General features: G+C 44.8%; 1 protein-coding gene across 3 annotated transcripts; it reads left to right on the forward strand.

The window, feature by feature from the left end:
• The first annotated feature begins 2,559 nt into the window (after positions 1–2,559).
• On the forward strand, positions 2,560–94,564 carry TMEM86A (transmembrane protein 86A). 3 transcript variants are annotated; one of them, XM_069738579.1, is made up of 4 exons: positions 2,560–2,654; positions 2,870–3,027; positions 83,495–83,759; positions 85,365–94,564. In XM_069738579.1, the coding sequence occupies exons 2-4, from the start codon at positions 2,962–2,964 to the stop codon at positions 85,790–85,792; spliced, it is 759 nt and encodes a 252-aa protein (XP_069594680.1). In that variant the 5' UTR covers positions 2,560–2,654; positions 2,870–2,961; the 3' UTR covers positions 85,793–94,564. The 3 variants fall into 3 exon arrangements, with proteins under 3 accessions (XP_069594680.1, XP_069594681.1, XP_069594682.1); XM_069738580.1 differs by having other exon boundaries at positions 2,629–3,027; XM_069738581.1 differs by lacking the exons at positions 2,560–2,654; positions 2,870–3,027 and adding an exon at positions 36,596–36,842.
• Positions 94,565–108,864: the final 14,300 nt, after the last annotated feature.

Consider the following 108,864-nt stretch of genomic DNA (forward strand, 5'->3'; position numbering starts at 1 on the left):
ACCCCATGATCCTGTTTGCCTTGGCAGCTGCTGCCTGGCACTGGCTGCTCCAGGTAAGTTTATCATTAACTAGGATCCCCAAGTCCTTCTCCCTGTCAGATTTACCCAGTGGTTTCCCATTCAGTGTGTAATGGTGACATTGATTCCTTCTTCCCATGTGTATAACCTTACATTTATCATTGTTAAACCTCATCTGCCACCTTTCAGCCCAAGTTTCCAACTTATCCAGATCCATCTGTAGCAGAATACTATCTTCTCTTGTATTAACTGCTTTACATAGTTTTGTATCATCTGCAAATATCGATATTTTACTGTGTAAACCTTCTACCAGATCATTAATGAATATGTTGAAGAGAACAGGTCCCAATACTGACCCCTGCGGTACCCCACTGGTCACAGCGACCCAGTTAGAGACTATACCATTTATAACCACCCTCTGCTTTCTATCACTAAGCCAGTTACTAACCCATTTACACACATGTTCCCCCAGACCAAGCATTCTCATTTTGTGTACCAACCTCTTGTGCGGCACTGTATCAAACGCTTTGGAAAAATCGAGATATACCACGTCCAATGACTCACCGTGGTCCAGCCTATAGCTTACCTCTTCATAAAAACTGATTAGATTGGTTTGACAGGAGCGATTTCTCATAAACCCATGCTGATATGGAGTTAAACAGTTATTCTCATTGAGATAATCCAGAATAACATCCCTCAGAAACCCTTCAAATATTTTACCAACAATAGAGGTTAGACTTACTGGCCTATAATTTCCAGGTTCACTTTTAGAGCCCTTTTTGAATATTGGCACCACATTTGCTATGCGCCAATCCTGCGGAACAGACCCTGTCGCTATAGAGTCCCTAAAAATAAGAAATAATGGTTTATCTATTACATTACTTAGTTCTCTTAGTACTCGTGGGTGTATGCCATCCGGACCCGGAGATTTATCTATTTTAATCTTATTTAGCCGGTTTCGCACCTCTTCTTGGGTTAGATTGGTGACCCTTAATATAGGGTTTTCATTGTTTCTTGGGATTTCACCTAGCATTTCATTTTCCACCGTGAATACCGTGGAGAAGAAGGTGTTTAATATGTTAGCTTTTTCCTCGTCATCTACAACCATTCTTTCCTCACTATTTTTTAAGGGGCCTACATTTTCAGTTTTTATTCTTTTACTATTGATATAGTTGAAGAACAGTTTGGGATTAGTTTTACTCTCCTTAGCAATGTGCTTCTCTGTTTCCTTTTTGGCAGCTTTAATTAGTTTTTTAGATAAAGTATTTTTCTCCCTATAGTTTTTTAGAGCTTCAATGGTGCCATCCTGCTTTAGTAGTGCAAATGCTTTCTTTTTACTGTTAATTGCCTGTCTTACTTCTTTGTTTAGCCACATTGGGTTTTTCCTATTTCTAGTCCTTTTATTCCCACAAGGTATAAACCGCTTACACTGCCTATTTAGGATGTTCTTAAACATTTCCCATTTATTATCTGTATTCTCATTTCTGAGGATATTGTCCCAGTCTACCAGATTAAGGGCATCTCTAAGCTGTTCAAACTTTGCCTTCCTAAAGTTCAATGTTTTTGTGACTCCCTGACAAGTCCCCCTAGTGAAAGACAGGTGAAACTGCACAATATTGTGGTCGCTATTTCCTAAATGCCCGACCACCTGCAGATTTGTTATTCTGTCAGGTCTATTAGATAGTATTAGGTCTAAAAGTGCTGCTCCTCTGGTTGGATTCTGCACCAACAAGTAAAGCAAAGGTGTGTATTGTGGTGCGGTCATATGAACGCCCTCTAATGTCTGACACGCAGCAGGGGATTTGCTGGTATCTGCTGACCTTCCTCTGCTCCAGACCATCTGCTCCTTCATTGTGGACATTGCTGCCCTTTGATTTAATCACCGGCTTGTTCTTCTACTGTGTCGCTCGCTAATCATGATCACAGCGTTATATCCCAACCCACCGATAGATTCTGCATTGCTCTGTCATAACTGGAAACCCCTGCAACTAATTAGGTCCATCTTAGCGGAATGGGGAGCACAAGTTTATGACATATTCCTTAAAGGGGTCATCCAGACTTAGAAATGCTTGGCCACTTCCCTCCCTCCCCAAAAAAACCCCAGCATCGCTCCTAGTCACTAGAATTGCAGCTTAGTCTTGTTCACTTCAATGGAGCTTATATGCAATACCCGACACAACCTGTAGAAAGGCGTGGCGCTGTTTTTGAAAGAAAGACACCAGGTATAATACCCCTTAAATTATGAGTAGTGCAAGAACATCTAGACCCCAGAATTCACAACTCAGCACCTTGGTACCAGGATCCAGACCTGGAAGCTTAATATCTCAGTTCATTGTTGGAAAGACGTCATGCTTCTGATCTCTGGAGATTCACTAATTCGCATAGCAGCCTTTGTTCATTCTTACATTTACAGCTGAGGTTTTGCTACAATTGTATGTCCACAGAGCTTAGTAGTAATAGGAAATGGAATGTATTTCTTTAATATCTTTATAAAAATAAAAAAATAAAAAAACTTAAAACTTTCTTTATCTTCTGCCTCCTAGCAATCCGCGAAAAAAAACGGATGAAATTTGGGGCTGAAATTCTGGATGGGATCTGCCCTGGAATCGTCCACGTCTCAGAACCCGCCGTTCTTTGTAAGACATTGTTTCACCGTGAAGTTCCCGGCCTTTCAAAATTACAAAGTTTGCAATTGAATGAAGGCGATATATAACAATGGCCCGCGAGCCCACAGGGGCACAGTCATTTAATTGAGAAGTGGATGTCTTGGTCTTGGACTTTTTCACCCATCGCCTTTTCCCCATGATACATAGTTGCTGGCGTAAAAATCTCTCATATCACTTTATTGTAGGTTGTCGACTATCTTCGCTAAATATAGTGCAGCCACAAGGGTCTGCGAGAGGCGACGGGGAGACGGTCCACAAAATGTGATGTGATCTGAACATGGCGGCTCCAGACCGATGCACTGATCCATCCGGCATTGGGCTACGTTCCCACAATGAGTATATGGTGAGTTTTTGATCATGCAGATTTTGTGCAGCATTTCTGCACCTATTAGGTAAATTCCGTTACTTTGGGCTATTTTTCATTGCTTTTTTAAGTGAGTTTTTGACGAAACATCAGTCACTCGCTTATTATCTGTATAATCACCAAAACGCTAATTAAAACACACAAGATGATGGCATGAGTCTTGTACATGTAGCGGGTGCAGCGGTTCAACAATTAGCACTGCTGTAGCTGGTAACCCTGATTTTTCCACCAATTTAGCTTTCCTCCTATAAATTCAGTCGAGTCGCTTGCTAATTATCTGTCAACCGCTGTAAAATGCTCTGAAAGTGATTGCAGAAAAGTACCTGTTTCAGGGGGGTAATTGGTCCAGACATTTGCACTGCTGCCTTACAGGAGTCTCTTCCAGACATGTCAGTGTCCGCCCGGCTTGGTCACTTGCTACTTATCTTTGGATCATGACATCACAATATCTTGCCTTGCATTGTTGCCAGAAGTTTCTTAGGGAGACCCATACTGGTTGTAATGGAGGATAACCTCTTGTCTAAGGGAGTCTTACAGAAGATTCTCCCTAGGGAATATAAACTATGTAACATAGTTACAAGAAAACTCTCCGTGGTGCCAACTATAGGTAGCTACCCTGGAAGTCAATGTCCCACACCCATCTATAGGCAACAGTTTTGGGGTTTGCCTTGTTCTCTTCTATGGGCCCACCATTAATATACAGGGTATAGTCCCTGATTTAGGCAGCAGGGTCAATGTTCATAGTATGGTCTCCTCTACTTGGACCGGTCTGGGTGATACATTCTGTATTGCAGATTATGTCGGACCTTTCGGGTTTAATTGTAATAATCGCTGACTGTGCAGAAAAATTGTCTCCTTTCCATGCGCTCCAAGGGAAATCGACAGTTTTCTGGGTCAGCGGCCGGTCAGGTCAGTACAGGGGGCAGAAACCGTAAGTGCTGACAAGGAGCTCGGAGCGAAGGTTTTCTTGTCTTAAAGGTGATACTACAACAAGACCGGTAACAGAACCTATGTCCCCAAACTCATGAACACGGGGCATGAATAACTCATGGAGATCAATGACTTTTAGTTCTGTTCTAAAAGGATCTGTCGTCCTGAAGAGATCCTGCCAATAAGATGCCCCGTTTATGCCTTCCAATGGGTAGCAGGCCTATGTGCTAATGCTAGAAAAAAAAACCTACAGGTCTAAAATTCTTTGGTCATTTATTATTTAATATGTCTTTATAGCAACTAGTTATCCATTTTTGTTAAACAAAGCTCCAAATCCTCATCATAGACATATTTCCGGGATATAACTTGGACTGCCTACAGTCACCACCAGGTGGAGCTCAGGAGCTGGCTGCTTACAGGTTTAATATGGAGTTTAAAGGGAACCGGTCACCAGGTTTGGCCTATATGTGATACGGCCACCACCTTTAAGGCCTTATATACATTATTCTATAATGCTGTATATCTGCCCCCAACCCGACCTGCAAGACAAGAAAAAGAGCTTTTATTATACTCGCCTACGGCGCAGTCCGAGGGGTGTTGCTGGTCTTGGTCCGTCGCCGCCCTTCTTCTTGCGATGTCGTCCTCCTTGTAGCTTTGCGTGGGTGACGCGTCCCTACGTCATCCACACAGTGTCCCTGGCATCGCGCTCCAGCACAGACGTACTTCTCTGCACTTAAAGCACAGCCGTGCACATGCATCGGGGGCACTTTCACCTTTCCCGGTTTGTATCCCAACCCCTTTAAGTAATGTATAACGTCTAATGGGAAGTACAACTGACCCCCACTCTTTAATTACTGTAGGTCACCTATGCTGGTTGGCAATGAGAATCCACATCAGGCCATTACGTGCTGCATAGCCGCAGCGGACTACCCCCTCCCCATGAATAAATAATATTAGAGCTCCTAATTCCCTTAACCAGGACTGCCTGCGGCGGAGCTTTTAAGCCCAACAGCACTTTATCTCACCATCGATTATTTTAATATATTCGTCCTTGTTAGCTATATTTAGTGATGTCTTTCCTGTGCCAGAAAATACAGAAGTATTTTTAAGTTGAGAGATTGGCGACCTGGAAAATCGTGAATAATGAATACGATTCATTGATTTAATCCATGAGCCGAGGTCCCTGGAGGGAAGAATCCGGCGATGGCCTGGTAGCTTCTAGATGCGCTGATCGACTCTCACATCTCGTGAAATTCACCCTTCGTGGGCTCCGGCGCTCGGTGTCACGCCGTGGAGCGGCTTCAGTGACACAATGCTGTATCTACAGATGATGATGACACCTCGGGGGAGTGTGCACTACAAATACCGGATTACCGGGTCATCTCGCACAGTGATCGAAACTCCTAAAGATCAGACCTAAAATGTGAAAACCCCTCCTATAGACAATCCCTTTAAAAATGTGGCACCCAACACTCCTAGCCAACAAGTAGTGTTGCTGAAAAAACAAAATTGGCTCTGAATTCTGCCTCTGGCCACCGCTCGTCTGTGCCACTCTGGGTCTTGTACATGTGTTCAATCTCCGCTTCTTAAAGGGCCCATATGTGCAACGTGCTCCTAACTTCAGTCAGTACAGGGTGTCCTAAGCTTTATTAAGGTCTTCCTATTTGGGGAAAAATGGTGTATTTGGTTCTCACGTGCTACCGGTTGGTTCTTGCAGTTTATGGTCAGGACTCGACTTGTTATCCTGACTGTGTGGTTTTGTCTTCCGCCCATCCTGATCTCCACTCCACCAACTCGACTTGTGCTCGGTCGGACGGTGACTTGCCTGGAGATTTTGAATGCCAATTTTGGATTTGCTGCCTGTCTGTGTTTGAGCCTTTGCTAGAAGAAGACTACTTCAGGGTTAACAACCTGGGGAGTGTCCATAATTATTGGTAGGGTGGGAAGAACGTACAGTGCTGTAGCCTCCACTCCTTAAAGCCCTAAATTCATAGAGGCCTAGTGGGTCCATGTCTTCATTTGGTCTTTGTTACAAACCCTCAACTCTTTGGAGGGTCTACCTTATATCAGAAAACTGTAAAATGCTCTTTGGGGCAACTAAAAAAAAAACAATCTTTGTACATCCTTGTCACACACACAGTGTAGGAAAAACTGAGTGCAACACAAGGGATGAAAGGAATAGAGCCCAACACTAGGGAAGGGGGCAGTGGAGACCCCTAGGCAGATCTAAGCTCACATTGTCTGCCCTAAGCATCCCTACATAGGTTCTGCACCTATCGCCGAGCAAGAACCTAATACCTGCCTGACCCTGGCGATAAGCCCTACTACTTAGGGAATGACGGGGTAAGCACTAATCAATCCCCACTATCACTAAAGACCGCTGGGATAGACTAACAAGGGGAACACTTATCTTTAGTAGACTCAGAGATGTAACACAGACGTCCTCCAGCAACACCAAATAGGAAGATAGCCGACTGCTATAGCTCCAAGCCTCAACTGGGGGAAATGAAAATATCGTAGGCAACTGCCAGCAGCAAGCTGGGAGTCTATAAACACCCAGGTCCAAGTTTATCAATTAGAGCTGGAGAAAGGTTTCCACTGGGTCAAAGAGTCAGAAGGGTTAAGAAGGTGTCTGCCAGGCCAAACGCAGAGACCTTTTGCAGCTAGATGCAGTGTGACTGTCTGCAGCCCCTGACAATCCTTATGTGTAACTAGAATTCACAGCAGTGTTCAGAGTGGTTTCTCCAATAACTGGTGGTGCAAAGCACAAAGCCACCTCATCAGAGTATCAACACAATGCTATCAAATATCACTACCCATATAATAATACCATATCTGTCTAGGTATGCTTACTGTATCTCGGGGCTTCTTAGTCAGTGGAAGCTTTAGTGCCCAGTCTCTGATGGTTGCATCTGCCCATTACTGTTTGTCTAGTGACCATACCAGGATATTTTTTTTTTAATCTATGCCTTAAAGCCAAGAATTACCGTACATTGAGAATGGGGTTTTGTCTATGGATTTTCTCAGTGGTGTTAATGGTTGGGCTGCAGTTCTCCTTTTATCCTGCGGAGGTGCTGTAGGTAAAACGAACATTTTAGATTCCAGAAAGAAGAACCACAACCTAAACTGGACGGTCCCTTTTTATGCCTCATGCAAGGCTCACATAAAACAAAACTGTAGGGAATACTCCTCTCCAGGAACTGACCCATTTTCTGGCCTAAAATAAAGCATCATTTCATCTCTGATGAGTATAATTGGACTGACTGAAGAGGCAGATTTTATTTTCTCTTCTCAGAATCACAAAAGACTTAGTACGCGAATCCCAGATAGGATACTGAACCCTGACTGTGCATCCTGTGAACTATACATGGTACAATCAGGGGGGTAAAAGGGACCTTTAAAATTCCCTCTCCCGGTGCGACTCCCTATTGTGTATGTTGCATCTTGTGGAACGTAAAGCAATGTCGCACTACACGTAACAAAGTATCAACAGCACAAAACATTACTGGAGACATAAAGAGGAACATCACTTATCGCTTAAAGTGTTAGGCCACCTTATAGCTACAACAGCAGAAAAACATTTATGCATCCCATTAATTTTTTTAAAGTTTTTGTTGGCATTCTTCATCTTACTGTAGCCACATGTCCTTTGTCCCATCCATAGCATGGCTGCAGATGGAGGGGTGACAGATATGGCGCCTAGCCTTCTGCTTTGTAACATACTATGTGAACAATCTGCGCTTGCGCCATCAGAAATCTCGCGTGGGCGTAGTATGTATCCACGGAGAAGACTGGGTGACATTACACTGCGAGCGACATCTGCGGGAATCTAGCCCAGGTCAAATGAGTCTCCATCTGCCGTCATGTTATGGACAGAAGTACCGTGGATGGCATGGAGGGCTTGACGGAAAAGGGGGATTATCCTCAGCAGTATGGAAAATGGCGCAAACATTACAGTAACAATACAATACCAGCCGCTCATCATGAGACGAGGCTTTTAAAGGAGGGTTTTAATGTATAAGTCAGGCCAGCTAGCAGGTATAATTGGGGAATATTGTACATTTCTGCTACTGGTAATAGTGTTATGAGCTCAGTATTAAAGATCTCCTTGGAGTCTGGCATCCATCTGAAAAGGACACGTTGCCTATCCATCGGTCAGCTGCTCTCAGCCAATCCGCATCATAGGGAGGATTCTCCGCAGTGATGATAGGCTGACAGGCAAGGCTCTGCTCACAGCGTTGATCTTCAATGTCCACTTCAGTTGGATACCAGGCACATTACAAGAATGAAGAGATCAGGGGCTTATCAGACTGATATTAAAAGACAGCACAGCTCAGGAACTTTCTACATATTGCAGCTAATACTCATCGTAGCTTCCAGAAGTATAAGATCAGCTATCTGACTTGTAAAGTAGCAGTACTGAGCGTGATTGCAGGTGTCTTTTTTTTCTTCCCATGGAAATGGCCGATTTGGAGAACCAATAAAAGGTGTGACGGTCATTTTGATCAGGTCCCCGAGGTGATTAAGGAGTATCACAATGCCTGGACTTTGGGCACATGCCCCAGAGACCTTGGCTCTGCCTCTTTATTAGATTTCTTCATGCATTGGGGATACAGATATAATATTTATATAAACATTGCATCTATTTAGCCTTTGAGAAAGTCTCACACTTGGAGTCGAAACGTCGCAATTTTGGGCTATTAAATAGCACTTTTTTCACCTTTAAACTAGTGTGCTGCCTCCATTTTTTTTTTTGTTATATACGTTTCGGCTCCAAGTATGAGACTTTCTCAGAGGCTAAATATATACAGTGTCTATACAAATATATTATAATATATATATATATATATATAGGCACCAATTTCTTGTACACACAACTGCTTGGCACCCCCTTTTCTGAGCATTTAATCTACCTCCCAATGGCTGGGTCCCTGAGCAGTCGGACACGGGTCCTGCTCTGCCCCATCTACATTGAGCTTTTAATACTAGAGGATAGGACCATCTCTATTGGGGTACACCTTGACGCGGTGGGATGACTTACTTTTTTTTTTTTTCAACAGCAGCATTTACTAAGTGCCCTGTGTTATTTCTATGTATATTATTATTTACTTACAGAAGGATATATTCTCATTTTATTACCATCTTAGGTGTTGATTAGTAGGCACATGGTTTACAATCGCACCAATGACCTGGAGCCTATGGGGGGCTGAAAGATCCCTTTCTGCAACATGCATGATGGTTCAGGGCACGTTTGGAGATTTTGAATTGGGACCCCCAAGCTTGAATTGACCCCGCTGGTTCTTTGCAGGGTGGCAGGGTCCCTGCGGTCCACCATCACACTTTGCTGTGTCAGTATCTGCTGCTCCTGCGCAGCGGATGGAGGAGGCAGCAGAGGATTGTATTACAGCTGATGGGACGCGCTAACACATAATGGGCTCGTTTTCTGCAGTCATCGCACATTGATGAGAATTCGCACAAGGATGCAGCTATAGCTATATACCCAGGGGTGACCTCACAAACCGTGTCTATTGGGGTTTTTTTTTAAAGGAACGCGCAGATGAGTAGAGATAGGAGATGGAGTCACAGGGGATTTATTGTATGGACTCTTAAATAACACTATATGTGAAGAACATCTGTGATATGAATACATGTAACCGTAGATATAGCAAATACTGTATACAGTATATAAAATGTACAAATTATACAGAAGAAACCCTTTTAGTTGAAATACTGCATCAGTCCACACACGAGGCCATGCAGATCCTGAGAATCTGAACCTTCCCGACCGCCTCTCTACAATAATAATGCCAATAAGGTAGAATCATTACATTTCTTTACATGTAAAATAATAAGTCCAGTGGTCAAAAAATGGTCACCACATGAAAGATATATAGCATCGGATATTTCGAGGTAAAAAAAATAACCAAGGTCACGGAAAAGATAATTTAGTGGCCATGGTTGTGTCACTGCGCGTGCCACATGTATTGCTGCTGGTCAGGGCTTCCTCAGGGGTCCTTTCAACATTTTTTTTCATGACCTTTTCTATCAATGTAAAACCATATAAATACGCAATATTGGACATACAACCATATAAATACATTCACCTATGAGCAAAATCGTGAATGGCCCAACACGTGCACAATAACATAGAGAATGGCAAAAACATCCTGAGCCGAGGATGCTCAATACCTGAGAAGGTGCAGACGCAGAAAGTGAAGGTGCCCGGTCCGGACATGGAGAGTTGCACCTCCTCCTCCATAAACTCATGGCATGTTTTATAAGATTCAGATTATTGATTTATGATATTATCCTTAGCTGTAAAGCACTTTTGGTTGAGGAATTATTACTAGTAAGCATTATTGTCCTAGATCGGGGGTGCACAAGCGGAAACCCGTGAAGCCATTCTGTTTCGCCTTCAACCATCTGGTCATAGACAAGCTAGATTGGTGGTTGCTCACATGACTTTCCATGTCAGGTAGACGATAAGTAGCAGATTGCACTGGGTCAGGGATAGGTAAGTGTTAGTGGTGCCAGGTGGAGGAACTGTAGTGGGTGTAGAAGTTGCTGTTGGACCCATGCCTTGTAGCTTAGGGGGACCATATAAGACCAGTACTAACAAAGACCCATGATTGTTAGGGGTCATATTGAAGATTTTGCATTGGATCCCAAGAGCTTGACGTTCCCCTCTGTGTTCCCTATATACAGCTGCATGTAAAAGTTTGGGCACCTCTGGTCAAAATTACTGTTATTGTGAACAGTGAAGCAAGTTGAAGATGAAATGATCTATAAAAGGCCTAAATTTAATAATCACATATTTCCTTTGCATTTTAGGCAAAAAAAAAAAAAAAAAAAAAAAAAAAAAAAATATATATATATATATATATATATATATATATATATATATATATATATATATATATATACAGGGTGGAGCGCGGTAATTTGCTGATTTGGGAATGAAATAAAAAAATTATGATCATTAGAAAAATTTATTTTATATTTTAATTATACTGAACAGTAATGGAATTTTTAAATTACATGGTTTTAAATAGTGTATCTGGCAAATGTCGACCTTCGCTATCCACACACTGCTGCATACGTTTTCTGAAGTTTTCATGAACTCTAACAAGCATGTCCACTGGTATTCTGCCAATTTCAGCTTCAATATTGTTCCTTAGGTCTTCCAAGGTGTTGGGACGGTTGATATACACCTTAGACTTCAGGTAACCCCAAAGGAAAAAATCGCATGGGGCTAAATCTGGTGAGCGTGCTGGCCAGTTCACATCTCCCCTCAAAGAGATAAGCCGTCCAGGAAACATTTGCCTCAAACAATTCATGGTAACCCTCGCTGTGTGTGCAGTGGCACCATCCTGTTGGAACCATGTATCCTCTAGTTCCATTGCCTCAAGAGCCGGCTGAAAATAATCCTGTATCATAGACAAGTACCGTTCGGAGTTCACAGTTATGGCACGACCATTATCCTGATAAAAGTAGGGACCAATGATGCCTACTCGTGATATGGCGCACCACACAGTGACGCGGTCCGAATGCAGAGGTCTCTCGTGAACTTCTCTGGGGTTTGTTTCACTCCAGTAATGCATATTTTGTTTGTTTACACACCCACTGAGGTGAAAATGTGAAAATTCACCCAATTTACAATTGATTGCCGTCCAGGAACACGTCCGCGTGGAGGAACAGCGAATTGTAAACGAAAAGCACGCTGCACTGCAATGATTGAGTGGGCATTTGAAAAATACGCTTCAACACAAAATGACCTCTCCTCACGTGTCCACTGCATGATGGCAACTGAAAGGCAGAGGAATACAAATCTCCCATCAGCCACTGTAAGCCACACCCACTCTCCCCTCTCTTCGACCGACAGTGCCGCCACAGCATGCAGTGCAAAAAAGCAAATTACCGCGCTCCACCCTGTATATATATATATATATATATATATATATATATATATATATATATATATATATATATATATATATATATATATATATATATATATACAGGGTGACTATGTACTTTTTTTAAATGAAAAAAAAAAGACTATATACAGTACAGACCAAAAGTTTGGACACACCTTCTCATTTAAAGATTTTTCTGTATTTTCATGACTATGAAAATTGTAAATTCACACTGAAGGCATCAAAACTATGAATTTAAACATGTGGAATTATATACTTAATTTCAGTTGATTCACACTTTTTGTTATGTCTTATATTCTAGGTTCTTCAAAGTAGCCACCTTTTGCTTTGATGACTGCTTTACACACTCTTGGCATTCTCTTGATGAGCTTCAAGAGGTAGTCACCGGGAATGGTTTTCACTTCACAGGTGTGCCCTGTCAGGTTTAATAAATGGGATTTCTTGCCTTATAAATGGGGTTGGGACCATCAGTTGTGTTGTGCAGAAGTCTGGTGGATACACAGCTGATAGTCCTACTGAATAGACTGTTAGAATTTGTATTATGGCAAGAAAAAAGCAGCTAAGTAAAGAAAAACAAGTGGCCATCATTACTTTAAGAAATGAAGGTCAGTCAGTCTGAAAAATTGAGAAAACTTTGAAAGTGTCCCCAAGTGCAGTGGCAAAAACTATCAAGCGCTACAAAGAAACTGGCTCACATGAGGACCGCCCCAGGAAAGGAAGACCAAGAGTCACCTCTGCTTCTGAGGATAAGTTTGTCCGAGTCACCAGCCTCAGAAATCGCAGGTTAACAGCAGCTCAGATTAGAGACCAGGTCAATGCCACAGAGTTCTAGCAGCAGACACATCTCTACAACAACTGTTAAGAGGAGACTTTGTGCAGCAGGCCTTCATGGTAAAATAGCTGCTAGGAAACCACTGCTAAGGACAGGCAACAAGCAGAAGAGACTTGTTTGGGCTAAAGAACACAAGGAATGGACATTAGACCAGTGGAAATCTGTGCTTTGGTCTGATGAGTCCAAATTTGAGATTTTTGGTTCCAACCACCGTGTCTTTGTGCGAAGCAGAAAAGGTGAACGGATGGACTCTACATGCCTGGTTCCCACCGTGAAGCATGGAGGAGGAGGTGTGATGGTGGGGGGGTGCTTTGCTGGTGACACTGTTAGGGATTTATTCAAAATTGAAGGCATACTGAACCAGCATGGCTACCACAGCATCTGGCAGCGGCATGCTATTCCATCCGGTTTGCGTTTAGTTGGACCATCATTTATTTTTCAACAGGACAATGACCCCAAACACACCTCCAGGCTGTGTAAGGGCTATCTGACCAAGAACGAGAGTGATGGGGTGCTACGCCAGATGACCTGGCCTCTATAGATGGTTTGGGGTGAGCTGGACCGCAGAGTGAAGGCAAAAGGGCCAACAAGTGCTAAGCATCTCTGGGAACTCCTTCAAGATTGTTGGAAGACCATTCCCGGTGACTACCTCTTGAAGCTCATCAAGAGAATGCCAAGAGTGTGCAAAGCAGTCATCAAAGCAAAAGGTGGCTACTTTGAAGAACCTAGAATATAAGACATAATTTCAGTTGTTTCACACTTTTTTTGCTAAGTATATACCGTAATTCCACATGTGTTAATTCATAGTTTTGATGCCTTCAGTGTGAATGTACAATTTTCATAGTCATGAAAATACAGAAAAATCTTTAATTGAGAAGGTGTGTCCAAACTTTTGGTCTGTACTGTATATAGTCTTTTTTTTTTTTCATTTTAAAAAAGTACATAGTCACCCTGCATGGTTGGTACCTAGTAGCGCCCCCTTTTGAAAGTATCACAGCTTGTAAACGCTTTTTGGAGCCAGACAAGAATCTTTCAATTCTTGTTTGAGGGATTTTCCTTCATTCTTCCTCGGACAATTCTTCCCGTTCTGTGAGATCCCGGGGTCGTCTTGCATCCTCTGCTATTTTGAGGACTAATGGTAAAAAGCGATGGACAGGCACATCCAATAATAATAAAATAAATCGTCAATCTTTATTCCAAATACATATCTTTAAAAATCCATACAAGGATGATGTGGTACAGGAGCCAGGGGATCCTAAACTTTTACATGCCTCTGTATTCTGGTGTTTTGACTCCTGTTTAGCACAGAAAGGAGTCAATGAAATAATGAAGAGGCTGGGCTATGAATGCTGCTATATTCATTGTAGTTTATGGGAGTAAGGAAACACTTGGAAAGAGCGGCATGCATGGTCTCGGGGGAGAAAGGAATCCAAAAAACTATCCACCATTTATGGCATATTTATTTTAATATACCATTTATGTCTCAGGGTGATGCCCCCTAGTACCCAAGGTGTTTTGTCTGGTTTAATCTGATCAAAGACGTTTCTGCCTCCCTGATCTAGGGGAATGGTTAGGAGGGAACGGCTTATAAGTCTCTGTTTTCCCTCCTGTTTCTACCTATGTCCTGTTTGCACTTCTTTTTTTATTTTGTACTGTTTATTTATTTTTTATATTTGAACTCTTTATTTATTTTTCTTTGCACATTCTGTTTTTAACATTCTTGCCTGATATTTTCCATGTAAATAAATTATACTATGTATTAATATTTAAGCGCTCGGTTGCATTTTTCGCACACCACCTTTCTCTCGTCTCGTATTCGATGTTCTTATGGATTAGTGGTAATTAGGGCACCAGTGGGCATGCTGAGTGGTGCCAGCTTTATTATTTACTGATTTTAAAGGAACATCTATGAGCAGAACTTCGCAGAGATACAATGCTGGACGTGACATTGCAAACAGATTATAACCCGTAGTCGCTTCTGTATTGATAGAGCAAATTCGCCAAAGCTGAGGCCGGATTTATGTTCAAGGTTAAAGACTTTCGTCCTTAGTCAGACAGGCCTACAATTCCCCAATATCTGCAGTGCTAGGAATGGGGTACAAGTCCTGTAAGTGCATAATCTGCAGGAAAGTAACAGCCGCAGCTCTGTGCAGTGAATATATTCATAGTGATCGTCACTCCTCCATCCCCAGATGTCTCCAGTCTTCTTTGCAGTTCCCCCACCTACTTCAGCTGATTATGGAGACTCTCACCAATTCTTCCCATTATTACCAGTACTGTCGAGGCCAGACACCTGTATATAGAGTTTATACACTCCTACCTAAACTGCCCCGACAGCTAAGACGGGTGCTTCTTTCTATTATACATATGTGGGCAGAATAAAGGGGGTTTTTGACCTTGCAGAACTGTGTCCTGATTGGATTAGGTGCGTATACTCAACCTCCGCTTCATTCATAGTCAATGGGACTGCCATAAAAAGCCAAATACCATGCTTCACTATTTCCAGCAGTCCCATAGACAATGAATAAAGCCGAGATTGAGCATGCACACCCATAGTCAATGAATAGAGCGGAGATCGAGCATGCACACCCATAGTCAATGAATAGCGTGGAGATCAAGCATGCACACCCATAGTCAATGAATAGAGTGGAGATCGAGCATGCACACCCATAGTCAATGAATAGAGCGGAGATCGAGCATGCACACCCATAGTTAATGAATAGAGCAGAGATCGAGCATGCACACCCATAGTCGATGATTAGAGCGGAGATTGAGCATGCTCACCCATAGTCGATGAATAGAGCGGAGATCGACTATGGGTGAGCATGTTCGATCTCCGCTCTATTCATCGACTATGGGTGAGCATGCTCAATCTCTGCTCTATTCATTAACTATGGGTGAGCATGCTCGATCTCCGCTCTATTCATCGACTATGGGTGAGCATGCTCAATCTCCGCTCTAATCATCGACTATGGGTGAGCATGCTCGATGAATAGAGCGGAGATCGAGCATGCACACCCATAGTCAATGAATAGAGCGGAGATCGAGCATGCACACCCATAGTCAATGAATAGAGCGGAGATCGAGCATGCTCACCCATAGTCAATGAATAGAGCGGAGATCGAGCATGCTCACCCATAGTCAATGAATAGAGCGGAGATCGAGCATGCACACCCATAGTCAATGAATAGAGCGGAGATCGAGCATGCTCACCCATAGTCAATGAATAGAGCGGAGATCGAGCATGCTCACCCATAGTCAATGAATAGAGCGGAGATCGAGCATGCACACCCATAGTCAATGAATAGAGCGGAGATCGAGCATGCACACCCATAGTCAATGAATAGAGCGGAGATCGAGCATGCACACCCATAGTCAATGAATAGAGCGGAGATCGAGCATGCTCACCCATAGTCAATGAATAGAGCGGAGATCGAGCGTGCTCACCCATAGTCAATGAATAGAGCGGAGATCGAGCATGCTCACCTCTGATCCATTCAAGACCAGCTGCCTCCTGGGTTTCTCAGCTCTTTTCCATAGGTCGCTGGGGGTCCATGCTGTCAAACCCACTGCAGCAATCAGGAAGTTATGGCCCATCTGATGGATTGGGGATGACTTTCTTTTTTTAGGAATAAAGGGGTTGTTCGAGACTTGAACAATGATGGCCTATCCTTTAGGATAGGTCCTCAATGTCTGATCAGTTTGGGGGGCGACACCCAGCACCCTCGCCGTTCAGCTGTTCCCTGTGCCGGCAGCTGCCAAAACTGCCTATTTGCAGAGCTGCCCAGCACCATCTCCGAAATAGTGGTCATAATGGCTGCGGCCGTGTACTGCACCCCCCATATTGGTTTCACTAGGGGGATGTGCGTTACTCGGCTGTGCTGTGCAGCTCTGCAACTGAGCAATTCCGGCTGTCGCCGCCGCCAGAAATAACTGATCGGTGAGGGTACCAGGTGTCGCACCCCCACCAATCAGATATTGATGACCTATCCTAAGGATAGGCCATCAATGAAGTCCATGACAACCCCTTTAACCAAGTTAATTTGTATGAACATAATCTTGCATGCCTGGGTTACTATGTGTCTTTAGATACATTTTCCATCTCATCCGATAAAGGGGGTGATGCTGGGGGGAAAGCAGCGAGGTCCGAGATTAGATTAGCCTCCTTCCAAATACTGATGTAAAATACTGACCGTGTGAACGTGGCCTAAATCTTAGTTAGCTGCACCCCATCTTCTTGGAAGCTTTGCATTATGTGTTCTTAGCCCTTTTAAGCCTAATCGCCAACTCCCTTCTTTTTTTTTTTACCGACAATCCGTTAAGCGTAGCCTGACACATTGCGTTCTGTACAAGGACAAACATGCAATAATGTCCAAGTATTTTTGGCCAAGAACACAGACAAAGAATGAAGGCCGTATATTTATAGAGTGGACAGACCATCCCCCGCTCCCTAATTATCTATTCACGGCCAGTTCGCTTTGTGCCGCTCAATAAATGCCGGTATTTACTGTATATTGGCAGATGCTGAGGCTGCAGACGGAAGGAGGGTGTGAGGCTTTTATGTCTTTTAGTATTCACTTTTACTCGCTCGTATTAACCACTGTATCTGATTTTGGGCCTACATTGGGCAGGGGTGGCAGTGGCAGCCATTGAAGAGAGTCCTTTAGTGAAGATTAAAGGGAACCTGTCAGCACGTTTTTTCCATATGGATGTAGTGAAATGACTGTATGGTGACTTGATTATACTTTTTTTTTTTAGGAATCTGATGCGTGAGTCATGAGAAATCTTCCATAGAATCCATATGTAGATTAGGCTGGAAGTGCACTGGGGGCGTGGCAAAGCACAGTTTCTCCGAAACGCATTGACACTTGGTTATCCAGATCCTCTCACTTCTATTGGAGGTGAAAACCGGTAGTAATGTGATGCTGATGTTGATGTGCACAAGTTTGGGCAAACTACTCATGGCCACCATAGGTGTAGGTCCTCTTACCTCTTGATACATCTGAAGCTCTTTAAAGGTTTTTCCTCCCAGGATACAGGACATCCCTTCCTCTCTTGACCAACCAGGCATAGGGCCTCTTTCTCTTTGGGTTCCATAGCAGAATGGGTCAAAAATAGCTACCTGCACAATAAAATAAAGGGAACACTTATACAACACAATGTGACTCCAAGTCAATCACACTTCTGTGAGATCATCCTGTCCAGTTATGAAGCAACACTGATTGTGAATCAATTTTTCCTGCTGCAAATGGAACAGACAACAGGTAGAAATGATAGGCAATTAGCAAGAGAACCCCTATAAAGAAGCAGTTCCGCAGGGGGTGACCACAGACCATTTCTCTGTTCTCAACTTTTTTGGCTGTTGTTTTGCTCACTTTTGCATTTTGTCATTGTTCTCACCCCTTGAGGTACAGTACAGTAGCATGAGGCGGTGTCTACAACCCACATAACTTGCTCAGGTAGTGCAGCTCTTCTAGGATGGCACATCAATGCGAGCTGTGGCAAGAAGGGTAGCTGTGTCTGACAGCACAGTGGCCAGAGCGTGGAACAGATACCAGGAGACAGGCCAGTACACCAGGAGATGTGGAGGGGGCTGTAGGAGGGCAACAACCAAGCAGCAGGACCTCCAGGAGGAGCAGTGCCAAAGCCCTGCAAAATAACCTCCAGCACGCCACTAACACCAATATATCTGCTCACACTGTCAGAAACAGACTCCATGAGGGCGGTATGATGGCCCAAAGTCCACAAGTGGGTGTTGTGCTTACAGCCCAAAACCATGCAGGGCGACTGGCATTTGCCAGAGAACACCAAGATTGGCAGACTTGACATTGGTGCCCTGTGCTCTTCACGGATGAGAGCAGGTTAACACTGAGCACATGTGACAGACGTGACAGAGTCTGTAGACGCCATGGAGAGCGATCTGCTGCCTGCAACATCCTCCAGCATGACTGTTTTGGCAGTGGGTCAGTAATGGTGTGGGGTGGCATTTCTTTGGAGGGCCGCACAGCCCTCCATGTGCTCGCCAGAGGTAGCCTGACTGCCATTAGGTACCGGGATGAGATCTTCAGACCCAATATGAGACCATATGCTGGTGCACTGGACTCTCTGGGTTCCTCCTAATGCGGAACAATGCTATGCCTCATCTGCCTGAAGTGTATCAGCAGATCCTGCATGTTGAAGACATTGATGCTATGGACTGGCCCGCCCAGGAGAACATCCGCCGCCTCATCAGGAGCATGCCCAGGCGTTGTAGGGAGGTCATACAGGCATGTGGAGGTCACACACACTACTGAGCATCATTTCCTTGTCTTGTGACATTGCCACTGAAGTTGGATCAGCCTGTACCGTAATTTGATTTTCCACTTTGATTTTGAGCATCATTCCAAATCCAGACCTCCATGGGATATTCATTTTGATTTACGTTGATAATTTTTATGCTTTATTGTTCAACACATTCCACTATGTAATGAATAAAGATTTACAACTGGAATATGTCATTCAGTGATACCTAGGATGTGGGATTTTAGTGTTCCCTTTATTGTTTTTAGCAGTGTACTTTATTAGTGTGTGGACATCGTAGAACCCCCTTAATTAGAAAGATGTCCATCTGTGTTTTACACGACTAGCTATTAATTTCAATTGGTGCTGCTTACCATGCAATCCCATGGAGCAGCTGCAGCATAGTGCCATCCACAGCTTCCTCCAATGTAGTCAGCGGATCGCCAGGATCATTTCATGCTTAGAGTGTTGTCTTTTTCCGAAAATCACTTACAGCCTGTATTATAATCAGGGCCGGCGTCAGCACCCGGCGCACCCGGGCAAATGCCGGGGCCCTGGCGAGACTGGGGGGCCCATAACAGTAAGACACTTATTATGCCGGCATTGCCGACACTGATGCGCAGCGCATCATGCGCTCCTGGGGGGCCCCCGAAGCTGGACTACATTCCCGAGTTCAACTCTCCCTCCCTGTGTTAGTGTGCTGTGGGCTGTGTCTGATTGCAGCCAGGACTTGGAGGCGGAGCTGGAGCGGATATATGATTCCCAGCAACAGGAGGTGGGACTCACTGACTGGGACTCACTGCAGCAGGAATACTCACCAATCACCGTCCATGGGGATAGAAGAGTAACTTCCGGGCCGGTGGTCGTCACTTCCGGGTGAGAGTGAGGAGCTCATCACTAAGAAGAGCAGCGCTGTTGCTGACACACAGATCACGTCGCGACATGGTCTGGGACCCGGTCCAGTTCCAGCGCAGCGAGCAGCAGAAGACGAGCAGCATTCATCAGTGCATGTGCTCAGATCCTGTATCCACAACGGTCGGGGACGATGGCGTGGTGGTGGGTGAGCTGGGCTGCCTGTGCTATATACTACGTGGGCTGCCTGTGCTATATACTACGTGGGCTGCCTGTGCTATATGCTACGTGGGCTGCCTGTGCTATATGCTACGTGGGCTGCCTGTGCTATATGCTACGTGGGCTGCCTGTGCTATATGCTACGTGGCCAGTGCTATATGCTACGTGGGCTGTATTATATGCTACGTGGGCTGTGTTATATGCTACGTGGGCTGTGTTATATGCTACGTGGGCTGTGGTATATTTCTCTGCTGTATCTGAGCATCATGAAGCATGGTATGTGTTTAAGAGGGGGGCCCACTGAGACTCTTTCGCCCGGGGCCCTCAAAAACCTGGAGCCGGCCCTGATTATAATCCAGACTGGTGTTCACATTTCTGCAGGTTTTAGAGCTCTAATCTCCCACAGCATTCCCTGCTTCCACAATGTCTTCAAAGGTTCTCTGGTCATTCACATTCAGATAATTGTTAACTTTACAAAAGCCACTATACAGTCATCTGATGTCCCCATGATGCCAAGCGGTGACCGTGATTGCTATTCTCCAGGTTGTAGACTACTTCTAATTATGACTAGCAGAATAGTGAGTGCAGCTCTGGAGTATACATTACTGATCCTAAGTTACATCCTGTATTAATGTATGCACACAGTGACTGCAACAGCAGAATAGTGAGTGCAGCTCTGGAGTATAATACAGGATGTAACTCAGGATCAGTAATGTAATGTATGTACACAGTGACTGCACCAGCAGAATAGTGAGTGCAGCTCTGGAGTATAATACAGGATGTAACTCAGGATCAGTAATGTATGTACACAGTGACTGCACTATAAGAATAGTGAGTGCAGCTCTGGAGTATAATACAGGATGTAACTCAGGATCAGTAATGTAATGTATGTACACAGTGACTGCACCAGCAGAATAGTGAGTGCAGCTCTTGGGTATAATACAGGATGTAACTCAGGATCAGTAATGTAATGTATGTACACAGTGACTGCACCAGCAGAATAGTGAGTGCAGCTCTGGAGTATAATACAGGATGTAACTCAGGATCAGTAATGTAATGTATGTACACAGTGACTGCACCAGCTGAATAGTGAGTGCAGCTCTGGGGTACAATACAGGATGTAACTCAGGATCAGTAATGTAATGTATGTACACAGTGACTGCACCATAAGAATAGTGAGTGCAGCTCTGGAGTATAATACAGGATGTAACTCAGAATCAGTACAGGATCAGTAATGTAATGTATGTACACAGTGACTGCACCAGCAGAATAGTGAGTGCAGCTCTGGAGTATAATACAGGATGTAACTTAGGGTCAGTAATGTATGTACACAGTGACTGCACCAGCAGAATAGTGAGTGCAGCTCTGGGGTATAATACAGGATGTAACTCAGGATCAGTAATGTAATGTATGTGCACAGTGACTGCACCAGCAGAATAGTGAGTGCAGCTCTGGGGTATAATACGGGATGTAACTCAGGATCAGTAATGTAATGTATGTACACAGTGACTGCACCAGCAGAATAGTGAGTGCAGCTCTGGAGTATAATACAGGATGTAACTTAGGGTCAGTAATGTAATGTATGTACTGTCATGATTCCAATGGCAGGGAATCACAAAAGGACAAGCACCAACGAGCTCTAGGGTGATGGAACCTGAGCTGACCGCGACCCTAAACCTGAACACACAAATAACAATAGCCGGGGAACGTGCCTACGTTGATCCTAGACGTCTCGCACCAGCCGAAGATCTAACTTCCCCTATTAGAAGAAACACAGACCTCTCTTGCCTCCAGAGAAATACCCCACAGAAATAGCAGCCCCCCACATATAATGACGGTGAAATGAGAGGAAGGCACATACACATTATGAAAACAGATTCAGCAAAATGAGGCCCGCTAAACCTAGATAGCAGAGGATACAAAAGAAAACTGCGTGGTCAGCAAAAAACCCTTCAAAAAAACCATCCTGCAATTACTTGAACTCATGTTCCAACTCATGGAACATGAGGACCAATTACAGCCCACTAGAGCAACCAGCAGCAAAGAAACAATTATATGCAAGCTGGACAAGACAAAAATAAAGCAAAACGTGGAACAAGAAAATCAAAAACTTAGCTTGTCCTGAAGATTACTGAAGCCAGAAGCTGAGGTAACAAAACACTCTGATAACCTTGATAGCCGGCGGGGAAATGACAAGAAAGCCCGGTTAAATAGGAAACTCCCAAATCCTAATAGAACAGGTGGACACCAGAGACAGCAGAACACAAATCACCCAGTACCATCAGTAACCACCAGAGGGAGCCCAAAAACAGAACTCACAACAATGTACACAGTGACTGCACCAGCAGAATAGTGAGTGCAGCTCTGGGGTATAATACAGGATGTAACTCAGGATCAGTAATGTAATGTATGTACACAGTGACTGCACCATAAGAATAGTGAGTGCAGCTCTGGAGTATAATACAGGATGTAACTCAGGATCAGTACAGGATCAGTAATGTAATGTATGTACACAGTGACTGCACCAGCAGAATAGTGAGTGCAGCTCTGGGGTATAATACAGGATGTAACTCCGGATCAGTAATGTAATGTATGTACACAGTGACTGCACCAGCAGAATAGTGAGTGCAGCTCTGGAGTATAATACAGGATGTAACTCTGGATCAGTAATGTAATGTATGTACACAGTGACTGCACCAGCAGAATAGTGAGTGCAGCTCTGGAGTATAATACAGGATGTAACTCAGGATCAGTAATGTAATGTATGTACACAGTGACTGCACCAGCAGAATAGTGAGTGCAGCTCTGGAGTATAATACAGGATGTAACTCAGGATCAGTAATGTAATGTATGTACACAGTGACTGCACCAGCAGAATAGTGAGTGCAGCTCTGGAGTATAATACAGGATGTAACTCAGGATCAGTAAAGTAATGTATGTACACAGTGACTGCACCAGCAGAATAGTGAGTGCAGCTCTGGAGTATAATACAGGATGTAAATCAGGATCAGTAATGTAATATATGTACACAGTGACTGCACCAGCAGAATAGTGAGTGCAGCTCTGGAGTATAATATAGAAGCACGATTTTGTACATTTTTTAGATCTGTTCACTTGGTGTTGGTTCTGTGCGGTGGTCATTATTGCTGTGCCTGTGGGATGCTGTACCCTGAATCCCGGGGGCTCTACCTGGCAGCATGTGTGCTGTGGGGCACCTGCATCGCTCTCCCTGCAGACAGTGTTGCGTCTGCAGTGATGGCCGCACAGGATTACTGCTGACAGGTTAGGATCCCACGTAGAGGTTCGCTGTGACGTGGCGATGGGCCTTTAGAGTCTGATCAGAATGTTAATGAAGAACCTCGTGTTCCGTTTTGTAAATTCTGGGTATCTGCCGTAGATCAGCGTGTAATGTCTCTTTCTACAATGATGACACTACAGGAGCATTTACCTACAAGCTCTTAGTGAGCGCTTTACTCCTGACGCATCAGTAATAAATAGCCGAGTGCTGTATCCGCTTCTTGCCATACACTGTGACCCCTCCACTCCATCCTGGGCATTCGGAGCCCTGACCTTGGGATCAGTGGCGTAGGAAGGGGGGTGCGGGGGGGGGGGGGCGGTCCGCCCCGGGCGGCACAATGCGGGGGGCGGCCGGCGCTGCAGGAGAAGAAGAAGAAAAAAAAAAAAAAGACGCCCCTTTAAATCTTCGGGCGGCGCCGTCCGCCGCCACGACCAGGGCCAGCTCCCCCCACCCCCGGGCCCCGCCCCCGCTCTAATACTCACCTCTACTGGTTCCTGCGGCTTCAGCGTCCTCTGACTCTGCGACGTCTCAGGGCAGAGGGCGCGATGACGTCATCACTGTGCACGCCGCTCTGCCTCTCTGTCCTGAGCGTCGCAGAGCCGGAGAGACGCTGACTGGCTGCACTGGACCTGCGCTAGGAACGGGAGAGGTGAGGATTTTACTTTTTTTTTTTTTTTCTTTATGTCTGACTGTCTGGGGGCAATGCTGGACACACTGGGGCAATACTGGAGACCATGGGGCAGATTGCTGGACACACTGGGGCAATACAGGAGACCATGGGGCAGAATGCTGGACACACTGGGGCAATACAGGAGACCATGGGGCAGAATGCTGGACACACTGGGGCAATACAGGAGACCATGGGGCAGATTGCTGGACACACTGGGGCAATACAGGAGACTATGGGGCAGAATGCTGGACACACTGGGGCAATACAGGAGACCATGTGGCAGAATGCTGGACACACTGGGGCAATACAGGAGACCATGGGGCAGATTGCTGGACACACTGGGGCAATACAGGAGAATATGGGGCAGATTGCTGGACACACTGGGGCAATACTGGAGACCCTGGGGCAGATTTCTGGACACATTGAGGCAATGCTGGAGACCCTGGGGCAGACTTCTGGACACACTGGGGCAATGCTGGACACTGGGGCAGATTGCTGGACACACTGAGGGTAATATGCTGGACACACTGGGGCAATGCTGGACACTGGGGGTAATATGCTGGACACACTGGGGCAGACTGCTGGACACACTGGGGAAAGGCTGGACACTGGGGCAGATTGCTGGACACACTGGGGGCAGTGCTGGACATACTGGGGCAGATTGCTGGACACACTGGGGGTAATATGCTGGACACACTGGGGCAGATTGCTGGACAACATGGGGGTAATATGCTGGACACACTGGGGCAGATTGCTGGACAACATGGGGGTAATATGCTGGACACACTGGGGGCAGGACTTGAGGCATGGGCAGAATGTAGACACGGGGCATGATTGGAGACACGGGGCAGGATTGGATCATGGGGCAGGACGGATACGATGGAGGCTGGTGGGGCAGGATGGGGAGATCATATGGGGTAGAATGGATACTCATGAGGGCAGGATGCGAGAACATATGGCTGGAGCCAGGAATGAGATAAACGGGGCCAGGGTGGGGAATAGTGTTACCATAGGGGATAATTAAGGGATATTATTACTGCAGTGATGTATTTATTTTATTTTTTGAGTATACTGTTTTAAATGGGGGGGCGGTCCTGTTACTGTGCAGAGTGACACTATATCGCCTTTTTATCTTCATGTGGTGTAATGTAGAAGTTGTGAAAAATTAAGTAATGTGTTCTGCAAGCGGAGCTCGAGATAACTGTGTTATTTCCTGCAGAAACGAGTCCTGGCTGGAAGGAATGATGGCGGTCTGTGCTGGATGAAAGATGAAGGACTTCACCTAGAGACGTCACTGGTGAGTCAGTGTTACCTATACACTGACACTATACACTGTATACTATATACAGAGGTCCTGTGTACAATGTCACCAGTGATCTCTGTATTACCTCTACACAGACACTGCATACTAAGTACAGATCTCCTGTGAATACTGGCACTTATGGTGATAGTATTGTGGTTTTTTTTTTTTATTACTGATCAGTATTGTAGTATTCAGTCACTATGTGGTGGTAATATGTGGTCTGGAAATGGTGTTGTGGTATTTGTCCCTTGTATGTAGTATTATTCGGTCACTATGTGGCCTGGTCATGGTGTGGTGGTATTAAGTCACAGGTGTGGCATGTGGGGGTGACACCAGTAGGCCCAGTTTAAGTTCTACAAAACAGGAAAACCATTTTTGGTAACCTTTGTGTGTATTGAGCGGGGGGGGCGCCAAACTCGGGAACAGCCCCGGGCGGCAAAAGCTCTAGCTACGCCTCTGCTTGGGATAGCTGGGGGTCCTAACAATCAGACTCCCAGCGATTAGTTACTCATGTTTCCTCTCCTATTAATAGGGGATCATATTTTATATTGGGAATAATCCTTTAACTCCTTCTGGACATTTCTTAAGTCCGGTACATTCGTCCGGTAGGATCGCCTCATTGATCACTCAGCATATAAAGGTCAACAACTATAAAAATAATAAAGTGAATAATTAAGACATCAATGAAAAGGTCAAAACAGCACAATAAAGGCTGAGAAATAGTCACTTTATGGGGTTTGTCACATTGCTGTTTTCCCAATTGTGCAGAAGCGCCTATGTGGTCACCAGGTCCAGCAAGGGGTCCATAGGGATGTTACCGGGGTCAGGCTGGGTTTGGTGCAGGGGCCCTAGGGATGTTACCAGGGGGCCTATGTGGTCACCAGATCCAGCAGGGGGGCCCTAGGGATGTTACCAGGGGGCCTATGTGGTCACCAGGTCCAGCAGGGGGTCCATAGGGATGTTACCAGGGTCAGGTTGGGTTTGGTGCAGGGGCCCTAGGGATGTTACCAGGGGGGCCTATGTGGTCACCAGATCCAGCAGGGGGGTCCATAGAGATGTTACCAGGGGGCCTATGTGGTCACCAGGTCCAGCAGGGGGGTCCATAGGGATGTTACCAGGGGGCCTATGTGGTCACCAGGTCCAGCAGGGGGGTCCATAGAGATGTTACCAGGGGGCCTATGTGGTCACCAGGTCCAGCAGGGGGTCCATAGGGATGTTACCAGGGGTGCCTATGTGGTCACCAGGTCCAGCAGGGGGTCCATAGGGATGTTACCAGGGGTGCCTATGTGGTCACCAGGTCCAGCAGGGGGGTCTGTTGTGAATTCTGTGGCTGAATTCACTTCTGTGGTCACAAGTGGTATTGCAGTCTCTGGGCTTCCTCCCTCAGGTGTTTTGGTGAGCTCGTTGGCTGCCTTGCTATTTAGCTCCACCTGAGTCTGTCTTCCTTGCTCCTTGTCAATGTTCCAGTGTTGGATCTGAGCTACTGCATCTTTCCTTGGGCCTGCTGCTTTGCTAGATAAGTGCTTCTAGTTTGTTTTCTGTTTTTTCTGTCCAGCTTGCTATTAACTTTTGCTGGAAGCTCTGAGAAGCAAAGGAGTGCACCGCCGTGCTGTTAGTTCGGCACGGTGGGTCTTTTTGCCCCTTTGCGTGGTTTTCGTTTTAGGGTTTTTTGTAGACTGCATAGTTCTCTTTGCTATCCTCGCTCTGTCTAGAATATCGGGCCTCACTTTGCTGAATCTATTTCATTCCTACGTTTGTCTTTTCATCTTGCTAACAGTCATTATATGTGGGGGGCTGCCTATTCCTTTGGGGTATTTCTCTGAGGTAAGTCAGGCTTGTATTTCTATCTTCAGGCTAGTCAGCTCCTCAGGCAGTGTCGAGTTGCATAGGTAGTGATAGGCGCAATCCACTGCTGCTTATAGTTGTGTGAGGATAGATCAGGTACTGCAGTCTACAGAGATTCCACGTCTCAGAGCTCGTCCTATTGTTTTTGGTTATTGCTAGATCTCTGTATGTGCGCTGATTACTGCACGCTGTGTTGCCTGATTGCCAGCCATAACAGTACAAGGAGCCACACCAATGATTCCCAATAGAGGGAAAAAAGAAATCCTGACAGCATTTTTTTTTCTTAGCTCTGTCTTCAGTCTTTTTTTTCCCCTAGACATTAGAGTGCTTCAGGACACAGCTGTGGACATGGATATTCAGGCTCTGTGCTCCTCAATGGATAATCTCGTTGTAAATGTACAAAAGATTCAAGATACTATTGATCAGAAATCGATGCTAGAACCAAGAATTCCGATTCCTGATTTGTTTTTTGGTGACAGAACTAAGTTCCTGAGCTTCAGAAATAATTGTAAGCTATTTTTGGCCTTGAAACCTCATTCTTCTGGTAATCCTATTCAACAGGTTTTGATTATTATTTCTTTTTTGCGCGGCGACCCACAGGACTGGGCGTTTTCTCTTGCACCAGGAGATTCTGCATTGAGTAATGTTGATGCATTTTTCCAGGCGCTGGGATTGCTTTACGATGAGCCTAATTCAGTGGATCAGGCTGAGAAAAATCTGCTGGCTTTATGCCAGGGTCAGGATGATGTAGAAGTATATTGTCAGAAATTTAGGAAGTGGTCAGTACTCACTCTGTGGAATGAATCTGCACTAGCGGCCTTGTTCAGAAAGGGTCTCTCTGAAGCTCTTAAGGATGTAATGGTGGGATTTCCTATGCCTGCTGGTTTGAATGAGTCTATGTCCTTGGCCATTCAGATCGGTCGTCGCTTGCGCGAGCGTAAATCTGTGCACCATCTGGCGGTATTGTCTGAGAGTAAACCTGAGCCTATGCAGTGCGACAGGACTATGACTAAAGTAGAACGGCAAGAACACAGACGTCTGAACAGACTGTGTTTCTATTGTGGTGATTCTACTCATGCTATTTCTAATTGTCCTAAACGCACTAGGCGGTTCGATAGCTCTGCCGTTATTGGTACTGTACAGTCCAAATTCCTTTTGTCCATTACCTTAATGTGCTCTTTGTCATCGTATTCTGTCATGGCGTTTGTGAATTCAGGCGCTGCCCTGAATCTGATGGATTTGGATTATGCTAAACGTTGTGGATTTTTCTTGGAGCCTTTGCGGTGTCCTATTCCGTTGAGAGGAATTGATGCTACACCTTTGGCCAAGAATAAGCCTCAGTACTGGGCCCAGCTGACCATGTGCATGGCTCCTGCACATCAGGAAGTTATTCGCTTTCTGGTACTGCATAATTTGCATGATGTGGTCGTGTTGGGGTTGCCATGGCTACAAACCCATAATCCAGTATTGGATTGGAACTCTATGTCGGTAACCAGCTGGGGTTGTCAGGGAGTACATGGTGATGTTCCATTTTTGTCTATTTCGTCATCCATTCCTTCTGACATCCCAGAGTTCTTGTCGGACTTTCAGGATGTATTTGAAGAGTCCAAGTCTGATGCCCTACCTCCGCATAGGGATTGTGATTGTGCTATCGATTTGATTCCTGGTAGTAAATTCCCTAAGGGTCGTTTATTTAATTTGTCCGTACCTGAACACACCGCTATGCGCAGTTATGTGAAGGAGTCCCTGGAGAAGGGACATATTCGCCCATCGTCGTCACCATTGGGAGCAGGGTTCTTTTTTGTAGCCAAGAAGGATGGTTCGCTAAGACCGTGTATTGATTACCGCCTTCTTAATAAGATCACTGTTAAGTTTCAGTATCCCTTGCCATTGATTTCTGACTTGTTTGCTCGGATTAAGGGGGCTAGTTGGTTTACTAAGATTGATCTTCGTGGTGCGTATAATCTGGTGAGAATCAGGCAGGGAGATGAATGGAAAACGGCATTTAATACGCCCGAGGGTCATTTTGAGTATCTGGTGATGCCGTTCGGACTTGCCAATGCTCCATCTGTTTTTCAGTCTTTTATGCATGACATTTTCCGTGAGTATCTGGATAAATTCTTGATTGTTTACTTGGATGACATTTTGATCTTCTCAGATGATTGGGAGTCTCATGTGAAGCAAGTCAGAATGGTTTTCCAGGTACTGCGTGCTAATTCCTTGTTCGTGAAGGGATCAAAGTGTCTCTTCGGTGTGCAGAAAGTTTCATTTTTGGGGTTCATCTTTTCCCCTTCTACTATCGAGATGGATCCGGTTAAGGTTCAGGCCATCCAGGATTGGACTCAGCCGACATCTCTAAAAAGTCTGCAGAAATTCCTGGGCTTTGCTAATTTTTATCGTCGCTTCATCTGTAATTTTTCTAGCATTGCCAGACCATTGACCGATTTGACCAAGAAGGGTGCTGATTTGGTTAATTGGTCTTCTGCTGCCGTGGAAGCTTTTCAGGAGTTGAAGCGTCGTTTTTGCTGTGCCCCTGTGTTGTGTCAACCTGATGTTTCTCTTCCGTTCCAGGTCGAGGTTGATGCTTCTGAGATTGGTGCAGGGGCGGTTTTGTCACAGAGAGGTTCTGGTTGCTCAGTGTTCAAACCATGTGCTTTCTTTTCCAGGAAATTTTCTGCTGCTGAGCGTAATTATGATGTGGGCAACCGAGAGTTGCTGGCCATGAAGTGGGCATTCGAGGAGTGGCGTCATTGGCTTGAGGGTGCTAAGCATCGCGTGGTGGTTTTGACTGATCATAAGAACCTTACTTATCTTGAGTCTGCCAAGCGCTTGAATCCTAGACAGGCCCGTTGGTCGTTATTTTTTGCTCGTTTTGATTTTGTGATTTCATACCTTCCGGGCTCTAAAAATGTGAAGGCGGATGCTCTGTCTAGGAGTTTTGTGCCCGACTCTCCGGGGTTATCTGAGCCGGCGAGTATCCTCAAGGAAGGAGTCATTGTGTCTGCCATCTCCCCTGATTTGCGGAGAGTGTTGCAGAAATTTCAGGCTAATAAACCTGATCGTTGTCCGGCCGAGAAACTGTTCGTCCCTGATAGGTGGACTAGTAAAGTTATCTCTGAACTTCATTGTTCGGTGCTGGCCGGTCATCCAGGAATCTTTGGTACCAGGGAGTTGGTTGCTAGATCCTTCTGGTGGCCATCTCTGTCGCGGGATGTGCGTGCTTTTGTGCAGTCCTGTGGAATTTGTGCTAGGGCTAAGCCCTGCTGTTCACGTGCCAGTGGGTTGCTTTTGCCCTTGCCGGTCCCGAAGAGGCCTTGGACACATATTTCGATGGATTTCATTTCTGACCTTCCCGTTTCTCAAAAAATGTCGGTCATTTGGGTGGTCTGTGATCGCTTTTCTAAAATGGTCCATCTGGTGCCCTTGGTTAAATTGCCTTCCTCCTCTGATTTGGTGCCTTTGTTCTTCCAGCATGTGGTTCGTTTACATGGCATTCCTGAGAATATTGTTTCTGACAGAGGTTCCCAGTTTGTCTCGAGGTTCTGGCGAGCCTTTTGTGGTAGGATGGGCATTGACCTATCTTTCTCCTCGGCCTTCCATCCTCAGACTAATGGCCAGACCGAACGAACCAATCAGACCTTGGAAACATATGAGATGTTTTGTTTCCGCTGACCAGGATGATTGGGTGTCCTTTTTGCCGTTGGCTGAGTTCGCCCTTAATAATCGGGCCAGCTCGGCTACCTTGGTCTCTCCATTTTTCTGCAATTCTGGGTTCCATCCTCGTTTCTCTTCAGGACAGGTTGAGTCTTCGGACTGTCCTGGTGTGGATTCTGTGGTGGACAGGTTGCAGCAGATCTGGACTCAGGTAGTGGACAATTTGACCTTGTCCCAGGAGAAGGCTCACCTTTTCGCTAATCGCAGACGCCGTGTGGGACCCCGACTTCGTGTTGGGGATCTGGTTTGGTTATCTTCTCGTCATATTCCTATGAAGGTTTCCTCTCCTAAATTTAAACCTCGTTTTATTGGTCCGTATAGGATTTCTGAGATTCTCAATCCGGTGTCTTTTCGTCTGATCCTCCCAGACTCCTTTTCCATACATAATGTATTCCATAGGTCGTTGTTGAGGAGATACGTGGCACCTATGGTTCCATTTGTGGAGCCTCCTGCCCCTGTTTTGGTGGAGGGGGAATTGGAGTATATTGTGGAGAAGATTTTGGATTCTCGTGTCTCTAGACGGAAACTCCAGTGTCTGGTCAAATGGAAGGGTTATGCTCAGGAAGATAATTCCTGGGTTTTTGCCTCTGATGTCCATGCCCCAGATCTTGTTCGTGCCTTTCATGTGGCTCATCCTGGTCGGCCTGGGGGTTCTGGTGAGGGTTCGGTGACCCCTCCTCAAGGGGGGGGTACTGTTGTGAATTCTGTGGCTGAATTCACTTCTGTGGTCACAAGTGGTATTGCAGTCTCTGGGCTTCCTCCCTCAGGTGTTTTGGTGAGCTCGTTGGCTGCCTTGCTATTTAGCTCCACCTGAGTCTGTCTTCCTTGCTCCTTGTCAATGTTCCAGTGTTGGATCTGAGCTACTGCATCTTTCCTTGGGCCTGCTGCTCTGCTAGATAAGTGCTTCTAGTTTGTTTTCTGTTTTTTCTGTCCAGCTTGCTATTAACTTTTGCTGGAAGCTCTGAGAAGCAAAGGAGTGCACCGCCGTGCTGTTAGTTCGGCACGGTGGGTCTTTTTGCCCCTTTGCGTGGTTTTCGTTTTAGGGTTTTTTGTAGACTGCATAGTTCTCTTTGCTATCCTCGCTCTGTCTAGAATATCGGGCCTCACTTTGCTGAATCTATTTCATTCCTACGTTTGTCTTTTCATCTTGCTAACAGTCATTATATGTGGGGGGCTGCCTATTCCTTTGGGGTATTTCTCTGAGGTAAGTCAGGCTTGTATTTCTATCTTCAGGCTAGTCAGCTCCTCAGGCAGTGTCGAGTTGCATAGGTAGTGATAGGCGCAATCCACTGCTGCTTATAGTTGTGTGAGGATAGATCAGGTACTGCAGTCTACAGAGATTCCACGTCTCAGAGCTCGTCCTATTGTTTTTGGTTATTGCTAGATCTCTGTATGTGCGCTGATTACTGCACGCTGTGTTGCCTGATTGCCAGCCATAACAGGGGTCCATAGAGATGTTACCAGGGGGCCTATGTGGTCACCAGGTCCAGCAGGGGGTCCATAGGGATGTTACCAGGGGTGCCTATGTGGTCACCAGGTCCAGCAGGGGGGTCCATAGGGATGTTACCAGGGGGCCTATGTGGTCACCAGGTCCAGCAGGGGGGTCCATAGGGATGTTACCAGGGGGCCTATGTGGTCACCAGGTCCAGCAGGGGGGTCCATAGGGATGTTACCAGGGGGCCTATGTGGTCACCAGGTCCAGCAGGGGGGTCCATAGAGATGTTACCAGGGGGCCTATGTGGTCACCAGGTCCAGCAGGGGGTCCATAGGGATGTTACCAGGGGGGCCTATGTGGTCACCAGGTCCAGCAGGGGGGTCCATAGAGATGTTACCAGGGGGCCTATGTGGTCACCAGATCCAGCAGGGGGTCCATAGGGATGTTACCAGGGGGCCTATGTGGTCACCAGGTCCAGCAGGGGGGTCCATAGGGATGTTACCAGGGGTGCCTATGTGGTCACCAGGTCCAGCAGGGGGGTCCATAGGGATGTTACCAAGGGGCCTATGTGGTCACCAGGTCCAGCAGGGGGGTCCATAGGGATGTTACCAGGGGGGCCTATGTGGTCACCAGGTCCAGCAGGGGGGTCCATAGAGATGTTACCAGGGGTGCCTATGTGGTCACCAAGTCCAGCAGGGGGGTCCATAGAGATGTTACCAGGGGGCCTATGTGGTCACCAGGTCCAGCAGGGGGGTCCATAGGGATGTTACCAGGGGGGCCTATGTGGTCACCAGGTCCAGCAGGGGGGTCCATAGAGATGTTACCAGGGGGCCTATGTGGTCACCAGGTCCAGCAGGGGGGTCCATAGGGATGTTACCAGGGGGCCTATGTGGTCACCAGGTCCAGCAGGGGGGTCCATAGGGATGTTACCAGGGGGCCTATGTGGTCACCAGGTCCAGCAGGGGGGTCCATAGGGATGTTACCAGGGGGCCTATGTGGTCACCAGGTCCAGCAGGGGGGTCCATAGAGATGTTACCAGGGGGCCTATGTGGTCACCAGGTCCAGCAGGGGGTCCATAGGGATGTTACCAGGGGGGCCTATGTGGTCACCAGGTCCAGCAGGGGGGTCCATAGAGATGTTACCAGGGGGCCTATGTGGTCACCAGGTCCAGCAGGGGGTCCATAGGGATGTTACCAGGGGGCCTATGTGGTCACCAGATCCAGCAGGGGGTCCATAGGGATGTTACCAGGGGGCCTATGTGGTCACCAGGTCCAGCAGGGGGGTCCATAGGGATGTTACCAGGGGTGCCTATGTGGTCACCAGGTCCAGCAGGGGGGTCCATAGGGATGTTACCAAGGGGCCTATGTGGTCACCAGGTCCAGCAGGGGGGTCCATAGGGATGTTACCAGGGGGGCCTATGTGGTCACCAGGTCCAGCAGGGGGGTCCATAGAGATGTTACCAGGGGTGCCTATGTGGTCACCAAGTCCAGCAGGGGGGTCCATAGAGATGTTACCAGGGGGCCTATGTGGTCACCAGGTCCAGCAGGGGGGTCCATAGGGATGTTACCAGGGGGGCCTATGTGGTCACCAGGTCCAGCAGGGGGGTCCATAGAGATGTTACCAGGGGGCCTATGTGGTCACCAGATCCAGCAGGGGGGTCCATAGGGATGTTACCAGGGGGCCTATGTGGTCACCAGGTCCAGCAGGGGGGTCCATAGGGATGTTACCAGGGGGGCCTATGTGGTCACCAGGTCCAGCAGGGGGGTCCATAGGGATGTTACCAGGGGGCCTATGTGGTCACCAGATCCAGCAGGGGGGTCCATAGAGATGTTACCAGGGGGCCTATGTGGTCACCAGGTCCAGCAGGGGGGTCCATAGAGATGTTACCAGGGGGCCTATGTGGTCACCAGGTCCAGCAGGGGGGTCCATAGGGATGTTACCAGGGGTGCCTATGTGGTCACCAGGTCCAGCAGGGGGGTCCATAGAGATGTTACCAGGGGGCCTATGTGGTCACCAGGTCCAGCAGGGGGTCCATAGGGATGTTACCAGGGGTGCCTATGTGGTCACCAGGTCCAGCAGGGGGGTCCATAGGGATGTTACCAGGGGGCCTATGTGGTCACCAGGTCCAGCAGGGGGGTCCATAGGGATGTTACCAGGGGGCCTATGTGGTCACCAGGTCCAGCAGGGGGGTCCATAGGGATGTTACCAGGGGGCCTATGTGGTCACCAGGTCCAGCAGGGGGGTCCATAGGGATGTTACCAGGGGGCCTATGTGGTCACCAGGTCCAGCAGGGGGGTCCATAGGGATGTTACCAGGGGGGCCTATGTGGTCACCAGGTCCAGCAGGGGGGTCCATAGGGATGTTACCAGGGGTGCCTATGTGGTCACCAGGTCCAGCAGGGGGGTCCATAGGGATGTTACCAGGGGGCCTATGTGGTCACCAGGTCCAGCAGGGGGGTCCATAGGGATGTTACCAGGGGGCCTATGTGGTCACCAGGTCCAGCAGGGGGGTCCATAGGGATGTTACCAGGGGGCCTATGTGGTCACCAGGTCCAGCAGGGGGGTCCATAGGGATGTTACCAGGGGGCCTATGAGGTCACCAGGTCCAGCAGGGGGGTCCATAGGGATGTTACCAGGGGGCCTATGTGGTCACCAGGTCCAGCAGGGGGTCCATAGGGATGTTACCAGGGTCAGGCTGGGTTTGGTGCAGGGGCCCTAGGGATGTTACCAGGGGGCCTATGTGGTCACCAGGTCCAGCAGGGGGTCCATAGGGATGTTACCAGGGTCAGGCTGGGTTTGGTGCAGGGGCCCTAGGGATGTTACCAGGGGGCCTATGTGGTCACCAGGTCCAGCAGGGGGTCCATAGGGATGTTACCAGGGGGCCTATGTGGTCACCAGGTCCAGCAGGGGGTCCATAGGGATGTTACCAGGGTCAGGCTGGGTTTGGTGCAGGGGCCCTAGAGATGTTACCAGGGGGCCTATGTGGTCACCAGGTCCAGCAGGGGGTCCATAGGGATGTTACCAGGGTCAGGCTGGGTTTGGTGCAGGGGCCCTAGGGATGTTACCAGGGGTGCCTATGTGGTCACCAGGTCCAGCAGGGGGTCCATAGGGATGTTACCAGGGGGCCTATGTGGTCACCAGGTCCAGCAGGGGGTCCATAGGGATGTTACCAGGGGGCCTATGTGGTCACCAGGTCCAGCAGGGGGGTCCATAGGGATGTTACCAGGGGGCCTATGTGGTCACCAGGTCCAGCAGGGGGGTCCATAGGGATGTTACCAGGGGTGCCTATGTGGTCACCAGGTCCAGCAGGGGGGTCCATAGGGATGTTACCAGGGGGCCTATGTGGTCACCAGGTCCAGCAGGGGGGTCCATAGGGATGTTACCAGGGGGGCCTATGTGGTCACCAGGTCCAGCAGGGGGGTCCATAGGGATGTTACCAGGGGTGCCTATGTGGTCACCAGGTCCAGCAGGGGGGTCCATAGGGATGTTACCAGGGGGCCTATGTGGTCACCAGGTCCAGCAGGGGGGTCCATAGGGATGTTACCAGGGGGCCTATGTGGTCACCAGGTCCAGCAGGGGGGTCCATAGGGATGTTACCAGGGGGCCTATGTGGTCACCAGGTCCAGCAGGGGGGTCCATAGGGATGTTACCAGGGGGCCTATGTGGTCACCAGGTCCAGCAGGGGGGTCCATAGGGATGTTACCAGGGGGCCTATGTGGTCACCAGGTCCAGCAGGGGGTCCATAGGGATGTTACCAGGGTCAGGCTGGGTTTGGTGCAGGGGCCCTAGGGATGTTACCAGGGGGCCTATGTGGTCACCAGGTCCAGCAGGGGGTCCATAGGGATGTTACCAGGGGGCCTATGTGGTCACCAGGTCCAGCAGGGGGTCCATAGGGATGTTACCAGGGTCAGGCTGGGTTTGGTGCAGGGGCCCTAGAGATGTTACCAGGGGGCCTATGTGGTCACCAGGTCCAGCAGGGGGTCCATAGGGATGTTACCAGGGTCAGGCTGGGTTTGGTGCAGGGGCCCTAGGGATGTTACCAGGGGGGCCTATGTGGTCACCAGGTCCAGCAGGGGGTCCATAGGGATGTTACCAGGGGGCCTATGTGGTCACCAGGTCCAGCAGGGGGTCCATAGAGATGTTACCAGGGTCAGGCTGGGTTTGGTGCAGGGGTCCTGCATCCATCTCCTGTGCAGCTCTCACCACTGCTCACTCAGCTGGGAGCAGCAGCTGCAGACAGCCCTGCGGTACCTGAGGGGTTAAGCCTGGGCTCTGCAGCTGGAGACCTGCAGCAAGCTCCTCCCCCCACAGTGAGGGCTAGCTCCGCCCCGCCGTGACGTCACAGCATTCTGAAAGGAGATACAATAACAATCGGCGGTGGTCGCAGTGATCCATTGTAGCGCTGATCTGGAGGGATCCTGGCAGAGGGATCGACGAGCAGGGGATCCAGCGCTGCAGCCATGGTGTCCCCGGTGACGGTGGTGAGTGTGCAGCTGCGGAGCGTCCGTGCCTTCTGCCATCTGTGCAGCTGATCAGTGCGGTGCAGTCACAGCTGTGTGCGGTGCCGGAGGGCGGGTGATCGCAGCGATCGCCGGCACCGGTCACATCTGCTGTGTTTACAGTGGGTGCAGGTTGTGGAGAAATCCTCCCACTGATGTGTATTGTGTCACAAGATGAAAACACAGGACACGTGACTCAGGATCATGTATAGTGCTCCATCTGTAGAGGGGTCTGAGACCCCCAGATCAGCCACCACTGTATACTGTAATGATGATGTATGCTGCTCCATCTGTAGAGGGGTCTGAGACCCCCAGATCACAGCCCCCACTGTATACTGTAATGATGATGTACGCTGCTCCATCTGTAGAGGGGTCTGAGACCCCCAGATCAGCCCCCACTGTATACTGTAATGATGATGTATGCTGCTCCATCTGTAGAGGGGTCTGAGACCCCCAGATCAGCCACCACTGTATACTGTAATGATGATGTATGCTGCTCCATCTGTAGAGGGGTCTGAGACCCCCAGATCAGTCACCACTGTATACTGTAATGATGATGTATGCTGCTCCATCTGTAGAGGGGTCTGAGACCCCCAGATCACAGCCTCCACTGTATACTGTAATGATGATGTATGCTGCTCCATCTGTAGAGGGGTCTGAGACCCCCAGATCAGTCACCACTGTATACTGTAATGATGATGTATGCTGCTCCATCTGTAGAGGGGTCTGAGACCCCCCAGATCACAGCCTCCACTGTATACTGTAATGATAATGAATGCTGCTCCATCTGTAGAGGGGTCTGAGACCCCCAGATCACAGCCACCACTGTATACTGTAATGATGATGTATACTGCTCCATCTGTAGAGGGGTCTGAGACCCCCAGATCACAGCCTCCACTGTATACTGTAATGATAATGAATGCTGCTCCATCTGTAGAGGGGTCTGAGACCCCCAGATCACAGCCTCCACTGTATACTGTAATGATGATGTATGCTGCTCCATCTGTAGAGGGGTCTGAGACCCCCAGATCAGTCACCACTGTATACTGTAATGATGATGTATGCTGCTCCATCTGTAGAGGGGTCTGAGACCCCCCAGATCACAGCCTCCACTGTATACTGTAATGATGATGTATACTGCTCGATCTGTAGAGGGGTCTGAGACCCCCAGATCACAGCCACCACTGTATACTGTAATAATAATGTATGCTGCTCCATCTGTAGTGGGGTCTGAGACCCCCAGATCACAGCCACCACTGTATACTGTAATAATAATGTATACTGCTCCATCTGTAGAGGGGTCTGAGACCCCCAGATCACAGCCTCCACTGTATACTGTAATGATAATGTATGCTGCTCCATCTGTAGAGGGGTCTGAGACCCCCAGATCACAGCCACCACTGTATACTGTAATGATAATGTATGCTGCTCCATCTGTAGAGGGGTCTGAGACCCCCAGATCACAGCCTCCACTGTATACTGTAATAATAATGTATACTGCTCCATCTGTAGAGGGGTCTGAGACCCCCAGATCACAGCCTCCACTGTATACTGTAATAATAATGTATGCTGCTCCATCTGTAGAGGGGTCTGAGACCCCCAGATCAGAGCCACCACTGTATACTGTATTGATAATGTATGCTGCTCCATCTGTAGAGGGGTCTGAGACCCCCAGATCACAGCCACCACTGTATACTGTAATAATAATGTATGCTGCTCCTTCTGTAGAGGGGTCTGAGACCCCCAGATCACAGCCACCACTGTATACTGTAATGATAATGTATGCTGCTCCATCTGTAGTGGGGTCTGAGACCCCCAGATCACAGCCTCCACTGTATACTGTAATGATAATGTATGCTGCTCCATCTGTAGAGGGGTCTGAGACCCCCAGATCACAGCCACCACTGTATACTGTAATGATAATGTATGCTGCTCCATCTGTAGAGGGGTCTGAGACCCCCAGATCACAGCCCCCACTGTATACTGTAATGATAATGTATGCTGCTCCATCTGTAGAGGGGTCTGAGACCCCCAGATCACAGCCCCCACTGTATACTGTAATGATAATGTATGCTGCTCCATCTGTAGTGGGGTCTGAGACCCCCAGATCACAGCCTCCACTGTATACTGTAATGATAATGTATGCTGCTCCATCTGTAGAGGGGTCTGAGACCCCCAGATCACAGCCACCACTGTATACTGTAATGATAATGTACGCTGCTCCATCTGTAGTGGGATCTGAGACCCCCAGATCACAGCCCCCACTGTATACTGTAATGATAATGTATACTGCTCCATCTGTAGAGGGGTCTAAGACGCCCCAGATCACATCCCCCACTGTATACTGTAATGATGATGTATGCTGCTCCATCTGTAGTGGGGTCTAAGACCCCCAGATCACAACCACCACTGTATACTGTAATGATGATGTATGCTGCTCCATCTGTAGAGGGGTCTAAGACCCCCAGATCACAGCCACCACTGTATACTGTAATGATGATGTATGTGGCTCCATCTGTAGAGGGGTCTGAGACCCCCAGATCACAGCCCCCACTGTATACTGTAATGATGATGTATGTGGCTCCATCTGTAGAGGGGTCTAAGACCCCCAGATCAGTCACCACTGTATACTGTAATGATGATGTATGCTGCTCCATCTGTAGTGGGATCTGAGACCCCCAGATCACAGCCCCCACTGTATACTGTAATGATAATGTATACTGCTCCATCTGTAGAGGGGTCTAAGACGCCCCAGATCACATCCCCCACTGTATACTGTAATGATGATGTATGCTGCTCCATCTGTAGTGGGGTCTAAGACCCCCAGATCACAACCACCACTGTATACTGTAATGATGATGTATGCTGCTCCATCTGTAGAGGGGTCTAAGACCCCCAGATCACAGCCACCACTGTATACTGTAATGATGATGTATGTGGCTCCATCTGTAGAGGGGTCTGAGACCCCCAGATCACAGCCCCCACTGTATACTGTAATGATGATGTATGTGGCTCCATCTGTAGAGGGGTCTAAGACCCCCAGATCACAGCCCCCGCTGTATACTGTAATGATGATGTATGCTGCTCCATCTGTAGAGGGGTCTGAGACCCCCAGATCACAACCACCACTGTATACTGTAATGATAATGTATGCTGCTCCATCTGTAGAGGGGTCTAAGACCCCCAGATCACAGCCCCCACTGTATACTGTAATGATAATGTATACTGCTCCATCTGTAGAGGGGTCTAAGACGCCCCAGATCACATCCCCCACTGTATACTGTAATGATGATGTATGCTGCTCCATCTGTAGTGGGGTCTAAGACCCCCAGATCACAACCACCACTGTATACTGTAATGATGATGTATGCTGCTCCATCTGTAGAGGGGTCTAAGACCCCCAGATCACAGCCACCACTGTATACTGTAATGATGATGTATGTGGCTCCATCTGTAGAGGGGTCTGAGACCCCCAGATCACAGCCCCCACTGTATACTGTAATGATGATGTATGTGGCTCCATCTGTAGAGGGGTCTAAGACCCCCAGATCACAGCCCCCGCTGTATACTGTAATGATGATGTATGCTGCTCCATCTGTAGAGGGGTCTGAGACCCCCAGATCACAACCACCACTGTATACTGTAATGATAATGTATGCTGCTCCATCTGTAGAGGGGTCTAAGACCCCCAGATCACAGCCACCACTGTATACTGTAATGATAATGTATGCTGCTCCATCTGTAGAGGGGTCTAAGACCCCCAGATCACAGCCCCCGCTGTATACTGTAATGATGATGTATGCTGCTCCATCTGTAGAGGGGTCTGAGACCCCCAGATCACAACCACCACTGTATACTGTAATGATAATGTATGCTGCTCCATCTGTAGAGGGGTCTAAGACCCCCAGATCACAACCACCACTGTATACTGTAATGATAATGTATGCTGCTCCATCTGTAACATAGTAACATAGTTAGTAAGGCCGAAAAAAGACATTTGTCCATCCAGTTCAGCCTATATTCCATCATAATAAATACCCAGATCTACGTCCTTCTACAGAACCTAATAATTGTATGATACAATATTGTTCTGCTCCAGGAAGACATCCAGGCCTCTCTTGAACCCCTCGACTGAGTTCGCCATCACCACCTCCTCAGGCAAGCAATTCCAGATTCTCACTGCCCTAACAGTAAAGAATCCTCTTCTATGTTGGTGGAAAAACCTTCTCTCCTCCAGACGCAAAGAATGTCCCCTTGTGCCCGTCACCTTCCTTGGTATAAACAGATCCTCAGCGAGATATTTGTATTGTCCCCTTATATACTTATACATGGTTATTAGATCGCCCCTCAGTCGTCTTTTTTCTAGACTAAATAATCCTAATTTCGCTAATCTATCTGGGTATTGTAGTTCTCCCATCCCCTTTATTAATTTTGTTGCCCTCCTTTGTACTCTCTCTAGTTCCATTATAGCCTTCCTGAGCACCGGTGCCCAAAACTGGACACAGTACTCCATGTGCGGTCTAACTAGGGATTTGTACAGAGGCAGTATAATGCTCTCATCATGTGTATCCAGACCTCTTTTTAATGCACCCCATGATCCTGTTTGCCTTGGCAGCTGCTGCCTGGCACTGGCTGCTCCAGGTAAGTTTATCATTAACTAGGATCCCCAAGTCCTTCTCCCTGTCAGATTTACCCAGTGGTTTCCCGTTCAGTGTGTAATGGTGATATTGATTCCTTCTTCCCATGTGTATAACCTTACATTTATCATTGTTAAACCTCATCTGCCACCTTTCAGCCCAAGTTTCCAACTTATCCAGATCCATCTGTAGCAGAATACTATCTTCTCTTGTATTAACTGCTTTACATAGTTTTGTATCATCTGCAAATATGGATATTTTACTGTGTAAACCTTCTACCAGATCATTAATGAATATGTTGAAGAGAACAGGTCCCAATACTGACCCCTGCGGTACCCCACTGGTCACAGCGACCCAGTTAGAGACTATACCATTTATAACCACCCTCTGCTTTCTATCACTAAGCCAGTTACTAACCCATTTACACACATTTTCCCCCAGACCAAGCATTCTCATTTTGTGTACCAACCTCTTGTGCGGCACGGTATCAAACGCTTTGGAAAAATCGAGATATACCACGTCCAATGACTCACCGTGGTCCAGTCTATAGCTTACCTCTTCATAAAAACTGATTAGATTGGTTTGACAGGAGCGATTTCTCATAAACCCATGCTGATATGGAGTTAAACAGTTATTCTCATTGAGATAATCCAGAATAACATCCCTCAGAAACCCTTCAAATATTTTACCAACAATAGAGGTTAGACTTACTGGCCTATAATTTCCAGGTTCACTTTTAGAGCCCTTTTTGAATATTGGCACCACATTTGCTATGCGCCAGTCCTGCGGAACAGACCCTGTCGCTATAGAGTCCCTAAAAATAAGAAATAATGGTTTATCTATTACATTACTTAGTTCTCTTAGTACTCGTGGGTGTATGCCATCCGGACCCGGAGATTTATCTATTTTAATCTTATTTAGCCGGTTTCGCACCTCTTCTTGGGTTAGATTGGTGACCCTTAATATAGGGTTTTCATTGTTTCTTGGGATTTCACCTAGCATTTCATTTTCCACCGTGAATACCGTGGAGAAGAAGTATTCTTAGACCCACCTGTAGAGGGGTCTAAGACCCCCAGATCACAACCACCACTGTATACTGTAATGATGATGTATGCTGCTCCATCTGTAGAGGGGTCTAAGACCCCCAGATCACATCCCCCACTGTATACTGTAATGATGATGTACGCTGCTCCATCTGTAGTGGGGTCTAAGACCCCCAGATCACAGCCACCACTGTATACTGTAATGATAATGAATGCTGCTCCATCTGTAGTGGGGTCTAAGACCCCCAGATCACAGCCACCACTGTATACTGTAATGATGATGTACGCTGCTCCATCTGTAGTGGGATCTGAGACCCCCAGATCACAGCCACCACTGTATACTGTAATGATGATGTACGCTGCTCCATCTGTAGAGGGGTCTGAGACCCCCAGATCACAGCCACCACTGTATACTGTAATGATAATGTATGCTGCTCCATCTGTAGAGGGGTCTAAGACCCCCAGATCACAGCCACAACTGTATACTTTAATGATAATGTACGCTGCTCCATCTGTAGAGGGGTCTAAGACCCCCAGATCACAGCCACCATTGTATACTGTAATGATAATGTATGCTGCTCCATCTGTAGAGGGGTCTGAGACCCCCAGATCACAGCCCCCACTGTATACTGTAATGATAATGTACGCTGCTCCATCTGTAGAGGGGTCTAAGACCCCCAGATCAGTCACCACTGTATACTGTAATGATAATGTATGCTGCTCCATCTGTAGTGGGGGTCTAAGACCCCCAGATCACAGCCACCACTGTATACTGTAATGATAATGTATACTGCTCCATCTGTAGAGGGGTCTAAGACGCCCCAGATCACATCCCCCACTGTATACTGTAATGATGATGTACGCTGCTCCATCTGTAGTGGGGTCTAAGACCCCCAGATCACAGCCACCACTGTATACTGTAATGATAATGAATGCTGCTCCATCTGTAGAGGGGTCTAAGACCCCCAGATCAGTCACCACTGTATACTGTAATGATGATGTATGCTGCTCCATCTGTAGTGGGGTCTAAGACCCCCAGATCACAGCCACCACTGTATACTGTAATGATGATGTACGCTGCTCCATCTGTAGAGGGGTCTAAGACCCCCAGATCACAGCCACAACTGTATACTTTAATGATAATGTACGCTGCTCCATCTGTAGAGGGGTCTAAGACCCCCAGATCACGGCCACCATTGTATACTGTAATGATAATGTATGCTGCTCCATCTGTAGTGGGGGTCTAAGACCCCCAGATCACAGCCACCACTGTATACTGTAATGATAATGTATGCTGCTCCATCTGTAGAGGGGTCTAAGACCCCCAGATCACAGCCCCCACTGTATACTGTAATGATAATGTATGCTGCTCCATCTGTAGAGGGGTCTGAGACCCCCAGATCACAGCCACCACTGTATACTGTAATGATGATGTATGCTGCTCCATCTGTAGAGGGGTCTAAGACCCCCAGATCACAACCACCACTGTATACTGTAATGATGATGTATGCTGCTCCATCTGTAGAGGGGTCTAAGACCCCCAGATCACAGCCACCACTGTATACTGTAATGATGATGTATGTGGCTCCATCTGTAGAGGGGTCTGAGACCCCCAGATCACAGCCCCCACTGTATACTGTAATGATGATGTATGTGGCTCCATCTGTAGAGGGGTCTAAGACCCCCAGATCACAGCCCCCGCTGTATACTGTAATGATGATGTATGCTGCTCCATCTGTAGAGGGGTCTGAGACCCCCAGATCACAACCACCACTGTATACTGTAATGATAATGTATGCTGCTCCATCTGTAGAGGGGTCTGAGACCCCCAGATCACAGCCCCCACTGTATACTGTAATGATAATGTATGCTGCTCCATCTGTAACATAGTAACATAGTAACATAGTTAGTAAGGCCGAAAAAAGACATTTGTCCATCCAGTTCAGCCTATATTCCATCATAATAAATACCCAGATCTACGTCCTTCTACAGAACCTAATAATTGTATGATACAATATTGTTCTGCTCCAGGAAGACATCCAGGCCTCTCTTGAACCCCTCGACTGAGTTCGCCATCACCACCTCCTCAGGCAAGCAATTCCAGATTCTCACTGCCCTAACAGTAAAGAATCCTCTTCTATGTTGGTGGAAAAACCTTCTCTCCTCCAGACGCAAAGAATGTCCCCTTGTGCCCGTCACCTTCCTTGGTATAAACAGATCCTCAGCGAGATATTTGTATTGTCCCCTTATATACTTATACATGGTTATTAGATCGCCCCTCAGTCGTCTTTTTTCTAGACTAAATAATCCTAATTTCGCTAATCTATCTGGGTATTGTAGTTCTCCCATCCCCTTTATTAATTTTGTTGCCCTCCTTTGTACTCTCTCTAGTTCCATTATAGCCTTCCTGAGCACCGGTGCCCAAAACTGGACACAGTACTCCATGTGCGGTCTAACTAGGGATTTGTACAGAGGCAGTATAATGCTCTCATCATGTGTATCCAGACCTCTTTTTAATGCACCCCATGATCCTGTTTGCCTTGGCAGCTGCTGCCTGGCACTGGCTGCTCCAGGTAAGTTTATCATTAACTAGGATCCCCAAGTCCTTCTCCCTGTCAGATTTACCCAGTGGTTTCCCGTTCAGTGTGTAATGGTGATATTGATTCCTTCTTCCCATGTGTATAACCTTACATTTATCATTGTTAAACCTCATCTGCCACCTTTCAGCCCAAGTTTCCAACTTATCCAGATCCATCTGTAGCAGAATACTATCTTCTCTTGTATTAACTGCTTTACATAGTTTTGTATCATCTGCAAATATGGATATTTTACTGTGTAAACCTTCTACCAGATCATTAATGAATATGTTGAAGAGAACAGGTCCCAATACTGACCCCTGCGGTACCCCACTGGTCACAGCGACCCAGTTAGAGACTATACCATTTATAACCACCCTCTGCTTTCTATCACTAAGCCAGTTACTAACCCATTTACACACATTTTCCCCCAGACCAAGCATTCTCATTTTGTGTACCAACCTCTTGTGCGGCACGGTATCAAACGCTTTGGAAAAATCGAGATATACCACGTCCAATGACTCACCGTGGTCCAGCCTATAGCTTACCTCTTCATAAAAACTGATTAGATTGGTTTGACAGGAGCGATTTCTCATAAACCCATGCTGATATGGAGTTAAACAGTTATTCTCATTGAGATAATCCAGAATAACATCCCTCAGAAACCCTTCAAATATTTTACCAACAATAGAGGTTAGACTTACTGGCCTATAATTTCCAGGTTCACTTTTAGAGCCCTTTTTGAATATTGGCACCACATTTGCTATGCGCCAGTCCTGCGGAACAGACCCTGTCGCTATAGAGTCCCTAAAAATAAGAAATAATGGTTTATCTATTACATTACTTAGTTCTCTTAGTACTCGTGGGTGTATGCCATCCGGACCCGGAGATTTATCTATTTTAATCTTATTTAGCCGGTTTCGCACCTCTTCTTGGGTTAGATTGGTGACCCTTAATATAGGGTTTTCATTGTTTCTTGGGATTTCACCTAGCATTTCATTTTCCACAGTGAATACCGTGGAGAAGAAGTATTCTTAGACCCACCTGTAGAGGTGTCTAAGACCCCCAGATCACATCCCCCACTGTATACTGTAATGATGATGTACGCTGCTCCATCTGTAGTGGGGTCTAAGACCCCCAGATCACAGCCACCACTGTATACTGTAATGATAATGAATGCTGCTCCATCTGTAGTGGGGTCTAAGACCCCCAGATCACAGCCACCACTGTATACTGTAATGATAATGTATGCTGCTCCATCTGTAGAGGGGTCTGAGACCCCCAGATCACAGCCACCACTGTATACTGTAATGATGATGTATGCTGCTCCATCTGTAGAGGGGTCTAAGACCCCCAGATCACAACCACCACTGTATACTGTAATGATAATGTATGCTGCTCCATCTGTAGAGGGGTCTGAGACCCCCAGATCACAGCCACCACTGTATACTGTAATGATAATTGATGCTGCTCCATCTGTAGAGGGGTCTGAGACCCCCAGATCACAGCCACCACTGTATACTGTAATGATAATGTATGCTGCTCCATCTGTAGAGGGGTCTGAGACCCCCAGATCACAGCCTCCACTGTATACTGTAATGATGATGTATGCTGCTCCATCTGTAGAGGGGTCTGAGACCCCCAGATCACAGCCTCCACTGTATACTGTAATGATGATGTATGCTGCTCCATCTGTAGAGGGGTCTGAGACCCCCAGATCACATCCACCACTGTATACTGTAATGATAATGAATGCTGCTCCATCTGTAGAGGGGTCTGAGACCCCCAGATCACAGCCTCCACTGTATACTGTAATGATAATTGATGCTGCTCCATCTGTAGTTGGGTCTGAGACCCCCAGATCACAGCCACCACTGTATACTGTAATGATGATGTACGCTGCTCCATCTGTAGTGGGGTCTAAGACCCCCAGATCACAGCCACCACTGTATACTGTAATGATGATGTATGCTGCTCCATCTGTAGTGGGGTCTGAGACCCCCAGATCACAGCCACCACTGTATACTGTAATGATGATGTATGCTGCTCCATCTGTAGAGGGGTCTAAGACCCCCAGATCACAGCCACCACTGTATACTGTAATGATAATTGATGCTGCTCCATCTGTAGTGGGGTCTGAGACCCCCAGATCACATCCACCACTGTATACTGTAATGATAATGTATGCTGCTCCATCTGTAGTGGGGGTCTTACCCTCTATAACATTTACTGTATTAATCGGGTTGTTGCGATACTGACCATGTGGCGCTATTTCCTGTATCAGAGCTGTGTGGCTCTGAATAGCTGGTGACCCCCTCAACCCCTGTGATCCCCCTTGGAAGGGGTATAGTTTGGTACATGACAGTCACTACCGCCATTACACACTACTACAGTACTATGATGCTTCTCCACTATGGGGGTCTCTGATGAGCTCGATCATCGCTATATTGCATACTGCAATGGGTGCTTCTTCCTATTGGGGTGACCAGGGTGCCCCTAAATACCACCCCTCTCCCCCTTGCATATTGTAATGAAATACGGTGTTCACCCCCAATACCTGCCTCCTGCACATTGCCTACCTACCCTTTATTTTCATCTATTGATCTTTAACCCCATAACTGCCAGGCAGTTTCACTAGCCTCAGTGGTGACAGACCTCATATAGCAGTCGTTTCACTGCTAAGACCAGTGATTGTCTGCAGTGGTCACATGAATGATGGTCATGATGTCATTGCAGCAGGACCGGAGAGGACCACTGGAGCCGTGGGGGAATGAATAGGTAAGTTATGTTTAAAGGGGCATTGTGATTGGAGGTGATGCATAATGCACCCATGCTGTATGTTAAAAGAATATTATTTCTAAAAGTACACATCTCAGCTGCTGCAGAACCTCTCTATGAAGATTGGAGGGAGATTTCTGTCCATGATTGATATAAAATGCTATCTGATCTGCAGGCAACATGTTATAGATAAATATTGAGTTTCGAGAGAAAACATTTTGTATACTTTAAAGATAATCCCGATCATACGAGTCCAGCGGGTGGAGTTACTTGTTGACTGACAATGATAGGACCGCCCACTGGACTCCTACAGTGAGTAAATATCAGTATATTTCACCATTTCTAACAAATGTTTTTGCACAAACCTATATATTAATCTGTTGATCTCATCCTGCTCTACACCATGTTCCAAATTATTATGCAAATGACATTTTTCTCGGATTTTCCTAAATGGTCGGTGCAAATGACAGTCAATCTAATAAAAGTCATCGCCCGTTAGATTATACATCGAATTTTATTGAAGAAACCTCCCAATGATAACAGCATAATCTCCAAAATGAATAAAAACTCACAATGCACTGTTCCAAATTATTAGGCACAGTAGAATTTCTAAACATTTGATCTGTTTTAAAGTACTGAAAATGCTCATTTGTGGAATTTGCAGCATTAGGAGGTCACATTCACTAAACAAAAAAGCTATTTAACTCCATAACATCCCAACAGGCCAAGTTACATGTTACATAGGAGCCTTCTTTGATATCACCTTCACAATTCTTGCATTCTTGAGTTTTTGGAGAGTTTCTGCTTGTATTTGTTTGCATGAAGTCAGAATAGCCTCCCAGAGCCGCTGTTTTGATGTGAACGGCCTTCCACCCTCATAGATCTTGTGCTGGATGATACTCCAAAGGTTCTCTATAGGGTTGAGGTCAGGTGAAGATGGTGGCCGCACCATGAGTTTATCTCCTTTTATGCCCATAGCAGCCAATGTCTCAGAGGGTATTCTTTGCAGCATGAGATGGTGCATTGTCAGCATGAAGATGATTTTGCTCCTGAAGGCACGTTTCTGATTTTTATACCATGGAAGAAAGTTGTCAGTCAGAGACTCTATATACTTTGCAGATGTCATTTTCACACCTTCAGGAACCTTAAAGGGCCCTACAAGCGGTTTCCCCATGATACCGGCCCAAAACATGACTCCTCCACCTCCTTGCTGACGTCGCAGCCTTGTTGGGACATGGTGGCCATCCACCAACCATCCACTACTTCATCCATCTGGACCATCCAGGGTTGCTCGACACTCATCAGTAAGCAAGACCATTTGAAAATTAGTCTTCATGTATGTCTGGGCCCACTGCAACCGTTTCTGCTTGTGAACACTGTTTAGGGCTGGCCAAATAGTAGGTTTATGCACTACAGTAAGGCTTTGAAGGATCCTACACCTTGAGGTTCAAGGGACTTCAGAGGCACCAGCAGCTTCAAATAACTGTTTGCTGCGTTGTAATGGTATTTTGGCAGCTGCTCTATTAATCCAATGAATTTGTCTGGCAGAAACCTTCCTCATTATGCCTTTATCTGCATGAACTCTGTGCTCAGAATCAGTCACAAATCTCTTCACAGTACGATGATCACTCTTAAGTTTTCGGGAAATATCTAATGTGGAACATCATTTTTATGTAGTTTTCCTTTAATTAGAATCACCTGGAAAACTAATGATCACATGTGTTTAAGATTGATTTTAGTGATCCATTGGGCCCTGAGACACAATACCATCCATAAGTTTATTTGAAAAACAAAACAATTAAATCTTTAATTAATCTTCCAATTTGAATAATAATTTAGAACACGGTGTATAACATGGTGCCCATAAATATGAGATATAATTCGAATTGACTGAGAAAGAAACCTCCGTGTGCCATTGTATCAGTTCACAGATGTATAGTAAGGGCCCATAAAATTCTGTGTACAGAAGGTGTTACTTGAAACTTATGGGCCCCAATCGAAAATGTCCAACAGAGCCCCCAAATGTCACGCGTCTTTTATAGTTTTGGTTGACCCCTATGGGTCAAATGGACCTTTTGCTCTCCTTATCCTCCTGAACCAGGTGCCCCTGTAACCCCTCCACTATAGTATTGCCTCTGCTGAGGGCCCCTCATTATACAGATATCCATAATATGGCTGTGTGCATGAGGCGCCACTCTCACTTTCTGATGTCGCTCATTGTCATGCCAGAATAGTAAGTGTCATATACACGCGGCGGTACTGAGGCGCTGTACATGGACCCTCTGGGGCCATATTAGATTTCATTGTGCTACAACTTTTTTTTTTTTTCAGTTTTATGAGGATTCCAACACAAAAAGGATTTTCTGGGATTATCACAAATTTTTGCATATTTGGTTCCATTCTGAATTGGAAATGTGGGCTAACTGGGGACGTTCCATCTCAAGTCTCGGTTGTTTTCCAGTGGGACTTGGAGACAGAACTTTAAGTCCCAATACTACCAGCATTAATGTTATTAAGTATGCATCATATGGCGGCACAGGTAGTACCTACAATATGAAGCCTAAGACGCTCAAATCATAAAAAACTGTCCGTGACCATTATTCAACCTCCATGAATAGATACTTAGACATGAGCAATTTGGTTCGACGTCCCGTCTGATTCTCCATGGAAGCCATTCTTCACTTTTGGGCCTAGCAGCTGGACGCTTCTGGTGCTTACTAGTTATTGCGATGTCATGATGTTCCATGAGATCTAGTCATTGGTCATAGTACGTGCAAGAAGCGCCAAGGATGCTGATTGCAGAAGCGACGACTGGATGGCGAGCCAGACCAGTACGAAACGAATTGCTTATCCCTGATTCGCACTCAATTAAAAGATGATGTATTCCACCGAAATTAGTCTATGGCGGTGCTAGATGTTACTATAGGACTTGTATTAAAATGGAGTCATTACTGGGGGTTATGTGTGACCTTGTGTTTTCCTAGGAAGGTCGCAGCGGTGAACACAAAATTAAGACCATGTTGGGATCTTTTTGACTTTTGAATCTTTTTTTTTTTATGTATAACATCGAGGTCTTAAGTAAGATTTTACCGGTGCCTACTTTAAATAAAAACCTCGCTCTTCAATCCAGACGTGTCCCATTTTCCATTTTTTAATAGATTGTCGCAATGGGCTGCATTAACTTAATGACAGTAAAGTGCCGGGAGCCGGCTCCTGACACAGGTCCTGCGGCCGGCGCTGCGCTCGCCGCTCATTTTCCTCTTCCTCTACCTTTTATCCCTAAAGCTTCTCCCTGATGAACTGGCGACTTTTTTTAGACCGAGACGGTGACAAAGAACGAGGAGAAAACACGGACAAATAACTTATCTTGTGGTGTGTGCTCAGTCTGGGACAATGTGCCAAACCGAGCATGCGGCAAGACTGCAGTGAGTAATAATAGCCGGATCGGCGAGATGGGCTAGTGACACAATGCTAAGAGGTTTTCATCGGATGTACAGGGTCACTGGCGCTTCCCAGCCTGGGGTGGGTGATGGGGGGTGGGCAGCAGCTTATCCGACCCCCTCCGCTGCTGATCTCCTATGCTGCTGGCACCAGTACAGTCTGGGTAATCTGAGGAGCTGTCTGGATCATTGTGCCAATATTCATTTACCCGGATCAATCCTGCTCTACATTACAGTGAATTAATATCTGTGTCTGATGCGAGGCCGGGCCGGCTCATTAAATCCCTGCTTGTCATTAGAGAACATTTGCTGTTACAGCCGGATCCGTGTCTCATATCATTGTGGTTTGTCCCCGAACAGAGAGAATAGAAGAAGCTTTCATCCTATTAATTTTTCTCTTTATTTATATAGCGCCAACCTATTCTGTAGCGCTGTACATAGACATGCATTACACGAGTCCCCATACCGCTAGCTCCCGTCCAGGGACCTAAAGTTATTAAAAAACTGCTTTCAAAATAAAAAGATTAATACCCGTTATTAATATATAATCTCTCTATATCTATCTATCTATACAGGACAGACCAAAAGTTTGGACACACTTTCTCATTTACAGATTTTTCTGTATTTTCATGACTATGAAAATTGTACATTCACACTGAAGGCATCAAAACTATGAATTAACACATGTGGAATTATATACTTAACAAAAAAGTGTGAAACAACTGAAATTATGTCTTATATTCTAGGTTCTTCAAAGTAGCCACCTTTTGCTTTGATGACTGCTTTGCACACTCTTGGCATTCTCTTGATGAGCTTCAAGAGGTAGTCACCGGGAATGGTCTTCCAACAATCTTGAAGGAGTTCCCAGAGATGCTTAGCACTTGTTGGCCCTTTTGCCTTCACTCTGCGGTCCAGCTCACCCCAAACCATCTCCATTGGGTTCAGGTCTGGTGACTGTGGAGTCCAGGTCATCTGGCGTAGCACCCCATCACTCTCCTTCTTGGTCAAATAGCCCTTACACAGCCTGGAGGTGTTTAGGGTCTTGTCCTGTTAAAAAATAAATGATGGTCCAACTAAACGCAAACCGGATGGAATAGCATGCCGCTGCAAGATGCTGTGGTAGCCATGCTGGTTCAGTATGCCTTCAATTTTGAATAAATCCCCAACAGTGTCACCAGCAAAGCCCCCCACACCATCACACCTCCTCCATGCTTCACGGTGGGAACCAGGCATGTAGAGTCCATCCGTTCACCTTTTCTGCGTCGCACAAAGACACGGTGGTTGGAACCAAAGATCTCAAATTTGGACTCATCAGACCAAAGCACAGATTTCCACTGGTCTAATGTCCATTCCTTGTGTTCTTTAGCCCAAACAAGTCTCTTCTGCTTGTTGCCTGTCCTTAGCAGTGGTTTCCTACCAGCTATTTTACCATGAAGACCTGCTGCACAAAGTCTCCTCTTAACAGTTGTTGTAGAGATGTCTGCTGCTAGCACTCTGTGTGGCATTGACCTGGTCTCTAATCTGAGCTTCTGTTAACCTGCGATTTCTGAGGCTGGTGACTCGGATAAACTTTTCCTCAGAAGCAGAGGTGACTCTTGGTCTTCCTTTCCTGGGGCGGTCCTCATGTGAGCCAGTTTCTTTGTAGGCTAGCGCTTGATGGTTTTTGCAATTGCACTTGGAGACAATTTCAAAGTTTTCCCAATTTTTCGGACTGACTGACCTTCATTTCTTAAAGTAATAATGGCCTCTCGTTTTTCTTTACTTAGCTGCTTTTTTCTTGCCATAATATAAATTCTAACAGTCTATTTAGTACGACTATCAGCTGTGTATCCACCAGACTTCTGCTCAACACAACTGATGGTCCCAACCCCATTTATAAGGCAAGAAATCCCACTTATTAAACCTGACAGGGCACACCTGTGAAGTGAAAACCATTCCCGGTGACTACCTCTTGAAGCTCATCAAGAGAAAGCCAAGAGTGTGCAAAGCAGTCATCAAAGCAAAAGGTGGCTACTTTGAAGAACCTAGAATATAAGACATAATTTCATTTGTTTCACACTTTTTTGTTAAGTATATAATTCCACATGTGTTAATTCAGAGTTTTGATGCCTTCAGTGTGAATGTACAATTTTCATAGTCATGAAAATACAGAAAAATCTTTAAATGAGGTGTGTCCAAACTTTTGGTCTGTACTGAATGTGTGTGTGTGTGTATATGTATATGTGTGTGTGTATATATATATATATATATATATATATATATATATATATATATATATATATATATATATATATATATATATATATATATATATATATATATATATATATATATATATATATACAGTGGGGCAAAAAAGTATTTAGTCAGTCAGCAATAGTGCAAGTTCCACCACTTAAAAAGATGAGAGGCGTCTGTAATTTACATCATAGGTAGACCTCAACTATGGGAGACAAACTGAGAAAAAAAAATCCAGAAAATCACATTGTCTGTTTTTTTAACATTTTATTTGCATATTATGGTGGAAAATAAGTATTTGGTCAGAAACAAACAATCGAGATTTCTGGCTCTCACAGACCTGTAACTTCTTCTTTAAGAGTCTCCTCTTTCCTCCACTCATTACCTGTAGTAATGACCCCTGTTTAAACTTGTTATCAGTATAAAAAGACACCTGTGCACACCCTCAAACAGTCTGACTCCAAACTCCACTATGGTGAAGACCAAAGAGCTGTCAAAGGACACCAGAAACAAAATTGTAGCCCTGCACCAGGCTGGGAAGACTGAATCTGCAATAGCCAACCAGCTTGGAGTGAAGAAATCAACAGTGGGAGCAATAATTAGAAAATGGAAGACATACAAGACCACTGATAATCTCTCTCGATCTGGGGCTCCACGCAAAATCCCACCCCGTGGGGTCAGAATGATCACAAGAACGGTGAGCAAAAATCCCAGAACCACGCGGGGGGACCTAGTGAATGAACTGCAGAGAGCTGGGACCAATGTAACAAGGCCTACCATAAGTAACACACTACGCCACCATGGACTCAGATCCTGCAGTGCCAGACGTGTCCCACTGCTTAAGCCAGTGCATGTCCGGGCCCGTCTGAAGTTTGCTAGAGAGCATCTGGATGATCCAGAGGAGTTTTGGGAGAATGTCCTATGGTCTGATGAAACCAAACTGGAACTGTTTGGTAGAAACACAACTTGTCGTGTTTGGAGGAAAAAGAATACTGAGTTGCATCCTTCAAACACCATACCTACTGTAAAGCATGGTGGTGGAAACATCATGCTTTGGGGCTGTTTCTCTGCAAAGGGGCCAGGACGACTGATCCGGGTACATGAAAGAATGAATGGGGCCATGTATCGTGAGATTTTGAGTGCAAACCTCCTTCCATCAGCAAGGGCATTGAAGATGAAAAGTGGCTGGGTCTTTCAACATGACAATGATCCAAAGCACACCGCCAGGGCAACGAAGGAGTGGCTTCGTAAGAAGCATTTCAAGGTCCTGGAGTGGCCTAGCCAGTCTCCAGATCTCAACCCTATAGAAAACCTTTAGAGGGAGTTGAAAGTCCGTGTTGCCAAGCGAAAAGCCAAAAACATCACTGCTGTAGAAGAGATCTGCATGGAGGAATGGGCCAACATACCAACAACAGTGTGTGGCAACCTTGTGAAGACTTACAGAAAATGTTTGCCCTCTGTCATTGCCAACAAAGGATATATTACAAAGTATTGAGATGAAATTTTGTTTCTGACCAAATACTTATTTTCCACAATAATATGCAAATAAAATGTTAAAAAAACAGACAATGTGATTTTCTGGATTTTTTTTTCTCAGTTTGTCTCCCATAGTTGAGGTCTACCTATGATGTAAATTACCCATATATACCCATTTAACAAATCACGTGCCGCCCTTACACCGACTCTACCAGGTCCACCACTGGTCCATGATCGATGGAGCAGGATACGGGCGGTCGACCCCGGAAGAGTTGACGCATGTGTGGCAGGAAACTGGTAAGATGGGTATTATTCCTTTTAGTTCTTTTACATAAGTATTTTATGTGGCTGGACAACTCTTGAAAAGGGGATTTATCTGCAGCCGTCACTTGAATGGAAGTGGTCTGTGGACCCCTGCACAATGGGTGACTGGGGTCTTCTTTGCATCGATAGACTGTGTAGGTGCCACAGCTCTAAATCTGCACTGGTAGCCCCTTCAGTCTCAAGATCACTGGGTGTCCCAAAGGTTTGACCCCATTGATCATAAGGTTATGGCTTATATTAGTGATATGCTATTATTTTATGAGATGGAAATAACCCTTTGAAGGCGTTTTCCATTACCGGAGAGCCCCTTCTTCATAGCTTCATTCTATGGATGAATATAAAATAACTGCACACTTGCGATCCTCTGATGGCTGCAGACCGTCAGAATCTGTTGATTGTCTGCAGCCTTCTTTATTCTCTGAGTGAAAATTCGATGGTGGACATATTGCTGAGTGCAGAGGGATGGGATAGAGAAGGCTGCAGCTTTTGATTGACTGCAGCGGTCTTCTGACCACCCGGAGGCCCAGAGTGGACAAACCAGTTATAAATGAAGCCATTTAACCTACCAGTGTTTTTTTTGGAGTGTTGTAAGAGGCCAAAGAACATGAAAGAAGCCCAAGAGAACATACTGACTCCATACAGATGTTGTCTTGGCTGCACAGCTGGGCGTAAACAGAAATCGTAAGGTCCAATAGCAAAACTCTGAATAGAGCTCCATTATTTTATGTTATAAAAAACTAATGTACACCATCTACTTTTTAGATACATTGTGAACTTTATTAGTATATGACTTTGTATCAGTATAGGGGAGCTCTGTTTTGGGAACGTGATAATATTGTGACTATCGTCAGCCACCACTAGGGGGAGCTCACTGCATATCAGTGTATACAGGGGGAAGGTTAACGAGAAGGTTTGTGTCTAAATCATCATGTAGAGGAGTGACCGGGTAACCGGAGATCTCGCTCCTTATCCTCCAGATGCAACTGGTTACAGTATGAAGAGCAGCTCTGGAGCACAAACTTATACAAATAAAGCCTCATTTTTATATACATATCTGTTTGTGTTACATTTCTTTACCACTCTCAGATCCGTCAATAGCGGGAAACATCCCGGTGTCCGAGTCCCAGGCATCGCTGTTACACTAAATTAATGTCGCATGCCTCCATCTTGTGTTTTGGACGCGTTACAACTTGATAATTGTTAATTGAACCTCAAACGTTTTCTGCTGATGTAGAAAAAACTGGTAAAGTAGCAGCTTTATGTCACTAAGTGACAACTTCAGTTCTCCTCGGATTAACATTCACACATAAATTAAATTCTTACTTTTGCTCTTTCTTCTATAAAGTTATTAAAGAATTATTTTCTGGTATTTCATACTTATATTTGTTTTTGTCATCTTTTTTTTTTTTTTTTTTCCTTTTTCCGTCACCGTCAGCACCACGGCTAACCTGTAAAAATGTTTGAAAGGCTAATGTAATAGGACCTCTGTTTTTTGCTTTGAACTCACAAAACTCCTTGCATGCACCCTTTATACCTTTCACCCCCTGCTCTACGTTATAAATAAGTCATAGTGGCTGTTATTATAAACCCCCCAGTCAGGCTTCTTCACCATCTGGTAGCACTTAATATAGTGTCTATTAAATCACCAAGCAGGCTTCTTCCCCTTCTGGCAGCTCTTAATATAGTCCCCATTAGATTCCCAATCAGACTTTTTCTCCTTTTGGCAACTGTTAATATAGTTCACATTAATTCCCCATTCAGGCTTCTGTAACTTCTGGCAGCTCTTAATATTGTCCCTATTAAGTTCCTAATCGGGCTTCTCCATCTTCTGGCAGCACTTCATAAAGTTCCCATTAAGACACCTTAATTTAGTTCCCTACCCCAAGAATAGGTCATCGGTGTCAGACTGATCAGGGTCCTGACAATTAACACGTACTAATAAGCTGTTGTTGCCGGCAACCAGATGAAAGCAATGAACTGAGCTGAACAGCATTGCTCCAATCAGTCTGTATGGCTGATCCATGGGTGTGCTGCTTGTCAGGTCACCACTGATCTGATATCGATTACCAGACAACCCCAGTTATTCTCCTTTTCTGTATATATGGGTCTCAGTAAGATACCAGTCAGCCTCCTTACACCTATGGCAGATATAAATATACGTCCTAATAAATTGCCAGTCAGCCTCCTTCCACCTCTGGCAGTTGTAAATATATGTCCTAATAAATTGCCAGTCAGCCTCCTTCCACCTCTGGCAGTTGTAAATATATGTCCTAATTGCCAGTCAGCCTCCTTCCACCTCTGGCAGTTGTAAATGTAGGTACCAGTAAGTCACCAGTCAGCCTCCTTCCCCCTCTGGCAATCCATAAATATAGGTTTGAGTAATTTTCCCTGCAGAAAGATAAATCATAATAGTACAGTGAAATCTGGATTCGTGAAATAAATATTGCTTGCTCATGAGTTGATCGTCAGAGAGAGCCTCTTTAGTTTTGCTGTGCATTGCCGTATGCCTTCGCTGACAAGCAGGCTAGAACGCTACTTCTGTTGGCTGCTCTGTAGTGAGCAGAGAATCGCTGTGCAGAGACCTGACCGTGTTGGGGGGGTGATTGAGCGTTGGTGATCACCAGCAATAGAACTAGTGAATGTAATAATCTTCCTACAGATCGTTCATCCATCAAGTTGCCATGGCTCAAGATCGAGCCGAAGGCTGTTAATAATAATAATTGAATAACAGATGATACCGTGCTGTGTAAGTAAATGTCTCGCTCCTCTCTGGATTATTTTTTATTTTACACCATGTTCATGGCTCATATTATCTACAAAAAAAACCCATAACATTTATTTACAACCCTTTTTGTATGTTTATTCAGGCGGAAAATCTTCAGTGAGTATCTATCTATTATCTATTATCTATCTATCTATCTATTATCTATTATCTATCTATTATCTATCTATCTATTCATCTATTATCCATCTATCTATCTATCTATTATCTATCATCTATTATCTATCTATCTATCTATTATCTATCTATCTATTATCTATCTATTCATCTATTATCCATCTATCATCTATCTATCTATTATCTATCTATCAATCTATTATCTATCTATCTATTATCTATCTATCTATCTATTATCTATCTATCTATTATCTATCTATCTATTATCTATCTATCTATCTGTCTTATGCCCTGTGTGCCATCTTCACCAGCTTGTAAATGGTTGTATTCTTTTCTTATGTCCCCCCCGGGTCCCAGTCTATTGCAGTGATCTTTGACTCCTCACCTGTCAGGGCATGCTGGGAGTTGTAGTTTTCCCCACAGGCTGGAGACCACAGATGTATAGGAAATGGTTATTGGACATGATACTGCCTCCAGATTTGCCTGGCAGCCCCTTATCTCCTTCTATAAATGGGGATCGTATATCTGAAATATCATCCGGCACGATGCTCGACGCTGGGGAATTAGAAGAACACGGACTGTGGCGCTCACGTGTTACCTCTATGTGCGCACAGAGATATCAGAGGAGGTTTTGGGGCAGAAACCAAGAGGAAACTTTTGCATTTTTTTTTAGGAGGATTTCAAAACTCCTCAAAAACGTAGAGGTTCTCAGCTTTCTTTAAAAAAAAAAAAACAAAAAAACAAAAAAAAAAAAACCATAAAAAATCCTTCGCAAAAAGTCTCCGGGTGCACATAGTCACTTCTAGGATAGGAAACATTTTTCCTAGAGTCTCAATGACCCATCAATATTTTTAAGTTTAAACGAAGATAAAAATCATTTTATTTTTAAAGCCCGGTCTCAGTTTTTTTTAAACCAACATCCTATTATTTATTTGTTTATTTATTTGTTTATTTTTAAGTGATACTGAAGTCGGAAATTAGTTAAACATTCCAAAAGAAAACTTTCTGAAATCCTGCAGAGAAAATCTGGGTTGTAGTCACCTTCATTTTTATTTCAGGGATTAAGCTTTATTTATTAGGCTGCCGTCAAACTAGCAGTATTTGGTCAGTATTTTACATCAGTATTTGTATCCAAAACCAAGAGTTGAACAAATAGAGGAAAAGTATAATAGAAACATCTGCACCACTTCTGTATTTATCACCCACTCCTGGTTTTGGCTACAAATACTGATGTAAAATACTGACCAAATACTGCTAGTGTGACGGCAGCCTTTAAAGGGAACCTGTCACCCCGTTTTTTCAGATTGAGCTATAAATACTGTTAAATAGGGCCTGCGCTGTGCGTTACTATAGTGTATGTAGTGTACCCTGATTCCCCATGTATGCTGAGAAATACATTACCAAAGTCGCCGTTTTCGCCTGTCAATCAGGCTGGTCTGGTCAGGTGGGCGTGTTCACAGCGCTCTTTTCTTCTCCAGCTTTCCGTTGGTGGCGTAGTGGTGTGCGCATGTCCAAGGTCCGAATTCCCTGCGCCCACGTGAAGACACAGCGCGCGATCTGCGCTGTAATCCCTTGCATCGGTGGGGGCGGCCATCTTCCTGGGGCCGCGCGTGCGCAGATGGAGTGCTCTGCTGCACGGGGCTTCAGGAAAATGGCCGCGGGATGCCGCGCGTGCGCATTAGAGATCGCGGCGGCCATTTTTCCAAAGCCGAGTTTGCATCTCGGCTTTGGAAAAATGGCCGCCGCGATCTCTAATGCGCACGCGCGGCATCCTGCGGCCATTTTCCTGAAGCCCCGTGCAGCAGAGCACTCCATCTGCGCACGCGCGGCCCCAGGAAGATGGCCGCCCCCACCGATGCAAGGGATTACAGCGCAGATCGCGCGCTGTGTCTTCACGTGGGCGCAGGGAATTCGGACCTTGGACATGCGCACACCACTACGCCACCAACGGAAAGCTGGAGAAGAAAAGAGCGCTGTGAACACGCCCACCTGACCAGACCAGCCTGATTGACAGGCGAAAACGGCGACTTTGGTAATGTATTTCTCAGCATACATGGGGAATCAGGGTACACTACATACACTATAGTAACGCACAGCGCAGGCCCTATTTAACAGTATTTATAGCTCAATCTGAAAAAACGGGGTGACAGGTTCCCTTTAAGTTTTCCTAGAGTCATTTTTTTTTTTTTTTACTAAGTTGGCAGACCTGGGGGCTTTATTATACCACCAGCTGCAAAAAACAAAGCCTAAGCATCCACAATCCTGTAGCAGAGGCCATGATGAGGTGTCAGACGGAGCCTCCTCCCTCTATCTAACTGCTTAGATGCAGCGGTCAATAGTTTCCGCAGCATTTCAGAGATTAAAGTGCTGGAATTCGGTTTCTCTGATCCCGGCTGTTGTAGCAGAGTCTTAGCTGTAGGACTGATACTCATCTGTGTATAAATTGGACCAGTACAATCCTGTAAAAAAATCGGACTGCACTTTGACTAATGTTATTCACTGATTCAGTGCTCATCTGCATTTTTTTTTCTTCTCAGAAACAAATCTTAGCATGTTACGAGTAGCCGCGCATATAGCCATAATCATCAACATTAACAGAAATAAACACGTGAAATAGATCACTCTGTAATGACTCCATATAATATGAGTTTCACTTTTTGTATTGAAGAACTGAAGTAAATTAACTTATCGATGATCTTATTTTGTGAGAAGCACCTGTACTTTTCCGGAAGAACGTCGGTGCAATGTTTTTTACTCGGATGAGTGCGATCTTTTAAAATACAGCCAGCACCTACTGCGATACATTGATATCTATGAGTACATGGCTCCAGTGCTGTTAAGGAAAGGCAGATGGTTGCAAGGGATTAAAGGGTGGTACCCAAAATTCCACCTGATCTCTTATCCTTAGTTTACATGCAGACGGCCGTAGATTTTTTTTCTCATCAGATAGAATCAGGTCGATTTATGCAGATGACACTGATCATAGTGTGGTCCAATTCTCTCAAATGAGGAGAAAATGGAGAAAAAAAATTCTCCATCTTCTCCATTAAGGAAAGGCAGATGGTTGCAAGGGATTAAAGGGTGGTACCCAAAATTCCACATTATCTCTTATCCTTAGTTTACGTTCAGACGGCCGTAGATTTTTCTCATCAGATAGAATCAGGTCGATTATGCAGATGACACTGATCATAGTGTGGTCCAATTCTCTCAAATGAGGAGAAAATGGAGAAAAAAAAAATTCTCCATCTTCTCCATTCTCTGAAGCTGCAGAAATTGGGGGATAAATGTATTTATGGTGCAAAACACCCAAGATCTCAAAACTACTTCTGCGTCTCATGATATGGAATCTAGATTCCTTGATAGGGCGTTGATCCAGGGAACTAGTCTGATTGCCGTATGTGGAGTCGGGAAGGAATTTTTTTCCTCAATGTGGAGCTTACTCTTTGCCACATGGTTTTTTTTTGCCTTCCTCTGGATCAACATGTTAGGGCATGTTAGGTTAGGCTATGGGTTGAACTAGATGGACTTATAGTCTTCCTTCAACCTTAATAACTATGTTACTTGCTTTACTCTTCCGCATTGCAGCCGCTTTATATCAGATGTATCCTTGCCGTTCTGTCTCGCCGGTCTGCTTATGGCGCTCTATACAGTATATCGGGTACATTACTTTCTCTGTATCTATGTATTCCGCCTGGATGAAGCATTACCGGGCAGGTTTTCCGCTCGCCTTTCTTCCTCCGGGTTCGTAATTAATATTGTAGGTGCTTCAGGTTCTGCGTAAAGGGATGTCGGCAGCAGGATATTGTGTAACGGCGATTTCCTGGACACTAAAAAGGTTTTATGATTTAATTAAATATCAATAGCTGATGCTGAAGTTTGGGCAGAAGGTCCTAATCATCGGCTATGTACTAATCATCTGATCCGATCCACCAGATTAAAGTGAATTTTGGGACATTTACATTAAAACCTCTTGATATTTTCAGTACTGTCCGGTGATTCCTGGCTTTGGCGATGCTCCTATTCCCAGTGAGGATTAAACCAAACGAAAAAAGTGGGCCTTAGAGCATTTGTTTAAAATATACAGTATATAGAAATGTTATTGAAAAAAATTTAAGATACCACAATAATATTACCATATAAACAACTATATGCAGAGAAAATCAGGGTGTGATGACATCAAGGTGCCACGTTCACAAGACGGTTGGTCAGGTTGTTTGTCAAAAAAAGGAGATAATACAAATATGCACGTACACTCCCAAAACAGATAGCTACATATAGAGGGTACCACTAAATCATGTGGTGGTGACCATTGGTAGTTCCTATTCAAAAATCATACATAGACCCAAAGTATAAAATAACGGTATAGTCCAGGTAAATATGCGGGTCAAAGTAATGCAAGGAGAATAATCACAAAAACCAACGATCACTTATTATGAAGTTAGGCCAATGATGAAGAGATTGTACCAAGACCTCAATCCATAGATAACAACCAGTTCATTATATCAAACATAATGAAGGGAGAAAGGTGCCCATAGTAAACCAACCTGTATGCGTGACGTGGAAAAACGGACCCCAACGCGCGTTTCGCATTGTTGCTTCCTCAGGGGGCGTATTCCCGGTGAGGGTTATCTTACAGAGGCTCGTATTCCCTACACTGCTCCACCCTATAATGCCATTATTATGCAGTGTGGTTGCATCAATTTTGAAACTGGATCCATAACAGATAAGAATGAGGTTCTGCAGCAGCTGAGATGCATATTGTGATGTCCTGCAGAAGCTGGGTAATGTATTATGAGGTTGTGCAGCAGGTATGCCATATACTATGCAGTTCTTCAGCAACTGTTTAGTTTATTATGATGTTCTGCAGCAGCTGGGTCATATACTAAGAGTGGGGTTATGCTGCAGAATTTCCTTTAAAACAAAAATGTAAATTACATATCTTTGTCCATTTGTTATGTATTCAGAATGTCTGCTTTGCAGGGGAGCAGCTGTACGGAAGGAAAGGAAGGGGGCGCCGCACTGTGAGGTCAGAGGGTACAGAAGGGAGGGCAGGGGGCGCCGCACTGTGAGGTCAGAGGGTACAGAAGGGAGGGCAGGGGATGCCGCACTGTGAGGTCAGAGGGTACAGAAGGGAGGGCAGGAGGAGCCGCACTGTGAGGTCAGAGGGTACAGAAGGGAGGGCGGGGGGTGCCGCACTGTGAGGTCAGAGGGTACAGAAGGGAGGGCAGGGGGCGCCGCACTGTGAGGTCAGAGGGTACAGAAGGGAGGGCAGGGGGCGCCGCACTGTGAGGTCAGAGGGTACAGAAGGGAGGGCAGGGGATGCCGCACTGTGAGGTCAGAGGGTACAGAAGGGAGGGCAGGAGGAGCCGCACTGTGAGGTCAGAGGGTACAGAAGGGAGGGCGGGGGGTGCCGCACTGTGAGGTCAGAGGGTACAGAAGGGAGGGTGGGGGGCGCCGCACTGTGAGGTCAGAGGGTACAGAAGGGAGGGCAGGGGGCGCTGCACTGTGAGGTCAGAGGGTACAAAAGGAAGGGCAGGGGGTGCCGCACTGTGAGGTGAGAGGGTACAGAAGGAAAGGCAGGGGGAGCCGCACTGTGAGGTGAGAGGGTACAGAAGGAAGGGCAGGGGGCGCCGCACTGTGAGGTCAGAGGGTACAGAAGAGAGGGCTGGGGGCGCCGCACTGTGAGGTCAGAGGGTACAGAAGGAAGGGCAGGGCGCGCCGCACTGTGAGGTCAGAGTGTACAGAAGGGAGGGCAGGAGGAGCCGCACTGTGAGGTCAGAGGGTACAGAAGGGAGGGCAGGGGGAGCCGCACTGTGAGGTCAGAGGGTACAGAAGGAAGGGCAGGGGGAGCCGCACTGTGAGGTCAGAGTGTACAGAAGGGAGGGCAGGAGGAGCCGCACTGTGAGGTCAGAGGGTACAGAAGGGAGGGCAGGAGGAGCCGCACTGTGAGGTCAGAGTGTACAGAAGGGAGGGCAGGAGGAGCCGCACTGTGAGGTCAGAGGGTACAGAAGGGAGGGCAGGGGGCGTCGCACTGTGAGGTCAGAGTGTACAGAAGGAAGGGCAGGAGGAGCCGCACTGTGAGGTCAGAGGGTACAGAAGGGAGGGCAGGAGGAGCCGCACTGTGAGGTCAGAGGGTACAGAAGGGAGGGCAGGGGGCGTCGCACTGTGAGGTCAGAGTGTACAGAAGGGAGGGCAGGAGGAGCCGCACTGTGAGGTCAGAGTGTACAGAAGGGAGGGCAGGAGGAGCCGCACTGTGAGGTCAGAGTGTACAGAAGGGAGGGCAGGAGGAGCCGCACTGTGAGGTCAGAGGGTACAGAAGGAAAGGCAGGGGGAGCCGCACTGTGAGGTCAGAGTGTACAGAAGGAAGGGCAGGGGGCGCCGCACTGTGAGGTCAGAGGGTACAGAAGGAAAGGCAGGGGGAGCCGCACTGTGAGGTCAGAGTGTACAGAAGGGAGGGCAAGAGGAGCCGCACTGTGAGGTCAGAGTGGTTGGTAGTTTGTTTTATATGGTAATTTTCCATTGACGTGTGTTATACAGGTAACGTGGGATAATGGACACAAGACTGTCCAGACGCCATTATAATCATCCCGTCCTGTGGTGGTAAAGACTCGGACCAATGACGTGATTTACTTTATGACTAATGCCATTACAGACAGTAGATAACCGCACGCTACACAGGAGGATTATAAAATAAAGGGCAATCACAGCCGCTGCCACTGGCAATGTACGGTGCAATCTGGTACAATGACTCTTTCCCTTTAAGAAGCCTTAAACAACCCTATAAATCCATCCGTTATCCGGATGTGATTTTCCTATGTCAGGATGAGATTATGGGTATCAGACGGGGGATAATGTCTGCGACCTGTAGCCCCTTAATACTCGGTCTAATGATACAAGTGACTGTAATGACTCATCCTATTGCTGGAGAGATTTGGAAGCAGATTCCACAGCGCTGTGTCTGTGATGTGGGAAAAGCTGGTATGTGCCATTGTCACAGCGCGTCATGTCCCCCAGGGCCAGCTCCAGGTATGTCTGGGCACTTGGGAGACAGTCCCAGTGGGCACCTCCTTTTGCTTTCGATTTTTTTTTTTTTTTCCTTCTTGCCTTCCAAGAGCTACATCTTTTTTTTTTTATTTTTCCATCGATGGAGATGTTCATATCTCGGTTTATTATTATGAAGTATGAGCTGTAGTTATTATTGGCACAATGTTAGGATCTTTCCAGCTTTCTGTTTTTTGTTGTTTTTTTTTTGTTTTGTTTTATTGCTTTTTTCCGGAAAGCAAATGTTTGGAATGAAAATTATATTTTATTAATTCGGGCAGTTGCCAAATAGATAAGTTATTTTATTTTTTTATTTATTTTATTTATGTTCTGGGGAAAAAGGGATGAATAATATATACGGTATACGGTATATATTACTGCTCAAAATATAGGGAACACTAATCTCACATGCTAGATATCACTGAAATATTCTGGTTGCAAGTCTTTATTTATTACATAGTGGAATGCATTGAGCATTAAAACTTAAAAATGATGAATGTAAATCACAAATAATATCCCACGGAAGTCTGCAGTTGGAATGATGCTCAAAATCAAAGTGGAAAACCAAATTGCAGGGTTATCCAATTTCAGTGGAAATGCCTCATGACAAGGAAATGATGCTCAGTAGTGTGTGTGGCCTCCATGTGCTTGTATGACCTCCCTACAACACCTTGTCCTGATTAGGCGGCGGATGTTATCCTGAGGGATCTCCTCCCAGACCTGAATTTAGGGTATGTGCACACACTGTGGATTTTGCTGCGGATCCGCAGCGGATTTGACGCTGCGGATCTGCAGCTGTTTTCCATGAGTTTACAGTACCATGTAAACCTATGGAAAACAAAATCTGCAGCGCACATGCTGCGGGAAAAAACGCGCGGAAACGCAGTGGTTTATATTCCACAGCATGTCAATTCTTTGTGCGGATTCCGCAGCGGTTTATACCTGTTCCTCAATAGGAATCAGCAGGTGTAAAACCGCAGGTGGAAACCACACTAAATCTGTGGTAATTCCGCAGTAAATACTCATTGCGGTTTTCCTGCGGATTTACCAAAATCAGTGCTGAAAAATCCGCAAACCATTCCACAGCGTGTGCAGATTCAGGCTACCTCTGGCGAGCACATGGAGGGCTGTGCGGCCCTCCAAAGAAATAACACCCTACATCAATACTGACCCACTGCCAAACCGTTCATGCTGAAAGATGTTGCAGGCAGCAGATCGCTCTCCACGGCGTCTCCAGACTCTGTCACGTCTGTCACATGTGCTCAGTGTCAACCTGCTTTCATCTGTGAAGAGAACATGGCACCAATTTGCCAATCCTGGTGTTCTGTGGCAAATGCCAATCGTTCTGCAAGGTGTTGGGCTGTGAGCACAACCCCAATCTGTGGATGTCGGGCACTCAGACCATCCTCATGTAGTTGGTTTCTAACCGTTTGTGTAGACACAGGCACGTTTGTGGCCTGCTGGAGGTCATTTTGCAGGGCTCTGGCAATGCTCCTCCTGTTCCTCCTTGCACAAAGGCTGAGGTAGCGGTCCTGCTGCTGGGTTGCTGCCCTCTTACACCCCCCTCCACGTTTCCTGGTGTACTGGCCTGTCTCCTGGTAGCGTCTCCAGCCTCTTGACACTACGCTGACAGACACAGCAAACCTTCTTGCCACAGCTCGCATTGATGTGCCATCCTGGATGAGCTGCACTACCTGAGCCACTTGTGTGGGTTGTAGAGTCCGTCTCATGCTACCATCAGTGTGAAAGCACAGCCAACATTCAAGTGACCAAAACATCAGCCAGAAAGCATTGGTACTGAGTAGTGATGAGCGAATATACTCGTTACTCGAGGTTTCTCGAGCATGCTCGGGGGTCCTCAGTATTTTATAGTGCTCGGAGATTTAGTTTTTCTTGCTGCAGCTGAATGATTTACATCTGTTAGCCAGCATAAGTACATGTGGGGGTTGCCTGGTTGCTAGGGAATCCCCACATGTACTTATGCTGTCTAACAGATGTAAATCATTCAGCTGCTGCAAGAAAAACTAAATCTCCAAGCACTAAAAAAATACTCGGAGGACACCCGAGCATGCTCGAGAAATCTCGAGTAACGAGTATATTCGCTCATCAATAGTACTGAAATGTGGTCTGTGGTCCCCACCTGCAGAACCGCTCCTTTATTGAGTGTGTCTTGATAATTGCCAATAATTTCCATCTGTTTATTCCATTTGCACAACAGCATGTGAAATTGATTGTCAATCAGTGTTGTGTCCTAAGTGGACAGTTTGATTTCACCGAAGTTTAATCTACTTGGAGTTATATTGTGTTGTTTACGTTTTCCCTTTATTCTTTTGAGCAATATATATATTTAAATTTAATTCAATATGAATTATTGTTTACGACGTATTGAATATTAATTAATATGAAAGATATTTAATTTATATATAATTAATGTACACATTATTATTTATTTATTTTAATATACATTACTGTTCAAAAGTTTTATGCCGGTAAGGAAAATATGCTGTTCTACTGGAAGAAGTTTTCAAAAATATAAGTGTTAATGGTTTATTTTTATCAAGTAGCAAAATGCAAAGGTGAATGAAGAAAATAAAAATCTAAATCGCATCAATATTCGGTGATCGACCGTCATCTTCATCACTTCTTGTCTGTACGTGTGCACACAGTCTTTGAAGGAACTCAGCAGCAGTTGTCACTTTTACAAATCCTTGTGTGTCTTCATGTAATCCCAGACAGACCGGATGATGTGAGACCAGGGCTCCGCGGGGGCCGGATCATCACCTCCAGATCTTCTTGCTATTCCTTACACATTAAACAATCTTTTTTTGTCCCAATGTATTCCAGTCCTTCCCTGGAGTGATATAAATTATGTACATCTGCAATATTTTTGTTCGATTACATCATTTCAGCAAATCATGCATCCTTTTGAGCAAAAAATGGGTAAAGACCAAAAATAAAGTCCAATTTTATTACTTTTTTTTTAAGACTTTGATGCAAGTAATATCAACGACCAGAAAAACAAAAGTGACTTAAATATAAAAACGCAAGTGATTCATCGGATACTTTGGGTTTGTATATATCGGGCCAGGAGAAAATATATATTGACAGCAAGCAAAGATTTAAAAAATGAGAGTATACTTGAATATTACACAATTTTTCAATCATTTTCCAGCTGCTAAAATCTGTAAAAAAAAAAAAAAAAAGCAACAAACAAATGTAATTTACTCAACGTTGATACAATTCATTGCCCACTGCTAGCCCTAGTGGGACCAGTGCATTGGACGTTGGGGTCCGCATTACAAAAACATAAGAAGATCAATGGCTGTCCTGCTTCTGGAATCAGCAATCAGCTATAATATGCAGTCAATTTCCCTACGGCGCCTCCACTGGTGAAAAAAAGTATTACACAGTTTCAATTCAAATACATGGGCTGCCATTGTAATGCAAGGACATGTCGAGTCCTCCATAGGTCTCCTGTAGGCATTGTTTTTTACTCTGACAAAAAGATGTGTTGCCTCAACCCCCAAAATATATTTAGCGCTTGGGTTTGATATTTTGGGGGTGTATAAACTTTACCAGTCTGGTCAGTGAGACAAATATCGGAGTGCTTCTGCAGATGGACCCAGGTGACTTCTTCCTTAGATTGGGTGCAGCTTGAGGAGGAGGTTGCAGCCCTGTGCAGTAATAATGTAGACATGCGGCCCATTATGGAGACACCAGGCGCCATAATGCTGGACACAGGGAACTGCAGCGGCTTCATGTTTTTTTGTTTTGTTTGTTTTTATAGCTCCAGAATTCGGCTGCTGCACTTTGTGCAGTTACTGGTGATATAGAGGAAGTGGCTGAATATTCCTACAGAACGTGTGAGCGGTCCAATGGGGGAGGGGCGAAGTATAAAGCTGCATTGGTTCAATAATCACTGTGACAGCTATGGTATATAATGAAAAGTAAGTGCCCCCTCCACACCCTTCCTCCAGGAACTTTTCTGACCTCCCATTCTACGTCCATAGACATTAATATGGAGTCGCACCTCTGCAGATATAACGGCTCTCGCTCTTCTGGGAAGGATTTTTACAAGATTTTGGAGGAGTCGAGGCAACATTTTGCCCCTTCACTTAGAAGAGCATTTGTGAGGTCTGACCCTGATTTTGGGGGAGGCCAGAGACACAATCTCCATCGCTCTTGGATGGGGCTGAGGTCCAGGCTCTGTGTGGCCGCACATGTTCTCCCCCCCCCCCCCCCCATGTCTGTAAGGACTTTACGCACTGGGCACAATCATGGGGAACAAAAAAAGGGTCTTCTCCAAACTGTTCCCACAAAGCCGGAATCTACAGTTGTTCACAATGTCTTGTTCTGAAGAATAAGATTTACGTTCACCGAAACTAAGAGGCCGAGCTCTGATAACAGCCTGTAGCATTATCCCCCTCCACCATCCATACAGCGGGCACAATGCAGTCAGGGGATAACGTTCTCCTGGAATCACCAAACCCAGCCTCCTCCATCAGACACAGATAGAGAAGTGCGATTCTTCACTGCAATGAAAACGTCTCCTCCAGAGTCCAGTGATGGTGGTTTTACAGCACTCCTGTTATGAACAGGTAATTCAGAACCACAATGGACATAAAAGTACAGAGCACACAAAGTGACCTGACAATTACCAAAAACAAAGGACAAGCTCTGAGACGTGGGAACTCTGCTGACCGCAATCCCTAATCCTATCACACCACACTAGAGGTAGCCGTGGATTGCGCCTAACGCTCCCTATGCAACTCGGCACAGCCTGAGAAACTAACTAGCCCTGAAGATAGAAAAATAAGCCTACCTTGCCTCAGAGAAATTCCCCAAAGGAAAAGGCAGCCCCCACATATAATGACTGTGAGTAAGATGAAAATACAAACAGAGATGAAATAGATTTAGCAAAGTAAGGCCCGACTTACTGAATAGACCGAGGATAGGAAAGAAAGCTTTGCGGTCAAAACGAAAACCTACAAACAACCACGCAGAGGGGCAAAAAGACCCTCCGCACCGAATAACGGTACGGAGGTGCTCCCTCTGCGTCTCAGAGCTTCCAGCAAGCAAGAAAAACCAATATAGCAAGCTGGACAGAAAAAATAGCAAACAAAAAATAACACAAGCAAAACTTAGCTTATGCAGGATAGACAGGCCACAGGAACGATCCAGGAGGAAGCAAGACCAATACTAGAACATTGACTGGAGGCCAGGATCAAAGCACCAGGTGGAGTTAAATAGAGCAGCACCTAACGACTTAACCTCATCACCTGAGGAAGGAAACTCAGAAGCCGCAGTACCACTCTCATCCACCAAAGGAAGCTCATAGACAGAACCAGCCGAAGTACCACTCTCGACCACAGGAGGGAGCTTGGCCACAGAATTCACAACACACTCCATTCGACCCTTAGCATTGTGCTTGGTGATGTACGGTCACATGCAGCTGCTTGGCCATGAAGCTCCCAGTGGGGCGCAGTGTTTGTGCTGATGTTAACACCAGAGGAGGTCTGGACTCTGCAGTTTTGGAGTCAGCAGAGTGTTTGTGACTTTTCTGCCCTCTGTTCCTCAGCATTCCAAGGTTAATGGGATTGAATAGAAACCTGAATTCAATAGTTAAGACTATTCTCCATATAATGTACTATGACATTGATTTGGAGTCTTTGGATGTGTGCCCGGTCAACAGATATGGACAACTGGTAAATGGCCCAAGGACATGACCAGGTCCGTGTATATTCCTATTCCGAAGTAGCGAGATGCTACCGACTGTGGAAACTATCGGACTATTACGTTCATACCTCATGCCATCAAAATACTACTGAAGATCCTACAAAAACAGCTACAGCCTTACTGTGACAAAGAGCTACCAGAGGAAGAAACAGGATTCAGAAAAGGCAGAAGAACAAGAGATGTAATTGCTAACATTATATGGGTAATGGAAAAGGCCAAAGAATACAACAAGGAGATCAATTTTTGCTTCGACTACAGCAAAGCCTTCCACTGTGTTGATCACCAGAACCTTTGGAATACCATGAAGGATATGGGTGTGTCGAACCATCTGATCTGCCTCATTAGGAACCTTTACATTGACTTAGAAGAAACAGTCCAAACGGAACATGGTGACACGGTATGGTTCAATGCACAGCGAGGCGTCACACAAGGCTGCATCTTTTCACCATTTATCTTCAATTTTTATGAAGAAGCTATTTTCAGAAAGCGTGAACTTCCCGAAAAAGAAGGAATGAAAATTGCTGGACGAATTATTAACAATCTTTACGCAGACGACACAATATTGATAGCAAGAAGCGTAGATGGAATGAAGGACGTATTACGGAGTGTCAAGATGGAAAGCTCGAGCATGGGGCTTCTACTCAACACCCAAGAGGACAAAGATATTGACTACCGCCATGTACGATCGGTACACATTTCAGATGGACAGTGACGAACTGGAAGATGTAAAGGACTGCTGCCTACTAGGAACAATGATAACTCAAGATAAAACGATGACATCGGAAGTCAATAGGAAAATATCTATGGGCAAATCAACAATGGTGTCAGTGGACAAGGTTTTCAAATCGAGGAACATTTTACTGGTGGCGAAGACACGGCTCGTACATAGCCTGGCCTTTTCTATAGTAACATATGGATGCAAAACCTGGACAATAAAGAAACAAGACAGAAGTATCCACGCCTTTGAAATATGCTGCTGTAGAAGGATAATATCAATACTATGGATGGCAAGTAGAACAAATCAATTTTGGAACAAGTCAAGCCAGAAATGTCACTGGAAGCAAGGATCACCAAGCTATGACTTGCCTACTTTCTCTTCGTGTGATGCCTCCAATCAGTGGAGGACATCATGGTCAGTAGAATAGAAGGAACAAGGCGAAGAGGAAGATCAGCAACCCGATCGCTTGATACAATCAAGATAGTGATGGAGAAGACCCTGGTGGACCTATCTAGGCTTGCACATGATTGATCTTCCTACTGAGCATTCATCCATCAAGTAACCATGGCTTGAGATTGAGCTGAAGGCCGTTATTATTAATAATCATAATATATGTGGAGGGGGACTATGGCGGTCTCTCATATGAGGCAGTAATAGTGAAGTTAGGGTAGTCACTGATATGGTGGCACTCATGCTAAATAGGTACTGTGGTTGGCACTAATATGTAGCACTGCAGCTGTTATTATGGAGGCACTATGTTAACCATTACGGAGCTCTTTATCCCTATGATGGGATGTTGATGGTTGTTGTGGGGCATATTGGCTTTCCTGTGGTTATTACTGAGCTTCTCTTCAGGGTGGACGTGTAGAAGAACTAGTACAATGGAGGGGGAGGCGAGAATCCTCTGCACTTTCAGGATTCCAAGTTACTTGATTTTTGCAGCCAGCAGCACTATCATAGGAAGTAGGCGGCCTCCGCCCCCTGTTGCAGTGCCACCACCAGCTGTGACCTGGCACCGGCTATAGATGTTTGAGCACTCAGTAACATGGTTCTGCTTATCTGGAGGAAACTTCGGGAGCCTGGATTATGTCCAGAGGGGTTAAACTGTTCACATTAGTAAAGCAATTACCAATTAGACATTCTTGATGTCAAACAACTGCTTAATAGTTAGTACCCTTTGCCCCGTTTTTTGTTTTCCTATTTTTGCCCCTGTGGCAGAGTCTCACAGCAGCACAGAGTGTTCCAGATAAGTTGATCTTGAAAAAATGTTAGTTTTATATAAAGAAAGTTTAATAATTGTATAAAAATAAGTTCTGAAACTTTCTAATATACATTGGGCCGTTTTCACTTCTGCTTTTATTTGTCGTTTTATGCAGTGATGATTTTTTTTACCCAAATTCTTCAAAATGGAGCACGTGGTTCATGAATTGTGCAAAATAAAAATGCTCTTTATTTTTGCCATTAACCTTTTATGCTACTTTTTTAGCAAAAAAAAAGTCACATGTTCCACAACAGTGTTGCAAAATTGACACAAAAAATTTTCAGATGTACAACTCAAATTTCCAAAAAGTTAGGACGTTGTGTAAAATGTGAAGAAAACAAGAATGCGATGAATTGGGAGTCTCTTATCCACATGTTTTATTAACAGCAGAACATAATAAAACACAGATCAGAAGGTGAATACTGGAGATATTCCAATTTTGGTTAAAAAAATGAACTAATTTAGAGATTGATGGCAACAGCACAAAAAAACTATGGTGGGACCGTGTCTACCATTCTGTAGCCCCCTCTTCTTTTCACAACAGTCTGAGAAGTGAGGAGACCATTGCTGGAGTTTTGGGAGTGGAATCTTGTCCCATTCTTGTCAGATGTAAGAATCTCGCTGCTCCACAGTTCGGAATCTTCATCGCATTTTTTTCATTTTTTTGATGCGTCTAATGTTTTCTATTGATGAAAGGTCCGGGCTACGGGCGACCGTTTCATCGCCCCAAACTCTTCTTCTGTGCTGCTGTGATGGATGACTTATGTGGTTTACCATTGTCTTGCTGAAATATGCCAGGTCCCTGAAATAGACATTGTCTGGATGGATCATATTCTGTTCTAAAATCTCTATTTAACACTCGGCATTGTCATGTGTAAGTTGTCCTTGCCATAGGCACTAATGCAACCAGACACCATCAGAGAAGCAGGAACTGTGTGCGGATAACAAGCTGGATGGTCCCTCTCGGGTTGAGCTCACAGGACACGTTGTCCATGGTCTCCGTAAACTATTCCCAGATGGGAACTGGAGTACATTTGCGCAAAAGTTTTCAAACTTTTTAAAAAGTTGCAGCTGATGAATCGGTCAGAAACATCTGGAAACTCCAAACTAATAGTGAACATAAAGTAACAGGTGGACACATATAAAATACACCAAAAAGGCATAAATTAAAAGATGAACTAGGTGGAAATTAAAAAAGTGAAAAACGCCAAAAACTAGATTAAAAAAAGCACAAATGCAATAATGTATTAAGCCCATTGTTTTCCATTGTAAAATACAATGGGGGAACCTCTGTCCTGACCTAGTTCTGCTCAGCATTGGCCACATTTAGCCAAACTGATACATCCTTGCAGCACTGATAAAATGTAGCAAAGAAATCAGCACAGAAGATTGATGATGATGATGATGATGATGATGATGATGTATCTAACTCACACAGCTTTGTCTAGACTGGGTATAGTTGTACTTTATTGCAATGCATATTTTTGGCACCTGATTGCAAAAAATATATATTCCTGTTTATAGACAGCAAGCAGATCTCTTAAAAGTGCCTAGAGGTTGAAACACAAGATACATTAGAAAGTTGCAGAACTTTTCATAGTACGTTGAGTGCAGCACATTGCCTGGCCAGGTACATGTATATGGGTCTGTCCAAACTCCACCCATTTTATTGTAAGCTCCTCCCCTTCCCAGTTCTGAGAATTTACCCTGTCCAGTGCCAACTGGGATGTTTTGATATGAACAAATGGCTCATGGGACCAGCTGTGAAGCCGCTCAGTGACTTTATAAACTAATGTGGGGAGCATTAGAGCAGATGGAATGTTAAGTATCAGAATCCCAGAAGCGAAGAATGCAAAAAAAAAAAGAAATGAGTCTCATTAAACCAGACGAGAATCTAAAAATAGATGAATAAGGCCGACAGAATGGCTGAGGGTCTGCAATCTATGAAGAAAGGAGCTTAATTTGTATAAGGCTAGGTTCACATTACGTTATGTGAACCCGTTTAACGGACTACGTTATACCGCGGCATAACGCTGGGTAACGTAGTCAGTTAACGCCGCCATTGTTTGTAATGGCGAACGCATCGCTAGCGCACGCCCATACCCACATTGGGCATGCGCTAGCGACGTGCCGTCATTTGAGAGACGGACCGCGAACGCTGCAAGCAGCGTTCGCGGTCCGTTCCTCGCTAGCGCAGATCACATTTCACTTCTCATATTCCAGCCCCATCACCATCTATTCCCAACCTGCACAAACTCCTCATTCTGCTGTTACCCCAATACTAAGCCGCTGCTGCCGTTTGTGTCCCTATTACTGCCCCTGATACCCCAATACTGAGCCGCTGCTGCCGTATGTGTCCCTATTACTGTCCCTGATACCCCAATACTGAGCCGCTGCTGCCGTATGTGTCCCTATTACTGCCCCTGATACCCCAATACTGAGCCGCTGCTGCCGTATGTGTCCCTATTACTGTCCCTGATACCCCAATACTGAGCCGCTGCTGCCGTATGTGTCCCTATTACTGCACCTGATACCCCAATACTGAGCCCTTGCTGCCGTATGTGACCCTATTACTGCACCTGATACCCAATACTGAGTCGCTGCTGCCGTATGTGTCCCTATTACTGCACCTGATACCCCAATACTGAGCCACTGCTGCCGTATGTGACCCTATTACTGCCCCTGATATCCCAATACTGAGCCGCTGCTGCCGTATGTGTCCCTATTACTGCACCTGATACCCAATACTGAGTCGCTGCTGCCGTATGTGTCCCTATTACTGCCCCTGATACCCCAATACTGAGCCTCTTCCCTATGTGTCTCTACTACTGCACCTGATACCCCAATACTGAGCCTCTTCCCTATGTGTCCCTATTACTGTACCTGATACCCCTATACTGAGCCGCTGCTGCCGTATGTGTCCCTATTACTGCACCTGATACCCCAATACTGAGCCACTGCTGCCGTATGTGACCCTATTACTGCCCCTGATACCCCAATTTTGAGCCGCTGCTGCCGTATGTGTCCCTATTACTGCCCCTGATACCCCAATACTGAGCCTCTGCTGCCATATGTGTCCCTATTACTGCACCTGATACCCCAATACTGAGCCACTGCTGCCGTATGTGTCCCTATTACTGCCCCTGATACCCCAATACTGAGCCTCTTCCCTATGTGTCTCTACTACTGCACCTGATACCCCAATACTGAGCCTCTTCCCTATGTGTCCCTATTACTGTACCTGATACCCCTATACTGAGCCGCTGCTGCCCTATGTGTCCCTATTACTGCATCTGATCTCCCAATACTGAGCCACTGCTGCCGTATGTGACCCTATTACTGCCCCTGATACCCCAATTTTGAGCCGCTGCTGCCGTATGTGTCCCTATTACTGCCCCTGATACCCCTATACTGAGCCGCTGCTGCCATATGTGTCCCTATTCCTGCCCCTGATACCCCAATACTGAGCCGCTGCTGCCATATGTGTCCCTATTCCTGCCCCTGCTGTGTGGTTCTCTGTGCCCTCTAAATTCTAAAGCAACTCTCTACAATATAGTAATGCCAGGTGCAAGTGCCCTAGAAAACAGTGCCCATATTTTGCCCCTAGAAAGTAATAATGCCCTGTGTGCCCCTTTGATAGCCACAGTAACCTGAGTTCCCCTATAGCAATAAGTGCCCACTTTCCATTTAATAAAGTCTTGAGTCTCCCCCTGTACAGCTTCCCTATACACAGCATGATGCTCTCTTATACACAGTATACTGACTCCTTAGTAGCCCCCAAACTGTTTGGCTCCAACAATGTATAATGGCCCCCACACTGTAATCTCCATACTGTATAATGGCCCCCTAGATAGCCTCCATATACACCAACGAAGCTACCGCCTCACCAACACCGGAGCTACCGCCTCACCAACACCGGAGCTACCGCCTCACCAACACCGGAGCTATCGCCTCACCAACACCGGAGCTACCGCCTCACCAACACCGGAGCTACCGCCTCACCAACACCGGAGCTACCGCCTCACCAACACCGGAGCTACCGCCTCACCAACACCGGAGCTATCGCCTCACCAACACCGGAGCTACCGCCTCACCAACACCGGAGCTACCGCCTCACCAACACCGGAGCTCCTGCAACCCTCAACCTACTGTCTCCTTCCCCATAATCCTGTAGAATGTAAGCCCGCAAGGGCAGGGTCCTCGCCCCTCTGTATCAGTCCGTCATTGTTAGTTTGTTTACTGTATGTGATATTTGTAACTTGTATGTAACCCCTTCTCATGTACAGCACCATGGAATCAATGGTGCTATATAAATAAATAATAATAATAATACAGTAGCATAATGTACTAAATAGTCCACAATATAGTATAATGCACTCCCCATAGGCAGACTCTATAGCATACGGCAGCCCCCATAGGCAGACACTAATAAGGCAGCACCCCCATATAGGCAGACCCTGTAATAAGGCAGCACCCCCATAGGCAGACCCCGTAATAAGGCGGCAGACCCTGTAATAAGGCAGCACCCCCATAGTCAGACTCTGTAATAAGGCAGCTCCCATAGTCAAACCCTGTAATAAGGCAGCACCCCTATAAGCAGGCCCTGTAATAAGGCGGCAGACCCTGTAATAAGGCAGCACCCCCCCCCATAGTCACCCTGTAATAAGGCAGCCCCCATAGTCAGACCCTCTGAGGCAGCACCCCTATAGTCAGACCCTGTAATGAGGCAGCCCCCTTAGTCACACCCTGTAATAAGTCAGCACCCCCATAGTCAGACCCTGTAATAAGGCAGCACCCCCATAGTCAGACCCCCGTAATGAGGCAGTACCCCTATAGTCAGACCCTGTAATAAGGCAGCCCCCATAGTCAGACCCTGTAAAAAGTCAGCCTCTGTTAGTCAGACCCCGTAATGAGGCAGCCCCACCATAGGCAGACCCTGTAATAAGGCAGCAGCACCCATTAAAAAAATAAAAGAAATGCTCACCTCTCTTCTTCCTGGTTCCTGCACTGATCTCCTGACAGCGGGCGCCGGGCAATGACGTCATCGCTCCCGCTGTCAGTGTCGGTGACGTCAGATGCCGACGCTGACAGGGGGATGGTGGGAGAAGGAGTGCAGCGCTCCTTCTCCCATCATTGCGATCAGCTGTATCGGCTAAATGCCGGTACAGCTGATCTTCCGATAACGGCGGGGGGCCCACTGCTGGCACCCGGCCCCCCTGCCTGCTCAGGGGCCCCATAGCACAGAGCAGGGAGATCGATTCTCCCTGCTCTGCCGCAGAATGTAACTGTATCGGTGTGCTGCGCGCATAGCTCCAGGTGGGCCCCCTCAGAGCACCGGGGCGCCTGCACCCTCTACCCCCTTGGTAGCTACGCTACTGGTTCCCGTTCTGCCAGGACCTTTGCTACGTGTGGTTCCAGGATGTCTTCTGCCTGTCTGCAGCTTCCAATATCTCTGCTAATGGTTCTTGGTCTTCCAGGACCTCTTCTACATGTCCGCCTGAGACTTTCAGGGTATCTCCTGTCCGACAGCTTCTTCCAGTCCCCTGCTACCTGTTCCTGGTCTTTCAGAATCTGTGCTGTGTATCAGCCTGCAGCTTCTAGATGTCTCCTGTCTGCCTGCGGCTTCCAGTACCTCTGCTACCTGTTCCCAGTCTTCCTGGACTTCTGCTACTTGTTCTCGGTCTTCCAGGACCTCTTCTACCTGTTTCAGGACTCCAGTCTGTCTGCGGTCCCTACCGGTTTCCTGCATGCCTCACCTGCCTGTTGCACTGACACCCGTGTGCCCTCCCAGACCTTAGGCTTTTGGGATTCACTGCACCTAGTGAGGCTAATAACAAGGTTGTGCGTCAGTGAATGGAGTCGCTGCTGCTCCCTGCTAACAAATATGCTTCCATATCTCATCTGATGGAAAATGTCACATATGAGATCAGAGACCTGAAAATACGATTGGTGCCCTGTCGTGGCTTCGTACAGGTTGGCTTGAATTCAGGTCGCATAGTCTCTTATGTGAATGGAGCAGTACTGAGCATGTGCAACCATCGCTCATTTAGACAGTGAATGGAGCAGTGTTTGCACATGCTCAGTACTGCTCTGATCACACTGGACTCTACGGAGGTCACAGTAGTGGAACCCTGGCATCATATATATCATCTATGCTATGAAATGGTAGGGAATATTGTTTTATAGGACAACCTTTTTAATTCAACAAATATATCACAAATTGCAAAAAATTGATAAAAATGGAACATAATAAATTTGGTGCAGCTCAGCATGCACTAGAGAAACCTCTTTATGTCCTGACGCACCTCATGGCTGGTAAACAAATATTAATGTATCCACTAGAAAAATATCAGAAGTGGCTATGGTAATAAATAACCATTTTTTTAATTACATTTTAAAAAATATTAAACATTTCACAAATAATCTGCTATCGTATTATGTATACAGCTCCTGCACAGACGTCTCTGTCCCCATGGATACAGACTATAAACCCTATGTAGTCTGATCCTACAGTCACGTGTTACTGCCTCCGATCATCTGACAATAGAAGGGGATGCCGATGGAAGAGCGTAACCAATGTTTGTTACCTGTAACCATGGAGACATTTAGGAGTGTATAAGTGCTGTATACACAAAATGGTATTTCATCAAGACTAGTTTGTAAATTTGCATTTTTTTTCTTATTTTGGATGCGTTGTAATTATAAAATGATTATATTATATGAATTATCCCTCAGATATACATTCTTATATTTTAAGAGTAAACTACTATTTAGAGGATGATTATGAGATGGATTATTTTGTGTGTCTTTAATCTCGGGATTAATGTTAGTGATGGGAGTTGGCGTTGTTTGGCTGCAGTTCTCGATTGACAGCAGCCTTTGATTTCAGTAAGTGCGAGCGAGATGCATTCTGACATTTGTGTCTGTAATCAATTATTAATCACGTCACAGGAAATCTTCCCAAGTGCACCGTCCATTCTTATCAACCCTTTAACGAGCCTTGTCACATGACTTAGGATAAAAGCCAAATCAGTATCTCAATTCGCAGATACGGTGTTTCGGGCTGTTGGCCCTCGTCAGTGCGAAGCATGAGAACCGATTAGGTAAGGTGAGGAGGCTTATTCGCCGCCTCTCGCCTAGCCAAATCCGTTCTCATGCTTTGCACTGATGAGGGCCAACAGCCCGAAACACCGTATCTGCGAATTGAGATACTGATTTGGCTTTTATCCTAAGTCATATTGCAAGACTCGTTAAGAGTTGATTGTGACTTGTAGGATCGCTACTTCCAACAGGTGGCGCAGTAGAGTTCAAGTCCTCTTTTTCTCTGAAGAGGCAATTTACATATTATATTTCCCAGAGGAGCATTGCACGGCGAATAGGCCTCCTTACCTTGACAAGCCAGAGCTGGTATGTCACTCTCCACAAGGAGAAACCTTATCCCTTAGACCAGGGGTCAGGAACCTTTTTGGCTAAGAGAGCCGTAAACGCCACATATTTTGAAATATAATTCCGCGAGAGCCGTACAATATGTTTAAAGGGCCATTGACAGATCAATCGCTCCAATGTTCACTTAGTACAGCAAGGAATGCTCCTCCCTGCTGTATAAAGCCACAACTGGACTGAAACAATGGTAATTAGCAGTAAAAAATTAAATAAATAACTTACATTGTGAGCTTGCGATGCATGACATCAGTCCAGCAGTCTGGCTTCTTCTTTTTCCTGCGCATGACTGGAAGCTGGCATTCTTCCCACCTGATGTTGAGAGAATGCCAGATTTGAGTATATAGTATACAGTGTATATATAGTGTCAGTGTATAGGCAACACTGACTCACCAGTGACGTCTCTAGGTGAAGTCCTTCATCTTTCATCCAGCACAGACCGCCATCATTCCTTCCAGCCAGGACTCGTTTCTGCAGGAAATAACACAGTTATCTCGAGCTCCGCTTGCAGAACACATTACTTAATTTTTCACAACTTCTACATTACATCACATGAAGAAAAAAAGGCGATATAGTGTCACTCTGCACAGTAACCGTATCTACATTCTGCCCATGCCTCAAGTCCTGCCCCCAGTGTGTCCAGCATATTACCCCCATGTTGTCCAGCAATCTGCCCCAGTGTGTCCAGCATATTACTCCCATGTTGTCCAGCAATCTGCCCCAGTGTGTCCAGCATATTACCCCCATGTTGTCCAGCAATCTGCCCCAGTGTGTCCAGCATATTACCCCCATGTTGTCCAGCATATTACCCCCAGTGTGTCCAGCAATCTGCCCCAGTATGTCCAGCACTGCCCCCAGTGTGTCCAGCAATCTGCCCCAGTGTGTCCAGCAGTCTGCCCCAGTGTGTCCAGCATATTACCCCCAGTGTCCAGCATTGCCCCAGTGTGTCCAGCAATCTGCCCCATGGTCTCCTGTATTGCCCCAGTGTGTCCAGTATTCTGCCCCATGGTCTCCTGTATTGCCCCAGTGTGTCCAGCAATCTGCCCCATGGTCTCCAGTATTGCCCCAGTGTGTCCAGCAATCTGCCCCATAGTCTCCTGTATTGCCCCAGTGTGTCCAGTATTCTGCCCCATGGTCTCCTGTATTGCCCCAGTGTGTCCAGCATTCTGCCCCATGGTCTCCAGTATTGCCCCAGTGTGTCCAGCAATCTGCCCCATAGTCTCCTGTATTGCCCCAGTGTGTCCAGCAATCTGCCCCATAGTCTCCTGTATTGCCCCAGTGTGTCCAGCATTGCCCACAGACAGTCAGACATAAAGAAAAAAAAAAAAAAGTAAAATCCTCACCTCTCCCGTTCCTAGCGTAGGTCCGGTGCAGTCAGCGTCTCTCCGGCTCTGCGACGCTCAGGACAGAGAGGCAGAGCGGCGCGCACAGGAGTCACGTCATCGCGCCCTCTGCTCTGAGACGTCGCAGAGTCAGAGGACGCTGCAGCTGCCGGCGCCGCAGGAACCAATAGAGGTGAGTATTAGAGCGGGGGCGGGGCCCGGGGGTGGGGGGAGCTGGTCATGGCGGCGGACGGCGCCGCCCGAAGATTTAAAGGGGCGTCTTTTTTTTTTTTTTCTCCCCGCTTCCTACTTGCCGGCCCCCTGTCTGCGAGCCAGATACGGCCATCAAAAGAGCCATATCTGGCTCGCGAGCCATAGGTTCCCGACCCCTGCCTTAGACCTTAGCTGCACAGAGTATTTCAGGCTATAATTGAAAGTTACATTGGGGAGGGATAGCGCCTTTCAGAAGATGAGAGGTTTGATATGGGGGATAGGCAAAACTAAAAGTTACATAGTGAAAGGAACAGAGTCCACAACTGTACAGAGTATTTCAGGAAAAGCATGTGCTAATCCGATGGGAGGTGAAAAAAACCAAACACAGGAACACAATGATCAAATACCCTGCAGTAAATAAATAAATACAGCAGCATAGTGCATGATAATATCATACGGTATTTAGTTAACATGTTTTTGATTAAAAAAAACAAAATGCGAAAGCCATCCCGCCTCGTCAAGGCGACTGTAATTGGGACAGTCCTAACCCTAATATTAAAAACCTTACCGCTTGTCAAGTGACATGCATGTAGAGAAGGGCTGAGACGGACTGAGCCCAACTAATGGACACACAGCCCTTAGCTTCATGCATGTCACATGACAAACGGGAAGGTTTTTAATATTAGGGTTAGGACTGTCCCAATTACAGTCGCCTTGACGAGGCGGGAGGGCTTTCGCATTTTTTTAAAATAAAAAAAAAACATGTTAACTAAATTCCGTATGTTATTTTCATACACTATGCTATTTATTTACTGCAGGGTATTTAATCATTGTGTTTCTGTCTTTGTTTTATTCTGATCAGTGGCTAGTGTGAACATGCACTTACACGCTGCATGCACACCAATTTATTTCCCAGTTCATACCTTTTTGATTTTTTTTCTTATGGGAGGTGATAGACTAAGAGTTACATAGTGGAAGTAGTATGTCCACACGTTGCGCTTTTACTGTGTTTTTTGTTTTTTTTGTTTTTGCAGGCAAAATGTAAAGATGCTGCTTACAAAAAATAAGTTTTGCTGAGTTTTTCCTGCATTATTATTGTCCCTTGTGCATACTGATAAAGTTTAGTGCTCCCCCCCCCAAAAAAAAAGAAAAAAAAAAAAAGGATGCCTGCGTTTTTGCACTTACTTGTTGCTTTTTATGGGTGAAAAAATGCTGCAAAAACACTGAAAGAAGTGACATGCTGCTTCTTTAAAAAACGCAGCGGTTTTCCAAATCAGTCGGGGGGGAAAAAAACCAATGCGTGTGCATTTCTGAAATCTCGTAGCTTTTGTTGGGTACTGTAAAACGCAGCTTAAAATTTGCAAAAATGCAAAGTGTGAACATGGCCTTAAGGTTCCAGCGCAGGATGGAAATTCATGCACCCGCTGTTACATGTATCCGACATCTTGAGATATTTGGAATGACCCAACTTTTTTTTTTTTTTTCCCCACAGGTCAAGTGTGAGGGCCCGAAGCTGGTCCCGTTCTTCAAGGCCACCTGCGTGTACTTTGTTCTGTGGTTACCGACCTCCAGCCCGTCCTGGTTCAGCGCTCTCATCAAGTGTCTGCCTATATTCTGCCTGTGGGTTTTCCTTCTGGCCCACGGGGTCAGTTTCCTCGTCAGCCATCGCAGTGCCAAGAGGATCTTTGCAGGATTAATCTTCTCGGCGGTGGGAGATGCCTTCCTGATTTGGCAGGAACAGGGTTACTTTGTTCATGGTGAGTGAAGCACGGCAAACGCCTATTGTCCGCGGGCCGCGCTGCTCCCGTGACCGCGGTGCGATGGTCCTCAGTACGACGGCCGGGGGCTGCAATCCCCGAGACCCAACATGTCGCACAACGTGAGGCTCTCATTCCACGACTGACCCCAGAACGCAGCAGGACTTTTTTTTTTTTCAGCCGTTACTTACTGATATAAAACGGGTAGATTTTGGGTTTGTTTGTTTTTTAAATAAAGGGGTAATTACTGGACCAAGGGTGGTGCTAAAATTTCAGAAAAACCTGCAGCTCTACTGTAGAGGGGTCAGGTAAATGCAGGTTTATTACAGAGTGTATATGGCGGATTTCCACCGCACCGTGGCCTCCGCCTTTCCAGCTCGTCGTCGCTCTGCAGCGCTGGGAGATTTGCATTGCGCCTAGCCCTATAGTCTGCAAGCCACAAAGGCCTCATTCACTAGTCTCAGACAGTAAATCCCTTTCTCACGTTTTTTTTTTTTTTTCTTTACCCCTCACCCATTTAGGGATATGAATGGACATTGGGAAATATAAAAGCTGGCAGCCTCGTTGCTGCTTCTGTGCTCGCTATTTTATAGACAGAGCACTTTATAAATCCGCCCCTCCCCCCAGATACAGTTCAATACATTTCTCTGTTCTTCTGCAAGGGGCTGGGTATACTTTTTTTTTATGTTTTGCTTATAAAGATATTGATTTATTGCTGTGAATGGAAATTTTTTTTGCACATACAGGTGCATGTTTCCTTAACAGAGAGCGGTTTGATGCACCTTAACGAGCCCAAGCAATATGGCCTTTTAGAGCATAGACTGTCCTGTATTAACCAGAACAAAGAACTAGGGTTGAGCGACCTTGACTTTTTTAGGGTCGAGCCGGGTTTCGCGAAACCCGACTATCTCAAAAGTCGAGTCGAGTGAAATCGGCCGATTATGGCGAAAAGTCGAGGATCGACCGAAACACGAAACCCAATGCAAATCCAATGGGATTTTTTTTTTTTTCTCTCTCTCTCTCTCTCTCACTGAAAAGCTGGTGTTACACAGTGCAAATCGCTACAGCGCACAAGCGATAACATGGCGATATGCGTCCACGCCCCTAAGACCTATGTCATCACTCTGCCCACGCCCCTTCATTGGCTGAAAAAAATGGCGCCAAGCGCGTCATACGAAACGCGACTTTGGCGCGAAAGTCGCGTACCGCATGGCCGACCCCACACAGGGATCGGGTCGGGTTTCATGAAACCCGACTTTGCCAAAAGTCGGCGACTTTTGAAAATGAACGATCCGTTTCGCTCAACCCTACAAAGAACTATTGTGAAAACGACCTAGGAGGACCATATATTACATGGTTTCCCATTGAGTTGAATGAGCAACTTGCAATACCAAGTTTGTCCTGCAGTGGCCGCTGTGCTGCTTCACTTCCAGATCAGCATCGATCACTTGATTGTCAGCAGGTCCTCCTTCATATACCAGGGGTCATAATCTGTAAGGCCGTATCATATCGGTATGATTTATAGGGGTCATATTCTGTAAAGCCATATCATATCGGTATGATTTTCCTTGTAGTTTTAACTCCTTCTTCCCTTTCCTTTCCTAGGTTTGCTGATGTTTGCCGTCACGCACATCCTATATTCCTCTGCATTCGGAATGAAGCCGCTGGACCTCCGGACCGGTGCCGTGATGGCCTTCGTATCCAGCCTTTTGTACTCTTTATTGTACTCTTACCTCTCAGGTCCATTCACCTACTTGGTGGCCGTCTATACAGCTCTCATCGCCTTCATGGCCTGGCGTGCCGTTGCCGGCATGCAACTGTGCAATGACTTATGGACATGGACCAAACTATCGGGATGCATTGGTTCCATGCTCTTCATAGTGTCCGACCTGACGATTGCGGTCAATAAATTCTGCTTCCCCGTCCCTTGCTCCAGAACCATCATAATGGCGACCTATTACGCGGCCCAGATGCTGATTTCCCTCTCGGCCGTGGAGTGCAGGGACGAAGAAGATTATAGGAAGAAGAAGTGAATTATTGGCTACCTTGGAGAAGTGGGTACATTTCACCCCGAGGAGATAAATTAGTCTCCGATGCATTGATCGTGATTTTGCTCCTTTGAAGCAGTGACGTCTGCTTCGCTGGTTGCCCTCTTTAAATATGGTCGATGTGGCTGCAATGACAATAGCCAGTGGTGGTCCACGAGAAGGTTCCCGCTCTTTTTTTGCATTGCTTGAGGCTGGGTTTACGCTTCTCGACACTGTGTCCCGTATTTCACGCACATCTTATACCGTCTAATATGTATTCCTGAGGGCGCCGCGTCCAGGACACCCCCCTCGCTGTGTACAGGATTTACCCGCTGTATATTTATACTGGATAAGTATTGATCTGACTCCTCGGTCAGTCCTGGTTAGGTCCTAGCTTGTGACTGCTCTGCTCTCCGCACTACGACCACTACATAGAACAATCTGGTGCTGTTAGGGGCCATTTCTGAAGTTTTCAGGTGTAGCTCATGTGTCAGAACCTGCAGGGTCTTGTGCAGGGATATTGATGCTTGTCCTACAGCATTCAGGTGATAATGTGATCACAATGTACCTGGATCTATTTGGAATTCATGCCATTGATTTGTTGGCTCCTGGGGCTATGGGACTACTAGTAACAGCATGCCCAGCCGGTGCCACATAAGCTATAGAAGCCCAAAATTCAGGCAACGACAATATCCCAGACAGTATACTGACACTTTAATGGCAGCCAGCCGGATTTGGTGAACTTTCTCGTGTGTCCTGGGGGGAGGGATGGTGTTTTTAGCAAGCGCTCCTATGATAAAACTTCCTGGATGAGTCTCGTCTACAGAACCACTACTGACTAACTGCCCCTAACTCCTCTTAAAGGGCAATTCCACTCAAGGTCAATTTGCCTAAGTGTTCGGTTCACTATTATTCTACATAGATTCTTGTCCATAGGGGGCAGTATTACACCAGTGCTGACTGAGTAATAAGGATATTGAGGTCTTCAGCAAGGGACACTCCCGGAATACCGAAAATATAAACTCCAGATGGGGAGGGCATTTATAATTTAAAAAAAAAAAAGATATTTATTAAACTTTTTTCTTTATTACTTTACTATTTGATTGAAAGGGCTTTTATATTATTGGGCTATCATTAAGATCGGAGATCAGTGGGGGTGCGATACCCTGCCGATCAGCTGTTCCTGAATGTGATCAGTTGTGGAGCAGAACTACATGGCTCCGTCATCTGTATAATGGCCACTGCGACCGGGTACGGCACATCCGCTCCTACTCGAATAAATGGGATCTGCAGTACCTCTCTGCGGCCACTGTACAGTTGGAGCAGTGCTGTTCCGCGCCAAAACTTATCACATCCAGCAGGAACAGCTGATTGGCAAAGGTGCCGGGTGTCGCCCCCCACCGATCTGACATTGATGACTGCTACTCAGGATAAGCCATCAACCTAAAAGTACTAGACCGCCCCTTTAACAATACTTATTGCAGCGTTACTGTTAATATTAAAAAACGTTGCTTCCAGAAACGGCGCCACACCTGTCCACAGGTTATATCTGGTATTACTGCTAAACGATGGGCGGCGAGAGGCAAAACCACACGTAACTTGTAGGCAAATGCGTCTCTGTTTTTGGAAGAAAGCAGCCATGTTTTTATAATCCTGGACTAGCCCTTTAAGACTGGAATTGCTTTTTAAAGGACTACTACCATCGTGATGAAAAGGTCGTCAATATAAGGACGATAGGTCATCGATTTTAAGAGTGGACAACCCCTTTTAATATGGAATTTACCATTTAATTATGCATGTAAATTAGTGTAAACAATCTCTTTTAGTGCCATCTGGAGCTGATTTGCATACTTTTTTTTTTTTTTAATTGTATATTGCCAATAAGACACCAAACACTGCTGGTCTTATAAGGAGAGACTGTCCGTTTAAATATGAAAATTACTAGAGATTAAATTCTCTTTTAATTCATGGATTAAGATAATGGAATTTTTTGTTGTTTCAACCGCGATATCATTTTTTTTTTTTTTTTATCCATGCTTAACACAGTAAAAACTGTGAGCACTAAAAGTAAAATAGAAGTAGCTGACCAATTATATATACCGTACATATATGTCCAGTATATATTTTTTCGACTTTAGTGTTTATAATAGACTTTTTGGTGCAATAATTTTTTTGTTTCTTCTGTGTCTTGAGAATTATTATTATTTCATGTTATTATCAGTAGATCTTTTTTTTTAGTTGTTTTTCTGTAGTACTGTGAATTGTAAAAGAAAAGTGAAAAATTTAAATAAATAGTATCCGATCCGGAGTATCGGTTCGGACACTTATAGCGTAAACATATGAAGCAAAGTAGACGTCTGCATTAGGGGGTCATACTCATTTGCGAGAAAAACAGACAAGGGCAAGTCGATAAAAAAATCGAATTGCACTCTAACTATGATTCCCTGCTTATCTGTGATTTCTTTTCTCAGCTGAAATCGGACTGAGAAAAAAAATCGTTTTGTGATGCGATTGTCCTCGTATCTCGGATGAGACTAACAATGCCAGTCAATAGGTGTGATAAAAATAATCGCACAGCACTCAAACCTTGTGATTTTTACACAACCATGTCCTTGAAAACCCGACATTTCATCTGGCGTGTACAGTAAAATCACTGCCTGGATATATACACATGTAATATATAATTAGTGCAGTGCTTGTGTAGCTTACTGTACATGTATTTAATTAATAAATACATTTATGAAACACATTATGTGGAATCCCTACAAATTTTATTAACCAGCAGAGGGAAAGTGGACAGCTGGGGGTTGATGTTTATAGCCTGGGAAGGGGGTAATATCAATAGCCTGGTAAGCTATATGGGTATCTGCTCACAGCTGTATACTTAGCCTTTACTAGTTATTAAAATGGAGCACCTCCTCCCCCACCAAAAAAAGATGTACGGTTCCCCTATAATCAATAACCAGCAAAGGCTAGGCAGACAGCTGCGGGCTGATATTAATAGCCCAGGAAGGGGCCATGGATATTGGACCCCTCCCAGACTAAAAACATCAGCTCTCAGCCGCCCCAGAAATGGTGCTCCAAATCTGACACTTAGCCTCTCTCTTCTCACTTGCCCTGGTGTGGTGGCAAGTGGGGTGATAGTATTGGGGTTGATGTCACCTTTATATTGTCAGGTGACATCATGCCCAGGGGTTAGTAATTGAAAGGTGTCTATAAGATGCTCCCATTACTAACCCCGTAGCCAAATTGTGAAAAAAAAAAAACACCCAGAAAAGCGTCCTTTATTTGAACAAATTGCAAACACCTTTAGTGATTCTAATTTAACCAAAAACAGTTATACTCACTTTACACCCAATCCACTGAAGCCAATGTCCCCTGTAAAAGAATTAAAATGATAATCATATTCCTTACCTGTCCGATGAGACTCATGTTAAAATCGCATTGCAATCGGATCTCATTCACATGTAACTCGGATGCTAGGTCACATAAAAATCGCATTGTATTTGCAAAAAAAATTGCATGACACTTGTCCCACTTTTCTGGACCGATATCGGACAGTTTTTTTTTACGGTGATGGGTATGAGCCCTTAGCCAGTGTATCGCTCTGTTTATTGATTTTTACGTGTAGGGTAATTAATAGCATAATTCCACTTAAAAAAAGAAAAAAAAACTTCAAGGTATAAAACTACATGAAAAGTTGAATAACTTTGTATGTAATTTGTTTTATTGTTTTTGTACCAGGTTTTTTTAAAATATTTTGAGTTTTGTTTTTTTTGCATTCACCTTCAGAGCTCTTTTCAGAATTCTTCTAGTTGCCATTGGAAATAGACAATAGTTTGGCTCCACCCCATTGTCAGACATGTGATCTAAAATAGCACATTTCTGACTTCATGAATATCTCAGCTCCCACAATGCATTGGAAATAAAACATTCAATTAGAGTTCTTCTTTAGAAATTACTGAAGAATTCAGAAAAAAAAATAGACCCTTCCCCCAACCCGATTCCGTTCTGTGCACCAGTGAATGAATTTGGTGATTTTTTTTTTTTTTTTGCTGCTGTACATTTATGATGAATTTGTTGACCACGCCCCTCCTGATGTAACTCCGCCCACTTTTAGAAAAGTTCCTGGAGATGACAAGTTTTTTCTGATGAAAACTGTTTGATGAATAATTGGGGCCGTAATGTAACTCAGGATCAGTACAATGGACATTTTATGCAGCTTTTACTTGTGAAAAATTGTAAATTTGTATTGAAAAATGGAGTTGTTCCCATACCTTTTTATTTTTTGTGGGATTGTCCTGGGTCATAAAATGGGTCAGAAGTTATATAAATATGTATGAACGTAGGTTTGGCTTAAAAGTGTCCCAATATGGAGTTCCCCTTTAATACAATTTTTTTTTTTTTTTGTTGTAAATAAAGTTGATTGAAACAAGTATTCTGCAGTTACCGTGTAATATGCCCTCTAGAGGATATCCCGGAGATTGCACTTATTACAGGGCCTGTTTACACGGACGACTGTTTGGACTGCTGTCTGCTTGTTTCAATAAACTTTATTAATAAAGAAAATGGACAACGCTGTTAATTAACTTCAGAATTTTTTACTTATAAGCCAAAATGTTGTACATATTCGTGTTTTATTCGACGACCTGTATTGTACCACTCTCACCTTAGACCTCTGGTGCTGGATTTATGTATTAATCTCAAGGGACTGTGCATACCCCCGGGGACAACGTTAGCTGAGAAGTCCCAATACATGGGACAATTAGAAGCACCCTCAGATAACCATTGCTGCTGTTTTACAAAAAAAAGCAAAAACAGTGCCACCCATGTACATAGGCTGGGTGTGGTATTGCAAGTCAGCCCCGTTTATTTCCATGATGCACAACCATAAACATTGAGTCTTGTGGGGGGAAAAAATGAGCTGTTTTTTTTTTAACCTGTTCAACCCCTTTAAGATCTTAAAGGGGTTATCTTTATGCAGAGATGGCTTATAAATATCTTTTACTTTTTGCATCCCACTCATATGTTGGGTTAAAAACGTGACGTCTGCCGTGACCTCCCTGCACTGACATCGTTACTAGAGGACGGGGGCAGAGCCCATGGTAATTGAGAAGTGCTGTCTGCTGTAGACGTTGGAAGGTTTCCCAGTCAGGACTGGTCTCTTTTGGATGGGAGATGTTCCGTTAACTGGATACGATGTTTTCAGCGAGGTGCAAATAAAAGCTATAAAAAGCCGCCATAAATCCCCTGACTTAAGGAAGGCGCTCCATGCAGGAAGACGCTGTGTCCTTTCGTTCCATTACCCCATAGTTCTCAGAATTCACTGACCGCTGACGGACTTTTCGGCAGAACTCTACATCCTCCGCACATTACAGGCTCCTCTCTCCTCATCCTCTCCTCTGTTGCCTCCTTATTACACCTTACGCGGTAACTTACAGCCGCTTCATCCGCCAACTGGATCCACCCATTTGTGGGCGGGGTGTTTGTGTAAACCCCACCCACTTTTGGGACCAGGAAGCCATACATTTGCCAGGATTATTTCTAAAAAAATCAGTACTGTCCCAAGAAGAGCTTGCATACAACATAAGCACCTAAATAAAATCCCACTAGTCATGTATGGAAATTTTGATGATTTAAAGGGATTGTTCACCAGTGGTTTCTCTTACGCGTGTATAAAAATCATTTTTGTAATTGAGTTTCGTGTACAGTTGTGCACTGTGAGCCTTAAAGGGACACTGTCACCTGAATTTGGAGGGAACAATCTTCAGCCATGGAGGCAGGGTTTTGGGGTTTTTGATTCACCCTTTCCTTACCCGCTGGCTGCAATATTGGATTAAAGTTCATTCTCTGTCCTCCGTAGTACACGCCTGCACAAGGTAATCTTGCCTTACGCAGGCGTGTACTACGGAGGACAGAGAATGAACTTCAATCCAATATTGCAGCCAGCATGCAGCCAGCGGGTAAGGAAAGGGTGAATCAAAAACCCCCAAACCCCGCCTCCATGGCTGAAGATTGTTCCCTCCAAATTCAGGTGACAGTGTCCCTTTAAACAGGTGCTGTGTTGCAGAATGGGTTAACTGAGAAACTGTCAGTAAGCTCATTTCGATAAGCCAATGGGAGAGTATCTAACTCTCGTTTGGATTTTTTTCCCCGAGATCCTTATTTATGACCACATCAAAGTTGAATGCGTCTGGAAACTAGAAATTATTTTTTAGCCCCAAATACATGCATTTAAGGAAAAAAAATATATATATTCTTAGAGGTGGACAGCCCCTTTTAAAGCACTAAATCTTTACCGGAGCCCCCCTCCCCCCTCCCAAATATCTAGTATAATTCATAACACTGATCATTTAGCAGAGGGACCTTTTGGGTCTCTGGATCCAACCACAACCCCTGCCAGATTGGTGGGATTTCCAGATTATAAGGATTTGACCTTTTTGTTAAAGTGGCTTTTCATGAGCGTAAAGGAGAAGTAGTCGCGGCCCGTGCCGTCCCGTCACCTAACAGTATTCTAATCTTTTTGTAACCTATGGCGGGGCAGCGATTACACAAGGTGAGGTTATGGCATCGCATCCTGTCATTTCATTCCACCTAGTTTTCTTTATGTCCATTGATTTCTTATTTATTTTTTTTCTTAAAGATTTGTTTGTTTTTTTTTAAATAAAAAAATCTAATTAATAATGCCGGGATCCAGAATAAATAAGTGTGACTTGTCATGGGTTTATTACGGCCTCACTTCCTGACTTGAATTTTTCAAATAAATATTATATTAAAAAAACAATCCAATTAATAAAGCCGGCTGGGATAGAGAACAGTGTGACCGCTGATAATCTCCGTAAAGCTGCAGCAATCCGGCCTTCAGTGTCCTATCGGACAGTCTGGTTGCTATGCAGTCACACCCTAGCAACAAGGTACAAGAGGGCCTGGCGGTGGCACTTTTCCATTTGCCTTATTAATCAGATTTTCTATTATAATTGAGATCCGCTTTATGTTGTAGAGGGGGAGTAATGTCATTCTATGTCTACAGTCCGCTGCGTTTCCCCCCGTTTTCATACTGTGTAACCTTCTCAGGGTCAGTATTTCGACAGTGTCAGACAGACCTGTTGGCGTCGGTCTCTTCGATGGAGGTGCGCAGGACTCTGACTCGTACTTCCGGTGGTCAATCAATATTTTTTTGCTGCTGGGACCAAAACATTTCTAATTTAACACTCCGTTTAATTCTGTGACAACCAATCTGTGCAATTCCGTTTTTTTGAAAACTGCGTATATATGGTGTCATCTGTGTCCCTCCGCATTTTTCAGGATGTACTACTTCAGGTTTCCTAGCAACCGCTTGACTTCCTGTCACAGTGACCACCATTTTCCTACATGCGAGCAGTGACAGGAAGTTTTGTCTGCTATACAAGGACTGCCTCTACATGCGGCACAGACTTGTTTTAGGCTCCTCCTACTCAGGAAACAGGAACAGGAAGAAATCATTTGTGTATTTAGAGGGAATTTTTTTGGGTGTCAGGACATTTTCCGTTTATGTAATCGAAATGATGACTTAGATCGTCACCAATCAGTCTCTCTCCAATAAAACTTACGAGTTTTTAACTCTTCACGGTATTTGGAGAGTTTTTTACTTTTTTGTTCCAAAAATTTAGCCGCCAAAAAAAAAAAACAACCTAAAACTAATTGTGAACACGCTATAATTAAGATATCTATAATATTTAAGGCCTGAATTTCCTGAAGGAACATGTACTAACACATTAATAATACACATTAAACATCCTTAAAGGGGTTGGGGAGAAGAAGGGAACACGTCATATTTACATCCCCTACACAAACGCTCCAAAAATCCCATCAAACCCCGTTCAAAACATGGGAGTTTCTGCTTCAGAAACTCAGCAAAAAGACTGACTGCCAACAAAAACCACAAAATAATAATGGAGTCTGTACTGCCGATGGGTTTGTTTAAATATATTATTTCTTTGCAAAATGATCTATTTTACGGGCAATTTTAAAAATATTGCTATAGAGTATTCTTTAGTATTTACCCCCCAATAATCGAAACATTGCAAGGGATTCATACGGATTCATTCACATTTTGAGTTATTTCGCTGCTGTACTACTTAAAATGGCTGCCAGCGTCCAACAAATAAAAAAAAAAAAAAGTAATATTAGCATGATAATTTTTATTGTAATTATAACGAGGTTTGCTTTTATTGAAAATGATTTAGTAGATATGATGTGAATGTTATGAATTTTGATCCTACATGATGTACTCTGCAGCCATCCTGTCAGCCATCCTGTCAGCCATCTTGGATATACACTCATACATTTCACATGTACGGTTATAACATCGTCAGCCATGTTGTGACCCGCTAACCACTTACAGTATAACAGCCCAAGAGACCAGTGATACCACTGAGGCTTGCGCTATATTTTACCTCATGTCCTCATGCTCCATCCTTCTGATTATCGTCACATACAAAATGGCCGCCTCCATTGCTTTTGTGAGGGAGCAGCCATGTTTTTGTAATCTCATACACCTCCATTTGATGACTGGAGTTTCTCTTATGAATCTTTGTATAGATTACACAATAATATGGCGGTGCAGGGATACCAACATTGTATTAGGGGTGTACTATGGGGGCAGCGCACAAAGATCTGAAAGTAATAGAAAATACCACAATGACAGACAGTGCCATGTTACTGACGTTTCTCCTACCGGACCTGAATTCATGAATGTGATATATCAATGCAAAATATTTAATAAAGATTCCTGATCCATGTGGTTTGTAATGTTGTCGTACCAGGTGTCAACCATGTTGAAGACTATCGGAAAGCTGAGGAAACTTCTATGGGCTGTATTACTTGTAACCCAGCTTTCCCAGAATCGGACAGAGATAAGAAATAGTCCATAATAGAATTAATCAGTGATGACACCACAGGACATTGACCATTGCGCAATTTCAGGATTTGCCAAGGTCATATCACTCACAACCTGTCCCAATTTTTCCACCTCCAACCCAACCCTGAAATTCTTAACAGAGGTCAGCATGTCCTTAAATCGTGGTGATAAGTGCCGAATTGCGCAGTCCAATGTGGTTTCTTTTTATCAAACAGTAACTCTGAAAGGAACACACACTAAGCCTTTTAAACGGAACCTGTCACCCCCAAAATCGAGGGTGAGCTAAGCCCACCAGCATCAGGGGCTTATCTATAGCATTCTGTAATGCTGTAGATAAGCCCCCGATGTGTCCTAAAAGATGGGAAAAAGAGGTTGGATTATACTCACCCAGGGGTGGTCCGATCCGATGGGCGTTGAGGTCCGGTCCGGGGCCTCCCATCTTCATAGGATGACGTCCTCTTCTTGTCTTCATGCTGCGACTCCGGCGCAGGCATACTTTGTCCTGCTGAGGGCAGAGCAAAGTACTGCAGTGCGCAGGCGCCGGGAAAGGTCAGAAAGGCCCGGTACCTGAGCACTGCAGTACTTTGCTCTGCCCTCAACAGGGCAGACAAAGTACGCCTGCGCTGGAGCCGCGGCGTGAAGACAAGAAGAGGACGTCATCTGATGAAGCTGGGAGGCGCTGGACCGTGACACCCATGGGACCGGGACCGCCCCTGGGTGAGTGTAATCTAACCTCTTTTTAATCAAACCTGAGACTGACCCTGCACTCCCTTAACGCCCTAAGTGGGTCCTTCCCCTCGTGCCTCGCTGTCACCTAGCACTGCCCTGGGTAGTGCACTGGCGGAAAGGGCGCTAGCCTCATCACTGCAGATAGAACGACACAGGGGACCATGACAAACACGAGACAGACGAGGACGAAAACACCAAACTTAGCTTAATAGCCTTCTCTGCTGTAAAGCACTGCACAGCAGATGAAAAGCTGCCAGACCATGAAACCAGCTGAAACACCATGGCAGCCAGAGAGCTCCTTCCTTCAGGCTTCGTCAATATAGAATGTTCTATCACCGACAGTCAGCTGATGCATCAGGTGACTATGTAAAGGATGGTGGGAGTGGTCACCACCCACATCAGCTGACCCAGTCACTCTGCAGTTGCAGCAGGGTTCCAGCAAGGGAAACAGATTAACCCCCGCTGGTCCTGAAAGGAAAAACGCTCCATTTAAATCAAAGTGGAACCAGAGCTGCCACAAATCCAAAAATGGATCATGACACCGCCTTATCCTTGCACTGGGTCAGTGGACGGTTCACCACTGTGTTCAGCCAGTCCCATATCTTTATTCTCCAGTGCAGGTTTTGCATGTGAGCTGCGGTTATATACTACGTATTGTTATAGTAGATAATGTTCTGGACTGCAGGACAGTATAGATCTCGACCTAGTATAAATATCACACCTCAAAAAAAAAAATTGTTTACATTTAGATTGTTGATAATTGTTATCATTGTGCAAAGAGGAGATGATCACATCATCTGCATGACCGGCTCCAGGATGAGCATAAACTACAGAGAAGAAAAATCAGAAAATTCACCATAAACCAGTGTGGGGAGGTACAAACAACGAGATATAATGTAGCTTCATTCTTCACTCAGGGTTATTGTCACTATTGGATGACGAGAACTAGATGAACATACAGCCAGAAAGAGGAGAACCCCAAGTTTTAGTGTCATTATCATATATCCCAGGAATTGGTGAGTAATTATGCTGTTCCGCAATTGTCAGCATCATTACTCCCTATTCAAGGTATCAGTGTCATTACCCTGTTCCCAAAGAGTTAGTGTCATTATGCTGTAACCCAAGTGTCAGTGTCATTATGTACTGTTTGGAGGAGGGAAAATGAAGCATACACTGAAAGGAACACCCTGCCTACAGTGAAGCATGGCGGGGGCTCGGGGATGTCTACAGTGAAGCATAGTGGGAGCTTATGGATTCCTACAGTGATGCATGGTTGTGGCTTGGTGATGCTTATAGTGTAGCACAGTGTCAGTAGCTGGGTAATACAGTGGCTGTTGCCAACTAGTACAGTGGCTCAGTGGTTAGCACTGGAGTGATTGGTTCAAGTCTGACAAACAATAATGAGATTCCACCTCTCAGGTACACTTCAGAAATTAAAATAGATTTACTGATTCGATGCCTTGGGCATGTAGCTTTCTCTTTCATGAACCTGCCATTGCTTCTGGTAGTCATATTAATAACCTACGTATAAATAATCTCCTGGGCAGGATGGTGGCTCAGTGGTTAGTAATGTTGTTGAAGTAATGGGTTCAGCTTGGACAGAGCACACTGAGATTCCACCTCTCAGGCACACTTTAAAAATTAAAGTGAGTGGCTGCAATGGGAACTAGTTTCTCTTTTCACAACCTTCTCATAGGTGTTGGAAGTCATTTTCATGACTTAGCCAGTAAACCGCTCTCGGACAGCACGGTAGCTAGGTGGTTATGTTGGCAGTGGATTAATCTGTGTACAGCCCAGCTATTCAACAGTGAAGATATATTTATTCATGAACAAAGATAATGCAGCTTACAACTGGTATTTCTTACAGCTCAGGATCTTAGCATCTCGTCTGCCAGCTTGTAAGGTGAAAGCAGAATCTGCTCCAGCTACACACAGTGTGAGCAGTGAGCCGGAACGTCCTGGGACTTTTTTTTATTTTAGACAATGTATTATTGACAATATAACACTATTGTTGGAGACAGAGACTCATGCACCAATAAACAGTAGTATAGTACTATATAAAATACTATATAAAATAATAAACATTATTCCGACGGGTTAACATTGTAGGTTTCCATTGCTCGGGTTATTGGTCCAAATCTAACCAAGGACAATCATTTTCCAGTGACTCCCGCAGCTCTGGATCCTGGGTATCTCAGGTGCCTACTAAGCCCTATGCCGCCATGTTGTGTTTGTCATAACGTCAAGGAGCCAAGTAAGAAGATTGGACCAGAGCAGCCAAATCAGATTGATCCTTCACCAAAACCTGACCAGGTGATACGTTTCATGTGGCTACTCAGAAATTATTTAGAATTGGACCCGTGGAGGATACTTTTCTGTTGTGTTACGGTCGCGATGACAACTGTGCCACCCGTGGTGCTGGAGCATTTTAGGTGGGCTGCCAAAAGTATAAGAAACCTTTGAAATCTTTGATCAACCCCCAACCATCCAGCTCTACACATCTTACTCCCTAAAGTACACATTGTCTGCCCAGCCGCTCCTTGTCCTCCCGGCTCTGCGCTTATAGCGGAGTCTCCAAGTTCAGGCCACCATTTCATCATTTACAGTATTACACTTGATTGAATTCGCCAGGAGTCGGACGTACTTCTGTGCATCTGTCACGCGTCGCTACAAGTGGGTGTCGTGCAGGTGGTGTGTTATGATCTGGTGGCCTAGGAGCAGCATGAGACGGACTCGAGGTGGTCCCTGTACTGACCGCAAACCCTGAACCTAGCAGCGCAACTAGAAGTAGCCGTGGGGGTACCTAACACTCCCTAGCCCCCTCGGCACAGCCTAAGATCTAACTACCCCTAAAGACAGAAACAGGAAACCTATCTTGCCTCAGAGAAAATCCCCAAAGGATAGATAGCCCCCCACAAATATTGACGGTGAGAGGAGAGGGAAGTAACATACGCAGAAATGAAATCAGATTTTAGCATCGGAGGCCATACTAGCTAAAAAGAAAGAAAAGAAGAGAGTACTATGCGGTCAGTATAAAAACACTAGAAAATATCCACCACAGAAAATACGAATCACCATATCTGACTAAAGACATGGAGGGTGTATCTGCATCTCCAGAGACACAGCTTAGTTGCAAAAAATCCTTCACAGACAAAGCTGAACAAGACAAAAACATGATTATGCACAAAACTTTAAGGTCCACAGCAGGTGGACAGCAAAAACAAAGCCAGGACTTATCTTTGTAGAAAAGCACAGCAAACTGGAGAGACCAGCAGGGAAGTGAATCCTTCAAAAACAATGGAGAACTGGCAGGGACTAAAGAGTCCTGCAAGGCTATATACCCCAGTCAGTTTTGCAATTAGTAGATACACATGTCCAATCCTGCAGTCCAGTCACAACTGCATTACCCTCTACAACCACCGGAGGGAGCCCAAAAGCTGAATTCACAACAGTGGTGTGTGAATTGGAAGTCGTTTTTTTTCGGGATCTGTTCTCCGCTTTTAGTTTGGAGTCAAAATCTGATCCCCGCACTGCCATGTCTATATAAGAACAAGGATCAATCCCAGCCTTACATTAAAATCAGCAACTCCCAAGTTTAGGAGTCTGAAGTCATTGAAAATCACCTCCAAATATATCAGACGATCACTCTGGGTTCCATGCTTTACACTTCAGCTCTTCTTGTCCAGGTCCATATTCGCTCCTGTGAGGGAAGTCAGAGCATTGAGGACTGATACAATAAGCACAGAATTATTATAATCTGCATAAAACAGTTAGAAAAATATTAGCTGATAATTTCTACAATTAAAGGAGGAGCCCTAAAAAGAAGGATGGGTCTTAATTTTGGCTTTCATCATCGGGTAAGTTATGGGCCTAATATATTTACCAACGACTATAGACACGACTTTGGCACACCTAAGACCTGGTGTAACATATTAGGTATTTACAGGGCCGTATTTGCCACTAGGCACTCAAAGGGCACGTGCCTAGGGCGCCAGGATGTTGGGGGGCAGCACCTGAGCAAGCTGTGTGTTTTGTTTTTTGTTTTTTTAAAAGTCCGGGGTCACCGCCCGCCCAAACCTCCCGACCGCCCACCCACCTCCCTCCTTGCAGACATAATACTCACCTTTCTCCTTCACTCCGAAAGTCCCTGCATCTCTGTCCCGGCGCTGCAGCTTCGTCCTGTGTGAGCGGTCACATGGTACCGCTAATTAAGGTCATTAATATGGATGCATATTCATGACATTAATGAGCGGTACCACATGACGGCTCACACAGGACGAAGCTGCAGCGCCGGGACAGAGATGCAGGGACTTTCGGAGTGAAGGAGAAAGGTGAGTATGACAGGGGAGGGAGGGGGAGAACAGAGGAGGATGGGAGGAGGACAGGGTATTTATATCAGGTTAAAAAAAATACATATCTATGACAAATGAAAGATCCCCTTTAAATAAAAAAAAGCACTAATATTAAAAATTATTTTAGACAAAAGTGTCTTCCAGTTATTACAAGAATTGGCTGATGCAAGAAAATGTAGCATAGCATAACATTGGCTCAGTGTTCTGGCTCCATCTAGTGTTCGACTTTCCTCATTTCAGAAAAAATATATATATGAAAAGATCTTCAAAAACTTTACGACCCTCCACCATTTACAGGTCAATCTCACAGAAGTGTCATGACCCACAGGTCTAGATTCCTCCAGCATGGCTTTCCTGTGGTTCCTGGTTGTCATTCAGTGCAGACTGCAGCCATGATGATTATTCGCACTCCATGACAGTTATATTTGCACGGTCCGGGAACCTTATTTTTCTGCTTACCTTATGCTTTTTGGGGCATTATTAGGATGTGTCCTGAACATTTTTTTGATGCTTTTTTCCACCAGCGTTTTTTCTCCCAAATGTTTTTTTTTTTTTTTAGGTTTTTTTTAGGTGTCTTTTTACTGCCATTTCTCCAACGCATTTTTAAATCCCTTAAACAATAAAGCAAAAAATGCTCGTTATTATTCCAGACATCTTCGCAACCTTCCCATTGACTTCTATTGTAAAATATTTAGTGTCTTCCTTGCGGAAAACATCTGAAAAATGTACATTTTACTCTTAACTTCTTGGTGACTTTCAAAGCCTTGAACCTAAAAACAGGGTCTCCATGCATGTGTTGTGACTGTCACACACTGGCTTAGTGATAGAAAGCAGAGGGTGGTTATAAATGGTATAGTCTCTAACTGGGTCGCTGTGACCAGTGGGGACCGCAGGGGTCAGTATTGGGACCTGTTCTCTTCAAAATATGTATTCATGGTCTGGTAGAAGGTTTACACAGTAAAATATCGATATTTGCAGATGATACAAAACTATGTAAAGCAGTTAATACAAGAGAAGATAGTATTCTGCTACAGATGGATCTGGATAAGTTGGAAACTTGGGCTGAAAGGTGGCAGATGAGGTTTAACAATGATAAATGTAAGGTTATACACATGGGAAGAAGGAATCAATGTCACCATTACACACTGAATGGGAAACCACTGGGTAAATCTGACAGGGAGAAGGACTTGGGGATCCTAGTTAATGATAAACTTACCTGGAGCAGCCAGTGCCAGGCAGCAGCTGCCAAGGCAAACAGGATCATGGGGTGCATTAAAAGAGGTCTGGATACACATGATGAGAGCATTATACTGCCTCTGTACAAATCCTTGGTTAGACATGGTGTGCTGTGTACGGTTTTGGGCACCGGTGCTCTGGAAGGATATAATGGAACTAGAGCGAGTACAAAGGAGGTTCTTTAGAAGGATGTAGATCTGGGCATTTATTTTGATGGAATATAGGCTGAACTGGATGGACAAATGTCTTTTTTCAGCCTTGCTAACTATGTTACTATGTTACACAGCAGTGACACGCTGATTATGGGGAGCGCTCCAGGTATCCAGGTTCCCGATGCAGCTATTCAGAAAGCGCTGCAGCTACTCAGATAAGAACGTATCTGAAGCTATTCAATCATCCCTAATTGCAAACAAAGGTTTCTGTGCCAAATATTAAGTTCTGTTTTTCTATTGTATCAAATACTTATTTCATGCAATAAAATGCTAACTGATTATATAAAAATCATACAATGTGATTTTCTAGATTTTTTTTTAGATTCTGTCTCTCACAGTTGAAGAGTCCCCACGATGAAAATTACAGACTTCTCCATTCTTTGTAGGTGGGAAAACTTGCAAAATCGTCAGTGTACCAAATACTTATTTTCCCCACTGCAGGCCCCGCTAATTCATCAACAGATGCTTGAAATGCTGCAGTTTTTTTAATGCAACCTGTAATTGAAAAGTGGTGTAAATGCTGATAGAAATGTACTGCAGTCCTGCATGATTTATTGAATCTTTTTCCAGCGCACTCTTCATGAAGACTGACGCGCAGAACGCCATCCATGACGAATCGGGACCATTAATCCTTCAGTGGAGCCTGCCCTCTAGTGGTGATTATGGAATGTTACATCTTACAAAAATGGTACTTCAAACGACATGGAAGATGCACGGATTCTCACATTTCCTTTTTTTCCCTTTTGCTGTGAGCAAATATAAACTTCCAAATTCTCCATTCCAAATCAATAATATAATGGAAAACTATAGACTTCTCTTTTTTTTTCTGCATCCGTTCAAGTCTTTCTGGGATTATAGACTATGACACATCCTTTTATTATGCCATGCCCATCAGTGACCCTGTCCTATGCCTAAAATACTGACCGAATATGCCATGTGGGAGTTAGGCCTAAGGGGGACAATGTGCGATATGCAAAGTGTTCAGTAAAGTCTTCCCCCGGCCATTTCGTCTTTTGTACTTAATCAATTGTGTGCCTCTTAAAGAGCCACCCATCCGCACCTCCGCTCCATACACTACCTATAGGACTGCCGGAGACACCGGGTACCGTGATCGATGGTGCACACGCTTCCAGCTTTTGCAAAAAATTGAATGAAGATGTCGTATACGCGATATAACACGAAGGACACGGGAGTTCTGAAATCGGCCTTTATTTAATGCAAAAACCACATCTGTTTACAGCAATAAAAATGACAGTGGAAACATCTCGGAGGTGATAGATCTACCACATTCATAAAAATGGTAAAAATGCCCGTGCTATGCTGTAAGACTGTATCTGAAACCTTTTTTTTTTTTGTTAAAAATTATAACCCCTCGCCTGCCAGTGGTATCGTATTTGGCGGCTGCGCTGGCAGGAAAAGGGCTGCGCTATTTACAAACACATCTTATTAGAGATGATGACGGTACAATCATACACTGTCCTTACTAAGTCTGATGCATGTGTGTGCACAGGTACTAAAACATCCCGGTCACTGGGCGCAGAGGGGCGGGGGGCAGGGATCAGATACATTAAATATGATATATCCCTAAAGTTTATCTCTTAGAGCTAGACGGTGACTGACAAATTCATATGATTTCCGCTATTCCCTATGGTAAACTATAGAACAATTACATGTATTGTAATGTAAATGTGTGCCTCTATTTCTTCATAAGGCATGCTAGAAATTGCAGGTAAGTTGAACATTTCCGCTCCGTAATTTCTTTGTATAACTTCATAGCAGTTGAAGTTTCAAATCCTCTATAGAAAGCAATGTTAGATTTCAGTCTGCTTACAGCCACCACTAGGGGGAGCTTTTCTCATTGAACTCAATGACAGCTGTATAGATCGGCATGTAGTGAGCAGCACCACCTAGTGGTGACTGCAGAAGCCTGAACTGTCCTAGAAAAACCCTATAAAGAAATATCATGGAATTTAAAGGCTTGCTCACTTCTGGGGAAAATTTATTTTTTACTTAAACGTATGTATTTGCGGCTAAATATCAGTTTTGCATTTGGGCTTCATTTAAAACTTTTGCAACATTTGGTTTTTCCTTTTTTTTTCTGTCCTTGCACATAAAACTTTTTAAATCAGCTGAGAGGAGCTCAGGAAGCCACAGATGAAAGAGTTACAAACTCCCCAACAGATCATCACAGCGGGCTGACTGAAGGATTCTCAGTTAACTCATTCTGCAGCCAGCAATAGACAAATGCAACACAGGGGCAACAGATGGCAAACGGTGCAATATTTGTACACCAGAAATAAAATACATTTTCAGGACTATTCTGGAGGTAAGGACATACGTACCATAAGGCTGTCCACATGGTGTGGGGCCCCAGGAAAGACAGGAATACAATCCTACAATCCTCTGGCCACATGGCTGCTGTGGGACCCCAGGAAAGACAGGAATACAATCCTGCTGTCCACATGGCTGCTGTGGCACCCCAGGAAAGTCAGGAATACAATCCTACAATCCTGCTGTCCACATGGCTGCTGTGGCACCCCAGGAAAGACAGGAATACAATCCTGCTGTCCACATGGCTGCTGTGGCACCCCAGGAAAGACAAGAATACAATCCTACAATCCTGCTGTCCACATGGCTGCTATGGGACCCCAGGAAAGACAGGAATACAATCCTGCTGTCCACATGGCTGCTGTGGCACCCCAGGAAAGACAGGAATACAATCCTACAATCCTGCTGTCCACATGGCTGCTGTGGGACCCCAGGAAAGACAGGAATACAATCCTGCTGTCCACATGGCTGCTGTGGCACCCCAGGAAAGACAGGAATACAATCCTGCTGTCCACATGGCTGCTGTGGCACCCCAGGAAAGACAGGAATACAATCCTATAATCCTGCTGTCCACATGGCTGCTGTGGCACCCCAGGAAAGACAGGAATACAATCCTACAATCCTGCTGTCCACATGGCTGCTGTGGGACCCCAGGAAAGACAGGAATACAATCCTGCTGTCCACATGGCTGCTGTGGCACCCCAGGAAAGACAGGAATACAATCCTGCTGTCCACATGGCTGCTGTGGCACCCCAGGAAAGACAGGAATACAATCCTACAATCCTGCTGTCCACATGGCTGCTGTGGGACCCCAGGAAAGACAGGAATACAATCCTACAATCCTGCTGTCCACATGGCTGCTGTGGGACCCCAGGAAAGACAGGAATACAATCCTGCTGTCCACATGGCTGCTGTGGCACCCCAGGAAAGACAGGAATACAATCCTGCTGTCCACATGGCTGCTGTGGCACCCCAGGAAAGACAGGAATACAATCCTACAATCCTGCTGTCCACATGGCTGCTGTGGGACAACAGGAAAGACAGGAATACAATCCCACTGTCCACATGGCTGCTGTGGGGCCCCAGGAAAGACAGGAATACAATCCTACTGTCCACATGGCTGCTGTTGGACAACAGGAAAGACAGGAATACAATCCTGGGGCTAAACTATACAGGCTTTTTCCTTGTGTTCCTACTGATTGTACAGGACATGTCTGGTTTTATAGTTCAGGGAGCGCCTTGCACATTGTTGGTCTGAGTACAGTCACTTGCTCAGGGTCTTCTTCAAGTCTCCTTATACATGAGTCGATAATTGGAATCTAACTCCTACAGTATTGGCTTGCCTAAACACACCAAGATCACTTATCGAATGCTCCGCTTAAAAATCATAATGCTCGGCAGCACATCATGATGTGTAACCAAGACGTGCTGCTGCGAAGAATTAAGAAAAAGTGTTCACACAAACATTAAATCAATGATCATTCTGTGCTTATGGAAGTGCGGTCGGCCTGTCTCAATCTGTTAATAAACAAAATAGTTTACTACATGTAAGTCAAACAGCAGTCGTTTAATGGCTGCAATTGGACAATATAAATGCCTACGGGCAACGTTATTGTATTCTGCTGTACTTGAAGACAATGAGGTTTTAGGAATATTTTTAAAAAGTAATGGAAATCGACAAAATGCAGAATCTTATTGTTATGCCTAAATGAGAGGAAAAATTTGAAAGAAACGATGGTTTCAGTTTCGGCAGTGTTTATTTTAATCTTTTCTTGCAAATGTATTTTTTTTCTGAATGTGTCTCCCAACAAGCCTCAGGACAGAACATGGATCAATTCTCTTTACTATAGGAAAAACATATTCTTGTGCTCACTAAAAAAAAGTGGTGTGACAAAACCAACTACAATTCATATAATACTGCCCCATATATACAAGAATATAACTACTATAATACTGCTCCTATACACAAGAATATAACTACTATAATACTGCTCCTATGTACAACAATAACTACTATAATACTGCCCCTATGTACAAGAATATAACTACTATAATACTGTCCCCTATGTACAAGAATATAACTACTATAATACTGCCCCCTATGTACAAGAATATAACTACTATAATACTGTCCCCTATGTACAACAATAACTACTATAATACTGCCCCTATGTACAAGAATATAACTACTATAATACTGCTCCTATGTACAATAATATAACTACTATAATACTGCCTCTATATACAAGAATATAACTACTATAATACTGCCCCTATGTACAAGAATATAACTACTATAATACTGCCCCTATGTACAAGAATATAACTACTATAATACTGCCCCTATGTACAAGAATATAACTACTATAATACTGTCCCCTATGTACAAGAATATAACTACTATAATACTGCCCCCTATGTACAAGAATATAACTACTATAATACTGTCCCCTATGTACAACAATAACTACTATAATACTGCCCCTATGTACAAGAATATAACTACTATAATACTGCTCCTATGTACAATAATATAACTACTATAATACTGCCTCTATATACAAGAATATAACTACTATAATACTGCCCCTATGTACAAGAATATAACTACTATAATACTGCCCCTATGTACAAGAATATAACTACTATAATACTGCCCCTATGTACAAGAATATAACTATTATAATACTGTTCCTATGTAAAAGAATATAACTACTATAATACTGCTCCTATGTACAAGAATATAACTACTATAATACTGTCTCTATATACAAGAATATAACTACTATAATACTGCCCCTATGTACAAGAATATAACTACTATAATACTGCTCCTATGTACAAGAATAACTACTATAATACTGCCCCTATGTACAAGAATATAACTACTATAATACTGCCCCTATGTACAAGAATATAGCTACTATAATACTGCTCCTATTTACAAGAATATAACTACTATAATACTGTTCCTATGTACAAGAATAACTACTATAATACTGCCCCTATGTACAAGAATATAGCTACTATAATACTGCCCCTATGTACAAGAATATAACTACTATAATACTGTTCATATGTACAAGAATAACTACTATAATACTGCCCCTATGTACAAGAATATAGCTACTATAATACTGCTCCTATGTACAAGAATATAACTACTATAATACTGTTCCTATGTACAAGAATAACTACTATAATACTGCCCCTATGTACAAGAATATAACTACTATAATACTGCCCCTATGTACAAGAATATAGCTACTATAATACTGCCCCTATGTACAAGAATATAACTACTATAATACTGTTCCTATGTACAAGAATAACTACTATAATACTGCCCCTATGTACAAGAATATAACTACTATAATACTGCTCCTATGTACAAGAATATAACTACTATAATACTGTTCCTATGTACAAGAATAACTACTATAATACTGCCCCTATATACAAGAATATAACTACTATAATACTACTATGTACAAGAATATAACTACTATAATACTGCCCCCTATGTACAAGAATATAACTACTATAATACTCCTCCTATGTACAAGAATATAACTACTATAATACTGTTCCTATATACAAGAATATAACTACTATAACACTGCTCCTATGTACAAGAATATAACTACTATAATACTGCTCCCTATGTACAAGAATATAACTACTATAATACTGCTCCCTATGTACAAGAATATAACTACTATAATACTGCTCATATATACAAGATTATAACCACTATAATACTGCTCCTATTTACAAGAATATAACTACTATAATACTGCCCTGTGTACAAGAATATAACTACTATAATACTGCTCCTATGTACAAGAATATAACTACTATAATACTGCTCCTATGTACAAGAATATAACTACTATAATACTGCCCCTATATACAAGAATATATCGTAACTACTATAATACTGCTCCTATGTACAGGAATATAACTACTATAATATTGCCCCTATGTACAAGAATATAATTACTATAATACTGATCCTATGCACAAGAATATACCGTAACTACTATAATACTGCCTCCTATGTACAAGAATATAACTACTATAATACTGCTCCTATGTACAAGAATATAACTACTATAATACTGCCTCCTATGTACAAGAATATAACTACTATAATACTGCCCCCCATGTACAAGAATATAACTACTATAATACTGCCCCCTATGTACAAGATATAACTACTATAATACTGCTCCTATGTACAAGAACATAACTACTATAATACTGCTCCTATGCACAAGAATATAACTTCTATAATACTGCCACTATGTACAAGAATATAACTACTATAATACTGCCCCTATGCACAAGAATATAACTACTGTAATAATGCCTCCTATGTACAAGAATATAACTACTATTATACTGCCCCTATGTACAAAAATATAACTACTATAATACTGCTCCTATGTACAAGAATATAACTACTATAATACTGCCCATATGTACAAGATTATAACTGCTATAATACTGCCCCTATGTACAAGAATATAACTACTATAATACTGCCCCTATGTACAAGAATACAACTACTATAATAATGCCTATGTTCAAGAATATAACTACTATAATACTTCTCCTATGTATAAGTATAAAACTACTATAATAATGTTCCTATGTACAAAAATATAACTACTATGATACTGCTCCTATATGCAACAATATAACTACTATAATACCGCCCATATGTACAAGAATATAACTACTATAATACTACCTCTATTTACAAGAATATAACTGCTATAATACTGCCACTATGTACAAGAATATAACTACTATAATACTGCCCCTATTTACAAGAATATAACTACTATAAAACTGCCCCTATGTACAATAATATAGCTACTTTAATACTGCCCCATATACAAGAATATAACTACTATAATACTGCCCCTATGTACAAGAATATAACTAGTATAATACTGCTCCCATGTACAAGAATATAACTAGTATAATACTGCTCCCATGTACAAGAATATAACTACTATAATACTGCTCCTATGTACAAGAATATAACTACTATATTACTGCCCCTATGTACAAGAATATAACTACTATAATACTGCCCCTATATACAAGAATATAACTACTATAATACTGCTCCCATGTACAAGAATATAACTACTATAATACTGCCCCCTATGTACAAAAATTTAACTACTATAATACTGCCCCTATGTACAAGAATATAACCACTATAATACTTCTCCTATGTACAAGTATAAAACTACTATAATAATGCCCCTATGTACAAGAATATAACTACTATAATACTGCTCCTAT

Source organism: Ranitomeya imitator, chromosome 9 (genome assembly GCF_032444005.1).
Source record: "Ranitomeya imitator isolate aRanImi1 chromosome 9, aRanImi1.pri, whole genome shotgun sequence".
Classification (NCBI taxonomy): domain Eukaryota; kingdom Metazoa; phylum Chordata; class Amphibia; order Anura; family Dendrobatidae; genus Ranitomeya; species Ranitomeya imitator.

What these genes read in the sequence shown, in the direction of transcription:
- TMEM86A (XM_069738579.1), top strand. Translation starts at nt 2,962, where the DNA reads ATGGCGGCTCCAGACCGATGCACTGATCCATCCGGCATTGGGCTACGT. An exon ending in GTTCCCACAATGAGTATATG is followed by an intron (nt 3,028 to 83,494) that starts GTGAGTTTTTGA and finishes TTTTCCCCACAG; the next exon opens with GTCAAGTGTGAGGGCCCGAA. An exon ending in ACAGGGTTACTTTGTTCATG is followed by an intron (nt 83,760 to 85,364) that starts GTGAGTGAAGCA and finishes TTCCTTTCCTAG; the next exon opens with GTTTGCTGATGTTTGCCGTC.